At 37.9% G+C, this 121210-nt stretch overlaps 4 protein-coding genes across 4 annotated transcripts; 2 read left to right on the forward strand and 2 right to left on the reverse strand.

Annotated features, from left to right (window-relative positions):
- Window positions 1-2555: 2555 nt before the first annotated feature.
- HSPA12A (heat shock protein family A (Hsp70) member 12A) lies at window positions 2556-63008 on the forward strand. Its single transcript, XM_062580436.1, has 12 exons — window positions 2556-2636; window positions 19621-19706; window positions 20710-20837; window positions 27599-27785; window positions 28658-28762; window positions 31495-31611; window positions 49026-49197; window positions 52166-52252; window positions 52845-52949; window positions 54026-54284; window positions 56164-56267; window positions 57777-63008. Exons 1-12 carry the CDS (start codon window positions 2609-2611, stop codon window positions 58409-58411), a joined length of 2013 nt encoding a protein of 670 aa, XP_062436420.1. The 5' UTR covers window positions 2556-2608; the 3' UTR covers window positions 58412-63008.
- Window positions 63009-66749: 3741 nt separating this feature from the next.
- Window positions 66750-71871, forward strand: SPMIP5 (sperm microtubule inner protein 5). The gene is made up of 4 exons (XM_062580384.1): window positions 66750-66909; window positions 69444-69630; window positions 70673-70776; window positions 71717-71871. Exons 1-4 carry the CDS (start codon window positions 66750-66752, stop codon window positions 71869-71871), a joined length of 606 nt encoding a protein of 201 aa, XP_062436368.1.
- Window positions 71872-77760: 5889 nt separating this feature from the next.
- LOC134142554 (pancreatic triacylglycerol lipase-like) lies at window positions 77761-93068 on the reverse strand. The gene is made up of 12 exons (XM_062579726.1): window positions 93020-93068; window positions 92084-92238; window positions 91406-91531; window positions 89584-89718; window positions 88339-88447; window positions 85424-85543; window positions 85100-85219; window positions 83596-83714; window positions 82348-82477; window positions 80951-81062; window positions 79052-79219; window positions 77761-77824 (listed from the first exon to the last, which is right to left on the reverse strand). The coding sequence occupies exons 1-12, from the start codon at window positions 93066-93068 to the stop codon at window positions 77761-77763; spliced, it is 1407 nt and encodes a 468-aa protein (XP_062435710.1).
- A 5125-nt stretch (window positions 93069-98193) lies between these two features.
- On the reverse strand, window positions 98194-110629 carry LOC134142838 (pancreatic lipase-related protein 2-like). The gene is made up of 13 exons (XM_062580385.1): window positions 110588-110629; window positions 110043-110091; window positions 109072-109226; window positions 107788-107913; window positions 106115-106249; window positions 104650-104758; window positions 103285-103401; window positions 103072-103194; window positions 101960-102078; window positions 101025-101154; window positions 100641-100752; window positions 99388-99555; window positions 98194-98257 (listed from the first exon to the last, which is right to left on the reverse strand). The coding sequence occupies exons 1-13, from the start codon at window positions 110627-110629 to the stop codon at window positions 98194-98196; spliced, it is 1449 nt and encodes a 482-aa protein (XP_062436369.1).
- Between the last annotated feature and the right edge of the window lie 10581 nt (window positions 110630-121210).

A 121210-nucleotide genomic window follows, 5' to 3' on the forward strand; every position in this document is an offset into this window, starting at 1 on the left:
CAAATTTTTTCTAGACTCACACTAAAATCAAATCTCATGTGCAGGGGAGCAGCTTCTTGTCTCGCATAGATGTTCTTATGAATACGTGTTCAGAGAATACAGTTTGCAATCCCCATTCAGAATGAATTTGCAGTATTTTTATATTTTATTCATTATATTTAGACTTGTTTCTTGTTATACTTTAAAAATGCAACCACTAAAAGCAAAAATTCTAAACAACATATTAAAATGACCATAAAAATCACAAACTTCCTAAGGAATAAATAAACAAAGTGAAGCCTATTCAGGCCCAAAGCAAGATTATTTGATGTGGTGACCTTTTCTAAAAGTTTTTTCTGTCATATGGAGAATATTTTTCTATTTGTTGCCAAGGGAAAGAGATGACAAAGAAAAAAAAAGTACTCTTTCATTTTTCTATGATTTATTTTTTATGTATATGCAAAGCTTAAATCAAATTTAAGGTGCCTTAGTCCTGTGTTTTACGTTTTATATTTTAGATTGAGAATCTAATTTTACCTCAAATGTGTTTTTCTACTTGGTTCCTCTCATTAGATTTTAAAAAGAGATGCTAAGACCTCACAAAAGGGTCTTATTTCTGAAATTAGCAGTCACATGCATTCAGATATTCTCCTTCTGCATTATTCAGAATACCTACAGCTGAGTGTGTAACTTAGGCAACCTGGCTTGATATTGAATAATGTTGTCACTGCCTTGACATTCAGAAAGATGTCTGTACCCGGCAAATGCTGGTTTTGTATGTTGTCTTGTTGCTTGAAATATCATGGAAGATCAGCCTGCATGCAGTGTATTTTCCTAAAAGTACACGATTTGAATATGTGTTTATGTTTTTGTTAATTGTTTCTTTATTTTCCTCTGCCTTTGTTAATTACCTAAATACAAATTTTAAAGCCTGAGATCAAGTGATGTTGAAGGGTATTTAATTTGTTGCAAAAGTTTCTGCTATCTAAGTCTCTCATTAGGAAACCAAACATTAGAGTTGTTTGGTTTCTTATTTCAGAGGCTGTTTAATGAGGGTATAAATATTCAGCCTGCCTCTAAATATGTAATTAAAGCAGACTATTGGCCAGATGTTCCCCTTTGTTGCATGGCTGGAGCAGAGGGGAGGAACAGGAAGCAGCAGTACGAATGCATGTTGTCCTCTGCTTTTGGCAGATTGCGCGTGATCTCTACGTTACTGAGTCTCTATAAGAATGTGATCTTACAGCTGATATGAGTGCTGGGGTGAACATTGCTGTTCCTTTGCTACATAGTGCTTCCGTCTTTTCTCCTCACCAGTTCAGAAAATCTTTTTGTGCTGCTGCTGCTTTTGGGAGGTGGAGGGCCAGGGAGCTTAGTGTGTTCGCTGGACAACGGGGTGGATTTTAGGAAGAGGTCTTCTTTTCAGTGCATGTAGGATTGGTGTATCCCTTTCAGATGAGTCAAGTGAACACATGTGAAGCAGTTCACTGGAGTTTTAGCTTTTCTGCCACACCTTGTATCTTTCTGAAAGGGAACAAGTCACCTACAGGGAACAGAGCTAACGGTGTGATGAGGGCTCTTGTCAAAGCCATGCTTTGAGGGAGGGAAGGTAGGGACAAGTGGGTGGAGGTGCTGAGTAAGCACTGCAGTCTGAGGGTTTTGCTTCAAGATTCTCTTGTCCTGAGGGGTTTTAAACGGATTCTCCTTTGTCTGAGTGACAGCTTTGATGGGAGGACTCAGGAGACACTTTGGGTGGAATTTACGAAAGTATTTGTGATGAGCATCGCAGGGAGGTCCTGAGCGTAGAAGGAGTGTGGAACCCAGCAGTTAGTGCGAAACAGAAGCTGCACTTGAAATTAATGCCTCTGTTTATTCCGTGTCAGCTGTAGACAACGTTTTCAAAATGCCACTGATTGCCAGGGCTGGAAAGTAAAGGAATGAGTTCATTCTGTGGGTTCCAAAGACAAATAAAAAACCCAAAAAGAATAAAAAGAATCCAATGCTGTAAAAATAACCCAGGAATTCGTAAACCCAGGAATTCGTAATTTTGGGAGACATTTAGTAATTTCTGAATGCTTAGGTGAGGCCTACACATCTCTGACGGTGGGAGCCAGACAGCCGACGTGCCTTTTGCGAATAACATCATTGCCCCCTCTCCCACCGGCTGCCCTTTGCGCCGCGCCAGGACGAGGCAGGGCTCGTAGCAGGACGCCCAGTTTCCCAGCCCTTGGCCGTGGGGAGGGTGTGCTTTTTGCGGTCGCCACCGTGAGGGCTCTCCGGCTTCAGTAACGGCGAAGCGCGCGCCGAGGGCTCGGCTGCCCCTCGGAGCCCTCTCCAGGCGGCGGCCGCCGCCGCGGCGGGGCGGGGAGGGGCGGCGCGGCGCGGCGCGGCGCAGCCCCGCAGCCTGCGCGGGAAGCCTGTCAGCGCCGCGGCCAGACGCGGAGGCTTCCCTTTGGCTCCCTCGCCGCCTGCAGGAAGGCGCGGCGGGGTGGGGACGGGGGGAGGGAGCGGAGCCTCCCCCGGGGGTGGGCAGCGCAGCTCCGCCGCCGGCCCGTGCCTCGGCGTGCGCAGTGAGCGCGGCGCGGCGGGCGGAGAGCCGCAGGGCGGCGGCGGCGGCGGCGGCCCGGCCATGTCGGAGACGGAGAGCAGCGCTGCAGGTAAGGGCGGCGGCGGAGCTCCGCGCAGCGCCGCTGCGGGACGCGCTGGCCGCGGGCCGCCGCAATGCGGGAGCGCTGCCGCGGCCGCCCGCGCCGGGGGCGAGCCGCTGTCCCGGGGCGGGCCGCGCCGAGCGGCGCGCTGCAGCCGCAGGGCTCGGCTCCCGGCTCCTCGGGGAAATCTGGAGGCGGCGGCGGGACGCGGCACACAGGGCCGGGCCGCTCCCCGCCTCCGCCCCGCCGCGGTGGAGGCCGCGGGGGCGCAGCGAGGGGCCGCGGGCGGGCGGGAGCGGCGGCTCGCTGCGGCGCTCGGCGCCCCGCGAACGAGCCTGCTGCGGCGCTGCCGCTGCCCGTGACGCGGCGCCCCCGGGGGAGCCGATGCAGCAGACCGGGAGGGGATCCAGGTGGAAAAACAATGCGGCGGCATCTGCCGGGCCGGGCCGGGCGGGGCGGGCGCCCGGCGCGGCCGCTGCGCTCTGCGTCGGGGCGCGGCTGCCCGCGCAGCCGGCTCGCCGGGGCGGTGCAGCATCGCTGCCCGCGGCGAGGCCTTTGTGGCCCCCTCCTCCCCGCAGGTCGGGGTCTCGCCTTGCCGGCAGTGGAGGGAAGGGCGAGGGCTTGGACTGAAAATCAGGTGGTTGAAATAAAGGATGGTACCATTTTTACTGAACAATTAGATGCAGTGAGAAAGACCTGACAGCCCTGGGATTGGTGAGGCAGCGCTGTCTCGGATGACAGCCTCGCCTTAGGGTCCCTGCGCTGCCTTGGAGACCAGAGAGCTCCCAGCAAGGCTCAGAGATAGGGTAAAACCGAAGCAGTTCTGTTAAACCACATGGACCTCATCCACAGATCTCTGACTTCGCAGACTTGACAAATGAAGAGAGACAATCTGAATCTTGCTTTGCCTGAAACAAAGAATCTGTGGTTTTGGTCCGTTTTTGATTGCAATGGGCCTAATAAAAAAAATAATAATAGAAAAAAGAAGCGTCTGCAAGGCAGGGATGTTCTCTCCCTCTGTGGGAAGGGAACTGGGAACAGTAGGGGGAGGGAATAGGGGTTCCTAGGATACAAGTGATTTAGATGAATAACCTAAGGGAAATACAGACTCAGCCTGATTTCATTTTTCCCTTCCCATCTTCCTAACTATGTACTGCAAAGATTTGTCAAAACTGTAATATTGGACCTAAGATGTTGGTGGCAATATAGAGGAAAATTTAGGAAGCTGAGCTTATGCAGATCATAATGGAATTTGGGAAATGTTTTGAATAAAATAGCTTATTTGCAGTGCATATGAAACAAGAGTCATAGAGCATCCATTTTAAAAGTCTCAGATGAGGATATTTAGCAACTAGTAAAATCTTTTAAGATAATCTTTGCATGAGAGCAAAAGAGATCCAGTAAATATTCTCTAAGTGCTTCCTAAGTAAAGACTCTAATTAGTCTGTTTTGTTTGAAGTTACCTGTAACAACTTCATAGCATACAGCTGGCAAAGCGAAGAACAGAATGACAGATTCATTTATGTTAGATGACAGCATGCCATATTACATGTTTTGTACAAAGTTGCACAGTTAGGACAATGTGTTGTTCAATTTAAGTAACTTATGATTAGGAAAATCTATGCAGGAGGGATTTTGTTAGGAGATGGAATACCATGTATTAAAAATAATGATGTGTTATACCAGAAATCTTGATATTCTTTCCACTATCTAGAATGCTGAAGCTGTCAAAGAAAAAAAAAAAGGGGGTAAAATGTAATTTAGTGAGTTATAGTTACTGACATTGCTGAAGATGCAGCGATTTATTATAGGATAGCATAATGCGTAAAAGAAATGTCCACATGTAAAATACCAGTGTTGTATGCAGTATCTGCTGATCATTTTATAGCTTCAGTTAGCACAGCATTGCAGTATCCGCAGTTCGGCTGGTATAAGCCTGGATGAAATTGTTCATACAGAGGAACTATTATGTTTAAAACATTTAATTATACTAACTTTTGTCACTTTTAAGGTATTGGCTCATAATTGGGTAACACAAATTCAGCTGACAAGATTTCCTTTACAGTATACACATTGTAAGCTTTTAGTCTGAATATTTAGCATGTTCCCACTGCAATACTACTTATTTTTCTGCAGTGCTACAAAGTAGCAGTAGCTACAAACTTCCACTAAAGCTGTAGGCTGTTAGCTGTATTCAAGCTCCAAGAGGTCTGTTCTATTTAGAGATTGATTTAGCAGGTGCATCTGTGGTGTAACTGCACTTTACACGGCTCTGAAGGATGTGGCCGGGATGCCTCTCAAGCTCAACTGTCAGCAGGAGCTGGAATAGGCTGCTGAGGCCTTGGATACCAGCACAAGTCCGAGCAGCCTTCAGGAGGCATGCTCTGTGCAGGGAGACCAGGATGCTACAAAAGACCTGATCTGTATGTGTAAATGTCAAGATTTAAGTTCTATTTCCCTTTCTAATTGTGTCACTTTTGGTGACACATGTTTTTTGGGGGGAAGGGCTAGGGGTATTAATGAGTTGACTGGTATCTTATCTTGTGTGTTTTTTTCTACTGAGTGCTTTTTTTTTGTTCTTGTTGAGGTAATGTGACCTGTGACAGCCAGCTTCTCCTACTATGATGGATATGCTGTTGAAATTTTTCCTTCCTTCTGGAGGTCATCTCTGCTGTTGCATTTATGTCCAGAATTTTTACGGTTTCTTTCAAAGCTACAATTTTGGCCAAATATCTAGGTTTTCTCCAGTTCCTTATTCTTGTAAGCTGTTTCCTGTGATTAGTTCCCTTTTTGTTGTCCTTTACTATGGTATTGCTTATTCTAATTGTGCTAGTCAACTACCTCTTTATTAAAACCCATTCTCAAAATGTATTTTTTATTTTAAACCAATAATAGCTTAAGGCTTCATCACTTCTCATGTCTGCATCTGAGTTGGTTCTACCTCTTGATGATGTGTCGGATGGAGTTTCAGCAGTGTTTGATTTCAAAGAAGTGCCACATCTGTGGTTTCAGAATGTTCTCTCTGTGACTGTATTGGTGTGTAAGCATAGAGGAGCAACAAAGCTTATATGGTTACTTACAAAAGCTCTACGGACTTTCAGTGAATAGTCATGGAAAAAGTGAAGAGAATAAAAAACAATGCACTCAAGTGATGCTGCCTCCAAGTAGGCAAACAAGAACAGTCATGATCTTAATCAAGTATGGGCCATCATAACCTTTTGGGGAAGCTTGAATCTACTCCTTTTGTTTATTTTTTAAATGTAAATTAAACACTGGCATATACCATATGTCTGCTAGTGAGTATCTTACAGTTCTTAGTCAAATCTTTTGACTTTTTTTTAATCTATTCATAAAGGATTTCAACTGTTTACATGTTCAGCTTTTGTCATTTGTCCCTATCCTGTTTAACAGCCTTGCCAGTGAAAGTAGAAATGATGAAATATGTGGGTGCACTAGCACATAGGCCTGTTCAGCTATATTTCTCCAACAGTAAAAGAGACCTGAAGAAGACATGAAATCTATTGTGCTTAAGGAACGAGCTTTGAAACTCATTGACCACGATTCTGAATTGCACGCCACCTTCTCAGGCTTTTTACTGAAGAATGTGCAGCTGTTCAGTGATGTAAGGTCAAAGGTGTTGGTGTGTGTGCTCAGGAATTGCTTCTGTCATGCATGAGCTTAAGTGATCTGAGGTCTCTATGACATACCTGTAGATCCCACCTTAATAATAAATGCCCTGACTTTTGGGCTGTTAAATTGAAACTGCCCTTTAATTTCTCCCATTGCTTTTCCCTGTGCCAGGAAATCTAAGTTGTCTTTCTCAATGACCACACACATTTTAGTCTTAAAAAGAGTGTTTCATAGTTCTCATAATCAAAATATGTCAGCTATGGTCCATGGTGTTAAGAAACATAAATGATATGCACTTAAAATAAATAAATGCCAATTTTGAATTTTACCATAGCTACTCATAAAGCAGTAACTTAGTAACATGTTAAAATTAGGTTGACAGTAGTGGACTGTGTAACAAATAGGTATTATAACAGGAAAATCCTCCAAAGTCTATCTCAGAGGGATTTGAAGAAAGTTTTCATGTAAGGGAAAAGGAAAATGCAGTCTGTTCTAATACAAAGTAAGTAAATAAATAAATGAAGATACTCAGAATATGGATGAGAAAGGCTAAAAAGCCTTTGTTTCTGTCTTGCAGATTGCTCTGTTAAGGACTGCAGAAGGGTGCGTCAAGAACTGCTTTAAGAAACTGCTTTATGAAACCATTGGTGTGCTGCTGTGATCTGGTCATGTATGATAGCCATTTGGTGCTCACTGGCCCAGATCAGTGGCTCCATTGTGATTGCTTTGCACTGCTCTGGGCACACAGGTCAATGTGCATCTTAATTTGCAAGTACAAGAGACCTGGATACTGAAATTGGCTAGGATGCTGCAGCAATGACTTCTGTGCATCCTCTCTTTCAGGCTGCCTGTACGAAGAAGGTGGTATTTGGGGTACGTGTGCTTAAAAACCCGCAATCCCTGGCTGCACAATCATCTTCTTGAAGCCAAAAGCTTCTCTTAATAACTTTGGGCAAATCTGACGGTACCGTAAATTATATTAGAATCTGAATTGATTTTCTACTGCTCTTTAAAGCAGGGTCATAAGAAAAGCTTGTATCCATCACTTCCCCAAGTCCCATTAGACATGAACCACTGGTGAACGTTTCACACTCTTTGGATGAGTGAAAGGGATGCTATACAAGGTATAAGACAATGAAAAACTATAAGTGAGGTTCTTGGGAAATCACATCAAGCCTACAATTTTGTTGTTTTTTATTGGACCAAAGGCAAGGGATGCTGCCTTTTTTTACTCAGGATTTATTTAAACTTTGCGTTCTCATTTTTATTAGTTGCATGACATAATTTCACTGTAGAAGAAATAGTCTGTGATATTCATTTATTACGTTGGTGTAAAAAAAACAAACAGAAACCCCCAAAAGCTTCTCCTGCATGTGTGCTTTATTTTTAAGTTAAGAATGAGAAATGTGCAATACTGATCTTACTTGCCCTTTTAACAGGCTCCATCTTGATATTTCATAGCACTCTCCTAGCTATCTCACCACCATCTCTTCACTCCTCCTCCACCCCCCCAGAAGATAGATAAATCAAGGGGCTTTTTAAATCATCAGGAAAGGTCACCTGAAAGAGACTGGACGTGGGAATAAATTGTGATAAATAATGCATTGCATGGGATGCATTACAGTTTCCAGTAAACATTCCCTTTAGTAAATCAACTTTCCGGGTCTCAGTCAGACACCACTTACTCCTCCTTCCTTTTAGTCTCTTCGGAATATGGGCTGAGAATTTGTCTCTGAACACATCTCCCCACCTGTCAATTTTTCATTCTCAGTGTATTTCTTTGAGTTGTTTTTTTGTCCAGTTCAAGGAAAGCTGGGGGTTTCAAGTGCTTCAGTTCTTAGGAAGGAGATTTGCCTGCGTGGTAGACTACATGCCATTAACTTCCAATATAAAATTTGTAGTCAGCTTTTAGACATCTTATACTTCCAGCTGTGCAAAATGGAGAGTTGACAGCGATAAAACTAAAAAGCAAATGCTGAAGTGAAGCTCCATTGCTCTTACTTGTATCTGTTGTTTCTTCTATCAGTAATTCCTCAATGCCTTGATCAACACTCACAGACTGTGTCCTGGACATAAAATTTCCTCGGAGTTTTTACAGACATTTCTAAAAATTTTCATTTGGAGTCCAGACAGAAGTATGTGTCAGTGTAATTTACAATAACGCTTTCATGTGATCTGTGAAAGTTTACATGCTCCTGTCTCTGAAGAGCAGCTCTGTCTCTATTGCATTAATCTACTCAACATTTTTTTCTGGGAAAGAAAGCAGAGGTAAATTATTCTCCTTACAGGAGAAGTACCGCATAGGAAATCATCTGGGAACACTGCTTAGATTTATCCCTTTCTTACATTGTTTTGGGGGACGGAGTAGTCTTTCCTATCCTAAATCTGTTGAGAAGGGGGCTTGGGCAGTGTGTGGGAGTCACCCATTCTGCACCAAGGAAAAGGCTTTCCAGAGGGGGTGCCATGTGGAGCACCCCCTATTCACCTGTTCTGCATGGCCTTCTATCATGAGGCTCTGTGTATTCCCATCTGTACTTTTTTTCCATTCCATGTGAAGTATTTGGGTGTATCCCCCTTGTTACAGCAATAGGGTTAGCTCTCTGAAGTAACAGAAAATAAGAACACAAAGATCACAGTTGTGTTAGTAAGTCCTTGCCATCCCCTAGTCATTTTGGGGGCAGTGCATTTCCATGGCAGGTTGACCTTGTGAATTTCTTCTTAGTATGAGGATTCTTGATGCTTTATCCGTGCTTACAGACTTAAATGATTGTGGTTACACTACAATGACAGGCAGATAGCCCCATTTCCTTGTGCAGATCTAGGAAAAAATTTAACACCTCTTCCTTAAGTTTCCATGGATACCTTAGTGGAACACACACATTATAATCAAAACAGTAGGGAATACCATTTACAAAAGCTTTCAGTATTGCCCTAATGGAATAGTCACATTCAAAAAATAACCTTCTGTAGTAGCTCTTGCTTACTCAGCTATACTCCTGTTATGATTTCAGCCTAACTCCTTTGCAGAATGCGCCGTCTGCTCGCCACTATGAAAGCGTAACTCTCAGTTGACTAGTTAAAATCTGGTTGGTTAGTATTGGTCTCTGTGTGACGTATATGCATAGTCATGATATTTGAATTTAATCCTGATGGGTGCTTGTGTTAAAAACTTTGGAAATGGATTCTGATCAATGACTGCTTAATTTTGTGATCTCTGCAAAGCCTAAAAATCTACTCTCTCTCCTGTTTGCAGCCTCTCTTCTTGTAAGGTGTTTTCCTTTAAACCTGAAAGCTGATCTGTTTTCAGGATTGTGAGATAAAGAGAATAAAGAAACACAAGTTTGGTTTTGATTTAGCTATGAAATGTCACTCAGAAGCTAACTCAGTAGTACTAGATTATAGATTAACCACGGGCTTTGCCAATGATTTGTCAAATTTGACACTACCTTTTGCAGTTTTGCAACCACTAATATTCTCTTATTTTTCATCCTTGAGTAAAAGCAGGATTAATAGCTTTGCAGAATATCAAGGGTTTTACAAATAGTATTTCTCATGCTGAACACTAGGTAGTCTATTACTTCTCACAGTCTGGTTTTCCTTTTTAGCCTCCCTCTTTGATTTTTTGGGAAGGGTTTGTTTTCTCCTTCTGTCAAGACTAAAAATGTGCAACTTATGTTTGAGATTCCTGAAGACTGTCAAAATGACCTTAGAGGACAAATGTCTTCCAACGTTTTTCTCCATTTTCTATGAAAAAACAGTCATTGTATTCATCTAGCTCGATGCATTATAAGGTATTTCATGAATTTAAGAATGATGGATAACTAAACAACCTTTTTCCTCTATAAGCAAACAGTACTTCCAGCAGTATTCTTATTTGTACGTGTTAGATACATGGTCTAGAGATGCTGAACAGTAGTTTTTGTTCAGTCTTTGAATAATATTGCTTTAGATATCATGGAATCTAGGAAAATAAATCTATAATTGCTTTATTTTCAATATACAGTGGCATAAGTTCTTGAGAGGGTTATTAGGTAGGTGTTCAGACAAAATACCGTTTTTTGTAACTCTTAATATCTTGTTTTTTTGCTCTTTTCAATTAGTAAATGTGGTATTTCACAAAGAAAGAGACTAACATTACAAGTACTCTGTTTTATGAGTGTGGCCCTGGAAACTTAATCTCACTATTGCTATTCCTGACAAGCTTGCAGTGAACTAAGTAGATGAGATAGATGATGACAGATGTGATGACCTTTTCTAAGAGGATATATTTTCACAGAACCCAGATTCTATATGTTGATATTTCTTTGTTTTCTGTTCTTATGTCTTTTTCTTCGGATATAGGGAAGAGATAAGAAGACATATGGAAAGATATTGTTTGCACAGAGGCTAGTTAGTGCAAAAATGTTTGAAGGAAGCAGGTTCATAGATGAATTTGCTGAAGGAAGAGTAGGTTGACTAGTGTGTATTAAAGGCGCTTGTTGCAGAATTACGTGGACTATTTAGGGTGAACCTGGAGCGTTGTCTTCCACCTCCTTCATCAGAAGCATAAGTTGTCCTTAACCCACCTTCATCATAGCATAAAACCTGGTGAAGTAGCTACTTTCTCCATCTGATCTGTAAAGTAAAATCAGTTTTGTCTGTTCTGGAATAGTATGTGGGTGCAGAAGAACTCAAATCTAGGAACAGCAAGACTGCTACTGCAGAGTTCCCCAAACTCAAAAGATCTCACCTCCATCCCTGGAAAGATGATGGAACAGATCATTCTGGATGTCATCTCCAGACATATGGAGGAAAAGAAGGTGATCAGGAATAGCCAGCATGGATTCACCAATGGGAAATCTTGCTTAACCAACCTGATAGCCTTCTAGGATGGAATGACTGGCTGGGTAGATGAGGAGAGAGCAGTGGACGTTGTATACCTTGATTTCAGCAAGGTTTTTGACACTGTTTCCCATAACATCCTCCTAGATAAGCTCAGGAAGTGTGGGTCAGACGAGTGGACAGTGAGATGGATTGAGAATTGGCTGAAAGGCAGACCAGAGGGTTGTTATCAGTGGCGCGGAGTCTAGTTGGAGGCCTGTGGCTAGTAGCATCCCCCAGGCTCAGTACTGGGTCCCGTCTTGTTCAACCTTTTCACCAGTTACCTGGATGAGGGGAGAGAGTGCCACCTCAGCAAGTTTGCCGATGATACCAAGCTGGGAGGAGTGGCTGACAAACCAGAGGGCTGTGCTGCCCTTCAGAGAGACCTGGACAGGCTGGAGAGTTGGACGGAGAGGAACCTCATGAGGCTCAACAAGGGCAAGTGCAGAGTCCTGCACCTAGGGAGAAATAACCCTAGGTACCAGTGCAGATTGGGGATTGACCTTCTGGATAGCAGCTCTGCAGAGAAGGACCTGGGAGTGCTGGTGGATGACAAGTTGACCATAAGCCAGCAATGTGCCCTTGTGGCCAAGAAAGCCAATGGTCTCCTGGGGTGCATTGGGAAGAGTGTTGCCAGCAGGTGGAGGGAGGTGATCCTGCCCCTCTACGCAGCCCTTGTGAGGCCTCATCTGGAGTACTGTGTCCAGTTCCGGGCTCCCCAGGACAAGAGAGACCTGGAGCTACTGGAGAGAGTCCAGCATAGGGCTACAAAGATGCTCAGAGGGCTGGAGCACCTGCCCTACGAGGAACAGCTGCGAGAGCTGGGCCACTTCAGCCTGGGGAAGAGAAGACTGAGTGGGGATGTTTTCAGTGTGTACAAGTACCTGAAGGGAGGGTGTCAAGGGGACAGGGACAAACTCTTTTCAGTTGTCCCATGTGACAGGAGAAGAGGCAATGGGCAGAAATTGAAGCACAGGAAGTTCTGCCTGACTATGAGGGGGAATTTCTTCCCTGTGAGAGTGACAGAGCCCTGGAACAGGTTGCCCAGAGAGGTTGTGGAGTCTCCTTCTCTGGAGATCTTCAAGGCCTTCCTGGATGCAACCCTGTCTACCATGCTCTAGGTGACCTTGCTTGAGCAGGGAAGTTGGACTAAATGATCTCTGGAGGTCCCTTCCAAACTTACCAATTCTATGATCTGGGGTGTGAGCAGATTCCAAGCAAGTGGAGAAACATCAGGCCTGGGGGAGGAAGAGGAAGCTGTCAAAAGCCAGAAGGATTTCAGGGCATTCAGAGTGGAGCTGGATTTATGAGTTTATAGCATAGATGGGGAGATAGTCTGATTTTTAAAGCAGCTTGAAGGTCAGATTTATCTGTTGGCCTGACTGAGGACATACAGACCCGGTTGTGAACTATGCATAGAAGCATGATTATTCTGTTTTAGTTCTTCCAAAGCTGAGGTTAGGACTAACATAGGTAAAATAGTTTAGATTACGCTCTTTCAAAGAGGGAAAAGAGGTGGACTTAATCCATGTGGCATAATCAGTTTTTCTGCAAGTTGCTGTGTCTTTCTTTCATCTTAAATTAAGTTCACAGAGAATAGGTGATGTCTTCTAGTTACCTTCTGCTGGTGAAGTGCAAGAAAATGAGTATTACCCACAGAATGATGTGATGAACCTAGATTTTTTTCTAGCACTCTTAGCAATAGCATTAAAAGAATTACATGATCTTCAAAAGCTTGATAGCATAGTGCAAAAGTAATTCCTCTAGTTAAATTGTAAATATTATGTGAGGCAATGTAGAAGTGTAAATGAGGAAGAGTATAACTTGTAATGAGAAACATGGCTTATTTTTTAGAATTTTATCCAAAGATTTTTTTTTTGCTTTTTTGCATGTGTGCTTTAATTGATATCAATGAGATGAATATGAGTTTTTTGTGTGATTGATTATTATGAAGTGATGTTGGAAAACTTGGATTTAGATCAGAGATTAGCTGTGGCTGTATCCATAGAAAGGAAGTGTATTACAGTCTTAAGAAACCAGCTGGATGCCTACTGGCATTTTAAAAAGAACACAACTCAGATTCTATTGATGTTAATAGCAGTGGTATTATTGGTTTCAGTAGAAACAGGAAATTCTTACGATATAAAATATGGGATATTTTTATTATGCGTAAGAATGCTTTTAAGTAGATTTTCTGTATTTCCTTTTCTCTGTCTGTTTTCTTCTGTAAATATTTTCACGGTCCATCTTCGTATTTGCAGTAAAACGCTGAAGGTTGTCGTGATCCATTTGGAAGCTGTGACATTTTGCCCCTAATGCAATGTCTCAGCAACAGAAAAAGCTGAATAAGATTTTCTTCATCAATGCAGCAGTTATCAGCTAATAGCGGTATGGTAAATCCTTTTCTTGTTGTGCAAACATCATTAGCAAGCTTTGCTTGCAGGAAGGGGTTGTTGATACTTAAAATGATACACAATATTTTGAATGAAAATATTTTGAATTATATTCTTTAGTGCACGAGGGCTACCCCTTTACCCATATTTCTGTAGGCATGTCCTTTTTTCTCCAGAAATGTTGTCCGAGCAATGAAGAATTTGTCCATTTAGCTAAGATTTTGGATTGACTTGCAACCTGGTTGAGACAGTAGTTATATATATATATATAGTATAGCAGTCACTTTCACCAGCTGCTAGATGGCTGGAAATTCCGGAGAGCTCACCATTAGATATGTGCAAATGATTTATATGTGCATATGTATGACCTGTGGAAAAAGATTAGCATGTGCGCAGTAGGTTCACGTAACTTGGATTTATTGCACTCATGAAGATCAGCTGCCTATGGTGCATTTTTAGTAGGTCTAATGCATCCTGACTTACTTTGTGCATCTGGTTCATCAGCCAACAAATAGCTAAGCGACCCAGTGGATTTGGCACATGGAAGAGTGCATATGTGCTACACAAATTGGAAAGAATTACAGCAGCTCTAATTCTGAGGCAGTGTAGTATAGTGCAGGAATACTCAGCTGGGAGTTTGGGAGAGTCTAGGGTATGGCATATAAATCTTCCCAGTGGGTCCCCAAGCTCAGTCAGAGGTTCAGATCGATGCAGTGAATGGAATTTATTGAATTGTGTGTTATGGAGTGAAATAATTGACTTAGGAATATACATTAATATACTAATTCCATATTTAGGAGTAACATTATTGTGAATACACTTAAAATGCTAAAAGTATCACCTGGAAGAGGAATAGCATTGATCTTACTGTTAATTCAGAAAAGCATAGGGAGAGTCTAAGTAGCAGGGGTTGGGTTTGTGACTGCTGTAGCAGAATCACGGTAGTAAGAATGACCTTAAGATATTAAGATTGGGATATAACATACTCTCTATTGTTTAGGCATGTTACCGTGGAGGTGATTTCACAGTGATGTTGCCTATTTTCAGGGTTGCAAAATAGCCGTAAGAGATCCAGACCGTGATGAATCCTATGGCTTTCACCTTCTAGTGGAAGTCAGGTCCCAGAAGGTTCAGCAGGTACACTTCTCTCCCAGCTAAGCCTTCTCCTTTGTAGGAGACTTTATTGCAGAATGTGCTTGAAAAACACTGGGGCTTCTGATGGAAAATTTGAGGCTTGGTACCTTAATTTTTCTGTGCCTGCCCACTTTTAAGTTGTTCCTCTTCTGCTTCATAAACCAATGACATGAAACCCATTCAACAGTTTCCCCTCCTTTTCCAACCTGGCTGGATTGCTGTGCTTTATGCTGTTTAGTAGCATATCCTGCTTCCTGAATCATTGCTTTTATTTGTTGTGTTAAATTCTTACTCAGAGACAATGCATACTTGCAAAAACTTTAGCTTATCTGTTGGCCATATTATTTGGGTTATAGGGAATTGCCTATCAGCAGTTAAGCCACTGTTGAAATGAATGGTTCCCCTTGATAGGTGAAGCAAAAAATTCTCTTACTAGTGCCTGACATAGCTGAATTTAATACAATTAAATATTTAATAAAACCAGATTTTGTGCAGTTACTTGAAGAACTTTAGTTTTAGTACCACCCTAGTGACTTGTGACAGTGAGAGTTAGCAGTCATTTTTCTTAAAGCAACTTTAAGGCTGCTATCTTAAAACTGACCATCTGGGCCCATGGTGATCTATGTGTCTGATGCTTTGACTGGATTGCTAAATCTGATTTATCCTGTGATGAATAGAAGCATGTTACAGGAGTTCCCAAATATTCATAACAGACTGATTGTATGCCTAAGGAGATCAGCTGCTATTATCTGATCTTTCTAATTAAGTAATGAGCTTGAACCTTCTCTCTAGCTCTATTAGTAAATCAGTATCAGCTGAACATAATATTGGTGAAGTGTTCACACTACATCAGATAAGTTATTATAAATATAGGCTTTGTACTTTTTTGTGTCTTTATTTTGTGATGCTTAAAAACAAATTCTCTGTTGCATTTTATCTTAAGCAAAGTTGAAAATATAGAATCATTTATCAGAAAAATAGGAAAGGCTAACCTGACTAGCTATAGCCATAAACTGCAAAAAATAAACTGTCTAATATGTGTTTATATGAAAAGGACTGATTTAAATTAAGTCTGGTAAACCAGACCAGGTAAATCAGCAATTGAATATGGTTTATTATTAATACAGTAACTTTTGGTCTCATAATTTCACCAGTTCTCTAATTGTTATGGGATTTGGAAATCAACTAGGACCTTTTGAGTGTTTAAAAAAAAAATACTGAAGAAGCAACGCTGCTCCATTTTCCCTTCCTCTGATGGTCATCTTGAAAATGCACAAGGCATTCCTTGGCAATTGCGTAGGTTAGGACCATAGTCAGAAATTGTAATGATGTAGTCAAATTCATTCTATACACATTTAGTTAAATCAGCCAAGCCCATGAAATGTATCATATTTTAGGCTGACATTTAGCAGCATTGATGTGCTTGTACTATTGTACATAAGTAAATGAAAGAATTTCAAGAAGTTTGCATTGTATTTAGAAAAAGTTTATTTTTAATGTTAGTGGAGATATTTGAAGACTTACTTTAATTTGGATTCTAAATTAGATTCCTTCAGTTATTTTGGAGTGCAAATTGTCAAGAACTAAATATTTATTTATCCTGTGCTATGTTGCTGTATATCTCCTTATAGTGTGTACTTTGACACAGATTGAAGTCCTTGCTAAACATGGCAAGCAAAGCTGGAACTGGAGCTCTGAGAGACTCTACTTATTGTGGGTTTTTTTATTACAGAAGTCTTTAATAAGCTATCCTGTTTTTAAGGACTGTTCCAAATACCGTTATGCATCATTTAATGCATGACTGTGTGATTGCTAACCATGTTCCTTGCAACTCTTTACCCATTCTTTGGTTTGTAACAGATGCTTTATTTCAGATTAACCAATCACAGTTCTTTGGAAAAAAGAGATTTTCAAATATCAAGCTCTTCCTGGAGTTTCCTTGCATTTGCTGCTGTTCAGAACAGATTTGTAAAATTGTGATGCATGCTTGTCCTCAAGCAAACACTAACTCAAAAAATATAAAAACTCTTACATAAGCCAATATATTTTAACATCTTTCAGTTAGATACAGTAAATAATATAATATTACAAATTTCCTAATTTCACTTATTTTTAAACAACTATTTCTCTACTTGCTAGAAGAACATTTGACATTAAATCCAGAGGTGATTGCAAGCCAGTTTCTTTAAATACCACTCATTTTGATAAATGGCTTTTTGACTTCCCCATATTCTAACCTGAACTTACTCATTTATTGGCTCTGCAAAATGTCTGGTACTGTCAAGGCCTCTTTTAACTGCTGAGTTATAGTGATTATGATTGTTCTTATTACTGGACATGATTAGTTACTTGTGTAATGAAATGATATCAAATGCTTTTAAACTGGTGCAACGTAACGAAACTGCTGGCTGTGTCAAAATGAGAGTAACTCTTGAGAATCACTGTAATGAGATATTTTCATTAAAATATCATTTTACTGCTTTAGAGGTTGTAGCATTGTCTTCCATGGTTTTCCTCTCTTGATCCAAGAAAATTATAGTCTGTTGTTATTTTAGGACTCACTGTAAAATTCCTTTGTTTAATTGCATATTTGCAGGAGAGGAATGTAACTTAGATGTAGTATGATTTGTTTTTCACTCATCCAAAAATACTAGTAAGTCGCCAAAAGCAGAATCTGTCAGCAGCATTGAGCACTTGATGAGATCTAGGAAGAGTCAGCACTTCCTCAAATCTAACCTTTATACACAAATCTTGAAGGGCATTGCAAAACTGAAATGAATGGACAAATTTTTGTAAACATTTTGGTAGAAAATACCTAAATCCATTTTCTCTTTTATGCAATATTTTCTGCAGGTAGCTAAGCCCTCTGGTTTCTGCTGAGCATTTTTTCTTTGTTAGCAAATATTTTTATACTTCTGGATACAACCACCTAATTGCATGTTAATTGAGTCAAATTGATTCTTGATGTAGCTCCACCCAAGACTGCAGTTTGGGTGGATGAATATCGCAAGGGTTATTTAATCATTCTTCTCTTGAAGACAAAGAAAAACGTGTATACTGTCACACAAGATTTTCTTTGTTTTTATAGAGCTATAAATAACCTTTCAAAGTACACGTAGTGAAAGCTTGTAGCTGAAGACAGACTGGAAAATAGATCCCTGAAACATGCATGCTGGAACAGGTAGCAAAAAGAATTAGTAACGAAGAGAAACATTAAAAACACACAAACAGTGGTTTATGTTGATGTTTTTGTCCTCCAAAGTCAGCTTCCTAAGGACTGTTGGAGGAAATTTACTGATTTCAAAAGATACTGAATCAGTATTGAAATGTGCTGATTCGTTCAGAAAGACAACAGTATAGGAGAAACCTGTTTTGCTACTAATTCTTTCTCTTTTTTGTGATGAAATGTTTTTCTTCAATTCTAAGAAAAATAGCATGTTGATATTGCAAAATGAAGCTATTTTGAAAAGAGGAAGAACTTTTACAAATCGATAAAGTGGCTGATAACAGCATCTAATCCAAATAAGTCCGAATGAGCTGGACAGATTCTGTGCTTGTTGTATTTGCTCTGTAGTGTTCTGTACTTTACTGTAGGAGGATTAACATTTTATATTCTTAGAGAACCTATGTAGGAAATATGAATATTTGACTTTTAAAAATGCTACCGAAGATCAGAGTCAACATGTATGTTATCATTAGTAGAGAAATAAATTTTACAAGAGTGCTGTGAAAATGGAAGGAAAATTTTACTTGTTGGCAGATTATTCCATATAGAGGCCTACTGCAAAGTTTCTTGCATCTTCCCTGGAAGCAACACATCCTTGATTACCAGGGCTAGCAGGATTCTTCAGTAACTAGCTCTAAGGTCACTTCTTGCGTAACAGTTCTTGTGTCATCTTGGAGCAATGCTCTGCTTTCTCTATCTTAGGTCTAGGAATTGCATGCTTTTTATTGTATGATATATACAAATAGGTAATAAAATATTTTGAAATATTTCATTTAATATTTATTACAGTTCTTTATTTCTAAATAATTTTCTTGCTCTGCAAGAATAGGCATCATTTCATACAGTTTTCTGCTCTGCTCTCAAGGCCTAAATTTGGGGCAGAGGGTAGACAGAGGGAAGCATGGACAGAGTTTGTGGCATCTGTTTAAAATTCCAATGTGATAAATTTCTGCAATCTTCATAAGAGAATATACTACATGTAAATCAATCTGAGCTGTTAATAGTTATTTTAATGAATCATTTCCTTTTCTATCATCTACCCATTTTCATAGGGTGAATATAAGAAGGAAAAAAATACAAATAGTGTATTTCAATATTTGTCATTTAGATTTTCCTCTAAATGAAATTTCAGTATTGTATGCAGAATATAAATATTTATTTGAAAACTTGTTAATGATACTCTCTTCTCTCCCAGCTGGGTTCTGTCCTGCAGCAATATTAAGAGCTGTGGTATGTTTCAGCGCAGAGCGTATTGAACAGAAAAAAGTATTAGGAAAGTTTAAGAATAAATGTTTTTGACAGAGTGATTGCAACTTATCCTTACTGAGTTGTCAAGTTGATATCAACTGTTCTTTTCCTTTTAAAATAAGCCCTTTTATGATCTTATGGCTTCTGTTAGGTTTCTGCATTCACACATAGGCTATTAATTTAAATGTATAGTGTTCAGGTCGCTTGTTTCTACCATGGATTTTGAATATATTTAGGAAGACTTCAAAAATTATACGTGCTGATGTAGAAGGCAAAAGAATGAAAGGTACTCATCAAGCTTAAATAAATATTTTCGAAACAAAACTGCAGTTGAACTGCATGTTCTAAGGGCAAAAAATACAATTTATAAAGAGGATGCAAAATTTGCTTTCTTTTTTAGCAGATGTTTTAAAATAGGAAAATTTTGTAGTAGTATGCAAAACAACGGTCCTATCCTGCTTATTTTCCGTACTGACAATGAAGAATTTTTGTCTCCTTTTAGATGCAGTTTCCACATCTGCTTACTCATCACCAGCCAAAAGTTTGGGAGACCCTGGAATAACGCCACTGTCTCCATCACATATTGTGGTAAGAAATGCACTTTTATGATATACTATGTGTTGACATTACTTTCTCTTGCCTGTTCCATGGGAGGTAGTTGATTTAGAAGGTTGTCATTTCTGTACATCCTGATCCCTTTTATGCTACCCATAGCTTTAAGTGAAATTTTGGTCCCACTTGAGTTGATGACAGAGCTCCTATTAGTTTCAGCAGGGGCCTAGCAGTCGTATACTGGGGAGTGGTACTATTCCTTGTTTATTCGAGTCATGCTTTATACCACATTATTGTGATTTGACCATTATGAGTGAGCCATAACCCCTCCACCTCTTTTAGTTCACATTCCTGCACTGCCCTGGACTGTGTTTTTCAGGAATTGCAGATTCTAGATAAAAGGAGAGACAGGGAGAAGAACTCAAGTTTAGTTTAAGCAGCTGAACAACCTTCCATATCTTAGCATAGACAAGAGAAAAGAATGCATAGAGTGTTTCTGAAATAATTTTGTATACATTCTCGTCAACAAATAATGACATATGTGCTATAAAGTTACTGCCCTGTGTTGGGATGTTCTGTCTCCACTACTTCTGAACCACTGTTCAAAAGTGAGTAGTATCTCAGATTCAGTCTCATGTAACTCTTATAACCACAAAATAAATCTCAAAATAATACATTGATGGATATAAACATATTCTTCAGCTGTTCGATTAAAAAAACAAAAATGCAATGTTTAGCCATAAGTTTTAATGATACAAGATGACAGCTATTCCAGGAAATTAAGATGCAAGAAACTGATTCAGCTGGATAGGTATAAAAGGTAACAGCAAATATATTGAGTTGTGTATTAAATTCCACTTAGGTTGGAATACAGAGGTTACTGGCATTAATTTTAGGCACAAATGCGCTTTTAGGGAATTCCTTATTTTCATGGAAGAGATGCATGTCTCATAGAACTGAAACACTGAAGGATAAGATGAGTTACAATTATATTTCTAATTAGTGACTCAATGTCTATTCTGCTTCTGCCATTTAACAGAAGGACTCTGATGCAGATGTTGCTGTGGAACAGTTATTTCTTGTTGTTGTGGCTATTGATTTTGGCACTACATCCAGTGGCTACGCCTACAGCTTCACCAAGGAACCGGAATGTATTCATGTAATGAGGTAAGGACTGCAATGCAGTATTTTGTTTTGGATGGTGACGGCATGTATTGCCTGCAATAGCCACAGACGTTTTTTACAAGAACTTGAAATATCTGGATTTATCTAGCGTTACCACAGTGTACACCTTTTCTTTGTCATGATTATAGTTCTCTATTGCATCTGTTGTATTCTAATATGCTTTTATAATCAACATGAATATATCCCGTTCGTGTTATTTTATTGAATTTATAAGATAACATGAATAAAAGGAGGGATTGGTGAGATTTAGAATCATTGAGGATGCAGCGATAATTACTAAGTCAGTAAGACCTTACCCATGAGATTATAAGAAAAATTAAACGTTTATAAGAGCAATCATGTCATTACCAGGATGTCGGAGAAAAGGATATTCAGCATTTAAAGAAATATTTGAATTTCTAATTCATACAGGGTTTGGCAGACTCATATTACCACATTAACAACACGCTTGTTGTGTAGGACTTGTGGTAATATCACAGGTGCGTAAGTCAATGCAGTGCAGTGTTCCCCATTAGACTAAAGTAAAAGTGGGTAAGATACCTGAAACAGCCTATATCCTGGAATCATACTTGTATGCAGTTGCATGTATAATACTTTTTTAGTCATTTGTATCCAGAAATTGGTACTTCGTATGGCTGATTTAAGCTTTTTAGGATTAAATTTGACCCAAATCCCTGATAATGATACTGCAAAATAAGCAATCAAAAAAAAGCATAAATGTGAAAATCAAAGTCTGATGGGAAATCTGTTCAGTATTGCATGTAAGGAAGGAATAGAATAGATGCTATTGTTATGTTATTTTGATTTATTTGTTGATTAAATCATCAGTCATCACCATTTGATTTTTCCCTTTACAGATCTGATGCATAAGAATCCAATGCAATCACAAATGCAAAAGTTATTGTGGTAGTTCCCTAAAAGCGAAGCACCACAAACCATTTCAATATTATTTTTCATTTTTTCTTTTTTTTAATTGTGTAACAAGACCAAGATATGGAAAATTTCAGGCATAAATAATTGATCTCTGAAAAACTTAGCTATAGAAGTTCCTCTGAACAAAGCTGCTGTTGTAGCAATAGGTAATTTACTATTTGTTGCTTGTAATGCTGAGAATTATAGGACTGTAAAACTAATCTAATGTAGTCCAGTGTGATATATGGTAATTTTTCTAAGCAAAGATGCTAGCTGAATGGAGCTGTTTAAATCTCAGCAGACAATTTGCACAGTCAGCCTGAATGGTCAGTTTGTATAACATTGCAGAGTATTTCAGGGAAATGTGATACAATTGGGTGATACGAAATAAATTTTAAAGGGAGATAAATTTTGAAAGAGTGATAGGCCATATGGCTGCAAAGATGTATTTGGAATGTTTTCAGTATGGACAAGTAGTGCTTCAAGGCCTTTCTGTGTCCTATCAGTCTCTTGTTCTGCTAACAGCCTAAGAGCTCCATGATGCTAGAAGTCAAAGGACAGTTTAACGTGTAACTGTCTCAGCTAAGTTACTTATCACTGTCTCCTAATCTCTTTCAATAGTAGATGATTAAATCAAAGTTCTTAAAATAAGCAAAGCTGGATGAAGTGAGGGAAGTTATCTCTGAAACTATACCTGAGCAACCGTAAATCATATCTACAATGTCATTCTTGTAACTGCTGTGAAGATTTTACTTAGGGATATCCCTTAATGTATTTGTATGCAAAATTTTACAATTACAGAATATATATTACAAAATAGTTAGGACTTGATTTTGCCATTGGGTTTATACTCTGCTGCAGTTATTTAGAAGCTTGATTCTCCTTCTGGGGCACCTGGCTTGCTGCTGCAGATCTCAGGGTTGAGACATTGAAATCTGAGTGATATATAGCTAGCAGGGAGTATATTCCAAATCTTAAATGACATTTTATCTCTTGTGGTTCAAAATACCATAATTTATGTTTATCACACAATCATGATTTCATACGTATGTGGACATTACGGGATCCTGATGTAAAAAGACATCAAATAAATTAATTCATTTATTTTTCAACAAAAAGAATCCAACAGATACTTCAAACAATGGAAAATACTTTAATAACAAGAATGTCTAAAAAAATATTGACTGTACTTCTGGCTGTGAAGTTGTACTGAAAAAGTTCATAAAGTACCTTGCTGGCAGGGAGTATATCCAGACTGCTCATTGTCTTGTTAATGGCAGGATTTGGGCAAAGATATAGCTGAAACTGAATTACAAAATAATATGTATATATGAAATCAAAAATTCAATGAAGAGAGTTGTATCAGAACAAGTCAGGCAGTAGTTAAGAAGGCATTAAGAAGTTCGCACTCTGTATATAATTAGGCTTACACATGGGGTGATTTACAAATATTTCAGCGGAGTAAATGTCACTTCCCACCCAAACTTGAGAATGTTTACATTAAAATAAAGCATACCAATGATACATGGTCCTCTTTGCTTCTTAACATTTTTTCCACTTTCCCTCTCTAGTGTTGATCCTTTCCAGACATTTGGATTTCTGACTGCCTTTTAACAAAGCTGCTTTTCTGTAAAATATCTCAAAGAGGGTAAGATGGTTTCAGTTAGAAGGTCCTACTTTGGTAAAAGAGTTAACATACACAGTGCTTTAGTGCTAAGTTAGACTGTAGAGTCTCAGCAAAGTTGTGATTCTAGACATATAATTAACAGGCAAACAAAATCATGGCTCTGACTGTGTGTTTATTTCGTGTGAGGCCCAGTACTTAAACAGATGAATTTGTAGGCATTGACCTAGTAAAGTGTTTTGGGCATATGCTTAGCTTTAAATGTATGAGTAACCTCATGGATTTCAGTAGACTAAAGCATATATTTGGAATTGGGAATGTGTTTCTGGATGACTGATGAATATCTTTACGTTGTTTGCATAACATAAGTTACTGTTTTATCAATTTTAGGTAATACTTCATGCCTGTAAACTCCTATTAGTTCCCTACTGCTTCTGTAAAGATAGTTGTGTTGCCTTATGTCAAGTTCTTGTTGCAGGGTAGAAGTATACATTAAAATGAGTGTAATTTTCTGCAAACCTTGAGTCTATGAATAAATTTTTGTGAACAATCTGGCTATGACTTCAGTAAGCACTTCAATAAGAAGTGCAGTGCCAGAGCCATAATGAAACACAGTTCCATGCTATAGAACTAGTTAATAATTTCCACTGAAGCAAATATATGATGTTTTATGCAGTTTTGAAAAACTCCTATTGATTTACGTGCACTTATGTTTAGCTGTAAATGCTTTGGCTGCTGATTAAACAGCAACAAACTGAATTTAAGTATTTCATAAATGAATACAAAATACAGAGAAGAATATGCATGATTATGAAACACATTGCATCCTATCTTTGGAAGGAAGGAGAATGTCATTTTTTTTTAGCATAACTTCCGACTCCTATTTTTTTTCTTCTCTTCCCTGTTGGATTGTGATTCTTGGCAGACTCATGCTTGAGTCTCACAGATACACACTCAGAGGCATTGAACTACAATTTGATGACCCCACTGCTTCATTTTCCTGAATGTTATGCTGCTGCTCTGGATCAAGTTCTCATCACTTTCCAAGGATCACTGTTTACTCTGACTTGTAGCCAGATTCATGTTTAAGGAAAGACATTTCTCTGATCTTAGTATAATCTTAAGATCCTTTCCACATTATTAATTTAGCTCTTTTTTACAGTGTTACTATATAGTTAGATCTTCTGTGGCTGTGAACTGTTCTATACTGCTCAGGTAAGCTACTCTAATCAGCCTAGGAACTGGTCTCAAATATTTAAATTTAGGCAAAAATTTACCCTGAGTTCTTCTTGAGTAGACTTTTAGCTGTGACTCTGCTTTCAGGAAATAGCCTTCACATGCATTTAGAGTACTGCTGGCTTGTATTGGTTCATGCTCTTAATACACGTTTCAAAATTTTTTTTTTTCTGAAGAGCATTATTGCCATCATTTTACCTGTATCAGAACCATGAAAGAAAAGTGATGTGACCATAGGTGTTGAAATCCTAGCCTTACTTATACTATTGAAAGAAGCCTCTTCTAAGTGGATTAAACCTAGGATTTCACGTAAGAGTGTAGCAGAGTCAGGAATTGGGATACACAAGCTATTGACTGCAGCTGCTTCTCTCTAGAAAAGATGCCACACAGAAATGTATTTAAAGCTCTGAGAGCAAATGATACAGTCAGACTTCCTTTTTAGAAATACAGGCTGAGAACTTTTGAACTGGCTCAACAATTTCAGTGTCTAGTTTCCATTAGAAACTCATCAGGCATTGAGCATTTCATTCCTTAGTTTTGAAAATTTCAACCATAGAACTGAGCATCGATTCGTCATTGTTTGAACTTACTTATTCCAGAAAGAGAAAATGTCTCTATCCTTAAAAAAAATAAAAAGGTGTTGTTATTAGCCAGCATCTTAGCACATGTTCTATTTATGAAGTTTCACACCAGTGACTCAGAATGAATCACTAATGATTTCAAGGCAAAAACGATACCGTTCTACCTCCTCTCCACTTGCAACTGGTGTGTGGGATTTAACATTCTGGTGGAATAGGCAATGTTTTCTGTTAGTGGGCTGTGGGATTTGTACTTCCTAGCATTGGAACCATATGTTTACTCTAACACTTACTCCAAGGTTTTCGGAGATAATCAACTACATTTCTAGCAGTAGGTGAGAAGAAATGAATAGAAACCAGCGTCCTTGCATGGCTGATAATAGCCCTGGGGCTGAGCAGCAGGGCCAGTGAGTTTAGCGAAGTTTTCCCGTGGATGAAAGTGAAAAACATCCATTTCTCATCATACTTTCAAATCAATAGAAGTGCCCTCTATATTAGATTAAATTCCTAGACATGTGGGGATTCCTTGCCATCACTGATACTGCTGCAAGGAAGAAGAATGACATATCCTGGAACCATCTTAATTTTTTTTTTCTTTTCTTTTCTTTTCTTTTTTTTTTTTTTTTTTTTCTGAGAAAATGCTAAGAAATAATATAGAGGTAAATTTTCCAGGGAACAGTTTTGCAATTCCTATGATATATATCCAGGTTTTTAAAAAAACATAAACCTTTCTTTCCCTTTTTGGATCTAGTTGAATGGTCTTAAAGCTTCCCAGCGCTTTCTAAGATCCTGTTCCTAGCTGCTTATTACTTTGCCAAATATTAACCCCCTAGTCTGAAATTTTCTGTATCAGTTTTCTGCCCCAGTCGGGAGATTAGTTACCTTCCAACTAGTTCAATTGCCTCTGGGAGTAAAATGGAAAAATATATTTTTCTGAATAATCTTCCTATGCTGCATAATCAAGTGCCACAAAACAACACAATCTTCTTGTGCTTTAAGGTCTTTCAGCAGGAGAATGTTAGGAAAGTGTATTTTGCTATCCAAAGGAAAAGCTCTTAACATTCAGTTTAATAATGAATGTAATTGCTCTGCTGATCTTAACTTGGCCTCTTTTTGAACTGCATTATGATTATGACTGATAGTTTGCTCAGATTTTCCACTGACACTTAAACATTTATCTTTTTTTTTTTTTTTTCCCTCCAGTGCTGAAAGTACTTGTATATGATGAGGAAACAGTAATTTGAGTTCCTTGTTCTACCATTCTCCTTTTCTGTGAGGGAGAAGTGAAGAGAAAATAGAATATTCTCAGCTATTTCTCTAATACTACTTTTTATTGTATGACCTTAGAGTTTTCTTCCTTCTGCAGACTTCTTGCTGCATTTAATACAAAGGATGGAGAGTGTTTCTGTGTTCGATGTTCTGATTTATCTTCCTTATTCATTCTGTAAATCAAACTCTGTCTTACTTCACATTGTGCAAATCTGAACTGAAAAATGAAACCGTTTTCATAGGCCTTTTTGTACCTTTGTGCTTCTCAGGTTGTGAAGATACTGTCACAGTCTTGATATATAGTTTTATCTGACATTTTTATACATGGTAGTGAGGGAAAGGTTTTGGTGCCTATGAGATATTTGAGGGTTGAGGAATCATCTGCTTTTAGAGAGATTGTAAAATCTTTATAGCATTTTAGACATTTAAAATACAAGTTCTTTTGGTTTCCAGGGAGTAGAAAGTGCAGGGAAGAGTGTTCAAAATCTGCAGACCAGGTTTCAGAGTTTCAGGTGTCCAGGAAATTAGGAACATGCACATTCATTGGATATTTGCTATTCTGATTTGTCTGGCATCACAGAGCTCTCTGTAACAGCAGCAGGAATGTAATCAACTTCTGCACACTAGAGTCAGCTGATTTAAACAGGTCACTAATTCAAAATAGAGAAAAATATTCTCTTACAAATGAGCATGCAAACAGTCTGATTAGGATTGCATAGGCCACTGGTTTTGAGGATTTGGCTTTTCATTCTATTTCAATTCTTAAAAAAAAATCAGACAGTTTTTCCATGCAATATTTATTACATATGTATGTTTAGTTTGAGAATATAAATGTAATACTGTTTCCTTGTTACTTCTCTGTGGCTTATTTCAGGGAATCTGTATTTTTATTGAAGAAATAGTATGATTATATCCTTAAAAGCTATACAACTAGATGCAAAAATTACTGAGTTGTCTGAAATAAAAATGACAGTCGTCTTTTCTTGGATGTGAATAAAAACACTTGGTCTTACGAGGACTGAAATTAAAAATCTTGGAAATTATTGTTTTCTCACAATACACTAATTTTCCTGCTGCTCTGAACATGAGTGTCACTTACGGAAGATGGTTCACTTGTTTGATAGACGATGGGAAGGTGGAGATCCAGGCGTATCCAATCAGAAGACACCAACTACTATCCTCTTAACACCAGAAAGGAAGTTTCATAGCTTCGGATATGCAGCAAGAGATTTCTACCATGACTTGGATCCAAATGAGTCAAAGCATTGGTTGTATTTTGAAAAGTTTAAGATGAAGCTACATACCACTGGTGTAAGTAGTAACTAACTCTCTTGGATAATTGTGCATTTGCTACTCAAATCATCCGTGGAGGATGCTAGATCTTGTCTAAAGATTGTAAATGAGGAAGCAGCTTCATTTATATGTTTAGAAAGTAAATAAATTAAATGAAACACTTCAGTTAACATATTTTGGTTTGTTTTGCTTGTCATTGTCTTTGGCAAGTTTGACTGCCTGCTTTCTAGATCGTAGCAGTTCGGTATCTACTTTCCTTAGATCTTCCTGTCCTATCTTTTTTCAGTGAAATTCATAGCTGTTTAGGGAGTCTGAATGAGGTCTAGCTGCTATATAAAATCCATTCAGAAAGCAAAAATGAAATATAAGAGTTGAACTCCTGTGCACAGAAACAAATTCACCCAGATTACTTGTAATAATTTTATGTTATTGCTACTGATTATAGTTTTGTCTTCAAAATAAATTGTTCTATAACTTTGGGACTTGGCCAGTACTTTATGTATTGAGATGCTTTCTGGTTTCATGTGTTGGTAGGAAGCCAAAAATCCATGCTTTTTGCTCTTAACTTGGATTAAATACCTTGCATATGCCATTTTGTTACAATTAATTACAGCTGCAGTTTATTCTAATTATTTAATATTTAGTTAATAGTGCACTATATGCCTACAGTTATTTGTAGATATGATAGGTGTATAAAAAAAGATCTAAAATAAACAGCAAATATTATGCTCCAGGAAATTCAAGTGATGGATTAGATCATCTTCAGAACAATTTTGTCACTTTTTCCTAGCCAGGTGGATAAAGAAGAATTCCTTTTCCTCAAGCAGCGGGAATTAATTGTATGTTTACTTCTTCCTTTGAGTAACTTCCAGTTATTTTCTTTCATGTAGAATCTTACCATGGAGACAGACCTGACAGCTGCAAATGGCAAAAAAGTCAAAGCACTTGAGATATTTGCTTACGCCCTGCAATTCTTTAAGGAACAGGCATTAAAGGTAGAATAATGTTTCCTTATCTAGAATTTCTATATTTATAACTGAGAAAAATGTGTGCGTAAGACTTTTAACCTTGCCAAGCTTTAACCTTAGTATATTTGATGTAAACAAAGCACGGCAGCTGTAGAAATGCTAGGAAGGCTGTGGACTCTGAAGAGTTCATAACAGCCTGAAGTGATTTCCCTTTGCACAGAGGAAGCTTGATTCAATAATAGCAAATGTATCACTGTGATACAGGTTTTTGAATATTTTTCTTACTGATATAAATCTTTTCTATTGCTTGAAAAATGTTGATCTGAAAATAGAATTTACAGTTGCGGGAGCTGAAGATCAGCATTTCACTCTATCTGTATGTTTAACTTCTCAGGCATTTAATCTGAGTCTGGCTTCTGGCCTTGGCCCCTGCAGTTCTGCTGCTGTTGGGCAGTTCATTGTTTTGTGCTCACTCAAGGTTCTCTCTTATGTTAAAGACTTTGTATACTGTGAAGCCTTGTAGGACGGACACCTACTGATCTCTGCTGTTCCAATGTAACATTGTCTTCAGTGATTGAACAAAGGGAAGTCAAAAGAGCTGGATTTATTCGGTAATAGAAAGAGATTATTAAAAGCTGTTTTACAATTTAGTGAGTTGAATCTCACTGTAAGTCTGTACAGTGATGACCTGTTGAAGTGCACAAGATAAGCTGACGTGGTGGCAGCAGTGTAATCATGCTTGCACAGTGGTCTGTGTAGGCTGCTTGTTTGCCTTGAGAAGCTCAGTGTTTAGGCTGTAGGAGGCTTTGCAATAGCACAGGTACACAGCCTTCATTATCCAAACCAACTCGGATACTGCTGCACAACATTTCTTTATGCTGTTTCACACAGTTAAACTGCAGCACACGTTACCAAAGAGCCACAATTGGGCTCATTTAATGGTATTTCCATCTTGTGCTGACAGTGTGCATTCACGGGGTGAAATTCAGGTCATTATGCTATGAAGTGTTATTTTTTACCCTGATCTTCAATGTACATTTATATAAAAAAATCTAACAAGCGTTAAGGAGAACCTTGAAGTAAGACACCAGTTACGGGTTAAATTCATATTGTGTTCTGAAACAGGGCCTGTTTACACTGCCTTTAGTGTCAGGTTTTGCCTGCTTTTCTATACTTTTTTTTCCCCCTACTGTGGCTGCTGTTGGTAGGAGAAAGGCAAGCAATTTGTTATGAATTCTTTACAGTAAAGAAAATAGATTTTCTAAGTTTCTTACAGACTAAGGAAAATGCATTTTATTTTCTGGTTTCACATTTGAAATGCCACAATACTTCTTTCTTGTATTTTTTTTCTTGGTTCCTAGGAATGTATTTGATATTCTCTTATAAAATATATTTTCCCAGTAAACAGTTTCTGAGATTTAAAATCTCATTCAACAGCCAAACATGAACTAAATACACATCGGCTTCAGATGCACCACCATAATGTCAATGTAAACAATAGTAGTTGATAGGCCAGATCAGTTGTTAAATCTTCACTCAAGCACGTGTTGTTTAAAAGAGCCTTGTTAGAAAGCTTACCTGCTTTTCTGAATGGGGTTAATTTAATATCTGTGAGATCTCAGTCTGTTCTTAATGGCTACAGAGGCACAAATCCTATCACTGCAATTTGAAATCCTTGTCTGGTCAAAGACTGTATTTGACGAGAATTTTAAAGGACAGACCTGAACCTATGCATAGTTTGGGGAAATTCTTACAATCCTTATATCTGCTATGTTCCCTCTTCAGCATTGCATCCTTTCTTGATGTTAATAAATAGATCCCTGTGATTTGTAAGTGCATGCTAAAACTAATTAGTCAAGCCGTGTAAATGGTCTGTTACTTTGGATTATAATCATCTGTCCATATGAAGTGCCCTGTGCAGTATAAAAGTACTACTTTTCTACCATGGATTTTTGGATTATGGCATAGCTAAGCAAACACAACACCTTGGCACAGCACATGCAGAAACATTTTTTTACATTCTAAAGGCCTGTTGTTCACCTTTCTGAACCTTGCCCTGTTTGGATGGAGATTTAGATAGGACATATGGTAATGACATTTTACTTGGAACCTTTCCCAAAGCATGTCAGTATATCACCTAATTTGCAAATGCAATACAGACTTTCCTCTTTTTAAGGGAAAAAAAGAAAAATAAAGGAACTAAACTGCCATTGAATGTTTGCTTAAAGCAAACTTCTCAAGCAGCAGTCAATTTTTTTAAGGTTTTAACTGTAACTTCCTCTTACTAACTGAATTTAAAACTTTGATTTAAAAGTGAATAATGTATAAAGAAGTCATTGAAAAATCTAGACTGTAAAATATAATGTTCATGACTTATACCTCAAATATTTTTCTGTATATTAATCAAGATGCAAGTGTGAATTCTTCAGACTAGCAGCAAATACCACACTATTACTAAGTATGTACATAAACATTCTGTAATATGCAGCAATGCATGAGCTGCCTTTGGAAAAACTAACTTTCCTACTTAACGTTAAGCAGGAAACTTTTTTAGAGGTGTCTGGTAGAAGTGTCAATCCTAATTGAAGGATTTGACACAGTAAAGCTTTTTTAACATGTTAGCAATAATTTAAATATTTTGATTTGTTGACAGGAAAAAATAGAGAAATTTATTGTTACTGGATCTAGCAGAAAATAATGTCTTCTCATAAAATTGGTACCCATCATCTTACATTTATCTCTGTTTTCCTTTGGTGTAGGAGCTCAGTGACCAAGCAGGCTCAGACTTTGAAAACTCTGAAGTAAGATGGGTTATTACAGTGCCTGCTATTTGGAAGCAGCCTGCAAAACAGTTTATGAGACAAGCTGCCTACAAGGTAAGATTACTAGATGAAAGTAGAAGTGCCCCTTTAAAGCTCTACTTGGTAACCTAAATGATAAATTGTATTATTTGGGCAATTGACACTAATATACTCTATATAAAACTGGTCTAGAAAAGAGCCAGGCTAGAAACATTGAAAAAAGAAGGCAACTCTACAAAGCAGTAGCTTTAAGTCATATGTATTCATCTCTTAAATGCCTTTTTCTTTCTATTTAGATTTATATATTAGTGCCCCTCACCACAAGCTCTAACGTGTTAGTCATTTTGTACACTGTATTCCTGCTGAATTCAGTGAAAATGGAACACATGTAGTTTTGAGACCCAAGGGAAATTTGATTTCAGTACTGGACTCAATTTTGTTTTGTTATTTTCCTTAGGTCATTACAGGCTTTTAAAGTATAAAAATAAGGAAGAGGAGGGAAAACAGAAAGCCTCCTCAGTGGGAATTTTTTTTTCTTCTTTCCATTTTCCCATGGTAGGAATGAAAAGACTGTGAACTGGATAGTTTGGATATTAAATTATATGCAAATGTTATTTTCACTAGTAAAAGATTTCTGTGCATTTAACCCTCTCCTCCTCAAATGCATAAAATATGCACACTTGTTATATCCATGTCCTTTACTTCAGATTGTTTGTCTTTGATGTATTGGATGTACATGTTCTTCTTTTCATCAGGATATTCATATTATGTTTTGTTTTATTTATTTTTGGTCACATAGATTTACATAACCCATGGCAGCAGATGCACAATGCACAGTTTGTAAGATACCTGGTAGTTTGAGTAACTTGTAGAGTGCTCTTGGGAAGCACCCAGATTTTTCTAACTCTTGTTTTTACCCATCTCTAATGTTGAGCAACATTTTTCTTAACAGTCTTTATTGTGGGATTGCTAATGATAGTGCCAGAAGCAAAACTCTTAAAGTTCTGATGGAACGACACGGTTGTAGGTAAATCTGAAACACAAGAGACCTGTTCATTATTTTTTTATATTGTTGTCCGCCTGCTGTTTGTGTGCATGTGTGCTTGTGAAATGGGAGCTGTGTAAGGAGCAGGACAGGGTAAGGTAGATCTCTTGCCATTTCTCATTTGCGGCACAATGGAATGTTGTTGACTAGTGTCTGTGTCTGTGGTTTTGTCTGTGATTGTGTCTTTTTATTGGCAAGCTTGATAAACAGCAAGGACTGACAAGGCTTTTAACTCAGGGTGTGTGATCAGATGCAGGAAAAAAAGAATTTAGGGAAATAATTGAATGTTCACTTAACATATATATTTGATGTTTAAAGTAAACAAGGGATGAAGAAAGGAAAATGAAGAGTTCTGCATTGTCATTCACTCTCAGATTCCTATTGCCGTTCTGGTCTAGCATGCTCTTCAAACCTGTACATAAAGAGAGATTAAAATTTCCAGCCCTCGTTACTAGATTCTATTATGTGCAAACATCCTGAAAATGAGAGCTTGCTGTTGTAAGAGTAATCTGGGTGTTCAGCAAAGTACGAAAAGGTAGTGGTAGACATTTTGTTACTGGAAGTACACTGAAGTACGACCATCAGTCTAAGCTAGCTGATGGCTAACTAGTGGGAATTGTTGAAGAGTAGTGTAAATCTGCTTTAGTTAATAATGGGAAGTGACCTAGCTCTTAAGAGAATAAAAGCACTGATAACTTCAGTCTTTGTTTCATGCAAAAGTCCAGCCCTTCAGGAAGTGTTAATGGTTGTTTAAGCAAGTTAAACTGCATGAAACTATCAAAATCAAGTAAAAAGTATTGTAGATCTGTTTTTGCACTCAGGATTTGGCTCCTTCTATCCAACTTGAAATCCTAATGCATCTCTGACATCCCTTCATCAATGTTTTGTTGTTGCCAAAATATTCCTAACCTGGAGCTCTTAATCTACTGTAACTTTGACCTCCCCGTCCAGTTGCTATGCAGCTTGTCCTTTGAATGTGTAATCTGAGTGTTTCCTTTGGCTCACACTTCTTCTGTCTCTACATCCAGCCTATGAAAATTTTGCTAATTCTGTCTGCATAACAACTTTTCCTGTCTGTACATACTGCTGAACTTCATCAAAGCTGTCACTGATTTTGCATCTCAGTTACTACAACATTCTTTCTTTGGCTTTGGCAACTGTGATCTGGCCTAGTTTGTGTCCCTTCAGAATACTGCCATTAAAAGTTTGTCTAGCCTCACTTTTGACAGGGGATTGACTGCATCTGACTCCTTCATCTCTGTCACCTTTGACATAAACTGCATGTCCTGGTCATGAATATCTGTCATGCTAACTCATTTTCCTCCTCTGAGACCCTCTCTAAAATGCCTTTTCTCATGCCTACAAAAACTGTACTATAATTGACTTACTGGTATGTGAAAACAGCTCCTATTACTTCTCGCTGTTACCTTGTCTGCCCTGTCCTTATTCATCTTTTGTACTTTTCTACTATTAACTCTTTTTTTGGTACCTGAATTGTTACCTCTTTGAAGCAGGTATTTGTTTATTCTGGTTTACTTTGCTCTCTGGAGCCTCCTGAAGGACTGAATGTAGTAGGCTTTAGAGAGTTGCATGTCTTTGCAATCTCACTATGCTGAGTCAAAACTGCTTTCTTCCTGAATAACAGTCCACAGTCCACAGAGACTTCTTTATATTGCTCCTACTTAAGTCCTATTTATCCAGAGACAGTCATAAAGCCGTATGTGCCTAATGAGGTCTGGTACCCTACTTGTTCTATTTCACTTTTTTTGCTTTGGTGTAGTTTTAGCAGCATTGTACTTAGCAGTCTTAGAAGAAACTCTGTTCTTATCAAGAATTTGCATTGTGAGTGACAAATTCGAATTGCTGATTTTTCTAATTTTGGAGACATTGGCGGTGCGGTCTGGTTGTATAACATGTGACGCTGTCCTGCTCCCCCCTGGGTGGGGCCTGCCCTTACTCTTACCCTTGCAGCAGCAGTCACATGCGACTGCCTACACTGGGCCTGAAATTGCACCCTAACATGAAAAAATGACTGCAGTCTGGAGGCAAGCCTCTTCCTGCTCGTGAACATGGCCTAGCTCTTACAGCATCACAACAACGGCCCAGGAGCGTGGATGCAGTACCAGGATCCCATCTCTCTGCCTGATTTCACTAACAAGTGAAAATTCAGTGTTTTGTTAGTCTTGTGTTATTGATGGCAAAAAAAGAAGGTGCCTGTTAATGGAAAGATACCCTGTAAGGGTATTCAAGACCATTTATGCTTAGTATGTAGAAATTGGTTGAATTTAGTAAGGATGAATAGCTGGTTCAGTCTTATAGTGCTTTGCTGTCCTAAAGTTTCACTATGAGCAGCACTTTTAAACTCTTATCCAAATGAAATTCAGGTGCTGTAGGTTGTTTATCAGGGAACACAAGATTTAATATTCCTAATGGTGTTTCTTTTTAGTAATGACAGTCTTCTGGTTCATGTTTCAATACATGTTCTTGGGCCATAGTAAACACAAGGCAGAATCTGCAAGCTGGAATTTCTTGAATTCCAGCTTGCTAGTAAAAATAAGGTGTAGAGAAGGGGTTAGAGTGTGACAGGAATATGTCACAATCCAGAATGCAGAAGCTATAAAATAAAGAAGTGAAATATGGCATGCCAAGTGTACTCAGGATAGAGCAAAGGAAAGAGAAGGCTAGCCTATTTTCATAAACTTACCCCCAAAATCCAGTAATCTTAAAAACATCAGTCAACTGGTCAGTTACTTAGAGATAGTGTAAGGTTTTTTTTTTTCTTCTTTTTTTTTTTGTTTTTTGTTTTTGTTTTTTGGTTTTTTTAGTATGTACTGTGGATTCTGAAATGGAATTCTAGGGCTCTGAAGTAGATTTGTATTCCAGTTACAAAAATTTGCATGTATAAGCTCCTATAAACAAACAGAGAGGCACTCTAGACTATAGGATTAAGTACAAGAGCCTGAAATTCTGATGCTGCTTTTTTTAACCAGCTCTTACCCTGAAGGTTTTTTAGTATTTTCACCTCAGTTATGTCATGGAATGAGCATGATAAACATTATTTAACACATTATGTTCTTGGTTTACATTACACTACATTGATCAATGCTAGCCTGCTCTATAGAGAAAAGTAAGTAAATTTGATAACTGAGTAATTTGTTGGCATATGAAATCTCTTGCCAATAAAAATGTGAAGTGAAGCACACTGGAAAGGAGCACTTAAATGAAAAGGTTGTCCTAGGCAGTTCTGAATGAATCATATCGTATCTGAGAAGAGATGTGAATGTGACTGTGAGTATACTTCTGTCTGATATGAAGTTATGTTAAAAAAAAAAAAAAAAAGACCTAAACTACAAAGCAAGGTGTTACCATGATATGGAATGGGAACAGCGAGCAATATGGAGAATATTGTAACAAGTTTTTCCTATAAATAAATATTACAGCCTTATTTGGATACTGTGCGTAGAACTAATGTTGCCTCAAAAGGATATTATTGAAATACAACAGATTCAGAACAATTAATATGACAACAGGCCTCGAGAAACTGTGTTAGATCACCCATAGAAAAGACTGGAACCTTAAAAAGGAAATGCATTGGATGTTATACCAAAAGTTTTAAATGTTAACCACCAACCAGTGTTTTCTAACACCATTCATTCATTTTGTTTCTACACACAACTGAGAAGAGGATTTTAGCTAAAACAGAAACAGGAAAATTGGCATTATCCAAGGCAACACTTTTCATCCAGGTGATGAGTATGTGGAATTCATTGTCAGAGGATGTGATTGAGGTCGGATACTGAACACTCTTCAGAAGAACTGATAGTTACAGGACTGTGAAGGATATCCCAAGCTGTTAGATTTATAACATTTTGTGGAAAGGATGTAAGACTTCAAGTGTCAGGATTTAGCCAATATCCAGGTATATTGATGATAATGAGGTTTAATGCAAAAAACAGATTGCAGCAAACAGCTGTAGAGAGTTTTTGGATCATGCTATGAAATGTCCCTCTCTGGATAACAGAATATCTATCAGATGAAGTATTGTAGTAAGTGAATTTCAGTTTAACACAGTGTTTCTATTTACTGATACTTACTATTTATATTACAGTATTTTGGAAAAAAAGAGATTTTTAGATTCTTTCTGTCTTGAAATGGGTTAGAATGACCAAGGAAGTCACATCTTTATAATTAAAAGAGACATTGGCTTACATGAGCCCATTTGTGACTAACCTAATAGGCTGTTTTGTAATTCTCTAGAGAGAAATTTCAAAATGTATCTATAATAAAAATAGGACGGCTTTCTTTTTCTTTAATGAGGTATTGTCTCGGATATGCATGTCTGTTCTATTGTTAAACACTTTCCAACAAAAATGATCTGCTTTTTGGAAGGCATTAAGAACTTTTTTTTTTTTTTTTTTTTTTTTTTTCATTTTAGAGGGAGGAAAGGAGAAGGAAAAAGAAAATGAGTACACTAAAATAGTTGTCATCCTTCCAGCTAGTAGCACAGTTTGGATTATCTTCTAAGGTAGAGAGAGCTTTCTGAGAGGCAGGAAGCTAAAGACAATAGTGATTTCAGGACAAATAAAGGGATTTCCTACAGACTTCAGTTGTAATCAATGAGAGGTGTGACAGTATAAAGTAAAATGGACTGTAACTGACAAATAAGTAATTTTAGTTAAAGGACAGTAAAATGCATTAACAACATACAGCCCATATTAGAATAAAGCTTTTCAGTTCACTAGAATTGTCATCTGTATTGACTTAGTGTAGTTCCATTTCTCCAGTCTCATGGGAACATGTTGCAGATTTGGAAGCCTTTGGTTGTGTTGACATAGAGGCAGCAGCTGGCCCTAGCTGCTCTGACAGTTTTTTGTATGGACAGCAGGAAAAATGACTTTAAGTCCCTTTTCCACCATATATGGAGAGAGTGGAGCAGCAGCTCTGTGCTAGGCAGGCCATTTACAGGTTTGTGAATTAATGCTGGGCTCTTTGCCAGTATTTGCTACCTAAACTACCCTTTGATGCTATGGATGGAAACAGTCTATAGATTAGGGCCCAACCCACTGCCATCAATGAGATAATACTGATGAAAAACTTTGTGACCTAAACTTTCATTTAAATTGACACCATGAGCTTGCATCTGCTGTTTGCATCACTTCACTTCAATAGGAGTTATGCCAACAAGAAGATTGCATGGCATAGCCCTGTGTGTATGAGACAGTGAGGGAAGGAAAGTGCTGAATTCACTGTAGGCAGTACACAAGCTGATAGCAGAGAATGCTTTCTAACTCCCTGAGACTCCCTAGGAGCCTAGGAGTGTCACATGAAGATACAACTAGTTGCTGCTAAACAGGCAGCTGCTGCTCTCCCTTCTTCCTCTGGTTGCATATCCTTCCTGTCTCTTTCTTTGTGCTGGCACTCATCTGACAGGTGAGACAATTTAAAAGTTAACTGGCTGAAGGAGCTAAACTTGCCGAAAATAGCCATGGCCGCCCACAGAGATGCAGCTCAGTGATGGGGTACAATTTGCTGTTGCAGCTGAACTGACCTAAGTCCTTTTTTTCAGAAATTATTTATGCTCTTCTAGTTCTGAAAAGTCTGCTCATGAGTTGCTGCTTTTACAGTTCTGTCATTTCCTCTCTTAATTTGATTGAAAAAGACAAACAACTAGAGAGACTTAACCAGATTGACACCTGTGGAGCTAAGCTAAGCTTATTCCTTTGTAAGTATTGTCCTCTTTGGTATGTAAAGCACATGCAACTGGAATTTAGTTTTGTGTCTAAGCAGTGTAACAGACTTTTGCTATAAACTACATAAAAAGCCAGTGGTGTTCAGGCATAAGCAGCACTGGAAAGCTGGTAATTTCTTTGAAACAGTATTAGTGGAGGCAGAAGAGCAGAAGTGTGTTAATGCATCTACTGTCCTGATTATTTGCAGCTCCTGCAATTCTCTTGAGTCCATGCTTTCGCTTTTATGGTGTTAGGATCTTTAACATCATAAGGATTAAAATGTTTATGAAGTGATATGTTAGGAAGGATACTGCATGTTGTAGCTATGATTAATTAGGAAAGGATAACTAACTGAGGAGTGAAAATCTACACAGTGGGAATTTAGCACAGTGGGAAATGTGTATTAATAAATCTCAGTTACACACATGCTAATTACCTAGGCAGGTTCACAGGCATTTGACAAAGCTGCCTGCTAATTCAGTTCTGTTAAATTTGACTTATCTATTTGTATGGCACAATTCCGGATTTTTGAAGTTGTCTTCTTGTTTTGCCAGCCAGTTCAAGTAAAATGAAGAGTTTTCCCAGCATTCTGGGTAAGAGTAGATAGATCTGTGCTAGTCTTGTAAGGCTGTATGTAAAGCCTTGTCTTGTAAAGCTATATATAGTTCCTCTCCTCTAGTAATTGTCTCAATATAGTGGAATCTACTGCCTACTGGGAAGGAAGGTGAATATTACATATAGTAGTGGAATGTGTTTCTGAGGATCTTGTAGATCCTTATACCTTGAAAGGCATTGAAAACAATATAAATCGCTGAAAATAGGAATATTCTGTCCAGCTGGAAGAAAGATTTTACTTGAGAGGAGGTTCCAGCCAAAAGAAGAAAACAGCAGTCTGAGAGGCTTTAACTACAGTCCAGAGGAGCAGGAAGAGATACAAGTTCACAAGCAAGCATAAACCAGTGTAGACAAGGCCTAAAAATAGTGGGTAGGATTATTTGTAGTAAGTTCATAGAAAGGACAAGGAAGGAGGATAGTAGATCAGTCAAAAAGACATCTTAGATGTCAGTCTTCAGTTACAAGAAGGATGGCAAAAAAGAAGTACAAGGTGTATATATAAGCTGAAAGTGGAAATTAGTGGAAAATGTTAATGTAAAATCAGAAGCACTACAGTACAAAATAAGATGCAACTTATAAAATGTACCAAGCGTATAATTTTCTTAGAGAAACTGCTCACAGTAAGGGTCACTTGTCTTACTTTAATGAAACCAGCCTGAGCCATAAGGACCTACAGCAGAGGATATTTTGAAACAAAGAGAAAGGGAGAACCTGAGATGCTAGGAAAATGCTTTAAATAGGAAGACAGAAAGTCAGGCTTCTCTGTTGTGGAAACTAGTGCAAGCCTGCGGTACAAAGAGCGTTTATGCAATAGTAGAACATGCAAAATTGAAAAGCTTGTGAGAATTTAATGGTGTTTGGGGGAGGTTGGTTTTGTTTGGTAGCTTTTTATATTGAATGCTAGTCATAAAACTTGCAACTGATGTCCTTCTGCATTCTGGGAAATATAATGTAGTGCAGCAAATAATCCTTGGTAATGCCACTTAGTGCTGTGATTTCATCTACTGCATAGATGTGATCTGCAGCAATAGTCACTTGGGAGCTAGCTGTAGTAAAATCACCCTTGTGGAAGTAAGGACTCAATGCTACTGATGTTTCATGTAGCTTGGAAACCCCTGAGACTGTCTAGCTCTATTCCTTCTTTGAATTCCATTACGTATTTTAGAAGCTTCAAGGTTTGCATTATATACACATTTAGTAAATTTTATTGTTTTATAAATTAAAACCAGGAAATTCATTGTACAAAATTCAGACAACCAAGTCCCAGTGAGTGTAAGTTTTGATAACAGAATCAAGCAGTGCTTACATTAAGATTGAAAATATAAAAAAAGAGATTATAAAAATAAGGTATGAAAAAACAGTCTAGAAATACAACCTGTACTCATAGCTGGTAACAAACCCCAGGGAAAAAAAAAAAGTGAGGCAGCCTGACCATCCATTGCAAATACATTTAGCTCAATAAGACAGCTTAGCCATCTATAACAAATAGGTTTAACTAATCAGTAACCACACAAATGCAAAAGTTCTGACTGTAGCCAATACAGCTCCACAAAATGCATTACTCAAAGAGCATGCTTAAAGCTAAAGGCACACATCACTGGAATTCCAGGTTCCCCATTCATCTTCTTGCTTTTCAGACTGGGATAATGTAGTAGTTTCTGAACAGCCATTAAGAGGGAGCAGGATTACAGGCTGTACAAATGATGAAGAATACTTACGAAAAATTAACTAGGAACTGAATTTCCCTCCCTAACGAGAACAATCCCTCAAATACTGGACTGAGGCAGATTTTTTTTGGTGCAGATCGTATTAGTATCTTAAATTATGGTGTATCCTTGATGCATTAAACTGATTGTTTTAAATCATTTCCTAAAATCACTGGTGGCTGATGCGCAAGGCTACAAGAACTTCTTGGGACTGATAGGCTTTTTATGTTTTCAGATTTCAAAATAGTATAGCCTTCACATCAAAAAGTGTAGCATGAATAATGTTTCTTTTTGATGCCCAGAGACTCAAATGAATGTTCTAATTGCAAAGATGACTGAACTATGTACAGAAGCTTGTGAGGCCCTGAATACCTGCGGGTTTATTATGGTGAGTCTGATATTTCTGTTGTACTGTCAGATACAATTGATTCCCTCTCACTGATACATAGAGGCAACAATTTGACACAGTGGTCACAAAGAGAAGAAATGAAAAAAGGTAGGTCTTTTGCATTTAGGAAAGATTTTTAACAGTATTTCTGGACTTCCTCAGCATATATCTCACCATTCTAGAATCATAGAAGCATTCTTTGAAAGCATTTATTTCCATTTGTAAAGGTGTCTAGTCTGACCTTCTACTTGAAGTGGGCTTATTTTCACCACCAGGTCAGGTCAGCAGAGGCTTTGTCTAGGCAAGTTTTGAGCGCCTGCAAGGACACAGATGCATCTATCAGTGATTGTTCCAATGCTGCATCAATTTCCTAGTGAAAATATTTTTTATATATATATATAATACTCAATTTGAACTCACCAAACTGCATTTTGGCTGTTTCCTCTTGTTATATGTGCTGGCAGTGCTAGAAGACTTGAATTCTACTGTCTTTGTAACTGTCCTTCAAATAGTGGTCGCAGCTATTAGATTGTCCGTTGGCCTTTTCTTTACCAGACTAAACAAGCCCGCCCACCTCAGTCTCTCTTTACTGAGCATGTTCTCTTAGTAGTCTTCCCTGAACTCTCTCCACTTTCTCCATGTCCCTCTTAAACTGACAGGTCCAAGAGTGTCCACTTCATAACCATTACAGAGTTCATGCTGTAATCATTACTCATTGAAATTAGCAGGCAAGAATACCAGCTTCATTGTTATTTTCCAGTGTAAATACTATAACAGAGGACTACAAATAAGTCCAGTGGTTTCTTTGGAACTAACAACAATAATAATCGTCTACACATTGATTAGATATTTTCATCCCAGCTTTTTGAAGTTGATATCCAAGGGATTCATCCACCACAGAATTAATTCTGATTATAAATCTAATAACTAATCTAAACTCTTTGCCCCTCTAACATACACACGTATGCACAAACTTTTAAATGATATATATTGTTGCTGTTAACTGGATGTTAATTTACATCGCTCTAAGTTCACCACATGTCCTGTGTAAGTGCTAGTAGCCTATTATCATGTATCCTGATTTCATGCAGATTAAAGGACTTCACCTAAAAGCTCCTTTCACAGGAGTTTATAGCTTGTGAGTTCCACCTTCAAAGTGCATGAGGCGCCCCCGGTCCACTCTATATAAAGACTGTAGGGAGGCTGTGAATCTTCTGTGGGTTGGTTACTTTGTGTGAGCTTTTAGTATAGGCAAGCCCTGGCAATTCAAAAAGCACTGAAAAGTCCACACACTCGTATTTTAAAAGCAAGGAAAAATTATGTAAATGTACAGTAACAGATTCTACTTCTTCACTACAGAAGGGAAGATATCTTGGGGCACAAAGAGAGATCTTATGATAATCCCAGTATCTTAAGGACTGTCTAAAGATCAAACTACTTTGGAGCTGGTCCTTCGCTGCCTTTCACATTACATAATCCTATAAGCCAGTGGAAAATGAATATGCAAAAACTATTGCAGCAGTCTTTTAACTTCCAGTTCTGTGCACAACCTCTCTTCCCACTCCCCCAGCCCCCCATTAAACCAATTGGCTCTTAGTCATCTCATCTTTCATAATTTCTATTTCCTTTGCACAAATTAAGTTGTTGCTATTTTACCATAACCTGAGATTTCATTTATGTGCTCTCAGGCAGGTTTGTCACAGAGGGATGAACATCTTTGTCCTGTCACTTAACCATACAAATGGGAAAGCTGACACTGAAGGAATTCTGTAATTGTGGTACTTAGCCATTATAATTTCACTTGTAAAGTGCAAAATATTATCAGCAGCACCAGATCACAATAGGACAAAGGACAGCTTATGTCACAACTCTAATTTTAGGTCAGTAGAGCACATGGACTTTGGAGGTTACCCTAATGCTTTTTGAAAGTAGAAATAAATCAAAAAGTTCTTGATTCTGTCAAACAACAAGTATCTCTCTGACAGTATAGATGTGACAGTTTTGTAGGATCAGCCATTGCCCAAACATTGCATTGACTGGATGAAAAAAAAAATGTTAATCAATTCTGTTTTCATCTAGGCAATGAAATCCTGAAACAGAACTTTCCAAAGGAAGGCAGCACCTATTAGCTGCTTCTCCTGTCTTTGGAAAACCCAGCCTCTTCACTGAGGTCCCTAAGAGGAACCTGAGTGCTTTTGAAAATCCTCCTTTTGTTTCTGTTCAGCAACTTTAAGAGTCTGTCTCTTCATATAAATGAACTGAGCTAGATGAGCTGTCTGTCTTCACTCTGTTGTATTTATTCACCTTATTTACTGCACTGAGATATTCTCATCATTCTGAAGACTAACCGGTACTTACCGATGTATGTGACAGTTTAGTGATTTTTTATTTTTTTCCCAAAATTTTCTTCTGAAGGCATCCTAATTTTTAAGGCTTAAGATGTAGCAAAACTGCATGAACTGTGCTTTTCATGCAGCACTGTGACATCCGTTAGCCCCACTCCCTGCCAACGCAACTTCCCCTTATAAGCCTCTGTGATGCTGCTGTGAATCTTTCCCCATGTTGCTCATCTTCTTTCCTGTCATTCTCTTTCTCTGTAATTAGATCTCAGCCATTTATTTGTGACAACCCAGTTTGATGCCATGGAACTGGAGGAAGTGTTAGCTAGTGAAAAAGGAGGAGGATTAGAGAAGAGCTCACTTACCAAGGCACTAAGTGGATGGCCTTATCGTGAAGCCGTTAACACAATGACCTGATTAGTTTAAACAGTATAAATTTCACAAGGCACTTAATTTCCAACTGCTGTTTTGTGTTGCTTTGATTCAGTTACACAATACTTTCTCTCTGCAGGCTGTGCAGTGTTTAACTTGCAATTGTAGCTTTCCTATTGTTACTAATTACAAGAACTATCTTAAAAAATACACAAAGATTGATGTTGATTCACAAGCTTCTACTTATTTGGTTGAATGATGTTTTCTTGAAGACCTTCACTTCCTAATGAACCACAGCTTAAGCAGGGTTTGCCAGCCCTGTTTTAGACTATTCTTTCTTCACACAACCTCAGGGGATGTGAAAGTCTAATTTTAGTACATGCAAACTAATGTAAATATTTCCCTTTTGGATGGAGAAAAGTTCTTGAAAATTCTGTGCAAGACAGTACAGCATTTTTACTGTTGCTGTTGTGCTCTTGCTGTAGTGTTGTTCTCCATAGTTGGCAATTTTTCATGATCTGTTTTCCACAACAAGCTAGACCTATGCAACTATGTGCATATGTGTATACCTTCCTGCCTGTATGTCATCAGCCAAATTAGATAGAAGAGTAGAAGCCTCAGAGCTCATTGAAAATAGGCAGCTGCATACAGGAAAGCATTGCTGTAAGTTCCTTGACAACACAAAAAGCTGTAGCGGGAGCTCTCAGCCCTCACATCAGTCAATCATGAGGCTTCAAAAGTTTCACTACTTAGGAAGCAAGTTTGGCTTTGAGGTTTTTTGACTGAAGGAGAAGTGTGTGTGTGTACAAGAGAGAGAGGGATAGACACACAAAGATAGCACACATTTCTAGGGCAGATAAAACTCAAGGTGGTAAGGATCAATATGAAAAGTATGTGACTTACTCCAGTTAATATCCAATTCTAATAATAAATTAGAATTGTGAATTCAACAGATGGAATACTATTTTCTGTACATGCTTTTTTGCACTAATGAAGACCTTAGGGTCAAGTATTCTGATGAGTTTTATTGCTCAGAGAAACTGGTATACTTCATTTCAGCATGTTCTTCTGTGTTATGGATCATAGTGCTCCTGCATTTTGTTGTTTACCTGCAAAAAGATGCCTAACGTATCTTTGTCAAAATAGAAAAAAAGGAAAGCTAACTGTTGCTTATAGTAGTTTAAAAAGATAGGAACTGCATTTTGTGTTCGCATACCTTGTGAATGATGATGTGTTTTCTAATATGCCATTCAGTTTGAGTCAAGTGCTGTGTAACAAAGAAGGCCTAGCAGAGGTAGCATTCTGCTGGCTGCGTTGTAAGATACACCAGCGTGGCACGCTGAATGTTGAAGGGTCTTAATTATGGTGGCTTTCAGAGATGGGAGCCTTTCATGAAAGGCTGGCTCATGGCTTTCTGTGTGCCTTTTTAAAAGACTCAAACTACACACAATATTGTACCACACTGCTGTCTTTTAGGTCGTAGGTGTTACAGTATTTAAAAACCTTAAATGTGAATTGTTCCTTTCATCATGCATCACAATGTAGCAGGTGAGTGTGGATTTTGAAAGTATCATTTTTAATCTGTAGTAATAATGCTTCTGCACATTGAATGAGTGAATATTAATGAGTTCTCGGGAGATACTCTGAATGTAGCGACACTGAGCTACAGTCCAGATATCAAAATCTGTTAGTTCTGAATTAGTGTAACACTTAGCAGCCTACAGTTTTGAGGAGTTATGGTCAGCTATATAGCTCTATCTCATGTGGGTGATATATCTTAATGGCCACAGCAGCAGAGCTGGTGTGGCAGGTTAAGAATTTGCCTGTGTCTGGGTGTCAAATTATGTATGCCACATAACTTGAGGCTTGAAGCATTCTCAGGTATGCTGTTGATGGTGCATCTTTCTGAATGAATATTAGTGCACTGGGACTAGCTCAGATATCTGTTTTTACCAGAGCAGATGAAAGTCTGAGAGTCCCCTTATAGAAGTATGATATCCTAGTGCTCACACAGATGAGCAAAGTGAGCACTGTTTGGGGTAGGCTTTTAAAGCAGTTCTTCTTGTCCTGTTTTCTGGTTCTTCCAGGTATATAATGCAGGAATCTTTTGGAAATAAATTAATTTTTAAGAATTTTTTCATACTAACAAAATTTTTGCATTTCTGTGCTGAGTTTTATGCATTAACATTCTTGGAAAAACTGCTGCCTGTTTCCTTCACGTTTCATAAGTGACTAGGTTTTTGCTGATCCTGAGTGACTGGAATATCAATACAGAGTCAGGACATAGGTCTGTAATGTAGTCCTAGGCAGAAGCAGTGTACCACTGCTAGAGTGTTCTACATAAACAATGTCTGTGGGATTTAACTTCAGGTCTACCTCATTCAAACCTGCTAACTACTAAATCTCCACGCCTAGTTACACTAGTACTTAGGCAGCAATGCATGAGGGTAGGGGGTGAGGCAGATGGAAAGAATGAATATAAAATATAGTAAATTCCCAAACTTCTATGGCTCAAGACTTTTAGCGAATGCTTCACCATTTGTTTGTGTTGGCCACATGTTGTTTTCATTCCTCTTTCTCTGCACACTCAATGTTTTTCAACATTGACTGTCCTTTTCTTCTTAGCTATAATGGTAATGGTATTGCATTTTGTCTTCATCTTCTCAGAGCTTGTATTAAAATAATCTCATTGCTCTGTTCCTCCCTAGCACTATGTGTGTGTGTTCACTTTTCTTTCTCTTTCCCCTTCTCCCCATAGATGTATCACTCTGTGTGGGTTTGTAGGTATATATACAATAATATGCTATTTATAATACTCTGTGTAGAAATGCTGCATATACAATGTAGTATGTAAAGAGTCAATATTGTCCCTTAAATACAGGATGTCTTGTACCTTCTGCTGTACAAGATTTTTGGATTTTTGATATGGTCTTTTTTTGGTATGAAATAACATTCTTCATTGTAACTGGGCCTTCAAACTCTATAAGGAAAGCTTTTTAACAAAAAAAGGCCTTTCTTCATGAAATTCCAGTAGGATCAGCTGTTCTTTGAACTGTTAAAAACTGTCATTTATTTTATCTTAAATGTATTCCTTAGGAGATACTTTGAGTATGCTATATCTAGACAGAAAAAAAAGCAAGAATAGCATCTACTATATTGGAAGGAACTGAGAACATGAATTTGAATCCAACTACTGCAGGATAACTGCCTTCCTCTACTGAAGTGCAGGCTGCAATGTGAAAAGTTCATAGTACAGACTACTGCTGGAGGAGGGGAGCAATCAGATGTTATTGTTTACTGTTTTCCTTTGGAAATCTGAAGCAAAATACACCCCTGCTCCCCAACCCCTCCTCCCCAAAACAAACGAAGAAAACCCCAACCAGATGGCTTTGTAATTAATACAATTCTTCCCCCTCACACCCAGGTTAGGAAATACCAATGCATTTCCTGTGTGTGCAACTTAGTTCTTGTCACCTCTGGGAATACTTTATGATGTAGTCTTTGGGTTTTAATATGCTTTAGCAATGAATTTATTTTATATTCTAACAACCAGCAATACCTATTTGAGTGCGTAGGCTGGACATGAAACCAAGAATTGTGTGTGTTACTAATGTATGCCCAATTCATTGAGCAAACTAAGCATGCTAAGGTTATCCACACTGATGGTGATTAAAACACTTGCTGCTCAGATTCAGAGCTCTTATAGGTCATGATAATGGATTTAATATATGTAAAAACTACAGCAGGGAAGCAGGGAACTACTCTCCAAGACAATATTGGATAGGACAACAAATTGCAGACATTAAACTGCAGAAATAAAAATTCAGATTAGACTTCCAACAAAATTTTCAAAAAGCAAGGACAATAAAGAATTGAGATTGTGGGAGGTGGCTGTACATTTTTGGAGGTCTTTAATATGTTAGATAAACAACTGTGAGGAAGGACCAAGAAAGAGTTGATTTATATCTTGAATGTTGCTCCTTCCAGTTCCACAAATTAAAGCTTTGTGTTTAGAAGAACTCAGCTGGAAATACCTCGTGGTGGAGTGAGCTGGCATGTACCCAGCTTTGCTTGTGTTTAGTATATCTAGACTGGTTTGAGGACAATTCGGGCTTGTCCTAGGGCATAATTCAAGAACTTCATTCCCAGTAAAGCCCCAGCTTTACCTAAACCTGTACCTGTACACATGCTTGCATGTAAATGGTATGATGGCAGGAAAGTCTGCTTGGACTAGTGCTTGACTGGTAGTCCTTATATATCTTGTAGGTTTGCTCTGGCAACTGTCAATCTGCATTTTCCAAACTTTGAAAGTTTGGTATGGAGCAATACAGGAGAAGGGACATGAAAACACAACTTTGTCAACTAATGTTCAATATTTTTCTCTAAGCTCCACTCTGGGAGTGATGTGGTTGTGTGAGAATTTGTGGCTTATTCAAAAATGTTGTGTTTGAAAATTCACTATCTAGAAAGCAAGTAGAAAGAATGACAATTAGTTTTACAGTTTGGGTTTATTTTTAGGCTTGTTCTCATTATATTTTACAAAATATGCCTTATTGTTGTGCTTTGAGTCTTTGAATACTGAGCATTTTGAAGCTATTATAAAAGGGGATGTGCCTAAAAGCAGTGGATTGAGAAATAGCAAATGTTGTGTTTAAGACAAAAGATGCACTTTTAGTAAGGTGTATTCTACATGCCTGGTAAGCTGTGGGGTGGGGAGACGGTCACTTTCAGCAAAGCTAACTAACTGGGGAAATTAATTCCCCCCAGATAATGACCCACAATATATTTGTGAGCAAAATTATCTGGGCTAATGCAATTCCAATTTAATCATCCACTTACCCTATGTAATGCTAGGATATAAAACAAAGCATACTTAAAATATCACTGTGTGGAAAAGAGGCCAAAGATATTTCCTCATTTCTTAAAGGAGACTGGAGGCCTCTCTTAACAGGTAGATTCATGGATTAATTCGAGCTTTGGGCTGTTCATCATGGGTTTCAAAATGACTTTTCCTTTTCCACCTGTCACACACAGCTGATCAGGTAGACATTCAGCATGGTAAGCGCATGTGTATTTCTCTGTTTACACCTTGTGAAGTTGTGACTATACATAGTAGGCAGGATGATTCCCAGATCAAGACATTCAGAAAGTGGTAGCAGCTTCTTTGTGCATTGAACTTGGAGGGATGGCCTAACTGACACAGAGAGCTGGGGAAACGCTTGTTCACTTGCTGGAAAGGGTCTGATAGGTTGCAGTATTTCCCACCCCAGTTCTCTGATTAATTCTCTCTCACAGGCAGGAATGGCAACTCCTGAAAATCCGGAGCAGTTGATCATTGCCCTGGAACCTGAGGCTGCCTCTATCTACTGCCGAAAACTTCGCCTTCACCAGATGATAGACCTGAGTAGTAGGGCACCTGTTAATGGTTATAGCCCAAGTGACACAACTGCAACTGGATTTACACAGGGTACTTTTTCTATTAACTCACTTTAGATTCTTATGCCTAAATGTGCATTGCTCATTAGGGCTGTTTTCTTACCATTTCTTGTCTTTACTCTCTTGAAATATTTCAGGCTAGCATCAATTTGCTTTTAACATATTATTTCATTGTTTACTGTAATTAGACTAGCTTACATATTGATCCAGCAAACAAGTTTGCACACACTTAATTTTTCGCATGCAGGTATCTCCATTGCCTTTATTGGGATGTTGTGAGACTCTTTTAGAGATTAAAATTAAAGAGAACCATAGTATTTACAGATCAGGTGCTTTTTTTTTGCCTTAATTAAAATTAATACTTCATGATTGGGTCAATTTTTATCTTAAGTTGGAAACAATTATGTGTTCAATTTGCTTCATTACTGGATGTGTTATACACCTGGGTCTGCAGTGAGACTTCTTAGTTTGAGATGTTCTTCCAGACTTTCTGGCAGATAGTGCTTTGCGATGTCATCCCTATGAAATACTTAGCGTTAATTACTAGCAACACTAAGAAAGCACAGCACTGGAATTCAGCAATGAATTTATTTACATGTTGAAAATAAACTAAATATGGCACTTCTAATTTATTGGAACATGATTGGTTGCTAATAATCAGTGTTAGAAGATTGACTTACAGTGAGGGACAGAGATTGGACAACAGTTTAAGTCACTTGGCAAAAGATCCTTCATCACCAAAGATTTTTGAGCTTACCTGAGACTGGAGGGGAAAAAGAGGAATGGGAGGAAGCAGCAGTATGGTGTAATCATAGCATAACAGGTCATATATTCTATTAATGTGAATTATTGTTGTTGTACTAACAGCAGTGGTGGTGTGCCAATCTATCCCAGAGAGAATGTTTCAGAATTATTTGTATTTCATCACATTTAGTAATGCAAACCAGCATAAGCAAATGGAATATTAAGCTAGTAAAGCCATCCTGTACTTACTGGATGGGGGTTTTTTTTGGTCAGACTGACTCATCATGTCATTTTATCATATCCATGCACCTACACTAGCTAGCAGTTGTCAGATGTGTTCAGTGTTACAGAGGCCCACACCAGGCACAGAATACAATTCCTCTGCAGTCCCCTCACATTCCTTCCCCTGTGTTCATGTTTTGTACCATTCCTCTTCCATGTGATTTTCTGTGTACTCTCTTTCTGGCTCTGTGGGGATTTGTCTCTAGGAAAATAAATTATCAATGGAAAGAGTTTCTCTGATTAAGGGGGTTTTGAAGCTGAGTAGGAGCTGTTTGACAGATTTTGGGATTCTGCTAAAGGGTCTTTTCTTGGACAGAGGGTTATTGTTCTCTTTCTTGACTTCGTAAGGTGAAAGCCATTGTTGATGAGAAAGATTAATTAAAACAGAATTTGTCAAAATTAAGGAAAACAAAGTTTCAAGTGAATTAATTTGGGATTGGATTTAAAATTTCATATAGACATGGCAAGGATCCAAGAAAAGCTGGGAATGGATTAAGAAGGAAAATCCTTTAAACATAAACAGAGAGAAGCACTTCAAGGACCATATTGGTGCTGTGAAGTCAAAACCAAAATTTTACTCTTCATAATGGCCAGGTTAATTTTACTTCAGTCATTGTTAAAGACTGGATCTTATGTTCATGTTATTGCCCACCGAAGTGAATGAAAGGACTCCTGCTGACTTCTGTGGGCTCCATGTCAGGCCCTTTCTTGGACCTACTGCTTGTTCTGTCATGGAATACTTCATCACTTAAGCTCTTGGTATGTGCTGCTTAGTCAGTACTGTGAGGCTTGCATGGCTTGTCTGCATCATAGCGTCTTCGTGGAAGGAGTATCCACAAAAGTAGAGCTTCTGCTCTTCTTCTAGTGGTAGAAACCAGAAGAAGAATGCATTCAGCAATTTGCATGCTTTTATTTTCAGAAAAAAATGATATTTTCCTGCATTACATTTGCATTTCTTTCTGCGGTGTTTTATCTGCCTTTAAGGTGAATGAAAATTACACAAGAAATGATATTTTGGTCATCCAGATTCATGAAGAAGCTTAATAGCAAAGGCTACTCTTCATGGAATGTTTTACATTTTTTAAATGTCTAAGTAGAAATTAATATTTATAAATTAATTTATAACAGTGTTATTAGATTATACTTAATTTTTAATTTGTGTGTAGCTAAATTATTCTGTACCAGTGTCCTCTGCATATTTATAATAGGCCAAATCTTAGTTATTAGTCAAGGAAAGATATAATTGATTTGCTTAAGAAAGAACTGTACTATTAGGTTTTGCTGTGCAGACTATAGCTAAAACCAGGATTTCCATACGTAAAGGTCAAAATAGATATTAATGTGTTTAATTGCATCTAGTTGCCTCTGTCCTGGCTGAGTTAACAGAGACTCAGACTTGATTATCTCTTTGGGCCTTAAGAAGTTATGAAACTGTGAACTGATGTTTTTGGATACTTGTTTTAAGACAGGCTGAAAGGTCATGACTTAAGGGCTCCAAAGGTATCTTTGGCTGAGCACCCAAAATCAGTAGTAGAAAATCTTGAATTTTCTCTGCTCTTCCTGGGAACGTTTAGGAAACTGTCAGTCTCTTGTGGGCTAGGGCTGCCACCTTGTGGCAAAAATACTCTTAGCAGGGCTGGCAACTAGGACACCTTGTTTCAGGTTGCATTTTTAAAACCAGAATATAAAAAATAAGTCTGGTAAGGAAGGACTTGTTTGGGGGTTTCATATTAGCCCATTGTTTTTAATCCAGTTACTATCAAGGAAGAACAGAATGTCTAAAAAACATTTTTTCCCTTTCTAGGAGTAATGTTATATTCTCAATGCTAGAGCAGTAGTTTTTGTTCATCTATTCTATTATCAAGTGATACATAGAGGTATCTTATCTGGCTTGCATTTGCTTCCTGCACTGTATGCTATCAATTTGTTCATGACATCTTATATGCAGTAATTTTCTTTCTCTCAATGACTAGCTAAGGAACACGTCCGTCGTAATCGACAGAGTCATACCTTTTTGGTGGAGAATGTCATAGGGGAGATCTGGTCTGAACTGGAAGAAGGTAGTGTCCTTTCTTGAATGAATTTTTCTCCTTTGGGTTTTATATTGTGGGTAAACATTGCATTTCCCACAAATCTGCTGTGTTCCTTAGGGTTCTCAAGCTGATTATAAATAGAAAAAAATAAAAGTACATGTGCTGCTCTTAGTTACCAGGGATGAGCTGCAATTCTACATGCTCTAGCAAAATATGGCTTTTTAAGTAGATGATAGAAAGGAATCCAGGTTTTAAAATATAGACTAGAACAAATTTCCTTAGAGCAGACCTTGTATCTATGCCATAATAGTAATTTGGAATCGGTACACCAATTGGTACACCATACACTAGAATGTACCAGTAGCATAAGCAGTTCCATTAATTCACTATGGCACTCACCTGTGCTAAACTGGTAGCTTTTGTCATCCAAATTTCATATTTATTATCAATCACTACATTATATTTGCTAATAATGATCAAATTTTCAGTGTGGATATCCATGACTCCATGTAAGCCATCATCTCTGATGGTGATAATGTCTACGAGAAGTTTTCATAGCAATATCCTGTTGTGTTAATGCTGATGAATATATTACTTGCCTGTTCCTGTTGCAAACAAGGTGATCGTTACATCGTCGTTGACAGTGGAGGAGGCACAGTGGATATGACTGTTCATCAGATCAGGCTCCCTGAAGGGCATCTTAAGGAACTGTACAAGGCAACAGGTAAATGACACCTTCACTGATTGCTTTTTTTGTGTAATATTTTGATGTGTCATTGAAGGTAATCTTTATTATTCACTACATTTAATTAACAGTTCTTCCTGAAATAAGATCAGCATTCAAAATTATGATAACCTAACTGCTGATCAGTAGACAAGGGTAAATTATGTTATTTTTCTGACACTTTGGGATGGTAAACCTGACTTTGAGAGGGTAAGAAACTGTAACCTCCTTTGTTACTCATTCTCTGCCATGGTCCTGGTCTGACTTCTGCTAACAGAGTCATCATCTCCCTCCCCTTTCACAGGTCACCTGTATATTGCTGCTCTGTTCAGGTATTTCAAGATATAACATAGAAATAAAAATAGCTGAGTGTCATAACAGGATCCTTCTAAAGTGACTGTTGGCACAACCAAATTTTCCCCAGGTTTAAGGGGAAGGTAATATATTCCAGTAATTTCACAGGCAGTGTAACAAGTAGGGTACACCATTCCCTTGGAAAAATGCACAATGATTAGTCCACAACAAAGATGCAAAATGCAATTCCTTGAATGATATTCCTTTCCTGAACTCCAGATCCACTTGGAATTGGTCCTGTGCCAGTCTGTTAACCACCTGGCAGCCTCTGTTTATTGCTGTGCCTCTGTATTACTGAGCTAGTCCTCCTGTATTTGGTACTTCGCTGAGCATTCTCAGTCTTGTTGGCTGCAGAACTGCCACTGGGAAGAAGCTAATAAAAACAAGCAGGACATTGTACGTCAAGTGTATCTATTCCTGAACACAAGTCCAACCTACACCTTCTCATATGTGGATAAGGAGGCAGTTTCCTCTGCTTCTAATAAAAATGTTTCTCTGTCTTGTCGTCGTAGTACTGCAATGGTGATGATGGTGTAAGGGTAAAAGTATGGCAAAGGTAAATTATATTTTTTATTAGATCAGCTGATATCTTTACAAAAGGTATCTCTTTCTGTATACCTCTCTATGCTATGAAATTCTTAGTAGTGCCAATCTGATGTATATATGGTGAACTTAAAATCTAGGAAGAAGAATATTAAAGCTGTATTTTGTCTGTGATACAGGTGGGCCATATGGTTCTTTAGGTGTGGACTATGAATTTGAAAAGCTCCTGTGTAAAATATTTGGAGAAGATTTTATTGAACAATTTAAAATCAAGCGTCCTGCTGCCTGGGTAGATCTGATGATAGCATTTGAGTCCCGTAAAAGGGCAGCAGCTCCAGACAGAACCAATCCACTGAACATTACTCTGCCTTTCTCCTTCATTGACTATTACAAGAAGTTTCGAGGTCACAGTGTAGAACATGCCTTAAGGAAAAGCAAGTGAGTAGATGTTTGAACCTAAATAGATGCATAATTAACAACTGACTGTGAAGACAAATAATTAAAATATCCTAATTACATGTGGACTAAAAGATAATAATGTAAAAATGTAAGATATTAATGAGAAAATAAGATTGCCTGAAGTATGGTTTCTAGAATAAGAAGTTCTGATCAATCTCTTGCACAAGCTTCTCTGTACAAGACTTAAACTGTCCCAGTATTGCTTTCTTTGACTTTCATTAGGCTATCATTCACAGAATCACAGGATGGTTGAGGTTGGAAGGGACCTCTGGAGATTGTCTAGTCCAACCCTCCTGCTCAAGCAGGGTCTCCTGCTAGGTTGCCCAGTGACCCATTAAGTCACTTTCCTGAATTTGACCATGTGTTTCAAGTCATTTATTTATTGATTTTATTTCGGAATCAAGCACAGATGATTCTTTTAAAGTCAGTTCTGCTTTGCTAAGTACTCATTTAAACCGAAGACCCATTTCGTCAATGAGCGAGTAATAGAGTAAGAGAGTCAGAGATAACAAATAGAGAATTTAGATGCCAAAAGTTAATTACTGAGAATGATAATTGGTAGAAGCCTGAGCCTTGAAATTAATCCAGGATCATGAGACACATAAATCTATCCATAATATGGATATATTTATGAGCAATGCAAGATCATAGGTAAAAATATATGCTATTGCACAGAGCTGGGCAAAGTGAATGTGTTCTTATTTTGCACTGATGGCAGGACTTTTCCTCATAATATTTTACTAGTTAGATCATTTGCTCAGCAGATGGGGAGATATAATCCCCCTGCTACAGTTTTAGTTCATGACTGTCAGTTTCAAGAAAGCACTCTAAAAGACAAGATCATGGGTTACTGCAGAAAAGGGAGTAAGGAGAAGGTAGAAGTGGACAATTTGCATCTTTTGAAGTTCTGCTAATGATGGCTAATGTCATCAAAGAGAATAAACCAGAGAGCCCACGAATCTGAAGCAGAATGCTTGGGACCTGAGAGCAGAAGACATGCTATTTAATACTTGACATTGGTCTCTTCCTGCATTTTTTTCTATTGAATGTTAAATATAGCATGCAGGCTGAAGCTTCTGCATCTCTTTCTAACTGTTAGTAAAAACCTAAATGACTTGGATCTAGCCTCAGAGTCACTTCCTAAATGAGACTGAAGCTCTGAAATCATTTTCAAGATTTCTGGAAATATTGCTCATCACAAGACCATCTCCTTCTTGTTAGTAGTCTTAATGGTGCGTTTTAGAGGGAGTACTAAACATTCCCCACAAAATAAAAGGGAATTAGGACAGTAGAGGATAGAAAGAGTGTAAAGGTGATGTATATACATGAATGAAAAGGATATTATCAAGCTATAACTGGTTTTTGAATGTGGATCAATGATGGAATAACATATGCCTATATTAATTTAACACACATGCCTCTCATTAAAAAGCTGTGCTCCCTTCTGCCTCCTGAGATTTCCTGTACACTTGCTTGTTTTCTTTGTGTGTTTCCAGTGGCTTTGGCCTGCTGCTGCTATAATGTAAATGTTGCCCTTCTGGGGATGAATCAGTGCTGTTTCAGATGAGCAGGCACTGGACAGGCCGGCAGCTATTTCAAAAGGCAGTTGAGCATTGGTAATGCTATAGGAAGCAATCAGGTAAAGAAAACAACAATTAAACAAGAAAAAGAACAAATCTCCCTTGAAATTTTACTTTGCTCAATTTGTCTTGAGCCTGGGGTGAGGCCAGGTTCTTTCCCCCAAGCAAACAACATGCAAAATCTGTAAACTCATTCATTTATGTGTCTTGCAAGTGCTTGGCTATTTCTTACAACTAGATTTATTATTTTAATGTCCTTCTTCACTATTATTTTCCAGTGTGGACTTTGTGAAGTGGTCCTCCCAGGGAATGCTGAGGATGAGCCCTGATGCAATGAATGCTCTTTTCAAACCTACAATAGACCAGATTGTTCAGCACCTTAGTATGTATCTGTGTATAATCCCACTTTCTACCTGAGCTGAGACTGAAGCTTCATTTGCCTGTTTCAGACCAGCAGCTGGAATTATAGTGAAACAACCCAGCTAGGCAAGGAATCTAGTTCTGAAACATGTAGTGCTCTACAAAGTAGTCAGGAAAGTAATTTCAAGTAGGGAACATCACTTAAATACATTCCAGTACAAGTTCTTGAGTGTGATTCAGTCTTGTTGCTGTCTAAGCTTAAATTATTCTGTATTTCCAGGGCTGCAAGCATTCAGAAGGCTGAAGCGTACTGATTAGCCCAGATCCTACTTTTCTTTTTCCTGTTTCTGGAAAGAACTAATTAATGCCAGAGACATAATTATGTTTCTGATTATTCCTGTTATTAAGACCTCTAGTTCATTTCTCATCAGTGGGTGGACTTACAAAGTCACAGTTTTTTTCATAGCTGCCCAAATCACTGACATCTCTAAAACACAAATAATAAGTGATGCATCTTGGTAAAAGTTTTTCCAGGCATGGATTAAGCACTGCTGGATATATTAGTCCAGTAATAGAAAGTGACATGGGTTTATTGTGAAATTAATTACCCAAACTCTGCCTCATGGAAGACTTGGTTGTATCAAGTAGAGTATAATATAATGCTGAGCATGGTATTATTACCTACACATTACAAAGCACTAATTGAATTGTATTTGGAATACAGTATCCAATTTTGGTCTCTCTATATGAGGAATTATTAGGTAAATTTGAGAGGATACAACTTAAGATAAAAAATATAGAACAGCTTATATGTGAGCAGGAAGGAATAGTTTGGACAGACATCTCAGTCATGCTGCCTCAGTTATTTAAATGAACTAAGAGTGAGCCTTAGTTGATGTTGAGTGATGAAACTATTTGCTTTTTTGTAACTAAAGGATGTGGGCTTAAGCTAAGAGGGAACATCTGTAAAAAGGCAAGGAGGTATGATTTTGCAGAGGGTACACATTGTGGTTAAGATGGTAGGGTCCAAAACAGGAAGTGAATTTAAAATTAGATTAATTCTGTGGAATGCAATAAAGGGCCTTTGAATCAGTTAAGTTTGGGAATATCTCATTGCTACTTGCAGTGACAAGATGACATCCATTCCCCTGCCACATGAATTCTGACTGGCAAGATTTCTTTGCAAATATCTGTGCATCTCCCTTTAGTAGTTCAAATTAAATAAAAATTATGTTTAGGAAGCCTGAGTGCCACTTCTCCTTCAGAAATATCCTATGATTTCTAATAAGTTTCTATTCACAGGCATTGCCCCAGTGAAAGACAGAATGGACAAGACCGTAGCCTCTTCTGTAGAAGAGGAAGTAAAGCTGAAGTGGAACTAGTGCCTGCTAAGTGTGGTGGAGTGGGCATAGAGTCCCTCGAAACATGTGGCACTTTCAGATCTTGTGTATATTAGGATATTACGATTTTCACCTGCATCACTTTGCCTTAGGAAAGTTTTTCCCACCTAATGGCCTTTGTTTCTGTTTAGGTGATGTGTTTGATAAACCAGAAGTGACCAATGTCAAGTTTCTGTTTCTGGTGGGTGGCTTTGCTGAATCCCCCTTACTTCAACAAGCTGTCCAGAGTGCTTTTGGTTCCAGATGTCGAGTCATCATCCCTCAGGATGTGGGGCTCACTATACTCAAAGGAGCTGTCCTCTTTGGTCTAGACCCTGCCGTCATCAAAGTGCGACGTTCCCCTCTCACCTATGGTGTTGGGGTGTTGAATCGGTTTGTGGAAGGGAAACATCCACCAGAGAAGCTGCTAATCAAAGATGGCACGCGCTGGTGCACTGATGTTTTTGACAAATTTATCTCAGCTGACCAATCTGTAGCCCTTGGAGAAACTGTGACACGCAGTTATACACCTGCAAAACCTTCTCAGTTAGTAATAGTGATCAATATCTACAGCTCAGAACAAGATAATGTGAGTTTCATCACAGAATCTGGAGTGAAAAAGTGTGGCACCCTTCGCTTGGATCTCACAGGAACTGATGCTTCAGTGCCAAACCGACGGGAGATCAAAACACTCATGCAGTTTGGGGACACTGAAATCAAAGCCATAGCCATTGATGTTGCCACTTCTAAAAGTGTCAAAGTTGGTATTGATTTCTTAAACTACTAGCAGTCCATTTTCACCACCATGGCCTGTTCGTGAGACTGTTCTTCCACTATTTCATTTTTTGACATACATATATCATGTAATCAACTTGAATTTCAGCAGGCTAGATGAGGACAGCCAGTAGGTAGGGATATGTCATGTTTGTGACCTTGGATGACCAAAGGCTGGATCTTAAAAGACCCCTCAAAAGTTTGGGGAGCAAAGGTTCCGGAGGTAGTAAAAGTTCCTGAGTTGCTCAAGCATGCTTAAAGCCCCACCATTTTTAAGTAATGCTGATTGTTGTTGGTTGTTAAATATTAGTTAAAAGATATAAGATCATTATGTCTTTGTTGTGCCCTGCTTCCTCTTCCTCCCTAGAAACACTCACCAATTCACAGGGTGTTTGTAGGGATTATCTGTATGAACAGCACCATCCTCTGAAAAAATTACTAGCTTACAGTCTTCTTTTGTTCTCTTGATTTTGCCCTGTACTTTCAAAACTTTAAATGCTGAAAGCCAGACACTTAATGAATAGAAAATGAGTTTCATAATTTCTGAGATTCCACTGAAAATAAAATCCTTAGAATCCTTAAAATTAGATTTAAAATACAAAAATATAATATATAGGGTGCCTAATATTAACTGCTGTGTTTTGGAAATAAAGCCTCTTTGTTAAAAGCTCTTAGAGCTAGCTTTGAGACTGAACAGCCAGCATTGTTTTCATTTATACTTTGGAAAATTGTTAAAAACAAACCTATTTTCCTTTAAGGCTAAACTTTTTTTTTTTAGTCTCCATCTGAAATCACAGAATCACAAAATAGTTCAGGCTGGAAGGGACCTCCATAGATCAACTTGTTCAGTCCACCTGCTCAAAGCAAGGTCAACTAGAGCTGATTGTTCTGGACATTGACCAGTTGGGTTTATGAATATCTCCAAAGTTGGAGACTCCATAGCCTTTCTAGGCAACCTGTTCCAGTGTTTGACCACTCTCGCAAAAAAAAAAAAAAAAAAAAAAAAAAGATTTTTTTTTTGTTTAAATGAAATTTCTTGTATTTCAGTTTGGCCCATTACCTTGTCTGTTTGCTGGATACCACTGAGAAGAGTCTGTCCCCATCTTCTTTATGCCCTCTTATGAGGCATTTATACACACTGGTAAGATCCAACCCCTCCTTCCCTTCCCTCCCCCCCCAAGTCTTCTCTTCTCCAGGCTAAGCAGCTCTCTCAGCTTCTCCTTGTATGTCACAAGCTCCAGTCCCTTAATCAGCCTTTGGGCCCTTTATTGGACTTGCTTGAGTACATCCATGTCTCTCTTCTACTGGGGAGCCCAGAACTAAACCCAGCACTCCAGATGGGGCCTCAGCAGTGCTGAAGAGAGGGGAAAAATCACCTCCTTCAGCATGCTGGCAACACTGTTCCTAATGCAGCCCAGGATGCTGTTGGCCTTTGCTGCAAGGAGGGGCACGTTCCTGGCTCATGTTCAACTTGCTACCAAGACCCTCAGGACCTTCTCTGCCGAGATGCTTTCCAGTCAGTCAGCCTCTAGCCTGCACTGGTGCATGAGGTTATTCCTCCTGAGATGCAGGACTTTGCACTTCCCTTTTATGAATTTAATGAGGTTCCACTCTGCTTGTTTCTCCAGTCTCCCTGTGAATGGCAGCACACCGATCTGGTCTATCAATCATTCCTCCCAGTGGTTGTATTTTTTCTTGTTAATCTCTGTTAATTTTTGGAAATACAGTAAGCTGATGGCTGTCCAGGAAGTTTTAAACAATTTAAAGGGGAGAAAATGTCCAGATCAAAAGAATAATAACTTATTTCGAGTAGCAAACATTTTAATAATGGAAAATATATTTCTGTGTTGAGTTAACTTGCACTGAAGTGGAAGACAGAGGCCAAGAGAACAAAACTACAAAAAGGATTAAGTAGATAAAGCATTCCTTAAGTAGCTAGGAGCATGCAATTATACTACAGGGGGAGTACAATGATGGTCCCAGTAAGATCTTGCTTACCAAATAATAACTTTCTAGAAATATTTTCTGATGCATATTCACCTGGAGAATTTTTTCTAGAGCTGACAGTTTTTATTTTGTAAAATCCTACAAGTAGGTAACTTGTGAAACCCTGGATCTCTATCTGCCATGAACTGACAGCTTCTAATGCAAATCCAAATCCCCATTCAAATTTGCAGACTGATACTAATCTGTAGAATCACCCCCAAATGCTGACACTTTCAAAGCTTTTATACAGAGTTGATTACCTGCTGGAATTCATTACATTTTTGAAACTTTGCAATGTTAGCTGTTAAACTTAACCTTCCTTTCTAATAAGTTGAGCATGAGTTAAAGCCATTACTGACACTTTTGGGAAATAAAAGTTTTATCAATTACTTCACTAATTTATATTCCAATTCTGCACTTCAGATTTCTATGTTTAACCTAGAGTTTTGCCACAGTAAAGAGTGCAGAACTGGCTGGCCGCATTTTGCTCTTGAATTTTGTGTCTCCTGCAGAATTCCTGAGTAGAATGTGAAAATAAATGTTTTGCATTTGGTTAATTAAAAAAAAAAAGAAAAAAGATGACGACTATGGAGAATGCTAGTCACTGTATCTGGCTGGATACTTTCTGTAATTACAAAGTATGCTTGCTAGCATTCAGTTTCCTGCTGCCTGCTAAATGCTTTAAAAGCTAAATATTAGAATTTTTTGTGTGTTGCTTTCCATGGTTTACAAACAAGAGAAACTTTAAGATGAGTTATGAACAATATAATTTTATGTATATACAATATTTAAATATTGTACAGACTCTTTCTTTCTACAGTGCTATTTTCTTGTATGAAAATGCTCTTTGCCTCTGTTGAATTCATTCAGCTGTTAATTTTAAATAACATAGTTTTTCAGTCAGCTTCCATAATTATAGGCTTTTAAAGATGGTAAGATATGAAATGTAAAAGGCTGATTTTATAATAATAAGAAAAAAATGCCTGTGTGTCAGAGAATACAGCGTTCTTCCTGCAATGCAAGTCATACCAGTTAAGCATATTACATGGATGCACTAGTATGTTGGTAGGATTTTCATTGCTTTGTTTCAGATGGTCACCCTTCCATTTCTAACAGTTCATCATAATAATGGATGAATTCTCCTGTAAAATCATGTTAAAATTTAGAATGTATGATCTGGATATACAGCTTCTTTAACACTTTTTTTTTTTTTAAGGATCTTCTCTGATTAAAAATTATACTTGTTAAAGCCAGGCAATAATGACTTATAGTAGCTGCAGATCAGGTGCAATAGAAACTGCTAGTCTATCAGTGCCCATACACAAAGTTCCTACAGAAAGGCAGGCTTCAGTATCTTTGCATTCTGCATTTCACTGAATGGGTCTATTCTACACACACTTGTTTCCAGTATATTCGTGGCCTTAAGTTAGGGCAAAATTCGGTCTAGTAAACTTTTGGTTACGTGGCTGCACCTCGACTCCCCTCTCCGCCAAAGAGGAGACCCAGTACAGATCATGTGGCTCGTGATTTTTGTGCTGTTTTCAGCCTGTTGGCAGTGAATAGTAACAGTAATTTCTGCAGCTCTTCAGAAGTGTAGTTTTTGAACAGTAGTGATTTTCTGCACTTTTGTATTCACCTTTTATAAGATTCTATGTGGATCCAAGCAGGGTTTTGTTAATTAAATGATTCTGCTGTAACTGTAAAATGTGAAGATTTGGCATATTTTTGCACTTCCTCATTACCAAGCTTACCTTTGCAGAACAGGGAACTACTGAGCAAACTCCCACCTGACCTCATTGACCTCTTTACACCCAAGAATGGAAAATTAGCTTGTTTCTCTAGTGAATTAGAATAAGGAAGTAGAATGTTATGCTATTGTCTGTAGTCTGTAACCCTGTTGAACAACTTTATATATGTAAGTGACATACAGATGCCCGATTTGATAGTGAAGGTTGCTAGGCTATGAAATTAATATGAAATTTATTAGGGAATGAGTCATTTTTAGAATAGTAATTCTGTAACTATAGCAAGATATTCCTGCAGAGCATTTTTTCTGTAGGGATTTCAAATGGCATTGGGCAACTTAGTGTTGAAAAGGCCTGCTATCCTTAGGCAAAACAAGCAGCCTTGACAGAAGTTTTTCTTGAGCAGCAACTTGTAAGTGTGGGTCAAAGTTACATGGCTCCAGGCTGAAAGTTAGCAGCTAATTGTGATAGAATTCTAGAATTGTACTAGAATCTGATAAACATACAGTGATGGTTATAACAGGTAATATTGATATATTCATACCACTGTATATATATATACAGGAGTTTTAATGCATTATTATGAGAAGGCTAATTATATATTGCAGAGATTTAATCACCAAGATAAGCTGCATATTTATAATATGAAGTGGCTTAAGCGGCTGAATAGTTTAAAAGTTGTTGGGCATAATGTCACAGTACTCACCTGCTTAAAATAGTCTTAAACTATATTATAAAACGAACCATTGTGGTCTTGTTCACCTCTGTGCAAGATATGTTCAGATTTCACTGATGCTTGGAGCTGTTCACAAGTTGTCTGGATTGTATCTTGAGTGCTTGTGTCTTCAACCATGTCAAATAAAATATGATAAAACTAAATTTTATTTCTAGGTGTTGCTATTTTTATGAAAAGCACTATAAAAAGTGAGAAAGGCTAAGTGGTTATACTTATGCACCTTCATATGCATAACTGAGCAAAAGCGATACCAACTGTACATGCTACATATCAGATTTTTTAAACTTGTTTGGATCTGTGGATACCTAGAGTCTTTGCCTAGAAGTTGCATGCCTCTGTGTAGTATATGCAGATCTTCAAACAATAGGCTGCTGCTTTTTCAGTTCACTTGTTTATTTCTTAGAGGGAGTCTGTGCCTGTGGTTGAAATCCACTGTCGGAGATCATACTCAGATTCCACAAAGTTTGTGTAGCTTTGAATAGGCTGTTTGTTGGGTGTTAAGACAGAAAGGCTTTAGACAATACCAAAAAACAGGTAACGTATTTTCTATAAGATACTATGAATCAGAATGAAAGAGCTAGGAAATGGAATATACTCAACACTGAGGACATACTGTTCTTGCCATTTCTTTAAGGCATTCTCTATAGAACTTTCATGTCAAGACATACGACAGTGCTGCTGGTTTTCATTGTCATCTAAGTATTACTGTTAGAGCCTATTGATAATAACTAGAAAAACATAATAGCATGTAAGATGTAAAACACAAAACAGCATGTGACTGTCGATATTCCATAGTCACTGCCCACAGTGGCAGGTCTGAAGGAAGACGTGTTGAGCAGAGGGTGAACATCTAAATGGTGTTCTCATCCAGGGTAAATGCGAAATTTTCATAATTAAAATCAAACAGTTCATCTTAAAAATTTATCACAGAAAGGATTTAAAGTACTTGCTCGAAGCATTGCCGGCGGGAGGAAGAGGGGAAGTATTTTTTAAAAAAACTACGCAGATTTTTTAAAGAATACCAATGCATGAGTTTCTCTCCCAAGCCTTCCAGTTGCCACCAGCATTGACACATTTCCCCCCAAAATACTCCCGGGTACGTGCAGGCAGGGCCCTGTGAGGCGGCGAAGCCGGTGCCTTCCGCCTCCAAGGAAGAGACGGTGCGAGCCCACTGCTCTCTCGGGCAGGGCGCCGCCTGCCCTCGGCCGCGGGAGTTCCTAACGGCCGCCGGAGGGCCCAACGGCCGCCGGAGCGCGAGGGGCCCGCAGCGCGCGGCGGGGCCGGGCCGGGCCGGGCCGAGGCGGGCGAGCAGCGCGGACGCTGTGCCGAGTAGGCGCCGCAGAGGGCAGGCGGGCGGGGGCGGCGGTGAGCGGGCGCTGGGCGGGCCGGCAGGCCCTCACGGGCGGCGGCCTGCCCCAGAGGGCGCCTCAGATCTGGGAGCCCGGCAGGCCTCAAAGGGGTGGGGGAGGCAGGGCGGGTCGCGACAGCGGGTGTGCACAAGGCCTTGCCGTAGGTGTCTCGAGGGGCACATATCCGCCTCTGTCGCAGCTGAGGAAGTGTGCTTGTGGATAGGTCCCACCCTGGCGAGAGGTTTTCGTGGGGGGTGCAGGCACCATCACTCCTGCGGCAGCTCCACAGCCTGGCCTCAGCCTCTTGTGCTACTGTTTATCACATTTGTGGATGATGAAGGAAATTAGAGACATTACTGTGCTGGTAGTGTTGACCATATCCTTTCTTTCTGCTTTATTTTCCAGCCTCAGCTGTGACAGGAAGTATTATTCAACCCAGGTAATGTGCTAGAAACTAGATTCTTTGTAGCTTCTTTCCTCCTGCTTATAGAGTTAGGCATTTATTGCAAATTCTGTGTTGACACTTGAGTTTCTTATGGGAAACCTGTTGCACAGTTTTTGCTGTGTTTGAGAACTCAGTTCCCCCCCTTTTTTTTCTTTATACTGATGCCTTAAAGGTAACTTTTTTGTTGTGATATAACATCTTTCTCTACAGAGTGATCCCTTTCCACTCTATATCTTTTTTAAGGTCCTTTATTTCACTTGCTATCCTGAAGGCCTGCTAGGCTACTGAAAGCTTCTGGTATCATATGTTAGGTCCAGTGTTAGAAAATAGTGATCTTGTGGGTGGTGGTGTCTTGTAGTTTCACAACATCAATGCTCTTCAAGGTCTTATTTAGTTGTTTATCGCTTTCCAATCTGTGGAAGCAGATAATGCTCTGAATTGTTCTTTGGATTACTGTTCTGTTGTGATTTAATGTTTCCTTACAGATGTAACATTTGCAGGTGAAATGATTTTTCTGCCATATTGGAGCAGATTATTATTTTGCTTCCAGACAGCTTATAATCAGGAATGTGTTCAGAGTAGAAGTTTACCAGTCACCTGTAGTTTCCTTAAAAAAAATTGATTCAGGTGCAGTGGGTACCATTAGAAGTTTCATGTAAACATTGTTGGTTGCTATGAGTGTTTTCCTGAAAGGAATGATAAAAATACTTGGAAAACAGAGACCATTATTTATAGAGATACAATATAAATCATAAATGTTACTCAGTTAAGGTGTTTAAAACATAGCTACAACCAGAGGGTGATTTCAACCAGTAAAAGTGACCCCTGCTCACTCTGCTAGCAAGCCTAGAACTAGCACTATTATCTAGCTACATATCTTAAAAAAAATCAATTACAGGAGTAAAATAGCACCAGATTTACTGATTGGACAAATTCTGGTTTTGGTCACACTAGCATAAAATTTTAGAATTCAGGTTGTTTTTGAGAAGCTGCTGTGGGTTTAACTGGAAAGAAACTGAATTTGGCCTACTAACTGAAGGGGTAATGTGTTTTTTTCCATAATATAAGGGCATATGATTTTAGATATACTTGTCCATTTCCTTTCAGTTATGATATCTGTCCGAAAATATTTAGATGCCAGAAATCATCCGATACCTGGATACACAGGTAAGCAATATGTTCAGGCCTCTTTTCTCCCATAATAATAACTGAACTAGTCAGCAATGAATTCCTTTGCTGAGGAGAACCTCAGGTGATGAATGGGCCATATTTGCAGCTTCTACAACAGCTCCTGTCCCATGAAGGCTTCTCCATTTTATGTGAAGGACCAAAGCACATTAGTATGTTTCGTAGTACTCCAACATGAGTTTTTGCCATGCAGAGATGCTGAGTCAGAATTGTAGCTTTGTATTACAGTCTATAATCAAATAATTTTTTGCGAATTGTTCATTCAGATGAAGGTTGCAGTCTAGAGCTGAGCAGCAGCTGCAGTTTTTAGTCTGGCATAGTGCGGGAGTTTTAACTGTATTACTTTAGCATATAACAGAGTCCTACTCTTCAGGTTGAGCTGTAACATAATTAGTGCTGCACTTGTAATGAAAATAGATTATTACATGGTGACAGTCCTCTTTGAGGGTTGGTTTCTCATCTGAAATATTTTTTTGATAGTGCAGTTCTTTGTTTTAATGTAATCACAGTTTCTAATCAATTGAAGATGAAGCTTAAAAATTGCACTTTTAGTAAACTCAAATTGAATTCTATTATTAAAAATGTCTATTAAAGTTAATTCTTTCCCACAGATATGAAGTGACACAAAAACTGATAGAAAGGACTGTACTCTCTTAGGCCTTGTCAAAGGCTGATTTATTGCCGAAACTGAGGTATCAGGCCAAGAAACTTAATGTGGCCAGGTATATGTGCAAGCCTTTTGTGCATTTGTAGATCTAGAAATGTTTTGTAAGGTCCTGCTGCATTTAAAAGCTTCTATTACAATTTGAGCAATGTTATCTTTTATGCTAACTGTTACAGGCCATGTTCCTTTGAAATTCTGTAGCATTAGCACTAGTTATGGAAGTGATTCAATGGTGTACATGACCTTATTCTGCAATACTACTCAAAGACGCAAAGATGCGAAGAATGAGCTGAGACGCATAGCAGCCACTACACCCCAACTTCCACCTATTTGCCGCAATGAAGATGTTTTACAAGTACTTTATAACTATAATTATAAACACCATCCTAATAGGCTAGGTACTGTATTTAACTTGTAATGAACTTGATTTCAGCTAAACATTCAATTAATGTTACTAGTACAATGGGAAATATAATTACAGTCTTCAGGGACACATTAAGAACCAAATTTTGCTTTCAGTGTTCTAGCCCATTGCTCTAATTTCTAGGGGATTTACATACGTGTGCATTCACTGACAGAACTTGGCCCTTTCACTAGATACTTCTTTTCTAAATCTTAAGATTTTCTCATTTAAGTGTGTTTATATTTAAAGTTACAGCCCCAGCCCCATCTTGATAGGAAGTAATTTGTATGAGTCCTACATCAGTTCTACTGATATTACAGAAATCCTTACTTAAATGGGCTCCAAATCACAGAATGATGATAGAGCAATAAATAGAGCAGTGCTTCTCACTGAGATTTGCAGACAGCGTTTTCATGCTGGTGCTAATAATCACTGAATGAAACAACTTACAAAAAATCTTCCAAGAGCTGTGTCCAACTTCCCCACAGAGGTTCTCTTCTCTCAGTTTCCTAAGCATCTTAAACATCATCCAAATGCCCCTCGCCAGTAGAATGGATTTGGAGTCCCCTTACCAAATTCAAGAGATGCCTGATTTTCAAGAGATGCTGAACAGCTGCAGCTCAGATAAACTGGTGAGAACTGCAGATTGTATAATTGTGTATCTTATTTGCTTATCTCATTTAGATATTGAAGTCTAAACATTTGTATTTACTTTTTTAGGTATAAATTCTATGTTTTGTTTATTCTCATTCTTCCTTTCCTCTGCTCTGGTAAGTAGAGGCATTCTCTCAGAGGCACTGCTTGTAGAATGACACAAGATTTTAGAGAGGAAGAATCTGGCAGAATTTTGTGCTTACTGTTTCTTCAAAGAAGAGATCTGAAAGTCTGAAAGATGGTCAGACAAACAAAGATGTTTACATTAAAGCCTGTGTAGTTCCACAAATCTTACTGTGTGCAAAGAGCAATTCCTTGCAGCAAAAATGTTGTCTTTCGCCATCCTAACAAATGTCAGGAATGCTGAGTAGCTTGTGGGGAAGTGAAGAAGTCAATGCTCTGATTATCTGTCGTGTGTGAGTTCATGATAGTACTATCTTCTTATCCTTGACTTAATATATGGACCTGCTTATGGATATGCCTAGTTTAAACATGTAAATGACTTTATTGATTTCATTAGTCACATGCTCAGAAATATGGCACAGATTTCATTACGGTGGTAGATTAAGGTGCACAGACAATGCAGGAAACATTCCTCATGGAAAAGCTAAATACAGATGCTCTAAAACAGCTATGATAACACTAGCAGTTTTAATGATGTATAGGGCAGCTTTAAAAAGTTGAGTCTGTATTTGAGACTTTTTTTATGAAACAAGTCATTCAAACGAAACCTTTAAATTCCCAGAGAATCTGCTTTTAAGCTTTCCTGAATCCTACTGTACTAAACATTTATATCTAATTGTTCAGAATATTAAATCACTGTTCTAATAGTAAAGATTATAGTAGTGGTAAATGGTATGACTTTTTTAACATGGGGATTTAACTCCTACCTTTACAACACATTTCACTGCAGCTTTAACTTCTGGCTACTTATGAACACATGATGTCTTTTACATTTTAATGACTCTTACATTGCAATTCTTTAAGAGTTTCTCTCCCAGTTCTTCAGGCTCCTACAGAATTTGAGATGCTGGTCTCCTCATTCAAAGTTCATTCTCTTCAAACATTTCTCAGACTCCTTAGTTGAAATAAGTTTAGGCTGCTGAGTATCTTCTTTGGGGAACATGATCTCCAAATACAGATCAAACCTTGGCATCTTGAATTCTCAGTTTTCATTGTATTTCAGTCTTGTATAGGATGTCCCAGAAGCCCATTCTACCATGATTACTATAAAAAAAATCTTCAGTTACAACTCTTAATTTTGTCACAATCCCTTTTCTTCCTATATTGCTTCATGTTTTGCTTAGCAGCAGCTACCTCTAGTGTTTGAACAGAACAGCTATTTTAACAGCACACAGCATAGTAAACTGGCAGTTTGAAACACTTGTGTCCTATTGAAACTGTTTTGCAGGCAGGAGGCAATTTCCTTGGTGGGAATTTCCACGGTGCAGTGAAAATGACACACACACACGTGTGTGCAGGAGTATTTTCACTATGTAGGGACCATTTCAGAGCTTATTAAATTCAACAGAAAGGTTCACACTGACTTTAGAGGAGCTTTAAGTCTAGCCCCTCCTGGCATTTAGCCAAGCCCTCAAGTCCTTTGTAGCCAGAGAAACACATATTCAAAAGTATTGGAAGAGCTGTCTGGATAAAAACGTAAGCTTGTCTCAGTGTCACCGAGGGGTGTATCAAAAGCAACCAAGCATATATTCCTCAGCAATATAAAAGGCCTGAAGAGCAGTGTATGAAGTATGTCAATTAACTGCAAACACCTCTTGTAAGCCAGGTAATTCTGTATCTTTTGTGTTCAATGTATAATTTTGTAGGTGCTGGATATAATTTTGAAGTAGTATCTATTTTCTCATTTTTCAGGTAGTGTAATAATTGAGAGAAGTTTACTGGATCCCCCTATCCCTGGTTGGACTGGCTTTGTGCCTAGAGCAAAAGTCACTGAACTAGGACACGGTGTTCGTTATCGTGTGATGGCAAAAAATTGTTTTCAGGATTTTAAGAACTTAGTAGATCGAATCCCCTATAATTCTTCTATCAGCGTCCACAGGTAAGCTTACATAAACATGAAGGAATGAAAAATGCAGTGCAGGCTCACTCTGTGAATATTGTATACTGCAGCAGAACTCATAAGTAAAAGTACAGTACTGGATTGAATGTAAGAGGTATCATCTGAAGAGGTATGTAGCCAGGATTTGGTTGCGGGAGAGCACAGGTATGTCACAGTAGTAACCGAAAGAGATCAGGTTTTGCAGTAGAAAGGAATGGGGAGACTGACGGCTGTGAATACCAGGGAGTTTGAATTGCTAAGCTGTAGTAGTCCAAGGAGTTAAAAACGCGACTCCCTTTCCTAATAGCAACAAGGAGTATTTCCTTCCCTCTGAGGAATCAGTTCTGCACCTCTACTAGGAACTTCCTTCTGCCATCAGCTGATAAGAGAGGACACTAGACTGAACATATCCTTTTCCTTTGTAGTACAAAGAACAACTTCCATGCTGACCTGATGCTTCCCACACAAAAAACACACTATGTATGGTACATATGACATCACTGAGTATTTATTTGCTAACACATACTGAAGTTGCAGTTAATGCATTGCAGTAAAATGTGTTGTTCACAGAGTTTTTACTCATCTAGTAGCAATCATACAGAGCAATTTTTCTTAGCTCCCCCCCACCCCCAAGAAACCCTTACTTATGTCAGTATTGACTTCTCAAAATCAGTGGAGTTGAAAGAAGTTAAGTGACAGTAGAGCTGGATCCAACAGAAAAGATGCAGGAGATATTGTATTTAATTGTGCTGTCTTACATGCAATACTACAATATTATCCTTCCCTTCAGATAATTTCTCCTCATCTCAGGATAGCAGTAGTATCTGCAAGGTTTTGGGAGCACGCAGGTGCCTAGTCCATGCAAAAGCCCATAGCAAGTAGTACATAGACAGGTAGGAGAATAGATACCTTTGTCCACTCAGTGCAGGGTCAGCATTTAAGTCTGATGATTGTGTAAAACATCTGAGGAATCAGGTAACATAAATGAGGATGTTCCAAAACTCATATAAATTATTTTTATGGTTAATTTCTTTTATCTTAGAGGGGAGACGCATGAGATGATTGAAGTTCGAAAAATACCACATGCCTATCAAAGATTCTACAGGCCTGAAGGGATGATGCCAAAATACACTGGTCACATCCCACGTAAGCATTTATCATTTCCATCCGTTAGGGTCAAGTGGTATATAATATTAACTATGTCTTTAGACTTTTTTCTTTTGCTGTTAAGGATGCTATCCAGTGAGTAACCTTGGTAAGTCTTTAAAAGGACTTTAAATGTTTTAAATGAACTGAACAAGTACAGAAAGATCAGATAACCACATGACAATATAGATAATAAAAATTAATTAGCACTGCTGCAGAGTCCTCATTAAAGCTTGATACAACTGCTTGCCAGTGTCAACCTATTACATGTCCTGCTTTCAGGAATGAAGAAAAGACAGGCTTTGCAGGACACAGTGAAGATTAATAAACACTGAGTACTCTGGGAAAAAATGGAGAAGAAAATAGTGATGGTTCTCAGTGCTAGAGGAGAGAAGTCTGTGCCAAGTACTCTGGCCTTTTTTCTCTATACCTGTGCAGATCCATCCAGTGTTTTTGCTGACTGCAGTTAAATCTCTCAGAGCACAGCAGGAGATAAATTAGGCTGGGAAGGACCTAAGACATCACATATCTAACCTTCCTGCTGCAAAACAGTATTTGTTCTGCCTAAGCGATTCCTGACATTTGTTTAATGTTTTAAGTCTTCTGACAAGGCAATGTTGCTACCTTCGCAGGCAGTTTATTTGTGTTTAACTGTCCTCATCTTTGTGAAGTCTTACATAATGTCAACTCTGAATCTCTGTGGCTGCAGTTGAATGCTATTAAACCTTGTCATATCCCTAGAGGACACAGAAACGTTTCATTCCTTTCCTCTCTGTGGCATATTTAACATTTGAAGAATATTCATATGCTTGCCCTCAGTCTAATTCTCTAAATTAAAACCCAAGGCTTTCAATCAGATTTTGTAGACCTATGATTTTTTTTTTCTCTATTGCTATTGGCCATTTGGGGGGATGAAAAAGTGGATTCTGGTTTCTTGCAGATAAACATCTCATTGCTGGGAAGACGTTTGGAAATCTGTGCCGAAGTAGTTCTGTGTGTACACACACAGAGGACTCCTATGGTGCATATCTCACTAAGAAACAGAATGCCCTGGTGAAGCATCAGCAAACAATGAAATATGATGTTAATAACTGAGGCATGTTGTGTTTTTGCCTTTTACAAACACTGATTAAAGGTCTTGTGTGCAATCTGAGGGGTGTGTGTTTAAACCTTGGGGCATTGTTGCAGCAGTTAATATTATACTACTTGGATGTGTTTTTGATAAATTGCACTTATGAGGTAACAACGAATTTTGTAGTTATGAATCATACAGTTTTGCACTCATGTAGCTTTTAGCAATTTGCATTGCTAAAGCATTCTGCTCGAATTCCTATAGTGCTGAAGTTCTGATAGACTACTTGTGCTACTAAATCAAAGTGTTTTTAGCTTTTGGACTACATGGGAAAATGTTGCAATGGAAAACTTAAATGAGTGAGAAATCAGCAGGACTGCTGCAGGAGTTTAGGCAGGATACATTAAGCTATAGCACTTGTAACTGCAGATTAAAAATGCAATAAAATAGCCTTTCTCTAACTGCAGTAAGCCAAGCTCTACACCAAGAATAAAAAATAGTCCACCTGCTAGTCATCCCCACTTTTAACTATGGGTCAGCTCTTCTGGCCTTTGTTTCGCTCAGATATTGCTGATCCTAAAATCTCCAACTCTTCCATTGTGACTATTATGGTACATGCTGCTCTTCGAAAACCAGAATCTGAACAAAGAGTGTTGGAAGACGTAGTTCTAGACTCAATCACTTAATTTACTCATGATTGATGAATGTGAGAATCATGTTTTCTTGATAGATGCACATTGCTTCACCACCTTAACCTATGAGGATGGTGAAATGACAAAAAGGTATAGTAAACCGTATATAACAGTACTTTCAGCCCTGCCTAATTTATGAAGGGAACAGAACAGCAACAGAACAGCTCACTTAGCAAGAGCTGTAGTATAAACTCAGAAACTTAAAATTTGTTCCATCTATCTTACCGTATTCCCTGACAAAGGTGAAATGAAATGTTTCCCCCATTGTTCCTATACCCCAAATGCTTCACATGAACAAAGGAGATCATGGGATTGGTATGAGAATCCTAACGTGCACAGAAACCCCAGAAGAGTTACCGTTTAGAAACACATGGTTTGCAAATATTCTTTGACATGGGCCTGGTTGGGAAAGACAGAGCAGCTGGACCCGTTTTAGATACCAAAGCGAAGCAAAACCAACTGGTGAAATTACCCAAATTTACTGAACTCTTGTGGGGTTTTTTTTGCCCTGTTAGATTATATTAACCTTCCTAGAGCATATTCACCTGCATTGAAATAATTATTTCTTTCATTATATACCAGCTTAATTTTTTGTTCTTTCAAAATTATTGAAATCTATGACAAGAGGTAGTGATATGAGGAAAGGTTTGATTTCTGGTTTGTTAATCAATTCCATAATATCTCGTTCTTCACAATTGCTTTATTTAATAGCACCAATTTCTGCTTTCAGGTCTTGACTTCCCTGCTAAGCATTTAAGTTGCAGGGTTTTTTTTTTAATCTTTTAACCTTTATCCCTTTGAATTTTTTTTTCCTCAGCCTATAATTTATCATACAGTCTCCTGTCAAAGGAGGAGGTAGACTAGGTGATTTTTACTGTATTGCAAATTATAATTATTATCGTTATTTGCATTAGTAATGGATTCATTCTTATCACTGAAAACAATTCCATTATCTGATCAGACAGTTATCATCACACTGTCCGTGATCGTATATTTTCATTAGGCACCTCTTTCTCTGTGGGTCAAAAGGAGAATTATTCTTTAGCGCAGTCACTCTTCTCTTTACTCTTAACATTTCCACTGGTTAAAAAGAAGTTGTTAATCCCCCACGAACGTCCTTTGTAACAAAAATATGCCCTTTGCTGCTCCTGTGTTATTGTCCCTTCAGACATGGCAAGGCAAGGAATGGCATGTCTGTGCTATGAACTGCCCTTCAGTGTGCTTTCTGCCACAGACACTGGGAGGAGGTTTGTAATTCAGGTTCAGTGGGAGGAACTGGGAGGTTGATTGTCATGACCCAGAGGAGACATTTTGACTCCTTTTTGAATTAAACTGAAGGTGTAAGGGTTTGTAATCTCCTTTTAATGAGTTGAAGAAGCCTCCTTGCCTGAATCCCGTGGAAGAGGCAGTTTCTGGAGTGTAATTTTTACAGAGTGAGATTACAGAGGGAGCAAACACCTCTCAGTCTCTGATTCCCCATTAAACAAGCAAGGGTATAAAGTGGTCACGTGGCAGCGCTGTCTGCACTGCAAGCAAAGGGGAGCGGGGTGCAGTGCAGGGGAAGAGCCGAGGGCCACGAGGAGAGGCCAGAGCCTCCCTAAGAACCACGCGAGCCTTGCCGGAGCTGCCGTGGCAGGGAACCCCTGCCAGCCTGCCCTCCTGTCCCACTGATTTTTGTCCTCTCCTCAAATAAGAGGAGGTCAGCGTATGATTAAGGACATCAGGGAAAAGACTTTAAGTCTAAAATGAGAGTTTCAGTTACTTTCTTAGGCAGCTGTTCTGGAATTCTCCATACCCTGACGCAGACTGTATTCAGTAAACACAGGACACAGCATTCAGTGAATGAGGGGATGGCTTCTGCTTTTCAGTCATTTCAGGCAAAATACCTGTGTGCTCGTTGTGTTTCACTTAGTGCTTAGTTAACATGGTGATGGTAGTACTTATACTCCTCCTTCCTAAAAAAAACCCTCTGAAAACTGTGAATGAGCAAAGTTATGCGAGTGCCAGACATTGTTATACTGTAGGTAAGTGTTTTGTTTTGTTTTTTCCTTCAGTTCCTTAATTGGTTTGATGTGAAGCAATTATCCACTTAATGCAAATAAAGGTAAGATTTTTCAAACCATATGTACCACAACAATAATTACATGGGCCATAGCACAAAGGGAGACTTGAATATAACATTTGTCTTTAGGCCTCACGTAATATGTCTTCAGTATGCTAGCAAGTGTAGTAGTCACTCAGTTACTGTACAATTGAATAAAATATTTAGACTTATTTAAAGAGCACTTTTTGTTTCTGCTTATGTACAGGTATAATTTAGAAGTAAATGGCCTTTACACCACTAATAATGTTTTTCATATATGGCTGTAGGAGCATCATGTCAGCCTTCTTCCTTCTTCTGCCCCCTACTAATACCTTTTGTTCTGGCCAATTAAAATGCCAATACATTTTTTTGCTTTCATTGTGCTTTGAAATATTTTCAAAGGAAAAAGATGGAAATCTGAACTTATTGCATTTGTTTTCATAGAGGCAAATATTTTCTTCATGTAAATATCTTTTCCATCAGAGAATCTGCAATTTCAGAAAGAAAAAAAAAAAAAACAGAATTTTAACAAGTTTTAGTAGCTTGCTTTATCACAATTAAATATGACCATACAGTATAAATATTTCTGGAGTACAAAGGTGTGCCCAAATAGCATTTGATTTTCACTCAAATTAACAACAAAATAGCCCTGAAGCATAACATAATAAAATTCCTATTTGTTACTCTGAAGAGACATCTCAGGAGGATATGGAAATAAATATGCATACATAAACATTGTCAGTGGAGGCTAGATAAAAAGGCTCCAAAATGAAAAATCTCAACAGGTTCAGGAAGAAGAATTAATTCATCAATGCCAAATTAAGATACATGCAAATGTATTTCAAAAAGTAGAACATTGTTATCCTACTGATTTACAGAGCATATAATGATATAGACAGCATTGTTTAAAGACAACAATGAGCACTGCGATAGCTCAGTAATAATTAGAGTCACATGAAATCTTGATTTTTTTTTTATTATCCTTAGATAATTTGTAATATATGAGAGAAATACATTACACTTGGCAATCTAAAATGTAATGAAAATATGTAGGCCAAGTTTGCTACCATATTTAAAATTCTGATTGCAGTGCTACCCACCAACAAAGTAAGAGTAATTTCTGACAGGAATTCTAAACTACGGTACAAAGCATTGCTCACCAAATTATTCATTCTATAACCACAGTTATAGCCCACTTGTTTTCTAATACAGATAACAAAAGATACATTTTAAGATCTCTACTGTCCTATTCTTCCTTTAATAAATAAAGTGAGCTTTTCAAAAGCTACAAAATGATTTAGATAAAAATCAAAACATTTCTACGTTTAAAGATTCGATCAAAGACTTGCCACGAATGGTGTGATATTAAAGTTTCAAAAAATAATCAATTTAGCATGTATTTTTGAACATGATTTGTCACAAATAGCATTCCCAATAGATAAGAATGATTATATGGTAAAGAGCGTAATTTATATATCTCAAACGCTATGCTTTTGTCACTGACATCGTTAAGGAATTTGACACGTTTGCAGGAGAACAATATATGTCAACTGAAATATATACCAATTAGCTATAAATGGGACACTGAAATGAATGATGCATGTGCATGCTATACTTACAAGTAATAACATGTGGTTTAAAGTCACTTGCGTTTTCAAACAAGAATTCTTTTCATGTTGTCATTTAAAAAATCTAATATTTCAGAAGGTAGGAATAAATAGCACCATTAGCATTAAAAGCTATCTAAAGGGAAAGTAATTTGTTGTTCATTTAACATTGCATTTTATGTTATAGCTTTGTAAAGTGTTTGGGGGGGGTTGTACAAGAGATTTTACCCTGCTAAAACAAGATGACGGCAGCTCCAGTTCATTATTAGAAGGAGATTTTTTATTATACTATTATCAACTTTAATGTCTTGATTCTGTTAGGTGTTTGTTAAAATTACATGGGCTGCTGAAATGGCTATGGCAAAAGATAATGCTGAGAATATCATGACTGTCAAAACAATTGTGTAGGCAAGAATCTGCTTATACTAAGGTAAAGGAACAAAAGACAAAGGAGAAACTCTCTTGCAATATTAGGAAGTTAATCGTCCTGTTAAAGTTACCTCAGCGGGAGATATTGAGATCAGGAAGCCAAATCCTAGAAGAGACAAGCAGTTGAGGTGAAAAGAAGCATGCAGGGCAACGTCAAAGGGATGCAGGATGCATAGAGACCTGACATCAGATGCAGGCTCTTGTGCTCTGGTTAAACCCAGAAACTGTTTATCTCCCTGGGAGGGAATATGCTTTCCTCCTTGGAATGGAGCACATGAATGAAGTGTAAAAGAATGCGGAGTGTTGGATGCTTTGCCTCCTGCAAAGGTATAGCCCCATAGCTGCAGGAACTCAAGAAAGGTTATGCAGGAGTGCAGGACTTAGTGCAACCTGATTCAAGACAAACAAATCACTTTGTTGAACTTTCTAGGCCAAATACTGAATTTATTTACCCCCTTATTTTACCAACATGAGGATGGAAAAAACTGGAGCCCAAATAAGCAGTAGTCTATAGCTCTCATGGAAAGCAAAGGCTGGGAAAAAAGTACAAAGCAGATTTCTTGGCTGTGCACTCACTGCTGCCAGCACAAGGAGGGAAGCACTTTAATGTGATAAAGACACCTGTACCATCAGGGTGAAAAACATCTACTGTTCCCTCTTGAAAGAATTTGGTCAAAAAAAATTGGCTTACTATTTGTAGTGTGCCAAACATATAAGCAGGCATTGCAAGTGGTGTTCTCTTTACTTGCTCATGTTTCTTCCCTATTATTCTCCCTTGAGCAAGGTTTCAGGGAGTCAGGAATCCTTGTATTTTGCAGGCTGTCTGTAGGAATACATCTCTGCAGCCTTCGAGACTGTTGTGTATTAAAATTCTCTGTTTTTTTTTTTTTTTTTTTTTTTTTTTTTTTTTTTTTTTTTTTTTTTGTTAGCATGTCTGAACAGGGAGAGTTTCTTCTTGCATGTTTGGTTGCATCTAAAGGTGCTTTTCATTATTCAGGATGTAAGGCTATGATGATTATAACTGCAGTGATTGCAGACTCCAGTGTTTTATGCATGACTAACTTTTATTAATAGCAAGATTTTGAGTATTTGTATACATTGTTAGCAAGCAGTAAGAGTTTGCAGAACATCTTCCCTCACGGTTTCGGAACCACAGAAGTGGAATCTGAAGAAAACAAAGATTATATGAATGCCATGAGTTGCCTAGATTTGTTAACATTGTACAAGTAGATTTGCTTTAATATAAGTCAACATGATTTGTGATTTGACACAGCTCTGCTACCTGAAAAGAACATGAAATACTTTGAGCTCTTAAGTTTGAAATATTACTGTTGGTAAAAGTATCGAAGGACTGTATTCTGGTTGACTGGCTTCCTTCCTCTATCTTTACATTTTTTTCCCCTCTGATTTGTGTGCTACCATCACAAGATAGGTGATGGATGCTAGTGCTAGCGACAAGAGCCAATTGAGGAGTGAGCACATATTTACTGAAACACTCTTCATCAGCAAGATGTTTTGATAAATAAAAACTATGATAGAATTTAGGAGCTCTGCTCAGTAGTAGTGCTGCTGCGCGTAATTATTATGCTTTGCTTGAAACTGTTTCCCATGTTCTCTTTTATGTAATTGCATTTTAACTATGAATTTTTATATGGGCCTAAAACATTTCCTGTATCTTCTCCTGTAAATCTCCAACTATGGGGTGGATAAAATGATATAGCTGATCAGTTCTGGTCAAGCAAGTGAATGGTTTTGTTTTAAGAAGTCCAACTGAATGAGAAAAATTGGATCAGTAAATCATGCTTCTGTAATCTGAGCATTCAAGCCACTGTACAGTGAAGTCTCCAGAAATCAATTTTAGCCAGTTTCAATAGAATTTATATTTAGCCTTTCAAGTACAGCTTCCAAGTATTAGCCTTTTTCGCTGCAATGGTAAGCCTATCATTTTTGTCAAACATGATCTTAAGGACTGTCAATATCAGAGGGAAAACTTCCACTAATTTCAACTGACAGTGAGTCAGACAGCCTAATGCAAGCTTAGATACAGATAAACATTTCTTGTAGACAGGATTTAGGAATTTGGCAAGAACAATGCTGATAATCCAAGTCAGTACTAATTTTTCTTGCCAAAGGGCTATACAGGAAATTTGCTGTTCTAAAGTCTAGATGTATTTTAAATTTTTCTCTGAAATTATTTACTAAAAAGGGCTGAAGTACTAGTAAATGGAATTATGAATTAACAGTATCTTGAAAGGAAGGAAATAAAACGTTTTCTTTAGAGTCTTTTTATTAAATACTTTACAGCTTTTCTTGGGAAAATGCTTTTACCTCACATAAAATTTTATCTCTTCTCCCAAGTAACTTTCAAGATTGTCATAATGGATATACTTACATTTTTCCGTCTTCTCCAGATTGCACAGCGACATTTGCAGCACCAAGTTTAGGCAAAGTTGGATTTATCCAGTTATTGTTCCAAATAAATTTTACCTTTGTAACTGTTCCAATATTAAGTTCTACATCGATTAATTTTGTATAAGTATTGTCTGGTTTGAGGGATCCCCTTTGAAAAAGAAAAGTTGATAGACATGAGGTGTGGTGGTATTTAATATTAGTTACCAATGCAGTCAACTAGTTGGCTGTGGTAGCATGCTTAGTGGTATGTTGGTAGTAAGATGGAGTTTAGCTTATAGTATGGTAACAGTGTAATTGCCAGCGTTTATTGGAAGACACAAACGCAGATAGGCCTGTTGCACTGCAATCTTACCTCTCGATGAGGACCCAGTTAAAGGAAAATCCCTGTGGAGAAGTATAGCTTGCTCCCTGTTCATTATGTGGGTCAGGTGAACAGTAACAGTTTTGCAAAATAATATAATCTAATTTACTATTAATTGATTGATTTATTATTAATTGATTTGTATGATACAGATGTTGGATTTGTTTGGGATGGCCAAAAGGATTATCCACCAGCTTTGGCTGTCTAGCAGATATTCCTGCACTTGCAGCAGTGTGGCTGAGTCAAATGCCTATCTTCTTGGGTCACCATAGTTTATAATCTGGCATACTACTATAACAACTACTTAATTCTTGTCACATCAGTGCAGCAAGCTCTAGATGGCAGCAATTTGAGACTGGAAATGGCTTCAGCTACTAAAGCTTGCTGAATATGAATCAATACTTCAATCTTCTTCCTTTGCCTAGTTACTTCCTAAAATTTACCTCTGCTGTATCAAGTCAAAAGACATTCGAACGTGTGATGTGGTTATGCTTGTAGAACTATCACTGTAGGCATAGCTTGAGAGAATAGGAGGGGAAAAACAAGAGGATTCAGTAGAATTGCCAAGACAAAAATCTCTGCAGATTTAGCAAGCTTTGTGAGAAAGACAGATGGTGACATTTTTATTCCTGCCCCAAGCTTTAAACTTTGATTCATCTGCTTTCAGGTGAGGATGTTCACTCTCTCTTCTCCCTATGGCTTATGGTAGTGGAAGTAATGAGAGACAGCACAGACAATCATTTTGCCTCTGTTTTTGTGCTCCCCAAAGGTCCCTGGTAGGAGATTGCGACATTTACTGTGCTCTCTCACAGGAACTGAACTGACACAGGCTCAGTGCAGCTCCAGATAGCAACTTTAGTGTGCTGGAGCCCATTCAGTACTGGCAGCCTCATCTCAGGCGGCTGCATGCAAACTGAGGTTAACTCATAGCAAACGCTTTCTGGCAAATGTGAAGTTATTCTCTTAGGAGTGGAAGAGTTACTATATTTCAAGAACATCAAAATCAGAGTGCATGCTCCCCATTTTTACTAGTTTCAGCTATTTTAGTTGAAATAAAAAAGAAAAAATCAAATAAACAAAACCTCATGACTCAAGCAAGCAACTTCAGCTTAAGCAGGCGAAGTCATGAGCAACAGAAAGCAGATTTTTATCAAGTAAAACACTAGGTAACTTTAGCAGTAAGCAACATTTTACAAGAAGAGCAAAGACAAAGAGATCAGAGTTCTGCTAGCATAAATTTAATAACGCCTATATCAGATATTAGGCAAGCTAAACCAAAATTATGTGGTATAGCCAAGATCATGATTATTTTTTCAGTTAGGAAAGATGAGAGGCTACATTCTAACTTTTGCCCTTCGGATGCAAATCCAGAGTGACTGAATTGTTTCTGCATTTATATCAGGAAGCTGTACCTGAGGGCAAAATTTGGTCTCTGAAGTAGGACCAATTTAAACAAAAATATTAAAAATATAAATTAAACATTCTATAGGAGAAGTTTCTATTAAATTTTGAACTTACTGGAAAATCTGATGCTGCTTTGTGTTCCCTTTACTTCCATACAAGGCAATATTTGCATATCCATTCACTGTACTGCTTCCAGAGAGTGTCACAGATACCTTGTACCTCCAACCTATACAGAAGAAATACAGTAAGCTAGATTGTACCTACAGAGATGAGTCTCCAAAACATTAAATCTTGGGGTTTTTGGTCAGTATCCTACACAGTGGCTGAAAGCAAAAAAAAATTATCGTGGTCTTTGACTTTCAGCTCGAGGCCACATTGCAGGCTGTCTGGACTGAATGGAGTTACCACAATGTTCTCGCACATGAATCTTTGTGCTCCCTATTTTTCATTGTGTTATAACCATGCAGAGCAGATATAAAATAGTAGCAAATCAGATCTGTCATTGTGTCCCAATGTCTATGCAGCAACGTAAGAATTGGGTAGAGATTTTTTTTTATTTTCTGGAAGGAGAAAGCTAGTACATACTGTGGTAGAAACAATACAGGCCTCAGCATTTTGACCATGAAAGTTTTTACAGAAAGTGTGACCCTGGAAAGGAGGAGGCATTTAAAGGTGTTAGAAGTGAATACTAATACTGGCTAGTAGGTAAGCATGTAAAAGGAGTGTAAAAACAGATGCACACTGATGCCAAGGAAAATCCTTTCTGTAAATGGGAACTTACCTTTAGCATACAATTAGCAAAAGCATCTTTTCTCCCTTCCATTCTTGTTTACAAAAGAGAAGGAGGATCTGTCTTGTGAGAGCTGACATTTTACAATATATAGGATAACTTACGTTGTAGAGGACCTCTGGAAGTCATCTGATCTGTCCCCTTCTCAAAGCAGGGCCAACTACAGTAGGGTTGCTCAGGATCCTGTCTAGCTGAGTTTTTGAATATCTTAGAGGATGGAGTTTTCACAGCTTCTCTGGGCCTCTCTTCCTGCATTTAACCACTTTCATTGTGATTGTGGTCTCTTAATTTCTAATAAGAATTTCCCTTGCTGCAACTTCTCTGCATGCTCTCTCCATGCACCTCGTAGTGCAGTCTGGCTCCCTCTTTACTTGTAACTCCATTTTAGGAAGTTAAGAAGAGAAATTGGATTTCACACCCTTAGCCTCCTGTTCTTAGGACTAAAGAAACCCAGCTCTTTGGCATCTTTAAATGTCTCTGCTAACCATCTTGGTGGCCTCTACTTGACTCCTTCCAGTTTGTCAGCACTGTTTTTGTAGTGAGAGGCCTAAAATTGGATGTTTGTATGGGGGCAGAAGAGGAAAAGATATGAGGACCAGCCATTGCAGTGCTGTAAGGTCTGTTCATCTGTTAAAATTACTTGTAAAATGGGGTGGGGAGGGGCAAGGTGGGGAGGAGTGTCTACAAGGACCAGGTGTAGATGGAAACATTCAAGACTCACGAGTAAAATTTTTGGCCTCTCCAGTATTCAGGTAAAGTTTCATGATTTGAGTTTTAATATTCCCTTTGAATTTATCTGCGAAGTGACCCATATTTGGGCATCCATCTTCTGGGCATGGGAAACAAGTTTCCTAGTGAAAAAAAGTAGATCCATTAACAAAGTCTACCAATATAGCTAAGAAAAAAAAATCAGTCATAAAACTTACTTTAACATACCTGTCTAATTGGTTTTGAAGTATAGCAACAACAATTTTCAAATAATCCTTTCTGTAACTAGGAAAAGCTCATATGAGCTACCCAGTTTTTTCAAGGCTCTGATTTTTCAGGAATCCTTGTTTTTTCACATGCCGACCATACCAGTGACATCCTTGAATAGGCATGAACTAGAGTATGGAAGATGAGGTGTCCTTCTCAGCAACTCATGAAAGAATGATGTCTCCTTATATTTTCAGGTTGGGTCAACAAGGGCTCTTCATTCTTAGTTTTATCTTAAAAATGCAGCTTTCCACCATGGTGACAGAAGCGGGTAGTCACCTCCTCCCAAACTGATCTGAAAAGCCTCTGTCAGGTGCTCAGGAGCTATAAAGTTCATTCTAAGCACTGCGCTTCTTTATACTTGTTCTTTGCCTGTTCTCTTCTGTCCGTGCTGCCTGCCTGCAGGATATAATGAACTTCTATGTCCCTCCTAACATTAGGTTGTAGTCCAGTACCTCCAAGTCTAGGACAGGGAAGAGTTCCCTGACCTTGGTCCAGAAGCCAGCGTGATCTGTGCTTGAGGACACCTTAAGTCACCGCAGTACTTCGACCATGGAATGATCCTGAGAGGCCATTACGTATTATTTTACTTCCTGTTGTTTTGAAATAAGGCTACTTAAACTATATTTGAAAGCTCACCTTCTACAGTATGGGATTCTGCTTATTGCTGTTTGATTAATGTAATCGGTGATTACTGGAGGAGGCACTCCTTACCTGTTCCCTGGTTTGACACAGCAGAGTAGGCCTAGGGAAGCCACGCCTGCTCTGGTTTCGCGTCAGTACAGAAACAAGAGTACCTCTCTGTTGTGTTGTTACCTTTTGTTGCTTTGGTGCATGCCAGCTGCATGAGCTACACTACTTTAAGATACCCCTCAGTTCTCTTGCAAATACACTTATTGAGTGCAAGCTAGCATAAATAAGTTGAACTTTAGAGGCATAGATAAGCGCCACTGCTTTTAAAAAGGTCCATTCTGAAGGTCTGAAAAATACTTACCGTTTCAAAAACGTCATATGAAGCACAAGGATAGCCTAGAAATCCATCAGGGGAGATAATACTCTCAGAGTAATATTTGTAACTCCTCAAATGATTACAAGCCACAAAGTCTCGCGTTCCTGTGAAAAAATGCTGCCAGGTTAGTTCTTCTTTTCTGTTAATATATGAGAATGGATACTGATATAGTACTTGCCATGTCATTTGAATGGATCTTCCTTCCTCGAGAGCCTTGTCACAATTCCTGGAGTGTTAAACTTGAGATTCAAAACTTGTTTTAGTGACAAATTGATACTCCTAGGAATGCCATGGACTCAGCAGGCATAAAATGCAAACTTAAAATGTACTGTAAAGAATTACTGTGCAGCTCAGCTCATCCCGCTTCTATCCCTTCACAAATACTTACTCAAGTAATCTGACTGAGTTTCACAGTAGAAATGAGGACTGCATGAAACAGGTCTTTTATAGGCAACAGTTTGCATTACCATAACAAAAAGAAACCAAATGAAAGGTATTTAACAATGAACAATGCTGATTTATTCCAGCTGAGGACTTCAAAACAAAATTATTACTATTTGAAGAATATTTAAGGAAGGGGAGAATCTCAAAATTTAAATAATAAATAAGTTATTTCTGTTGAGTTCCTTAATTTTCTTGACTTTAGGGAAAAAGAAGATGATATATATATGAGATATACAAGTATTTCTTCGTGTTTTAATTCCCCATTATTGATAACAAGCTTACTCTAGGAGAAAAAAAAGAAAAGAGATAAATGTTGCATTGAATAAAACCTGTGGATAACAGGTCCCACAGGTAGGTTCTTGGATTCTCAGAGTTTATTTACTGGAAGGGGTCATATATTGAAAAGTTTCTAGAGCAGAAAACATGTTTTTATGTTTTGTGAAGTATAATTTCACTTTATGATACTATTTCTAATAAGAACTGCACAAAACAAAGAATAAACAAAAATGGATCTGAGCAGCCAATCTCTGAAAAATGACTGAAAATAGACACACTGACATTGTTCCTATGCAACTTGGTTTTGTAACAGGTAATTGAAATTACTTGTTAAGAAACTATTTACCTCAAGAAACTGATATAAATTTATTACTCTATCTCAGAAAAATTGCATCTAAAGAATTGCATAATAGATGTAGATGTGTTATTGTCCTACTCCACCCAGTATTGCTGCTAGGTAACTAAATAATAGAAGCAAACTTAAATTTGTTGTTACAGACCATTCCATAGTTTGGCACAGTTCAAACATGTTTGTTTCTGCTACTGGATACTTCAGAGCAGACATATTTTTCTAGAAGCAGACTCCACTTTTTGATCTCTGTATGGAAATTGATTCTGGAATGTGGTATGTCTGAACATACTAAAAGTTTCACTGCACTCTATGGCTGTTATTATTGACAGACACATCAACAGCTAGTCCAAAACACTTAAAATAAGAAAACTTAAGTCATATTTTCAGGATGACTTTCCTCTGAATTAAAATACTTACCTTCCCAGATGCCATCAAGATCTACTACCTGTGAAATAGGATTCTTCCCACATCCTGGCATTTGCTCGCCTCCATTTGGATAAAAATCAAGATGTCCTATAGCTGAGCTCATTCCAAAACCTGAAGTATTTAAAGCACAGGTAAGCACATTTTAAATGAATGTTGTCTGATACATATAGATGCTGGCATGAAGTTTGGAGACTGGAATGGTATTTGTGTTATGTCTGCAGAGCACCTAGCATAATTGAGTCATGATAAATGATTAGGACAAGCAAGTGCCACAGAGCATAAATAAATAAGTAATAATGCAAGGTGAACACTCACCCAAGTTGGGGATCGTGGGAGCTGAATCAGTGTGAATAACATCAACAAACTTTGCATCAGACTTATCCAGCCTGACTTCAATTGGAGTGCCTTGAAAATAAGGCTGGGCGGGGTCCAGACCTTAAAGGAAAAATATTTATGTTACATATAGATAAAGAGATACAGCTTTATCATTCTATATGATGGTATGATTGCATATAATTGATGTCACATTTATAGCTGTCTATGGCTCATATCTATACAGTGTATGTGTTTAGGAAAAAAAAAAAAAAAAAAAAAAAAAAAAAAAAAAAAAAAAAAAAAAAAAAGGATGTCATGCTTTCAGTTAGGGTGGAATCCCAGGCAGGAGAAATGCTTATGCATATGAAACCTATTGAATTTTACTGATTTACCTCAATATTGAATTCCAACACTTGAATATCACTTATTATTTTGAGGGACGTTTAACTAGAAGGAAAATTTTGCCCAAATGGAGGTTACTGTGTCTGCATCCCATATAGCTCATCTGTGTGGTTTCTAGAGTACCTTGTTTGAACAATTCAGGAGTTGCTATTGGTATTGCTGCCAAATTCTTGAATGATTGAAAACCAGTATACCTGCTTGTGGCCCCCAATTCAGATTTTGAAACTTAGTTCTCAAGTGTCTAGTTTTGAAATCATGATCTTTGCTTCTGATCCTAGAATGAAACGGTATTCATTTGCTCCCCAAATTGCTGCAGCAATTTCAGAAGCTTGTAAAGTCTTGCTAATTCCAGAATGTATATTAACTTATACTTGCATCTCTTATTGTCCTTGAGGAACTGATTTGGTTTTGCTTTTAGGCTGAATTTGGTGGAGTATTAGTCTGCGAAACTTAGTTCAAGGCTCAGCAAGCCCAAAATCCCTGAGGAAATGCAGTGATTGAAAAGGGCTGTGTTAACATTTAAAATTGTGTTTTGTATATTAAAAGTCACTGTTTAATGCACACTACCCTTAGCACTGCCTGTTTGATGAATAAGGAGATCAAACAAGTAGTTTTAAATTTGGTAACTGCTGAACATGTTAAAAAATTGCTAAATAGTGCACATTGCAGAATGAATTACTTGTATTTTGAGAAGTGGGTTTGTCACAAGTTTATGAGATAGTACCTCTTCAGTTTTGTTTTCTGGAAGAGTACCGAATGTGTTTTAAAACAGTCAAAATGTGGTCTGTGCTTTGTGAGGCACCTGGAATACCTTTTCTAATGAATGAGTACATATTTTAATAAATGTACATATATGATTGCCAGTTGCTTTTTTTTAAGTGTCACTTAAAAAAATTTAAGAAAGACAAGGGCTATTCCTTGAAGACAGATAAAGGGACATGGTGAATGGTTATTCAGAGTCTGTGTTGCTCTGATGCTCCTGCTCTAGATAGGAGCTGCCTGTCACTGTGTGCTAAGAAAGCCTGCACTTCTAAGAAACATCTTGCCTCTCTGGAGTAAACATTTTAATCATTTAAGTCTTGTGTGTAATATGGTTGCAAAATGGTGAGGTTCCTTCAAGCGTTCTTTGCGCTCAAGTAGTTTGAATAGAGTGCAGGTGACAAGCCAGAGAATGCAGAAAAATGAAAACTTGCTTTTGGATCTCCTGACCTGCCACAAGGGAAGATCAAAGCACTTCTGGTAGATAGTCACAGCAGCTTGATCAAGATAAGAGGTAATTACCTCTTATAAGACAGAGAGACTATTTTTTACCACGGTGGAGAATGTCCTTAGTCTTCATGTTCAGGGTGACATTTGGGAAGCTCCAAAGCAAACTAGATCCCAAAATGTCTGCTTTGAAAGAGCTAAAAAGGAAAACCTAGGTCAGCAGTAAAGAGATGAAAAGCCTCTGCTTTCTTACTTTCTCAGAGCTCAGTGTGTCTTAACTCACAACAGGGAAAGACAATAGTGCTAGCAAGATGAAAATTGAATTGGTACAGCTTATTAAAAATGAAGAGAACAAGTCCATATTCTTTAAAGTGTCTCAACTCAGAACTATTACCAAAACTGATAGCAAAACAATGGTACAAAATAACTAACTATTCGCTGTTGTGCTGCTTTTAGCATGTTTTGGAAGGGCCTGCAAGGAGTGGGTGATGTGCACCAGATGTGCTGCTCTATAATAGGCCAGAATAATGAAAGATGAGGGTGGCAGGAGAGAAGCTGCCAGGATAAGGAAGATAGAGACTTCCTTGGTTTGTTGTAATATAGTAGTGTTGGACAAATGGTTTAGAAAAACAATCATGGTTGCTAAAGCTGGTTCAGGTTGTATGTTAATTATTGTGAGTTCATTTTTAGCAGTCTCAATGGAATGTCGGCATCATTTTGTGCTATTCCAGGCTAGAGTTAGTCTGGAACAAGCTATGGCCACGTTACAGGCCCATGTCTGAAATTCAGGTGACAGTAGAGGAATCCTGCCATATGGAGAAGAAATCAACAGCTTCCTCTGCCATGGGGACAAGGTCTAGGTACAGAAAATCACTTTCTGCCCATTCACAGAGACAAAATCAACACTTAGGTTATGTACTTTTAGAGACTTTCTTCAAGGAGCACAAACTACTCCCTCCACTGATGTTGCTGGTTTGGAGCACCAGAGAGTTTTACAGTAATTGCTGCAATCATAAAAGTGCTTGACCAGGTCAGCTGATGTTATTGCAAGGGACATTTGGGTGCTTTTAGCTGTATGGAGCCTTCACATTGCTATGCAAACATACGCACAGAGAATAACCATCAAACTGACCTGTTTTCCCACACTTACCCGGGTACTGCTCCAGGCTGCACTGTGAGAAGAGGGTAAATTCTATATTGCCCAAATAACCTTTGACTGAACTACAGCCTACAGTCAGATACAATTGTAGAGAAAATGGGAGGCAACATTTTGCTAAGCAGTGGTGTCTTTCTTAATTCTGATTTACCAGTTATTCTTCCAATCTCTGGCATCCTTCTCCCAGCCTCGCCTGCTGCATGTGCTCCAAGGCTATGACCAATTAAGTGGACATTGGCTGGAGAGTATCCAAATTTTTCCTGAGGAAAATAGTAATATAAAAAAAAATCCATTTTCATCAACAATAGTGAGGAATAAAGAAGGGCTGAAAAGCTACTCTTAGTTTGACTACAGACTCAGAGCCCAGTCTACAAGGGAATCCTACAGAATTTCAGCATCTATTTGCCAGTTTAGGTACTTATGTCCAAAACTTAGTTTTTTTTAGAACCTTGTACCCAGCTGTTGCCCTCATTTGAATGTTTCTGTCTATAATAGAGTCCTGAGGGGCTCTATATGCTTTATAAATTCTAGATTCACTGAGGTTCACAGAATGCTTATCTGAGTTGCAAGATTCAACCTGTCAAGGATTCTTAGCTACATCTGGCAGTTGAGATATCACATAAGCTTGAGATGGAGATGAAAGAAGAGATGCCTTCAGCCTTTTTGGAATATAATTCAGTGGCTGGGTGTAGAGAGCACTCCTAACCCCAGCATTACTGTATATTTTAGTAACTCAGAGGTCTCCATGGGAAACACGTTCAGAGCACGTAGACTAAAGCAAAGCTTTGAACCAAGCCTCACTTTCCAAGTGAAGTGTCTTCACCTTGCACAAATGGCTAAGAAATGAGGCATGTGGCAGCTTCTGTAGATTGAGGCACTGTATACAATGGCTTTCTGTAGCATCTAGAAAGTTCCTATTTGTTCCCAAACATTTTTGCTCACCTGAGAGGCAGCAATTGTTCTCCCATTGCTGCTAACTGCCAGCTGGTTTAATGTTGTTTTTAAGAGCTGTTTTGTATATTTTGTTGCCTTGGGAAGGCAGTATGCTATGTTGATTATTTCTGCATATTTAAAACTCTTTACATTTGTTAACATATATAAAGTAACTCTTTACATCTGTTAACATATATAAAGTAATTATTCACCTGTACTTTGGGGATATCTGGTAGAAATTCATATCTGTAAGTTACCTAATGCTGCTATTTTATTTCTGTAACTGGAAAAAACCTAAGTCTATTATTTTCAGCAGAATTTCAAAAATAATCACTGAGTAGGATTTTTTTTTTTTTTTTTTTTTTTTTGCTGGTTACATGCACATTGCATATTTAGAAGTTTCTGGATCATATTTTTTGAAATCAACATTATGACTGTAGCTTTATAACTAGAAGATTCTTACCCTTAGAACATTTACAAAATAAGCTATTTCCGCGCCTACAACACGAATGTTGTTTGATGCTTGGGTATACTGACATCTTGAGCCTTTTTTCCAGTCTATGCAGATACAGTTCACGTCTTCCACTGTAAACATCCTCTGGTTTGTAAAACAAAAGTAAAAAGCAAACAATTCCACAACAAATGTTATATGAAAATAATTTACATTGCTTATTATAGCCAAACTCTTAAATGCTTTATCAATTTCTATGAAAATATTTTAAGAAACAAAGTCTTAGCATGTATCTGTCATCTGCTTGCACACAGGCACATGTGTGCTCACACAATATTGAAATAGACTGTTTTACTGCAGTAATAGCCACACCATCATTTCAAATGCCCAAAGCAGTAATTTCTGCAGAGGGGAAAATAGGATGAATACTGGTACTTTCAATTTTCGACTTCAATCAAGCTATATACGTAACATTAAAGAAGAGCTCCACTTATGCACTGATTCACTTAAGTGGTTTAAAAGTACATCTTTAATTATGAATTCCCTTCAACCAAAGGGATTTAAGAGGACTAGAAGCAAAATGTGAGCCATTTGTAACCATCATCTTTTTGACTGTGAGGTTTCAGAGAAACGGAAGAGGGCAAAACAAAACTCTATTTTGATAGACTGGAAAATGAGAGACTGAAAATTATAAAACTTCAAGCTGCTTATGATACTTTGAATAAATTACTAACTAATAAATCCAACAAACATACATTCTTAGATAATAATCATAGAATATAATCACAGAATCAGTAAGGTTGGAAGGGACCTCTGGAGATCATCTAGTCCAACCCTCCTGCTCAGCAGGGTCAACAGAGATTTTTCAAAGAGAAACTCTCAGATAAACACATTTTATTTTCTTTTGGTTAGGTAACAAAAAGAATCAGGTAGTGGAGATGCAATAAGTATAAAATCTTGATTTATGTGGATTTTTACGTTATTCTTTATAGCAGTCTCATAAGCAAATGGGGACATATTTTTAAAAAAGTTGTGTGGATCATTAATTGAAAAACCCTATCCAGAAAGTAAGAAAGTATCATAAGTTGTCAACTTGTATTCTGTTCTACACTCCATAAAATTCCTTGCTTTCATTAGTGACTGGAATAGAAAACATATTTATAGGATTTGAGAAGACACCAAGTCAGCAGGAATTGCAACTGTGTATGGGGACAGGATTAAGAAAAATCTTGACAAATTGGAGAATTGGTGCAAAATCGATAAGAGTGCTTTGTACTTCATCCACTATTAATAGCAACTTCTAGTTTGATGGTATTGTTAGAAATAATTCTCTGAGATCCCTTCTGGCTATAAACTTTGACGGCTTTGTTGATTCTGTTAATGGTCAGTCCGTGTCCTCAGCCTCCAGTACCCTACTGGCAGTCCATAGCATTGTGATGGACTTCCCATACATAGAAACCTGACTCTTGTCTGGAGAAGTATGAGGCAGTAGTTATCAATCTGCAGTTATTTTTGTAATCACCCTCATCCCTAAGCAACGTGTTGCCTCAGGGTTTATGTTGTTTTTACCACAGAAAAGACACTGATTGAACAAATACTTTTCCCTCACTTTGCTTATGAATGTGGTGCATTTTGCCTAAAGCTTTTCTTCAAGTTGCAGAGCTACATATTTGAGTTGCTGACATTTTGAAAATAAGTGGTCATTTCCTCCCTTCTTATCAGTGCAACATGAGAGAAATTGGTTAGAAATAGAGAAAATAGACAATTTATAGGAATATATTATAAATGCATACTAAGGAAATTCACAAGGGTAAGATCTCCATATGGTACATACCTTGCACATATCTGACAGCCAGTTTTCTTCTCCTTTGTCTGTAAATCCATGTATAATAAATCTGGTTATCCTGCCTGCATTAAAATTTGATTGTTCGATTGTTGAGGCATCAACTGCAGAGATCTCCTGTTATGGAGATTGAATTATTGAACATTTAAATCTGTTCTCTATAAAGAGCTTATTAAAATTTTAATGGAAATAGAAAACACTTGTTACTGAAGACGAACTGTGTTCATTTGTATAGGCATGTAAATATTACATAACACTAAGATCATCTACAAGGATTCACGTGAATTCAAGTGTGTATCCCCATTCAAACCAAGGCAAGCTTTGTCACGCATCTTGGCCAAGACTTCTAATGTTTTCCTCCTATGTAGAAACAGTTACAAAACAACTTTATAGATGTGCAGTTTCCTAGTACTTTTCAGTGGTCTTACAAAAAATGGGTGTGTGCTGCTTCATGAGGGCTGGTGGAGAGTTTTTTTGCTGTAGCAAAAGAACTCTCAGTGAGAATTCTGCTCCACAGACTTTTCCAAGGAGCTGGAAAAGGTTGTCTCTTGAATAAACTGGAGAGATGGCCATTTCTAACATTTTCCAGGAACACTGCTAGCTTGAGTCTGTGTTTATATGTTCTTTTTGCATGTGATCTGAGAAGGTTTAAACTATAACAGTTCTTACTTGAAAGTTGTCAGGATTTTCTTTTGTGTATAGGAGGAAGCGGGTGCTTATCTTTTCTGGATTCCAGGGTAATTTATGGATGGGTCTTTCCACAGTCCCAGACCATGGTATATCATCTGAGAAACATCCAAGCCGTTCATAGCAAACTTCTGTGCCTGTAGCACACAGATCAGATCATTAATATGTGAATGAGCAAAGAAGTGGCGCAGTCTAGTCCTAATACATAACTTCTTCCCTCTAAAAGTCTCTTGGTCTGTTGAAACTCCTACAGTTAAAATAAAGCAAAGACCAACAGTTGCTCTCTCCACTCTGTAAAGGCTACAGTATATCCCAAGGAAAGTAGCCACCCTATTGCCTGTAAATAGAGAAAGTCTTCAGTGAAGTTCCTGTACCCTTTCTTGGGTAGCTTTCCTCAACTGTCTTTTGCCTAGTGCAAAGACAGCTGATCAATTTCTCCTTACACTGAGCCAAGATATTGCAAATAATCAGCAGTAATCTGGGACTGTGCTGAGCCGGTGACTACACTGTATATGAGAAATTTTATACAAGCCTGTACCTTCTGCTGAGCATGAAGCTATATCCCCATTGGGCTGTCCCCTCCTTGCATTTTGCATTTCTAGCACTAAAGAAGAGTACAAAGAATGTTTCCTTATACTTTGGTATGATAGAGAAGACAAGTACAATAGGTTTTGCTTTGAGATAGAAAAAACTCATACCTCTAACTGCATGACCCTAAGGTGGGATTTCGAGAGTGGAGAAGAGAGAGAACAACCTCCCCCCACCCACACACATATGCACTCATCTCACTGTTCTTGTGTGTGAATGAATACAATGTAGCTCCACTCAGTAAGTGTAGAGACAGTATAGGGTAGAATAATATCTCATGAAATATAGCAATGCAGAAAGGCTATATTAAAAGTAATCCCGCATTCTTACCTCTGGCTGTGCTGAGCAGAAACGGTGCAAGTATCCAAATTCCAAGCATCTACAACAGTGAAAAAAGAAACAGCTAGAACTTGCTAACCTGCTGATTAGCAAGCTAGCTTTGACATACTGAATTTTTCTCATGATGAAAAGGACCTTTTGTCTTCTCTGCCACCTGTATCTATGACTGCTTCATGTGTGAGACATATGTGAGTCAGTTTTACGTTAGCTAGATGCAGTAGTGACTGTGAGGCTGCAAAATCTACTAAAGGCTCATAGCTTAAGTCCAGAGTGATCTCTCTCCAGTTTACACTGCTATTGGGATGTATTCAAGCTACTTTAAAAATAGAATAAAGATGTCAATATTAGGGACAAACCCTTTCCTCCCCCCCACTTTGAACTGCTGTGTCTTAGGAAGGCATCTGCATGACAAAGTAATAAAAAAATGAACCCAGCTACTTACAGTGCAACCTTGAAGCTTCATGCGCTAACGAACAAGCTTTGCATGCACTTTTATAATATGCTTTATCCTTGGAAACATTCCCATAAAGATAGGAAAATTTATTTATTTCAGATTATAGTTTATAGTTAAGCTGGAGAACCTCTTTGAGTCCAGAATAGGATTGTACATCTAAAAGTAGGGTAACTTGAGTTAATGGGTTCCCAAGAAGTAACACATCATTGATGGGTCATTAGAAAGAATTTTGTGAGTCTGGGTGGCACATTTAGGGGATTGTTTTAGTTGGGATGCCTTTTTCTTCTGAGAGTGTTGTGTGGTTGGGATATAGGGGTCAACTAGGAATTCAATGGGGGACCACATAGGCTTTAAATTCTCTTCCCTGCCCTCTGTTGAGTGAATTTGGATGTGAAATACTCCTATGCTTCTGGATCCTTGGTGGCCATTTCCTGATATTATCTCAGTTCAGAGAAGCCTTATCCCTTACGGAAATCTCTTTGTGGGACTGGTACATCTTTTCCATAGTGGGAGAGGCTGATCTCTTGGTGTCCCTTTCATTTGCTCATTGAAATACTGGGATATGGGAAGACTGTCCCGTTGAACTCTTTCTATCCTTCCATTGTAATCCAAGTTGTGAGAAGATCCTTGTCCTGAGAAAGTCCAGAGTGGTTAACTGAGAGCAAACATGCTGGAAACACAGCAAGAAAATACATTTCCGCAGGCCTAACAAAATGGCTGTTTTGCACTGTGAAGTTTTGTAACAGAATTGCAGAACTCAGTAGACCATTCTATAAAAGACATCAGCTAAAAATGAAACACAGTTCTGTGCAAACGGACGAGGCCTTGGAACCCCTGGGTCTTATTCATTCCTAGGAGAAGAGCATAAGTGGATTCAAGAAGAAAAGTAACCTCAGTTAACTCTGCATTTGAAAAGCTTTGTCAACCTAGCTATGCTTTCTGTCTATGGCCACATACCTTTACAGAGCTAGTATTTCCTAATCTCCACCTGTGTGAAAGGCCAAATGGATATCAGCTGTGTACATGTGAATCTCACTGCTATCACACATAGTACTATTTAAATGGTAGTAAAGATCTTTAATTTTTCAGAAACATCGCTTTTCAGCTGAGTTGTCCAGTCCACAGTTGAGGTAGTGTTATAGTTTGAAAGTAAGCTCATATCAATGGTACAGGAGGATCTGCAGATGTCCTAGCACAATGATGAGTTTTATGAAATACTTGTTCAAACTGAGGATGGAAGAGGCTGATGAAAAAGATCTGAGTTAGATTTTTTCATAATTAGCCTTAAAGGAGCTGTAGAAAAAGGTCTGAAATAGACACATGAGAGCAATGGATTTTACGTACTACGGGAAGGCCATAACTCTCTTCTGGAATGTGGTGTACTGCTTCCTGGAATTGTTAGCACTTCCTTTACCACCTGTAAAATCTCCAAGAGACTTGCAGTACTCATGATTGCAGATCTTTCTTGCCTGAACCTCAAGCTGGTGTTTAATTGAATTTCAAATTTTTTATAGCCTTGATGTATAGTAAATTTGGTACAGTTTACTATAGAGTATATAAGAATACTAAAACAGCTGTTTTTCTTTTTGTTAATCATTTTATTCAAATATTTATACTCAGTATAAATATATTTTTAACATTATATTTCTATTTATATCTATTAGAAGTTAATTTATATAACCAAATGCTTGTTTATTATTTCTCAGACATAGGGAAGTGGGAAAAAGTAAAAGATGAACTCATTTTCTGTTTTATTCCTGCTCATTAACTTAGAGTTTGTTATTTATACTTGAAAGAATATCCAATGCCTCAGTCTCTCAGAGTTTCAGGTGACTCATATGTCATGATTTGCAGAGCAGTAACATTTTAATGTAAAATAGTCAATCCCAGTATTTGTGAGGCCTGGAGTTATTAGAAGTCTTTTTAGAAAACCATTTTGAACACACTTCTTAGGACTGAATAATTTTCTGGAGTAAATAGTTTAGTCAAACCGTTAGTTACTGTCCTGGAAATATCTGGATGAAATTACATCTAGGCTCTCTCTCTCCAAATACATATGTATGTATAAAATGTGTATGTGTGTGTACGTGTATATATATATATATGCATGCATTCAGGAGGTTGAACTACGTAATCTATGATTTTCATACATTTATCCATGGAACAGAGAAATGTAAAGGATGGATACTACACTTCATAGAATTACAGAATGGGTTGAGGTTGAAAGGGACCTATGGAGATCATCTAGACTGATCTCTTTGCTCATTCAGGGTCATCTAGACCAGGTTGCCCAGGACTGTGTCCTGACAATTTTTGAGTATCTCCAAGGATGGAGGCTCTGAGACCTTTCTGGGCAACCTGTTCCACTGGTCAGTCACCCTCATAGTAAAAGTTTTTTCTCATATTCAGATGGAACTTCCTGTGTTTCAATTTGTGCCCATTACCTCTCACCCTGTCACTGGATACCACTGAAAACAGTTTGATTCTGCCTTCTTTATACCCTCACTTCAGGTATTTATACACATTCATAAGATCCCCCCTCAGTCTTCTCCAGACTGAACAGTCCCAGCTCTCTCAGCCCTTCCTGATACGAGAGATGTTCCAGTCCCTTAATTATTTTGTAGCCGTTAGTTGGACTCGCTCCAGTAGGTCTATGTCTCTTTTTTTATTGGGAAGTCTAGCACCGGACACACTAGTGCAGATGTGGCCTCACCAGTGCTGAGTAGAGGGGAAGCATCACCTCCCTCAACCTGCTGACTGCTGTTTCTAATGCTGCCCAGGGTACCATTTACCTTGTTTTTCACATGGGCACATTTGCTGGCTCATGATCAAGTTAGTGTCCAGAACCCCCAGGTCCTTCTCTGCAAAGCTATTCTCCAGCAGATTGGTTCCTTGAATGTACTGGTGCTTGGGGTTATTCCTCCCTAGCTGCAGGACCCTGCACTTGCCCTTACTGAACTTCATAAGATTCCTTTCTACCCATATCTCCAGCCTATCAAGGTCCCTCTGAATGGCAGCACAACAATCTGGTGTATCAGCCATCCTCCCAGTTTTATATCTTCAGCAAACTTGCTGAGGATATGCTCTGCCCCATCATCCAGATTGTTAATGAATAAATTGAACAGTACTGGACCCAGGGGTGCACTGTTACTTATTGGCCTCTAGCTAGGCTTTGTGCCACCGGTCACAATCTTCTGAGCTCAGCCGTTCAGCCAGTTTTCAGTCCTCCTTGCTGTCTGCTCATCTAACCTGTACTTCATCAGCTTGCCTATAAGGATGTTGTGGGAGACAGTGTCAAAATTCTTACTGAATTCAAGGTAGACAGCATCCACTGTTCTCACCTTCCCTCATCTACCAAGCCAGTCATTTCATCATAGAAGGCTATAAGGTTGATTAAGTATGATTCCCCCGGTGTGAATCCATGCTGACTACCCCCAGCCACCTTCTTGTCCTTCATGTTCCTGGAAATGATACCTGGGATTAGTTGTCCCATCACCTTCCTAGGAACTGAGGTGAGGCTGACTGGCCAGGATCCTCTTTCTTGCTGTTTTTGAAAACTGGAGTGACATTCGCTTTCTTCTAGTCCTCAGGCACCTATTCCAATCACCATGACTTTTCAAAGATGATTGGAAGTGATCTTGCAGTGACATTGGCCAGTTCCCTCAGCACTCATGAGTGCATCCCATCAGGGCCCCTGGACTTGTGTATATCTAGTTTGCTTAGGTGATGCCTAATCCAGTCCTCCTCCACTAATGGAATGTCTTCCATTCTCCAAACTTCCCCCCTGGTCTCCAGGACTAGGGATTTCTGAAGACCAATCTCATCAGTAAAAACTGAAGCAAAGAAGGCATCCAGTACCTCAGCCTTTTCTATCTCCTTTTTCATCAGGGCCCCGTCCCATTTAATGGTGTGCCCATATTTTCCCTAGTCTTCCTTTTGCTACTAATGTACTTGCAAAAGCCTTTGTTGTCCTTGTTATCCCTCATGAGATTAAACTCCAAACGGGTTTTGGCTTTTCTAGCTCCCTGCATGCTCCATCAATGTCCCTGTATTCCTCCCTGAATATTTATCTCTCTGCAGATGTGTTCTTCACCTGTGGAAGTCTAGACATGTGGATGGCTGGATAGTGAGGTAAGCAGAGAGGAGGAGAATCCACATCAGTTTTTTAAAAAATGTGGGTATATAAAGAGGTAGACATGCGCCTTAGTATTTGCATGGCTGGGATTTAAGTGACGATGCACTGCAAGTTCCAGAAAAGCAAACTTAATTTTTGAGTGTTGTGAGATTCTTAAAATAGCCAAGTAGTTTGTGCTGTTACCATCCTTAGGGTTCACATTTTTTGGGGGGGGGGGGGGGCGGAAAGGAACTAGAAAATTCTGTCTTTTTGTGTACCATTCTTGTTAGCCATGGCAAAAAGCATGAATTAGAAATGGAAGAAGGTACAGAAAAAGGCAGGTAAAATAATCATAAAGCCTGTTTTACAGAAGGGAATAGAGTTGCTCCTGTCATTATGAGCGTGATAAACTTGAAACAGTTACTTAACATGTAAAAAACATAGCCAAATGTGTTTACACAAAACTGAAAAAACAAAGGAAGCTACAGCCAGTTTAAGAATGAGTTTTCCTTTAATAGCTACATGTACAAACATTCCCATACAGAGGACTGATTGTTTGCCCAGCTGCAGTATAGAGAACAGTTGTACTAATGACCTCTAGCAAGGTTTAAGTAACTGGGGAACTCCATATGTCACAGTTCCATGGCCACAAAGAGTTGATCTGGGAAGCAAAACAAGCTGAATCAATATTGTTCTTTCTTTTCTTTTCTTTTCTTTTTTTTTTTTCCAAAACAAAACCAAAGGAAAGTGTCAGCTGTTACCATGAAGGTGGTCAGTTTGATCTCTAAACCTGTTTAAGCCTTCCCAAAGGTCTAGTGAAGTACGTATTACAGTTTACATAGTAGCAGTAACAATGTGCATTTCCTTCTTTTGGGAACAAGCTGTAAATTTTGGTTCTTCATACATGAATAAAATTCTTCTGTAGATTCACAGAAATAGAATTCTAGATAACCCATCAGGAGATCATCTTGTTAAGCTCCCTTTATTGAGACCAGACTGCTTAACTAGATTGTCCCTACCAAAGCTTTGCAGCTTTCTTAAGAAATTCAGTGAAGTGGATTCCATCAACTTTTCTAAATAACCCATGCAAATATCTAATTATAGGTAAGTTTTTCCTAATATGTAACCTGTATCTCGTCTGTTGTAAAATACATCAATTGATTCTTGACCTAAACTCAGTGGATATGTAGAACAGTTGTCTGTGGCCCTCCACAGCTAGCTTTTACATTGGTGAAGACCATTTTTATGCCTGTCTTAAAACTTCTCTTTATTTGACTAAAAAACATTTCCTTCAGCTGCTCCATATACATCATGTTTTCTAAATCTTTCACTCTTGTTAGTTTTCTGGATTTCAATCTGTCTACATCTTCTGAAGAATATTGTACAAATATGAAAATGCCTCTCCTCCTGGTTACAGTCTCACCACAGTTAATTATTTAGAATAATTACTCCCGGATCTTCTGTACAACACTTCTGGTAGTACACCTGAGAATGAGATATATTTTATCTTGAACAGCTCTGTAATGTTTGTTTGTATTCATTTTGTTATGGCACCGTATAGAATCTAAATCATCTTCTACTGTGATCCTTTTCAGACAGTTATTCCTTGTTTTGTATTTGAACTTTGATTTTCTATGCAAAGTATAATACTTTGTCATTACTGAATTACATTTCATTCAGTGTTGATTCTAAACCATGTGTCCAGTTTATCAAGTCATGTCTTCCAGAGTTGCTGCACTCCTTTCCCATTCCTTCGGATATTGATGTTGTCTGTAAAAGTTGTATACTTACCTATGTCCATCTTCTCCATGAATTATGTTGACTGTATCTGCTCCTAGTCTTGCCCACAGCAGGGTGAATGGAGTTTTAATCCAGAGAAATTCAACTTTTTTAATAAGTTTAGGGTTAATTTCAACATCAAGGTATTTTGTATAAATTTGGTCTTGAGAGAGGACTCCACTGCAAATGGAATGAAGATAGTAATGCTAACTGAAATAACTTAGAGGTTACTAAACTAAGTCATGTTCTGCAGAACACTCAGATTGTTCACTTTGTTAAGGCAGAGTTTTGTACTTTTATTATTATTTGCAGCAGCACAGGGCACTGAACCAGGACTCTGTTCTGTTATGCTCTGAAAAGAAGGATGAAAAGAAACACAGAAAACTTCACATTTATGTGTGGTAGGAAAACATTAGGAAACTGTAAGGTTAACAGATCTGTCATTGGGGTTCTAGCTCCTCAGCAGCCTGAGAGTGTTGAGTTTTTATCAAGACATGAGAGCTTCAGGTATGTTTTTCAGAGAAGACTTTAGAGAAGATTTATGAACTTCTGTGAGGTTTTGGTCTGCTCGCACATGAAGAGGATCATGGGAGATACATCAAATGCTTATTTTAGAACAGGTAAAAAAGACAGTAGGAGTTGTTATTTTCATAGGAAACAAGAGATGATAACGATAGACTGTGAATGACATTCATTGGCCAGACCTGTGTGCCATTTATGTCAGAGTGATTTAGTGTAGCATAGGGAAGAAGGACATACCTGCTTTGCAAATTTGATAAATTCAGGCACAAGATTGCCTTGCATGAGATCATACAGCAAGCCATCAGCAGAGCACTGAGTCTTGTCAGTGTGTGGAGTAAATGCACGAACAAGTTTGCTAGTGTGGGAGCAGTTGTGCTAATGCGTGTATGAAATTGGTATGCACAGTAAAAAGCATGCACGTTCTAGAAGTGTAAATCTTTTTTTTTTGTTTTGTTTTTAAGAGCAGCTCCAAGAACCAGTGTCTATTCTGTCAAATTGGACTCCTAATTTATTGTTGAAGTCCCAGAACACATGAAAAGGAAGTGACTTCCATTCCCATGCTGTAAGCATCCACGAACTGTCATAGGCCTTATCTATGTGACAACTTTTATCCATATCTGATGTTAACTAGAATGACTGCAACAAAGAATGTATGTTTGCATTGCTTAAATACGTGAAAGATGTGTAGATTAAGGACAGCAACATTAAATGGTATAGTGAAATATTAATTTAATTTAACTTACCTAGTAATTTGATATTCTTTTGTATTTCCCTCTGTGTCATGGAAAACTAGGTTTATGTTCCCCCTTGTTCTCTTTATATCAGACAGTTTGATAAATACTCTTTGTCTCCAGCCTATGTAAGAAAAAAAAGTAAAACTAGATTGTCATTGATACATGAGATCTAAAAATGCCAGTAAATAGGAATTTTTTTTTTCCTAAATGGGATTTGTTCATATTAGCAAATGAAGTACTCAGGGAGCTTGAATTCCGATGATTAATTCAGCACTTTTTCTCAGAGATCTTAGCAGATATTTATGGTAGCAACAAAAGTGTGTGGCTATAAATCATGTCAAAGCAATCACTTTTCAAACATGTGCCCAGTTGTTACAGACTTTCTCCACTTACTAGTAAAAGGTGGGTCTGCTGCTGTATTTAAAAAATACTTTTGGTTTATTCTCTTCAATTTAGCTGGAAATCTGTCAGCATAGTGTCCCATCATGGGGCATCCTTGCTGGGGACATGGGAAGCACTCCCCCTAGGAAAAATAAGAGCATCCAGTAGTGATGAGTATTTTTTTCATCCTGACTCTGCCAAAATTACATATCAAGTCAGGGTTCCAATACTGCAAAGCTGTAGCAGTGCTTTGTATTGTTACATTTTACCCAAGTAAGTGTGGAATGAGCAGATTTGATACCTGTATAGATGATGATTTGAAACTCTCTGTTTCAAATAATTTTCAGCTGGAGTCTGGGAAAAAATATAAGCCAAATATACCCTTTCATTGGAAAAGAACCTGTCTGTATCCATGTTACACACAATATAGGGAGAAAAAAGTAACGTGTATTTTGAGCATCATTTATAGATGCATTTACTTATAGGCAAATTAGAGCATTTCATCAGTGGTCTAATCAATGCCCACTGTAAATTAGAGAATGTTTAGGGCTTTTGGAAGCTTCAGCTCTCTCTTCTTACAGCCAGTGGTTAGTAGAGTAGATGTAGCTAACTTACATGGTTTTTGCGTAAAGGTTTAGGGTGAGGATTGCATGGGGTTTATTTTTCTGTTCTGGTTGTAGCATCTATGCTTCAAGATTCTTGCACAGGGGAATAGCTGATGGAGCCACTCTGTCCTATGCCTCACTGCATACACTTCCTACCAGCCAGCACAGGTTCCATGATGACTGAGTTGATTTCTCATCTCAGTTCTGCTGCTAGCTGGATAATGTGAGAACAGAACTACCATAGCATGCAAGTGCTCTATGTATATAGCATCATCTATCATGAATGCAGAGACCTTGGTTATCTTCTTTACAGTTTGTCCTTTCCTGAGCTGATATACTTACTGACTCAAAGGACTTGTATGTTTCACAGGGATATCCAATGAATCCAGTGGGATAGAGGATACTTTCAAAATAAAACTCATGGCTGCGTGAATGATGGCAGCTTCCTATGACTGTAGCATCTGTTGGAACAAATTTTACAAGCATGTATGAAATAACCTCCTGTTATCTTGTGCAAGAGTTGTACTTGCCCCTCTATGAAAATAACTAAGCCACAGAGTGGCAGGGTCTTGTAATACATTTTTGTGTGAATACACGTTTCTAATTGCAGTAGAAGCCAATATTTTGATGTATCTGAAGGTGTGCCAGTTTGCCGAAAATTTCAAGGGAGATGTATTGGTCTGTTATTGCTTTTAGTCCTTTCTAAGAAGACAGCCATACCTAGATAATGTTACAGAAGGCTGCCTAGTGCAGTTTAAAAAGGCTTAGAACTAGGAGAATCTTAGACTCAGAATGGAAAGGTTGGAAGGGACCTCTGGAGATCATCTAGTCCAACCCTCCACGTAGCTTGTATGGGGATTGAACCCACGACCTTGACATTAGCAGCACCATGCTCTAACCGACTGAGCTAAACCTAACCGAGGCATCCACAAACCTTCTACTGACAATTCCAAACCCTGCAAAGAGAGAGAAGTCCCTAGTGGAAACTTCCCTGAAGACACTATGTCCTTTTGCCTAATTCATGCCTTGTGGATGTTGGACTCTTGAAATCTCTGCAAGAAACCAAAGACAGTCATATCATGCTTCAGATCTAGCCATAATGATGGTCTGTCTTTGCCTAGAAAACTTCCTTGCAGGTTATTGGGGTGGTGGACTTGTGCACACCCTGTTTCCTGCCTTTTTATATTCTACACTTTGACTTTCAAATTCCAGAAGCAAGACCTAGGCCTGTATTGTATCAGCAGATCATTTCTTTATCTGCAGTGTTCCCTGGGTAGCACTTGTCCAAGCTAGCCTTTACTGTTTCCTATTTCCTTTTTTAATTTATGACTAAATAGGAAAAAATCAGTTTTGCTTTGTTATTTTTATCTCCCAAACTGATAGTCACTTTCACAGTTCCTGTTTCAGAACTGTGAGGAAAGAAAATATTTTCAAAGTTGGAAATGTGTATTTACCTGCAATGAGAGCCTCAAAATTGCTTTGTTTCATCTGTAGAGTTAAATCATTGCATCCAGGCATTACAGTTCCTCCGTTTGGGTAAAAGTCAAGGTGACCAGTGGTGTTATACATTCCAAGTCCTGAGATATATATGTGGTGATGTCAGTGCTTTAAGATACCCCTGTGACATGCCCATCTCTGCAGGTATTTGCTTACACATGAACACTTACCTGCATCAGGAAAGTGGGCAGCATTACTGTGAATAACATCAACAAATCTTGCATCTGAAGGATCCAGTCTCACCTCAGGAGGAGTAGCTTCAAAAAAAGGCCCAGCAGGGTCCAAACCTAAACAAAAACATTTATTGATTGGGGGAGGGATGGAAAAATTAAACATATAAATATATGTCCTTTTCCAACTTACAATGTCAGGCATAAATAATGCACTAGACATGTTGAATAATAATGTGAATTCTGAGCTGGGCTGAACCAAATGTGCTATAATATGGTTTTGAGACCTTTCTGCAAGCTCATTCCAACAGAAGCAAAATATTTTCCAGTAGCATATAAAATGACTTCGTATTACTACGAAGGATGGATTTTGTTACCAGTGATCTCATTATTGGCCTGACAAGTGAATGAATAGGAAAACTATGGATTCTTGATATGTTGCTTTGCCTTAGTGTAATGTCTAATGCAACCATTGAATCATAATAATGTTACAAATATATTAACAGAGTCCTTTAAAGGACTCTTAAGTCTTTTAGTCTTTAAAGGACTTTAAATAGTTTAAAACTAATGAGACATGGAAAATATAATAGTTACCCCTGTTTTTGAGAAGCATAGATTTTGCCTGTTCTCATGCAAGGTGTCTACAGGAGAGCCTATAATATAATTCTAGCCTCTTAGCCTCATGGTCTACAACCGCGTGACTGTCATTAATACCAATAATGAATCATATTGTACACTAAAGTAATTAATAGTAATGCATCTGGAGAAGAAACATGAAAAAAATAACAGAAGTGGATATATACATTGTTGCCTCATCTTTTTGCCTGCATGTGCCTACAAGCCATAACTGATGCTATTTAAAAATACATACTATAGGAGCAACTTTATTTACTGCTTTTTAACTGGACTGTATTAATGAGGAACATTGAAGAGAAAAACAATGACATTAATTAATGGAGCTCAAATTATCCGTTGCTTGAAGCATGCAGATTCCTTGCAATTTTTCTAGTTCTCACTGTTGTTCTTTTGATAATACTATTACTAAAGCAATACTGATAATAGTATTACATCATTGTATTTTCAGCTAGCAGTTGAAAAGATGCATGCTGAATAGCTGCACTGGCTTTTTAAGTAGAGATTTTGCTTACTCATTATAAAAGCCAGGAGGAAGGCACCAGGACATTTAGAGGAGGAATGAAATAAATGACTAGAGTAAGCCCACAGCCATGGTGCAGGTGCCATACTACTAGTGAAATGATAAAAATGCTGTTATTGTAATTGGTCGGGCTGTGCCAATTCAGTGTTGCAACTTTCTTTCCTTTAGAAACGTAGTATTCTATATATGCCTCTTACAAGTTAGTGTACCTGTTATTCGTCTGATGCCTTGGATTCTTCTACCCACTTCTCCGGCAGTATGTGCACCAAGACTGTGGCCAATTAAATGGATTTCAGAAGGGGAGTACTTGAAGATTTTCTAAGTATTAAGGGCAGGGGGGAGGGGGAGAGAAGGGAGAGAGAAAGAATACAGTTCTTTAAATATCAAGCAAATATAATGTCTTACATTGAGGGTTGTTGGGAACATCTAGTTTGTCCTCCTGCGTACCCAACATTGTGAATTCCTTGAATTAATTATTGTCTAAATTACACTAAGAACTGATAGAGGAAGATCCAGTCTTGATTTTTAAATGCCTAAGGATTTTTAATTTGGGTACAAAGGATATGACTTGGCTGAGGTCAAACTTTGTATAAAAACTCAGAATTTGGACTAGATGGATGTAGAGGGGAAAACAGTTGTATGAGTTGTTATACATGAATTGTAGTACTCTAAAAATTTGTAAAATGGGGAAAAGAAAAGAAAGTCTAAGAATCATTTATACAGCAATGTCATTTTTTTGTGATGGAAGAAAGATAGACCTAGACTGCAAACAGTGCAGTGAACTGTGCAGTGCAGAGATATTCAATGAAAAGAGACAGGTGCCCATTTTCAAGAGAGCTAGGTTTTTTATAGACAGGAAAGACACAAAATGCATTAGGCCAGATAAGAGAGGTTGTAGATAGCAAGTATACAGTACATCTTACAAGATTCTGGGGGAATGTTTCCCTGATATTCAGCTATTTGCAAGGCTAGTACTTTGCCTTGTGGGCACTGAAAAATTTTTGCAAGACTTTTAAAGATGAGTGCCTACTGATTGGCATCAAGTTCAGAGAAAAGTATAGGGTCTTGTTTTCAGAAGTTTTAAGCATTAGCAAGTCTTTTTGAAGTCAGCAGAAAATGCTGCTGCTGTTGATCTTTGGAACAATAACTTTTGTGTTATGTATGTAAATGTGAAACTTCAGTAATGTGAAGTTCACAAATAGAAGGCAACTTTATTTTGCCTGTAGACAACAAAGCTGGCATTATCAAGTGAACCTCTGTGACGCTTTCAGTCCCTGTTAATTTTAGTTGATGCTAAACTGAGATGCTAATATACTTCTAGTACTGGTCTATAGTCCTAGCAAAACTTTTCTAAGTACTTAAGTCATATGACATGCCTCACCTCTGTTGAATGCCTTGTTGCCTGTATCATCATATGGAAATATTATCACCTACTGGTCTTTAATTGGCACCTCTTTTCAACTGCTTTAGCTTAATTTATGTCTTTTGTGGCTACGTGAAGTCCTCATAGAGATAATAATTATTATAATTAGCTTGGTCTCAACTACATCCATAGTACAACGCTACCTGAAGCGCTGGCTGACCATACTGGACAATGTTAAAAATCAAAGCAGCAGTATCATAACCCGACTATATCCACTTGTGAATTGTAGGTTGTAAAGCTGTGTCTTTTACCTGTAGAGTTTTTATGAAATAAGCAACCTCAGCCCCAATCACACGGATGTTATTCACTGCTCTGGCATAGGTGCCTTTTGCACCCTCTTTCCAATCAACAGCAATGCAGTTCATATTTTCCACTTCCAGTAACAGCTGATGTGGAAATACATAAAGTAAAGTATTTAAAGAAACATAAAATAGCAAACAGAGATGCAACTTAAATCACAACAAACAATTGCATTGTAATTTCATCATGGAATTTCTCATTCTTTACAAACAGTACACTTCACTGTAGCCTGTACTGTACTGAAACAAGAATCTCCTCAAAAAACAGAATTGTTATAGCAAGTTATTCATCCAAAAAGTCTCAGTTTCTAAAGACAACAATCAAGCTATTTTAGTTTTTAAACCATTTGTATATATATATTTGAAATAAATTGGAAAGAAAATACAACTTCACAGTAGCTGCTATGTGCAACATGTGACTTTCTTTGAGGGTCATCGGTAGTTTAACTAAACACAACTGGAAACAGACTATATTTTTCAAGTGTCTTTGAAACTGAGAAAGTCATATTAGACTGGAAAAGCTCTGAGCAAAGTAGAAAGTTTTTCTTTTAGCAAAGAAAACTAAGGTACTGGTCACTTCTGTATTGTCACGGTCTTACAGAGATCACTGATTTTTCTGCCAGAAGAATCATATATTAAGGTCTGCTGTTGTAGCTTTCTGTTGCTAAGGCTTACTTAAGGTTTGAGGAAGAACCAAGAGTGGAAACAAAAATTAACACAGGCTAAACAGCTGAATGTAAATGACAAGAAAAACAGTAAGCTTAAAGTGATAATGCATGGAATCTTGGACTGACTTCTCTCTCTCTTCTGCACACCATAACAATAGTTTGTAGTGTGGAGAGGCAGTTAGAATTGCTGTTTCTTTTCAGCTGGAAAATTTTGAAATTTAAGAATTAGATGAAAATTTACCATAAATTTTTGAACAAAAATAGTTCTGCTAATCTGTGACTTTATATTCTGTGGTGATCCTTTTCTAGTCTGTCCCTTTCCCTGCCAATGTGGAAGAAGGAGAAACTACAGGAAGTTGTGTTTATCTTTCAGAGTCAAGACTAACACTAACATAGTAAACTCCGTTGTCCAGAGTGCAGCAGCTCTATATTGTGGTAGCCTCACCATTTCAGCTTTAGAATCTTTATTTCATTGCACTCTGGAATGAAACAAAAAGCTTAAAAAAAACAGTTAAGGGGAGAACTGAATTGTGCTGAAACTTAATAGCATTCATGGATTGAAACTTGGACTTTACAGTTCAGGAAGGAATTTGTCTGAAGGATGCTTTAGTCATTCCAAATGAAAGACAAGTAATTGGCCTGTCTAATCCAATAGTGTAACACGAGCCTGGAGGTTGGAGACATCTGTCTTAATTTTGTTGCTTTGATCTAATTCATAGTTTGCGAATTAAAATTCTCCAGAGAAGCACATTGTAAGAGATGACCAAAAAACCTTGACTACGTACCACCTTCCATAAAGGAAGCATTCTGACCTGGGTAAAATTTATTTCTTTGTTGGTATCTTCTGCCAATATTTTCTGGTGAATTGCAAAATGGAAGGTGAACATTAGTGTCTAAGTGATAATGCCTGCCTGGAGCTACAGCTGCTGATGAAAATCAGAGGATACTCTCTCATACCAAGCACATTTCTACCACCCAGCCTTTTTTTCCAGTGCTGCCAAATCCATGAATGATGAAGGAGGTTTTCCTAAGTGAGGAAAAATATGAGTTTTGGATGGTTGAGGAGTTTATTGCTGAGATCACCTGTGTGAGGAAAACAAAAATGAAAGTTAAATCTTTTATCTATTCCCTGTTTTAAAGAAGGTAGCAAAATACTACGTCATTAAGGTTTTCCCCTCTGAAGAACTTACAGACTGCCTTTGAATGGTCAAAGGCTTTCTGCTGCCACTCTCTATTCCTCTTAATACAGAAAGAACTCCCTTATGCAGCATATGAAGTTGCTTAAAAGAGCCACAGTGTCACGTGATATGTACTGGCTTGAGCTGATGAGTCTGGAGAGCAGTTCGCCAACTCCATACCTCCTTGCTTCTGCCCTTTTACTGACCTAATCTTTGGCTTCGAAGTACTGCTCTGCATACAAATGGCTTTCGTATGTACCATTCATGTTTGTACAGGTGGTTTTGTTACTAGCTACTCCAGAAGAGTGGACCAAGATCAGGTTTACCGCTATTGCATATAATATGAAACTCTTTCAGCCTTTCTGGAGCGACAGTGACGTTGTCATAGTTTCCACCAGGGAAATCCTAAATGTTCCTGTACAGCACAGATAACAGAAGGTCGGGGAACTTGCAGCTTCATTTGCATTTGCTAAATTGATGTGGTACCAGCCCCAGAGTCTTAAAAGTTCTGAGGCATTACTCTGCGCAGTATTACAAGGAGTAATACTTGAGTGAGCAGCTTGAGTGATTGTCTTATTTGCAGAATGGAGAAAGGCAGGTAAGAATGTAAAATCACTCAGATTTCAAGAAAGAATGCGGGGTTTGAAATTGTACTGAAATTGTTCTGCTTCCGACTTACTTTTACTTTTTAAAAGTCACAATATGTCCCTGGCTCAATTTCTGTTCGTGTAAACTATTAACATTTGCTCCCCTAGCTGAATATCCAGAAGGCTGCTTATTTGAACAAGCCCTTGACTTTCCTGAGAGATCGAAATGCATGCGAAAGTTAATGCTCCATAACACACATGCTTGTATACGGAAATGCTAGGAGAGCTGTTGTGTCTTGCAGTTACTTCACATTTTTTTTTTCATGTTTTACCTCAAATAGCTTCAGAATTAATTCATTACCTTCAAACTATCTTCTTAATCTGACTAGTGTGCCTGTGGTGAGCGACACAGACTTTTTAACAAGTTTACAAACATAGTAGGTTTAGTCTATTCTTGATATTACAATAAATATCACCTGTGAGTTATTTCCTGTTTCTCTTGTGAAGAGAGAAAAGCTGATGTTCATATGTTCTGGAGAGTCAGGCAAACCTGTCAGAAGTCTCCCTGGTATCCCAGCCCAGGGTGGGTCATCTGAAAAACAGCCAAGCCTATCGTAGCAAATTTCTTTACCTAGAGTGCACAAAACAGCTTGTTAGTATTTTGGAATCTTGCCGCTAGATGATGTATTTGAGACTGCAACAGTCTGAGAAGCAAAATACTAAGGATTTAATTTTATGATTAATTTTGAAACTCAGATTCATTCCTTTTCATTTATGTATATTGCCTGAATCAGGTAACAAAATGAAAGGTAAATGATTTGAGGTTAAACCAAGAAAAGACTAGGACAATCTTTTGATATCATTTTCTAGGCTTGTAAATATATATATATATATGTATATACATATATAAACTCTTTTAAGAAATGCTCAGTAGACTTGTTTCTGCATGCTTCCTGCTCCAAAGCTATGTGTTTCTAGGAATGAAGGGTATTTGTGCAGTAACCTTCTATAATGAATAATAATATCATTTGTTTTAAGATACTAGTTTTTTTGAGGTCAAAACAGGTCTTTTACTCACTTATACTCAGCTTTTTATTTCTAGCACTTTGTCATGCTAATCATTCTGTCCCTGAACTGTTCCTTGTAAATAGCAGTTGCGTGTAAAGACAACTCATGCACTGTCTTGATAAAACAAGGGCATGTGACTGTAAAATTCCCCTCCATGAATTTTCAACGTATCTCTTGTATTCTTAGTAAAGAAATTTAAATGGAGCAGAACCTTTAGCATTAGTTCTATGCACAGTGATGGACACTGTCATACAACAATACACAAATCATACCACAACTTCAACGTAAAGGAGAATACTAGTCATTGTATCATATAAATGTTATTTATTTTGTCTTTATTCAAATTCTAATGATAGTTTTTATAGATATGATATCTCACCTGTTACTGGGCCAAGGAGATAAAATGCAATAATACACATTTCAATCACCTAAAGCAAATTGAATATACAGGTTAAGCATTTTAGTTAGACTGATTTATTTGTTTCAAAAGAGTATAATACAAGATGAAATTCAAAGTCTGCACAAGGCAGGGAATAACCCCATGCACCGGTATAGGCTTGGGGCCAAGCAGGTAGAGAGTAGCTTTGTGAAAAGACACCTGGACATCCTGGTAGATGCCAAGATAAATATGAGCTAGCAATAACCCTGTGGCAAAGACAGTCAATGGCATACTAGGTTACACTAAAAGTAGCATTACCTGTAGGTCGAAGGAGGTGATCCTTCTTTACAGTTTTGCTGTACTTTTTTTCCTACACAACCGATGATGGATATAAGTTGCTGAGAGTTAAATGGATCACAAAGTTCTATTTTGCCAGCCATGAGGAGGCGGGTAGGAGGTGTGGTAGAGCAAAGGCAGTGATATCTATACCTTTGTAGAAGTTTGCATTCTTGGTAGCTTCTTCAGGCTATTTGCGCTGCTCTTACCCAGTACTCCTTGCGCTTCTGCACCTTCATAACTCCCTCCATATTCAAATACCTTTACTGTACACTTTCCTCATTTGACTTTCCCATGGCAAGTGTTCCATGTATTTCACCATTCTCCTGCCTTTCTGTTTGCCTCATTCACTGTTCTCAATTTCCTCTTCTTCTAGGAGTTTCATATGGCACCTGCCCCTCCCCCATTTTACACATTCTACTTTTCTTGTAGAACAGTGATTTTGATCTGTCCCATGGCTACTGAAACAGATCATGAAAAGTAATTAAGAAAAAATGGTAAATTTAGTAGGTTTAAATTTGCTATATGGGAAACTGTCTCCAATGGGTATTTTTAGATATTTAACAACCTGATAAAACTGGAAAACCTACATGCTAAAAGGCGTTGATGCTATCCAAATGCTCTCAGAAACAAAAAAGAAACAATAGAGACTTTCACAGAATATGTCCTTGAAGCCGGTGTCTGGAATACCAGACAGAAGACAATTGTAGTCCATCTATTTGCTTTTTTTCTGTGGAAGTTGGATTACTTGGCTATAATTACTTGATTTTCTAGTGAAGCCAAATGGGATAAGTCAGAATGCAGGCAGCATGGCTCTGATCACTACTACCATTCTCTAATCAGCTCTTGTTGCTAAAGTCACTTGTGTGGGTAGTTCATTGGTAATATGGTAGGGCAGAGGAGCAAGTCTGACTATTTAAGTAATGAATAGAAGTAGCAAAGAGCAGAACTGAGAGGAAGCTTCAGATTTCTTTTGAAGTACAACTCTGTGGCCAATGCTAGTTAGCTACTGGTGAAGTCAAGAGAGGAGAACACTGGCCACTTAGGAATAATGGAAAGCAGAGAGAAAAGTTGGCAGTTAGTCAGAGAGAAAAGGGTCAAGAGTTATTCTAAGCAACTGGTGACAGACAAGAATGGAGAGGTCTTAACCACTAGAAAAAGGGAGGACCTCTGTTGAGCTGGAGTACCTGCCAAGAAGTATCCATCATCAAGCTAAGAACCTGATGATGGTGCAGAAAGATCTCAGAGGACATGGCTTGTCAAATGAATTGGAGAGCTCAGTGGGATGTGTTTATGGATGCTCAGTTCAGCTTAAAAAATAATCAAGTATTTAACCAAGAGATCTTGTATACATGATGGACAATCTGTGTTGAGAACACTCTAGCAGGACAGAGTGTAATTTCTTTTCAGACTCCAAACCCTAAAGATAGCTCTAAAATAGTAGGCTTGCGATAAAAATCAGTGAAGATTCACAGCTTATGTGTATAGTCTGTGCAGTACCTCTTCTCAGAACATCTTACTAATCAGTAATGATTTCAGAAACTCTGGAGATTGTTCAGTGACTTCTTTTCAGATGTTTTTTATTAGAAGACAAAGTGGAAATGAACAGGTAGCTAGGTAAGTAATAAAAGATGCGAAAGTGTTTTTGTGGAACGTTGATCCATCTTTTTGTTAAGAGAGGTGAATAGTTTGGATAGAAGCCAAATTTCTAGGGAGCAGGCTTTCTGTATCAGTCTGTTAACCTAATGACAAAAAGAAGAGTGCAAAGAGGTGAAGAAATTATATCTTTATGAAAGGAATTGAGGCAGCATGCAATTTTATGGGGGGAAAATTATTTCTCTGAGCATTTAAGATGCTTAGTGCTGAACAAGAGGAACAAGAATGGCTTGTTTGTGAATTTAAATTCAGTCTAGCTAGTATTGCTGGCAAGAAGTTACCTGAATGCTAAACTCAGTTGCTATACTGAGAATGAAATGGACAGAGGATATACACTTCAGAGCCAAAACCAGCTTTATCTATTTCCAACAATAGCAACAAAAAAAAGATTGTGAATGTTCATAGACTGACATCCTAATCTATGAAATATAGATTGAAGTACTAGCTGTCCTTCACAGTAGGCCATCAAAGCCCCTTTTGTACAGCATTGCTCTATTTGTGATTCGTGGCCACTAGCAGATGGGTTGTGAGATATGAGAAAGTCTGCACAATGATTGTCAGTGGTATAATTTAAGTCTCACACATATCCAAACACCTTTTCAGGATATATGCACAAACATTCACATACAGAATATTCAAGAGAAGCAAGACCAAGTGTCAGGATTTTTAATTATTAGCATTTTTTTTACAACTGCAGTAAGATTATTATTTGAACAAAACATTTAATTTATCTAAATGCTAAGTATTTTACTCACCATTCTCTTATCACCCAGTCTCCTTCAGTGGAGATAGAAGATAGAAGACAGCTGCTGTGTTTTTTTTTTTTTTTTTTTTTTTTTCCTTTTCACTGATTTGTTAACTCTGTGATTAAAAAAAATAAAGATAGAAAAGATAGAGGTGAAATACTTCTAGGCCATACAAGGGGAGGAAAAAGGGAATACTGATAATTAGTAGCTAGAAATCACACAATTTTTATAAGGAAAGCAGCAAGGCCAATGGAAATAGTTATGGCCAGTAGAATTAAAATATGAGTTAAGAAGGAATTTTTAATATATGGAAGAAGTAAAAGGACACAGTAGTTTTGGTCCATTTTAAAATAAAATTAGGCAAAGGACAATGATGCAGCTGAAGAGAGATGTTTACACTTTTCTTTTGCTCTGTGTTTAGCAAAAACCATCTGATGATGTTCATGCCAGAAAAAAAAGAAGTGTTGATGGCCTGTTTTCCTTTGTGTTGCCTTTCATAGTTAACCGAGCACTGTGCACACTATTCCCTGCTCAGACAATAATTCTAGATCTGCTCTGGAAAAGCTGATAGAACCAAAGTTCCAAAATCAATGTATTTTGGTAACTCATAGCTATCAGTCTTAAAGCTGCCAAATAAATCTATTAACAAATTTTCATGAAATTATTGATTAGTAAAAAAATTCCAAAGACGAGTGATTCAAAAAAATTTAATATGCTAACATGTGACAAAAAAAAAAAGAGACAAGTGACCTGTGGATGAATGACTTAATCTGAGGCAAAATAGTGGAACTTTTTTGAAATGCAAAACAAAGTTGTGTAACTGAGTTCAGTTTCATGACATGACAAACCAACATGACACTTTTATGAGATCAGCATTTTGACTCTGATGACACCTTGATTTCAGTAAGATGCTCTACTACTTGAAATTTTGTTAAGAAATTATAAATGATATATATGCACTATTACAAACATTTAGTAGATTTAAAAAATGAATGCATACATTAAGTAGATTAAAAATTGAGCAATTATTATATTTCAAAATATAATGGCAAAGAACTAGAAGGCAGCTCCTGGATTTACAAATAAATGTATTTCTTGCTGCTGTGCACAACTGTGTCAAGTCATGATCAAACTGTGATCATGTTATGTTGCTATGCTTTTGACCCTATAGTTTGTTACTAATGGTGAATCATCACTGAGTGTGGTTTCAGAGGAATGAGTTCTGGGCATTACACTGTATGCCAGCATTCAACGTTGGCGTTGCTGGACATCAGCTCATGACTGAAAAGTTACTGACATACATATTAAGGGATTAGTAAATGCAGATTAAGGGATTAGTAAATACAGAGGCTGGCTCATGAATTTTGGATTGTTTTATGTATTTAGGATTGTTCGGGAAAGTAAATGCAGTCTCACTTGAGATCATACACACAGAATGGAGGTAAACATCTGAGACGGCAATAACTGAAAAGGCCTTTGAAGTATTGCTAATGCATTATTAGCATCTTCTGAAGAGATAGGGTAGTCAAAAGGGTTTATACAGTCTTTGTATCCAAATATACAGATGGGAGGGTATATATATTTTATGTAGTATACAAGTTTCATTGGTGCTGCACTCACAATTCAAAAGCAATTTTGAGAAATTGGAAACGGTTGAGATAAAATCTTCTTGGATGATCATAAGAATGGAAAAAAGGGAATGCATAACAAGAACTGAAGCAAAGACTGCATAGTGTAGGAGAACAATGTCTCAAAGTGTAAATGATTGTTTCCCAAGGATATATCCTGAGACCAGAAATAGCAATGATTGAACAAGAACAAACCATCGAAAAATTATATCAGATATTAGGTCACAGTCTCTAATGTATTGTTCTAAAATAGCCATCCAATGGTAGTTATAGGGGCAAAAACACAGCTAGTTTTAAGATGGAGTTTGATCGTGTTTTAATGCGAAAGTGAGAAGTGGCAATGACTAGAGTTGATGATCTAGAGGGTGCCTTCCACTCCTTCATCCTATATGTCAAAAAACTGAGAGACCAAACATAAAGTTAGTGTGTAACTTCTGCAGTCTATTCCAGTGAGAGGAACAACTTTGTTCATAGTAATGTCTTCAAAGCAAGTAGAGGTAAAATAAGAACAGCTCATTCTGCAATAACAGCCTGCAGTGCTTGCTCATTTTCATTTGCAGACAGAACTGAGGATCATAGAATCAGTAAGGTTGGAAGGGGCTCAGCAGGGTCTGTCACCTTCAGTCCCTTCACTCATATGCTATCTTTGCAATTTTATGGTCTGTTTTTTTTCCTCATCTTGTATTAAGTTCTTTATTTCTTTCAAGCTTCTCTAATTTCCCCCTTTTAGGTTTCTGTTTTTCATCTTTTCCTGCCCTACCACTCCAGCCATACTTCCCCTATTTCCTGCTCTGGCATTGTGCTTATGCCTAGAACATTTTAGTCAATTTGTCTTTCCAGTGTTTTATTTTTGCCTTTATATTTTCGAAGTTCTTGCCTCCTTATAGTTTGGCATAGTGCTCGTTAACTCTGAAAGGCAACACAAAGGAAAACAGGCCATCCAAACTTTAACATACAAGTTTAGATTTGGAAGATACAAGTTAAATTTTCTGTTCTCCCAGAAACTTGCTGTATGGCTTTGAACTTCAGAAGTATTTAGATAATCCTTGCTAATTTCGCACCTGAGCCTTGTAACCTGTTACCCAAAGGGACAAAAGAAACTAAAGTTAAAAATGTTACAGCAGTATCTATAGGTCTTATAAAGTGGATCATGTAAGTATTTTTTCCATATGTAAATATCTGAAAATACATTATTTCGATCTTCCTTTGAAAAATACAGATAGATATTCTCTGTCAAATCACCTTAGCCCCACTGAATTCCCCCACTCCCCTTTTTCTAACTGCATTAGAGTTATAGAATTGGTAAGGTTGGAAGGGACCTCTGGAGATGATCCAGTCCAGTCCACATTATCACTACCCAGGAATTGTCATCTCCTACTGGAATTTTCCAGAATTAAGATGCTACAAGTCTTGTAGCGTCTGTCAGGGTCTCCTCTGGATCACTCTGAGTACTTCTTGTTGCTTTTTGCCTTCAGACCATACCATTGAGCCTGTCTTTTATTAAGCAGGGAACCTTACAGAGCTCCAACCCCAAACAGCAGTTAGCAAGCACAGTTATCCAAGAATCCTTTTGATTTTTCAGTCACTTACCACTCTGAACGTAGAACGTGTTGTTGCTTTGTAACCTCTGTTCAGATAGCGTCCTGTCAAGTCTTGGTTGTTACCAGCTCTTTTCAGTTGGAATCAATCCCACGACAGTGGGTGTGGACCTGCCCACATGGTATCTAATTACAGGCTTAGTATGAGTGACTGAGAATCTTTGTAAGAGTGATAGTCTTATTGCTGGATATAAAAATGTTGCTTTTTCTTGTCTTTTCAGCTCTCTCATTATTTCTCATTTATCAAAACTTTCATCTCATAAAGTTTTGCTATGGATTTAATTAAAAACAAGATAAGCCCATTTCATTTCTAGGAGGGGTTATAGTGTGTAACATTCATACTAGTCAACTTGAAATACTTAAATATGTTAGCCATTTATTGTAAGCTCCTGTTATAGTCAGTGAGGTTAGTCTTTTCCGCAGGGCAGTTCAGAATAGGAGCTTAATTTCACTGCTCTATGTCACCCACTTAATTATCTAGCTGATTAAGTTATCTGCCTAATGTCAGGTGATGTGAATACCTTAATGCACATACCCTGTGAAACATACCCTTATATTTTCTGGTATAATCAAGCCTGTTTATTTGCAGAGAGTAAGTTAGATTCTCTTAAAAGGAGGGAAGCAGGAAAAGGGAATTAGTTAGCTTTTTCATCTGCTCTGTATCATGAGAAATAGCAGTCTGGTAAATGTGGGGAAGATGTACATTTTCAACACCAAGGTTCACTGTCAGTGTATTTCAGAGGGATTACGCAGTGGTGCAGATTAAATTATTGCAGCTCAGGATGATGAACTTGTAGAGTTTTTGAGATTTAGCATGTTTTAGGAATGGCCAATTTTTCCTTGATCTGGTTTCATGGCTTAAGAGGAACCATAGGTTTTTATGGATAGTAGGAAAAGGCTATTTTTTGTAGTCACCTCCAACAGTATGTAATTGGCACATCAAGATGGCACATCTATAATTTGAAAATTATCAAAAACATAAATACATTCTGACAGTAGTGGCCTTCACATTAGTAGGAAAAAGAGGAGCAAAACACTCACCAAGAATCATGTTCTTCAAAGCAACTGTATTTGAAGTGTAGTAATGTATAAATTACCAAAGCTTTCATAGAAAGATAATGTGAATAAAATACATTTTAAAAGCAACATTTTCTTGTCTCATTTAAATTTTAGATTGAAAACAGTTAGTGAATTTCTTAGCTTGGATGGTAGTCATATGGAAGTAGGTTTGTCTATTGCATTCCTTAGAGAATTGCTAGTAGGTATAGACAAAGACCATTCACCTTCTTGTAGTATCTTATATTTAATCCCTGAGTGGCAAAGCCATGAATAACAGACTTTCTTGGTATTTCTATTGTCTAACTTAGATGTGTGTATTCTGGTCAAGTGAACAAATCGTGTACTGAATGAAGGCAAAACCAATTTGCCTTAGTGCATCCTTTTCAGCATTTCACAGCAGTAATTAAGGGATTATTTTGGAAATGGCAAATATTTATGACCTTCATTAATATATGCTGCCTGCTAAATAAATCAGTCAGAGCAAGGAAAGCTATTAACTTCAGTTTTTGTGAGCAGGTTGCCCAGAGAGGTTGTGGAGGTTCAAGGCCCGCCTGGATGCAGCCCTGTCTAACATGCTCTAGGTGACCCTGCTGAGCAGGGAGGTTGGACTAGATGATCCCCAGAGGTCCCTTCCAACCTTACTGATTCTATGATTCTATGAACTGAAGACCTATGAAGAGTTGTATCATGTTAAGGAAATAGCAGTAGGGGAGAATTTTATAGCTAGTGATGAAAATAGCTATGCATAGGGAAAGCCAGTCCTTATTTAGAAGTAATGGACAGAGTTAAATGAAAGAGGATAAAGTCCTTTATTCTGGATGCTCGATCTCCTAGTAAAGCTTAATAATAAGCATCTTATTTGAAAGTAACAGCAGGATTAAAAGGGAATGGCTAAAGAATGACAGATCTGCCTAGAGTACAGATCAGTGGCTCAGAACAAAGTTAGCTATCTAGGACTCTGGACAACTCCCACAATAGGTCCCAAGCTTTCCTAGTGTAAAAAAAAAATATATATATATATATATATGCTTCCGGTGTTGTAATACATCTTGCCCCATCCAATCTTGTGATAGCTGGGAAGAGAGAGGTGTGTTTTGTGCAACATAGCAATGTAGGTGTGTTCTGTTTGTGTGAAGGTTGGTGATGATACATGTTCTTTCCATAGGTTTTGAGTTCCTTGATACTCAAAGATAAAAAACAGATTCTTGGCTCTCCTCAATCCTGGATATATGCCATAAGAAATATATCTGGGCATATTATCAACATATGCTTCCTAAGTATTGAAATCAGCATAGCTTAAAGCAGCCTGGAGACTGAATTTACAGCCCTTAATTCTTTGTTAGTACAAGTGAAGAATAAGAAAGCCATGGAGATAGACTTGTCAGGAGGTCAATGAGCAATTGTCTGCCCTCTCAGTGGCAACCTGAACCCCAGTCAGATTTGATTATGGAAGAAGAGCTCAAAGTGTCTGAGATGCACATTCAAAACTTCTTATTTTTGCTTCTGTTCTAGGAGAATGTCAGATGTAATTGTTAGAACCTAGGGTTATACAGAATAGCCTGGCTGGGTCAAAGTCAGCAAAACTCCTGTTCCAAAGAACAGATTTAATTTTTTCTTCTATCTAACAGGCACGTGTTTGGGAATTGGAATCTATTGTAAGAAAAATCATTAATTTTAATTGAGGGAAGAGAGTGGGGGAATTTAAGTTAAATAATTTCACTATAAAAATATCTGGTAGGAATTGTAAGAGAGGAGAGTGAGGCCATGCACCAGTAAGAGTACAAACTGGGAAAACAGATTTGCTCCCAGGCCATGTGGCAGCATATGTCTTATGGTAACTGATATAATACAACTATCAGTTTAGACATTATCTGAAAAAAGAAAGAAGAGATACCAGATCTGCCAGTAAGTTCTTTCAGGCTATGAGTTCTTAGGCACTGAGCCACTGCAATCATTCATGCACTTCTAGTATGTCAAGAATAGAGACTCCAGCTTAAATTAAATGTAGAGAGAGATCAGAAAGACAAATCAAATTGCAGTTATGCAGAAAAGAATTAATTTTTCTTTTGTTAGGGAAACAGAAGCTGGAGAGAGAAATGAAAGCTGATGAAAAGTCTTACAGGAGCAAGTGAAATAGAGATCCTGAAGATTTTATCTAGAGAAAAAATAAGTCTGGTGCATTTTACCCTGGGGAAAATTATGGAATTTCCCACAGTATTTTCTACTAGAATAAAGAAAGATTCAGGCATGTGATTGGGATATAAAATGATACAATAAGAAATGAGAGTGTTAAAGCCAGAGTGAATGCACTGAGGAGGCTTTCTGTATAAGAGCCTTGATTGTGAAGCTTCATCTCTAAGATGAAATACCAAAAGGACTTCTTGAATGAACTGATGCAATAAGTTTATTTCCTGCAAATCTGTAGTTCATTTACAAGGATTTTATCAATAGAGTCTAGGATATTAGAGTACCATGAAAGCATCTGAATAGTCACTGAAATAAATAATTCAGTGCAGGATTAAAACTGAGAAGAGACATGACTGCATACCCTGAACATCTCGGTCTCTACTTGGTAGTTCTGTTTATTTGGCTTAAATTTTTATTGTGTACTTGGTTCTGGGTTCACAAATATTTATGAGAGACACTTTTTGATAGACTGTGCTTTTAAGACTGAAGAAAGTCTGCTGTACTATAATATAGTATTTTATTTCAGGAAATGGAAAATTCTCATAAATGGCTCTTGCTTTCTCAGCAGCATATCTGTTTATATCACTTTCTGAAAAAAACTCTTGTCTCTTAAAATTATTTTTCTGATCTTACATATAAAGTTAAAACAGATGATGTAGGTGCAGCAGAGAGTATTTTGGATTATTTATTATTACTGCTCCTTTCTTTGATAGAAGATCTGAAAGTTTTGAGTTTTTTTTGGTTTTACCTAGCCTTATTTCCAAGAGTGTCATGAGAGAGAAAAGGCACTAAGAAAGAATGCTTTATAATGATTTTGTTATTAATTTATCTCTGGCATAATTTTGACAGCAAAAAAATGCTGAAGTGTTGAATGAAATTTGTATTGTAATTTTGAAGCACTCATAGTGCTACAGAATATTTACATAATTTGAAAGACTGAATGAAAATCAAAGTATGTCCTTAAAAACCCTAGACAAAAAGCACATCTGCGAAAAAAATAATCTACCATTCAACGTGGCAGCAAATCATACCAAATAATACATATCACTTGACATTTTAAAGATATAATTTAAGTTGTTATAAAAAGCTGGCTTACCTTACCATGAAGATATGAAAGTATTACTTGTTCCAGTCTTTAATAAAGGAAGATTGTGTTGTGAAATATCAGACTCTTGCATTTTCTGGACTGACTCCAATAGTATGAAGTGATGGAATCAAAAGTTTAAGTACCAAGTTACAATTTTAAGTTTTAAATATATAAAAAAAACAGAAGGAAAGAGGACTAAATGCTACCAACAGTACACAGTTCCTTTCAATGTTTATTCATCTTAATTCAAGAGATTAAAGTTTTTTTAAGTTATATATAGTGGTATTAGCAGGAAAGTACAGTAGTTCAGTGTTGATGATTACTATACCAAAGAAAGAAAATTAACTCAAGAAACAGTATGTAATAAAACTGCAAAGTGGGATAGGGCAGGGGGAAGAAAGTAAGGCAATATATTTATTTTTAGGTGAACAGATCGTGTGAGAAAATTATTGTATTATTAAGCAATCTAATCAATTGGAATTCATTTATAGTAGATTTTATCAACCCATGTGCACCATCGCATTTCATTAGAAAGCTGTTGAAATTAGTGGTTTAAAATTAAACAAAATGAAAGCTTGTATTTTTAAAAGGGGGAATATATTTTATCCATTCATAAGATGATCAAATTAATTTTTAGAATTGCAAGAATCAAGTATAGCAGAAGAAATGAGAAGAAATTGTGTTTTATAGAAGTCTTGGATTCAACGGGGCAATGGCTAGCATTATGCTAGTCACACTGACTTCTCATGTCATAAAATCAGATGATCCAATCCAGTTCCTGGCCCTGAGTCAAATTCTTTTTGTGAGCAGAGGAAAATATTTAGATTTCTTTTGCTTCAGCTCCTGTGTGTAGGGAAAGGATAATAAGTCT

Source organism: Rhea pennata, chromosome 7 (assembly GCF_028389875.1).
Source record: "Rhea pennata isolate bPtePen1 chromosome 7, bPtePen1.pri, whole genome shotgun sequence".
Taxonomy (NCBI): domain Eukaryota; kingdom Metazoa; phylum Chordata; class Aves; order Rheiformes; family Rheidae; genus Rhea; species Rhea pennata.

Excerpts from the sequence above, each read along its gene's own strand:
- HSPA12A (XM_062580436.1), top strand. The coding sequence starts at position 2,609 with ATGTCGGAGACGGAGAGCAGCGCTGCAG. Across the intron at positions 19,707-20,709 it reads TGTCTCCATCACATATTGTG|AAGGACTCTGATGCAGATGT; the intron begins GTAAGAAATGCA and ends GCCATTTAACAG. Across the intron at positions 31,612-49,025 it reads TGAGACAAGCTGCCTACAAG|GCAGGAATGGCAACTCCTGA; the intron begins GTAAGATTACTA and ends TCTCTCTCACAG.
- SPMIP5 (XM_062580384.1), top strand. The coding sequence starts at position 66,750 with ATGACCTTATTCTGCAATACTACTCAAAGACGCAAAGATGCGAAGAAT. Across the intron at positions 66,910-69,443 it reads ACACCATCCTAATAGGCTAG|GTAGTGTAATAATTGAGAGA; the intron begins GTACTGTATTTA and ends CTCATTTTTCAG. Across the intron at positions 70,777-71,716 it reads ATACACTGGTCACATCCCAC|ATAAACATCTCATTGCTGGG; the intron begins GTAAGCATTTAT and ends GGTTTCTTGCAG.
- LOC134142554 (XM_062579726.1), bottom strand. The coding sequence starts at position 93,068 with ATGCTTGGAATTTGGATACTTGCACCGTTTCTGCTCAGCACAGCCAGA. Across the intron at positions 89,719-91,405 it reads GGCTGTCAGATATGTGCAAG|AGGATGTTTACAGTGGAAGA; the intron begins GTATGTACCATA and ends TTTACAAACCAG. Across the intron at positions 88,448-89,583 it reads ATTTTGTAAATGTTCTAAGG|GAAAAATTTGGATACTCTCC; the intron begins GTAAGAATCTTC and ends TATTTTCCTCAG.
- LOC134142838 (XM_062580385.1), bottom strand. The coding sequence starts at position 110,629 with ATGGAGGGAGTTATGAAGGTGCAGAAGCGCAAGGAGTACTGG. Across the intron at positions 110,092-110,587 it reads AGAAGCGCAAGGAGTACTGG|GTGATTGAAATGTGTATTAT; the intron begins GTAAGAGCAGCG and ends AATTTGCTTTAG. Across the intron at positions 103,402-104,649 it reads AGGCATCAGACGAATAACAG|GTTTGGACCCTGCTGGGCCT; the intron begins GTACACTAACTT and ends GTTTTTGTTTAG.